General features: G+C 42.2%; 1 protein-coding gene across 5 annotated transcripts; it reads right to left on the bottom strand.

The window, feature by feature from the left end:
- Positions 1–47,494: 47,494 nt before the first annotated feature.
- Positions 47,495–106,191, bottom strand: LOC106572627 (nuclear factor of activated T-cells, cytoplasmic 2). 5 transcript variants are annotated; one of them, XM_014146982.2, is made up of 10 exons: positions 105,874–106,191; positions 98,589–99,522; positions 98,205–98,373; positions 87,556–87,758; positions 87,045–87,217; positions 82,938–83,078; positions 71,356–71,411; positions 71,013–71,145; positions 70,087–70,809; positions 47,495–50,589 (listed from the first exon to the last, which is right to left on the bottom strand). In XM_014146982.2, exons 1-10 carry the CDS (start codon positions 105,929–105,931, stop codon positions 50,534–50,536), a joined length of 2,646 nt encoding a protein of 881 aa, XP_014002457.2. In that variant the 5' UTR covers positions 105,932–106,191; the 3' UTR covers positions 47,495–50,533. The 5 variants fall into 5 exon arrangements, with proteins under 5 accessions (XP_014002457.2, XP_014002458.2, XP_014002455.2 ...); XM_014146983.2 differs by having other exon boundaries at positions 98,589–99,519; XM_014146980.2 differs by lacking the exon at positions 105,874–106,191 and adding an exon at positions 100,164–100,638 and having other exon boundaries at positions 98,589–99,519.
- Between the last annotated feature and the right edge of the window lie 10,163 nt (positions 106,192–116,354).

Raw genomic sequence — 116,354 nt, 5'->3', positions numbered from 1 at the left:
TCAACAGTAGGCTATCAGATATCCTCTTCCTCCATCCCATTCTCTATGTCCATTTCTGGTAACACTTTACAGAAAGTAGATTTTATACCTGTGTAGTACCTTTGTAATTACACTCTTAACAATCCCTCAGGCATTCGACAGATGTTGATAATGTTAATGCCTATACTTACTGTAGCTTGGAGAGCCAAAGGGTCTCTGTCTTGTAATTCTGATCAACTCACAGTAGGCTCTCTTTGGGTTGATTACCCAGTCAATACATGTAATGCCTACTTAAGAATATGTGTTTATCTTCTTGTTTATATGGCTTTATATATCATAGCTGAATACTGCACACATAGAAGAAGTAGCTATAGATGTATCTCACGTATCGCGCATTAAAGAATGTTTTAAGGTATGGAATAATGTGGTAGTTATGAACAGGAACCATCATTAGCTCTTTAAATGTGTTTTCCACAGACAGCTAATTGTCATTTCACAGTTAATGTGGCCAAGGGTCCATGACAAAAGCAACTCTGAGTTCATCACTTCTGAAGTTAATCCACATTATAGTTAACATGCAGAGTTGATTTGGTCCTTACTTTATACTCAGTGATGTGTGAAGGGAGAATCCCTAAAGGTTTCAGGACTATAATCCAAGGAACCTCAAGGAATTTCTTGATGGAAAATCAAGGTCTTTAGCTGTATGATGAGATCGAATCGGTCTGTCTTTGGTGGTTGAACTGACTGGTTTCATCCCTGGTCCAGCTTTCAGCTGTGGCCTGGTTCAGATGAACGGACTGCACATGAGCAGGCACACACGATCAGAGCATTCACCGTCTCATCTCTGGGTGATGGGATGTTGCATTGATCTGACAGAAGGAAACGTTTGAAACACTCACTTACCTACATGCGCTTGGGCTTCCTAAAGCCTGACTGACCCACACTAATCACCCCAGATCTACCCCTGATATAACGCTACACACAGAATCTCATTTTTATGCAATACACTGGAGGGGAATTGAAGATCTCCTTGAGATTATTATAGTTTGCTTCATTAAATTGTTCGTAGTTCACCTGATTTGTCTTTTGTGAAAGGATAATAATCAAATTGCCTATTGACGTTTTATTGTAGCAGGTTTCATTCCATCATTGTTGTCACTCAAAGAAGAGATTGTCAATAGAGCATTGATAACTGCATATCAGCTTCCTACAGTAGGGTTGGCTTGCTATACTGTACTGTTATTATTAGGATGTATGTAAAGCTACAATGCAGCAGCATCACACAGTGGGGAAGTATGTGGGAGGCAGCTATGACCCCTGGCTATTTCTGACAGATTTCAGCTCTCAAATCCCTGTGTAATTCAGGTGTGAATAACAGCTTGATTGTACTGTACATTCACTTTGTTTACCGGTGGATAACAGACACCTTTACAGTATAGGCACAGCAATATTGCAAAAAATACAATTGGTTAAGAGTAATTCTTGAATTCAAGTAACTCTCCTCTCTGCCATGTTAGGTATTCAACTCACTTGTCATAATATCCTCCTCTCTAGGGCCAGCATTGTGGATAATATCTGCTCACAGACAGTACTTCTGGACAAGTACTTCAGTATCTCTGCATTATCATTCATCACAGAACACAATTCTAAGAGTATGAACTCAAAGAACTATCCTCTCCACTGTGTTTGGTATTCCACACACTTCCCCTTCCACCTCATGAAATGTTAAGCCGGCCACCTAGTAGCTCTGAAAACAGCCTCATCCATTCAGTTGTACAAGCTAACGCATCTGTTGTGTGAACCATCTTGCCAAAGGGTAGGTCTTCCAAAGTATTAATAAACAGTTGATTCAGAATAGTTATCATCTTGGGGTAATGGCCACTATGAATTAAAAAGACACTCTAAGTATCCAAGCAGTTTGGATCATTGTAAAAAATAACAAAATGTTTAAAAAAATCTGAATACAAATTAGGAGGAATCTAATTGCGCTATTAAGTGTATTTGACCATGGCATGGGAATAACATATATTCATATTTGTTCATATTACGTATCATGAACATAACAATTATTCAAATTCTGTAAGTGGTTTATGTACAGGTAACTGCAAAAATAACGAAATCGGCAACATAAAGTATCTTAATAGGGCATTGGGCCACCCCGAGCCACCAGAACAGCTTCAATGCGCCTTGGCATAGATTCTACAAGTGTATGGACCTCTGTTGGAGGGATGTGACACCATTCTTCCAAGAAAAATTCCATCATTTGCTGATGGTGGTGGAAAACGCCATCTCATGCACTGCTCCAGAATCTCACATAAGTGTTCAATTGGGTTGAGATCTGGTGATTGAGACGGCCATGGCATACGGTTTACGTCGTTTTCATGCTCATCAAACCATTCGGTGACCACTCGTGCCCTGTGGATGGGGGATTGTCATCCACTCCCATCAGGATAGAAAGGATTCAACGTAGGTTGAACGTTTACCTTGCCCTCTTAGGGGTTGAGTGGACCTAAACCATGGCAGGAAAATACACTCCACAGCATAACAGAGCTACCAGAACCCTCATTTACTCATGGGTTTCCATTATTTAGGCAGTTGTATATTAGATGTGTGCATGCACTGTTAATTTTTCTTTTTACAATGACAAAATAATAAATATAATAAAATTAGGCATCTACTTGTTCCTCGTGAAAATGTTTATGCATGTAGACAATTAATTTAATGAACCATAAACTATTCAGTACATTAAATGTATATTGCCACATTAATTACATCATTATAATACATACAGATTAATCTTAAAGAGCAAGAACGCTTTATCAATGCAATTCATTTGGCAATGCAATAAACTGTGATTTTCTTTCTACCATGCAGAACAAAACTACCATAAAAGTCTGTTTATTAAGCTTTCTCTAGACTGAAATACAAACAATCCATTCATTGAAGTAGGTTGTTTTGCAGCCTTTATATCAGACACATTGGCATTTAATTAACTGACTGCTTTTTGTTCTCCTTTTTATTGTAATTTTATTGGCACAATTAGGAACCAGTGGGCAACTTAATTCCCCTCCTCACCAGCAGGGCTGGAGCAGAATGTCATTTGAGGAGCGTACAGTGTCAGTCATCCCTACTCTCCTTCCCTTTCTTCGGCGCTCGACGTCGCCAGTCTACTAACCACCAGTCCTGGCAACCCACATTACGCACACCTGGCAACCATCATTAAGCACACCTGCTCCCCTTCGTTAAGCAGACCTGGACTTCAAAATTACCTTGATTATACTAAGCTCTCAGCAGCCTCAGTCTTCAGGCAGTATTGGTTTTGTTTAAGCTCATCTTGACGTTTATTAACTTCCCAAAATGAACACCAAAATAACAAAACAAGTGAACGAACGATATACAGACAGTCTGGCAAAGCACAAGGCTAAACACAGAACAATATCCCACAAACACACCCAACTAATATAGGACTTCCAATCAAAGGCAACACCACACAGCTGCCTTCAATTGGAAGTCCACCCCAATTAACTCTACATAGAAACACACTTACTAGACTACACATAGAAATACATAAACATAGACCATAAACCAAAAACCCGGAAATACTAAATCAAACACCCTTTTACCAAAACACCACCCCGGACCACATAAAACAAATACCCTCTTCCACGTCCTGACCAAACTACAATAACAATTAACCCTTATACTGGCCAGGACGTGACAGTACCCCCCCCTTAAAGGTGCTAACCCCGGAAGCACCTTAAAACAAAAAAACAACAACCCCAAACAACAAAAACTAAAATTCCCCCCTACTAAAAGGGAGGGAAGGGAGGGTGGCTGCCGTCAACGACGGCACTGTGCTACACCCCCCCTCCCCAACCCACCTATATCTGGAGGTGGCTCCGGTTCTGGCCGTTCCAGGCAGTCGGGCCACTCTGGCAGCTCGGGGCAGTCTGGCAGCTCGGGGCAGTCTGGCAGCTCGGGGCAGTCTGGCCACTCTGGCAGCTCGGGGCAGTCTGGCCACTCTGGCAGCTCGGGGCAGTCTGGCCACTCTGGCAGCTCGGGGCAGTCTGGCCACTCTGGCAGCTCCTGACTAGTGGGCGGCTCTGGCGACTCCTGACTAGTGGGCGGCTCTGGCGACTCCTCACTGACGGGCGGCTCTGGCGACTCCTCACTGACGGGCGGCTCTGGCGATTCCTCACTGACGGGCAGCTCTGGTGACTGTTGACTGGCGGGCAGCTCTGGTGACTGTTGACTGGCGGCAGCTCTGGTGACTGTTGACTCGCGGGCAGCTCTGGTGACTGTTGACTGGCGGGCAGCTCTGGTGACTGTTGACTAGCGGGCAGCTCTGGTGACTGTTGACTGGCGGGCAGCTCTGGTGACTGTTGACTGGCGGGCAGCTCTGGTGACTGTTGACTGGCGGGCAGCTCTGGTGACTGTTGACTGGCGAGGCTGGGTTTACGCACTTGAAGCCTGGTGCGTGGTGCTGGTACTGGGCGTACCAGATTGGGAACACGCACCTCCAGGCTAGTGCGGGGAGCGGGAACAGGACGAGTCGGACTGGGTTGACACACTTCCGGGTCCGCACGAGAGACAGGAGCTGGAAACCCAGGGCTATGGAGGCGCACAGTCGGTCTTGATCTTACCTCCTGCACAACCCGTCTTGGCTGGATGGAACTAGTAGCCCTGTACGAGCGGGGTGCTTGTACAGGGCAGACTGGGCTGTGCAGGGGCCTGATGGTAGCTGTGCGTAGAGCGGGAGTTGGGTAGCCTGGTCCTCGGAGGCGTACCGGCGACCAGATGCGCTGCGCAGGCATCCTCCTACCAGGCTGGATGCCCGCTCTAGCACGGCACCTGCGAGGGGCTGGAATAACGCGCACCGGACTGTGCGTGCGTATGGGTGAGATAGTGCGCTCCTCAGCGAAACATGGCGCTCTCCACCTCATACGCTCCTCCATATAACCACGGGTAGCTGGCTTCCGGCTCTTCCTAGGCCTAGCCAAACTACCCTTGTGCCCCCCCCAAAAAAAATTATTGGGGTTGCCTCTCGTGCTTCTCCCTCAGCGCGTCCAAGGCCTCGTACCTCCGCCTCTCTGCCTTGGCTGCCTCAATTTCCTCTTGTGGGAGACGGCACTCACCAGCCTGGTGCCAAGGTCCAGCCCCGTCCAGAACTTCCTCCCAGGTCCATCTCTCCCGCCAGTCCAACTCGAAATCCCTTTTCTTCTGCTGCTTGGTCCTTAGTTGGTGGGAGATTCTGTCACGGTTCTCGTCGGTAATGGAGGACCAAAACGCAGGAGGTATGTGTAAGCTCATCTTGACATTTATTAACTTCCCAAAATGAACACCAAAATAACAAAACAAGTGAACGAACGATATACAGACAGTCTGGCAAGGCTAAACACAGAACAATATCCCACAAACACACAGACAAACACACCCAACTAATATAGGACTTCCAATCAAAGGCAACACCACACAGCTGCCTTCAATTGGAAGTCCACCCCAATTAACTCTACATAGAAACACACTTACTAGACTACACATAGAAATACATAAACATAGACCATAAACCAAAAACCCGGAAATACTAAATCAAACACCCTTTTACCAAAACACCACCCCGGACCACATAAAACAAATACCCTCTGCCACGTCCTGACCAAACTACAATAACAATTAACCCTTATACTGGCCAGGACGTGACACATACACTTAGGTTGGAGTCATTAAAACTCATTTTTCAACCCCTCCACAAATTTCTTGTTAACAAACTATAGTTTTGGCAAGTTGGTTAGGACATATACTTTGTGCATGACACAAGTAATTTTTCCAACAATTGTTTACAAACAGATTATTTCATTTGTAATTCACTGTAACACAATTCCAGTGGGTCAGAAATGTACATACACTAAGTTGACTGTTCCTTTAAACAGCTTGGAAAATTCCAGAAATGATCTCATGGCTTTAGAAGCTTCTGTTTAGCTAATTGACATCATTTGAGTCAATTGGAGGTGTACCTGTGGATGTATTTCATGGAGTACCTTAAAACTCAGTGCCTCTTTGCTTGACATCATGGGAAAATCAAAATAAATCAGCCAAGACGTCAGAAAACAAATTGTAGACCTCCACAAGTCTGATTCATCCTTGGGAGCAATTTCCAAATGCCTGACGGTACCACGTTCATCTGTACAAACAATAGTACGCAAGTATAAACACCATGGGACCACGCAGCTGTCATACTGCTCAGGAAGGAGACGTGTTCTGTCTCCTAGAGATGAACGTACTTTGGTGCGAAAAGTGCAAATCAATCCCAGAACAACAGCAAAGGACCATGTGAAGATACTGGAGGAAAAAGGTACAAAAGTATCTATATCCACAGTAAAACGAGTCCTATATCAACATAACCTGAAAGGCCACTCAGCAAGGAAAAAGCCACTTTCCAAAACCGCCATAAAATAGCCAGACTATGGTTTGCAACTGCACATGGGGACAAAGATCTTACTTTTTGGAGAAATGTCCTCCGGTCTGATGAAACAAAAATAGAATTGTTTGGCCATAATGACCATCGTTATGTTTGGAGGAAAAAGGGGGAAGCTTGCAAGCCGAAGAACACCATCTCTACCGTGAAGCAACATGTGGTAGCAACATGTTGTGGGGGGGCTTTGCTGCAGGAGGAACTGATGCGCTTCACAAAATAGATGGCATCATGAGAAGCAAAATTGTGTGGCTATATTGATGCAACATCTCAAGACATCAGTCAGGAAGTTAAAGCTTGGTCGCAAATTGGTCTTCCAAATGAACAATGACCCCAAGCATACTTCCAAAGTTGTGGCAAAATGGATTAAGGACAACAAAGTCAAGGTATTGGAGTGGCCATCACAAAGCCCTGGCCTTAATCCTATAGAAAATGTGTGGGCAGAACTGAAAAAGCATGTGTGAGTAAGGAGGCCTACAAACCTGACTCAGTTACACCAGCTCTGTCAGGAGGAATGGGCCAAAATTCACCCAACTTATTGTGGGAAGCTTGTGGAAGGCTACCCAACACGTTTGACCCAAGTTAAACAATTGAAAGGCAATTCTACCAAATACTAATTGAGTGTATGTAAACTTCTGACCCACTGGGAATGTGATGAAAGAAATAAAAGCTGAAATAAATCATTCTCTCTACTTTTATTCTGACATTTCATATTCTTAAAATGAAGTGGTGATCCTAACTGACCTAAGACAGGGAATTTGTACTAGGATTAAATGACAGGAATTGTGAAAAACTGAGTTGAAATGTATTTGGCTAAGGTATATGTAAACTTCCGACTTCCGACTATATAACCTGCTCTTCGCACATAAACAGTAGCACACAAAATGGCCCAAAGCAACTAAATTTCACTTCATGGCTTTTTAACCAAATGTATTAAGATTTGAAAATGTGTCCTCTCCACTCTCCCAAATACCACCCTAAGTAATGGTCTGAAGTTTGAACATAATCCAGGGGCGGAGCAGGGCTACTGTATGCAGTACTGTATACATCTCATTGAGCAGGTCCATATATAATGGTTCAGAATTATACTGTAATGATCAGGATGGAGGTTTGAGCAATCAACCAAGATGAATATGATGAATGGTACTGTATAAATCAATATATCAGCAATGGATGAATACATCTTAAATGATACCTCAACTCCTGTAATGTGGAAGAAGAATCTTTCTCTCCAGTTTGAGTTATCTACCCATTGTGAATATGCATTATGCATGACGGAAAACCCATCCTGCCTCTGCCTGGGCACACTCTCAAATTCTGTTGCTGTAATTTTGAGACGCAGCACATCAATCATGGTACTGTTGAAATATGTACAGAAAATTCCTAGACCTCTCTATCCATCACTAGTTTTACAATAAACTGGCGAACAAAGTTTTATTGTGGCTGAACTTGGAAGGGACATCTGGGTGCATTAGCCTTCCTTTTTATATATCCAACAGCAGTCAGTAATTCAGTAATGCAGTCAGGAGCAATACTAACTGCAAAATAATTATAATGCTAAAACAATACTAACACTAAAATAATACCAACGCTAAAATAAACCTCAATAAAACACTCGTCCCTATCTGTCTACTACAGTAGCTGAGGTTCTTTAGTTATTCTGGCCGGGCGCTCAAAGATCTGTGAAGAAAAAGGAGAGGATGAATTTGACTGCTGAAGAGCCTTTGATGGGCTCTTCAGGGGAAAATCAATGAAGTGTTACCGCAAGTTCAGTCACAACTGAGAGTCAAGACAATAACACACAGAAATACTATAGGTGCTCCAAGACAAGGCAGTAAGAGCACATTCGCAGGATGGGAAATGTAGGCCATTCATCTCTTACTTGTCTTCATTGATAGATGCTTTTTCGTTCTGGGATGTTTTTGTAGAAAGAATGTACAATAGACAAATGAATCTTTCCTAGTATGATTTGCAGCATGGCTCTGCTTGTTACAAGCAAACTGAGCAGACCTGATAACAGATATCAAGGGCCAGAGACATGAAAGCCTTCCATTCTGCAAAAATCTGCAAAGCAGCTGAGTTTGAATCAATAATTATCTTGTCATTGGAAGGGAGAACAAAATTAAATTGCTTCATCAATAGTTTTTCTATGTGGTCTAGCTGCAACTTCAGACAAGAAAGCAAAGGACTCTAAATCAAATCAAATTTTATTTGTCACATACACATGGTTGGCAGATGTTAATGCGAGTGTAGCGAAATGCTTGTGCTTCTAGTTCCGACAGTGAAGTAATATCTAACAAGTAATCTAACAATTCCCCAACAACTACCTAATACACACAAATCTAAAGGGGTGAATGAGAATATGTACATGTAAGTATATGGATGAGCGATGGCCGAGCGGCATAGGCAAGGTGCAATAGATGGTATAAAATACAGTATATATAGATATGTAAACATTATTAAAGTGGCATTATTTAGAGTGCATCGTATAAAGTGACTAGTGATCCATTTATTAAAGTGGCCAGAGATTGGGTCTCATTGTAGTCAGCAGCCTCTCTGAGTTAGTGATTGCTGTTTAGCAGTCTGATGGCCTTGAGATAGAAGTCTCTGGGTCCCATCTTTGATGCACCTGTACTGACCTCGCCGTCTGGATGGTAGTGGTGTGAACAGGCAGCGGCTCGGGTGGTTGATGTCCTTGATGATCTTTTTGGCCTTCCTGTGACATTGGGTGCTGTAGGCGTCATGGAGGGCAGGTAGTTTGAGATACAGCCTGACAGGATGCTCTCGATTGTGCATCTGTAAAAGTGTGTCAGGGTTTTGGGTGACAAGCCAAATTTCTTCTGCCTCCTGAGGTTGAAGAGACGCTGCTGCGCCTTCTTCACCACACCGTTTGTGTGAGTAGACCATTTCAGTTTGTCTGTCAGGTATACGCCCAGGAACTTAAAAACTTTACACCTTCTCCACTGCTGTCCCTTCGATGTGGATAGGGGGTGCTCCCTTTGTTGTTTCCTGAAGTCCACAATCATCTCCTTTGTTTTGTTGACGTTGAGTGAGAGGTTGTTTTCCTGACACCACGCTCTGACTGCCCTCACCTCCTCCCTGTAGGCTGTCTCGTCGTTGTTGGTGATCAAGCCCACTACTGTTGTGTCGTCTGCAAACTTGATGATTGAGTTAGAGGCGTGCATGGCCACGCAGTTGTGGGTGAACAGAGAGTACAGGAGGGGGCTGAGCACGCACCCTTGTGGGGCCCCAGTGTTGAGGGTCAGTGAAGTGGAGATGATGTTTTCTACCTTCACCACCTGGGGGTGGTCTGTCAGAAAGTCCAGGATTCAATTGCACAGGGTGGGGTTGAGACACAGGGCCTCCAGCTTGATGATGAGCTTGGAGGGTACTATGGTGTTGAATGCTGAGCTGTCGTCAATGAACAGCATTCTTACATAGGTATTCCTTTTGTCCAGATGGAATAGGGCAGTGTGCAGTGTGATGGCTGTTGCTGCGGTATGCAAACTTAAGTGGGTCTAGGGTGGCCGGTAAGGTGGAGGTGATATGGTTCTTGACTTGTCTCTCAAAGCACTTCATGATGACAGAACGGGGTGGTAGTCAGTTAGTTCAGTTATCTTTGCCTTCTTGGGTACAGGAACAATGGTAGCCATCTATAAGCATATGGGGACAACAGACTGGGATAGGGAGCGATTAAATATATGTCCATGAACACACCAGCCAGATGGTCTGCGCATGCTTTGAGGATGTGGCTAGGGATGCCGTCTGAGCCAGCAGCCTTGTGAGGGTTAACACATTTAAATGTTTTACTCACGTCAGCCACTGAGGGGGGGGGGCTCAGTCCTTGTAGGCGGGCCGCGATGGTGGCACTGTATTATCCTCAAATTGGACAAAGAAGGTGTTTAGTTTGTCTGGTAGCCTGACGTCGGTGTCCGTGACGTGGCTGAATTTCTTTCTGTAGTCCGTGATTTCCTGTAGACCCTGCCACATACGTCTCGTGTCTGAGCCGTTGAATTGCGCCTCCACCGTGTCCCTATACTGGCAATTCGCTTGTTTGATTTCCTTGCGGAGGGAATAGCTACACTGTTTATATTCAGACATATTCCCAGTGTCACATGGAGCGGAACAGGTGAACCCAAAAGCAGACTCAGACGAAGAAACTGGGAGGAGGTAACCAAGATACTTATTGAAACACGGGGGGAAGATTGAGTGCAGGCCAGGGGAAGCTCGGGCGGGTTGCTGGAAAACAGGTGCGGAGGCTGAGGCTGGAGCGAGAGGTGTGGGACAGGGTAAGCAGGTCCGGAGGGGAATCCAAGGGAGCGTAGAGTGGGGAATCCAGGACAGAGTAGCAGGACTGACGAGAAGTCGGATTGGAGACAGGGACCAAAGTCAGAGCGGGCAGAACTGTAGCAGAGAGGAAAACAGCATCAGGCAAGGGAAAACCGGCACAACAGGAACAAATGGCTAGAAACATGGACTGACTGGGCAGAGATTACAATCTGTCAGTGTGGAAGTGGCAGGACTGAGTATTTGTAGAGGTCTTAATTATGGAACAGGTTGCAGCTGGTGGGGATCTGCTGACTCCAGCACACCTGTCTCCGCCCAAACAATCACTCACACACATAGAGAGAGGGAGAGGGAGAGAGCACTGGGGTAGTGGCGGCAGGTCAAGGAGACACTGGATGAGCACTAGAGGGTGTGGCAGGAGCAGATGTGACACCCAGACCTCTTTCCATGGTTAAATGCAGTGGATCGCGCTTTCAGTTTTGCGCGAATGCCAACATATATCCACGGTTTCTGGTTAGGGTAGGTTTTAATAGTCCCAGTGGGTACAACGTCTCCAATGCACTCACCGAGTCAGCGTATAGGTTGATGTTGTTCTCTGAGGCTGACCGGAACATATTCCAGTCTGCTTGATCAAAACAATCTTGAAGCGTGGCTTCTGTCATGGCTCCTCCTCTGCAGTGCAGGGGCGGTTCCCCCTGCAGGCAGAGGAGGGTGGTTAGTGATTGCAGCTGGTGTGATTGGAGCCACCTGGGCTCAGGGTATTTAACAGACTGCTCCACTAACCTCTCTCGTTTCTCGCTTGGCTTGCTCTCTCTCTCCCTGCTCCTCCAGGTATGATCCTGTTTTGTTTGTTCCTTGGTTGGTTTATTTAGTTTCCACTCAGTCATGTTTACACACATATATTCACGCATCCATGCACCTTACATACACCTTACATTATGACATTTCCACACCTCATTCCTTTTTCTTTGTTTAGAATTAATAGTTTTGTTTGATAATAAAGAACTTTTTGAATTGGCCTATACCGGTTGTTGATGTCCTCTCATTTTTGCCACAGGCTACGAGCCGGCCTGTGACACTTCCGATTTGTTGGACCAGCGTTGAATGGTTCTTGTCACTGGTACATCCTGTTTGAGTTTCAGCCAATAAGACGGAAGGAGCAAGACGGCGTCGTGGTCGGATTTGCCGAAGGGGGGATGGGGGAGGGCTTTGTATGCATCGCAGAAGTTATTGTAGCAGTGGACGAGGGTATTGCGCATGCGCGTAGCGCAAACAATATGCTGGAAGAATTTAGGTAGACTTGTTCTCAAATTTTCTGAACCAATTCCGACAACATATCCCAAGAGAGCCATGTTACAATCCATGTTACAAAGAGAATGTTACAATCTCTGATGTCACTCTGGAAGGCAACCCTTGCTCGAATTTTGTCTACCTTGTTGTCAAGAGACTGGACATTGGCTAGTAGTATACTCGGGAGCGGTGTGCGATGTGCATGTCTACGGAGCCTGGCCAGGTGGCCACTTCGTCTGCCCCTTCTGCGGCGTCGTTGTTTTGGATCGACTACTGGAATTAGCTCCATAGTCCTGGGTGGTGGTCCGAACAGAGGATCCGCTTCGGGAAAGTCGTATTCCTGGTCGTAATGTTGGTATGTTGACATTGCTCTTATATCCAACAGTTCTTCCTGGCTGTATGTAATAAGACTTAAGATTTCCTGGGGTAACAATGTAAGACATAATACATAAAAAACAAAATACTGCATAGTTTCCAAAGAACACAAAGCAAGGCGACCGTCTCTGTCGACGCCATGCTTGATCTTTTCCCAGTGACGAAACGTAATTCCGGATAATTTATGTCCTTTTAACACTTGCACTAGTCCTTGTAAACCATTTGTTTGCATAGCTTGCTATCTGCCTAGTCAATATCAACTGGTACCTTCTGATAATTACCAAGGCATATCTCACTATCACACTCTTTGCTCTGCTGTAGATTGCAGATTAGTTGTGTCGTCTGTCTGGTGTCAGATGTTGGTGTCTGACAGGGATGTCTGTATTACAGGTCCTAGCCTTAAGGGACGTCATGTCCAGCTTTCTGCTCCATTGATTGCGGAAACATTAACACATATTTAACACACATACTCCAATACCATCATTAAGTTTGCAGACGACACAACGGTGGTAGGCCTGATCACCGACAACGATCCGAGTGGTGCCAGAATAACAACCTATCCCTCAACGTAACCAAGACTAAGGAGATTATTGTGGACTACAGGAAAAGGAGGTTCGAGTACGCCCCCATTCTCATCGACGGGGCTGTAGTGGAGCAGGTTGAGAGCTTCAAGTTCCTTGGTGTCCACATCACCAACAAACTAGAATGGTCCAAACACACCAAGACCGTTGTGAAGAGGGCACGACAAAGCCTATTCCCCCTCAGGAAACTAAAAAGATTTGGCATGGGTCCTGAGATCCTCTAAAGGTTCTACAGCTGAGCATCCTGACTGGTTGCATCACTGCCTGGTACGGCAATTGCTCGGCCTCTGACCGCAAGGCACTAAATCAAATCAAATTTATTTATATAGCCCTTCGTACATCAGCTGATATCTCAAAGTGCTGTACAGAAACCCAGCCTAAAACCCCAAACAGCAAGCAATGCATGTGAAAGAAGCACGGTGGCTAGGAAAAACTCCCTAGGAAAAACTCCCTAGAAAAGGCCCAAAACCTTGGAAGAACCTAGAGAGGAACCAGGCTATGAGGGGTGGCCAGTTCTCTTCTGGCTGTGCCGGGTGGATATTATAACAGAACATGGTCAAGATGTTAAAATGGAAAAGAGGGTAGTGCGTACGGCCCAGTACATCACTGGGGCTAAGCTGCCTGCCATCCAGTTCCTCTACACCAGGCAGTGTCAGAGGAAGGCCCTAAAAATTGTCAAAGACCCCAGCCACCCCAGTCATAGACAGTTCTCTCTACTACCGCATGGCAAGCGGTACCGGAGTGCCAAGTCTAGGACAAAAAGGCTTCTCAACAGTTTTTACCCCCAAGCCTTAAGACTCCTGAACAGGTAATCAAATGGCTACCCGGACTATTTGCATTGTGTACCCAAACCCCCTCAACCCCACCCAACCCCTCTTTTTACGCTGCTGCTACTCTCTGTTTATCATATATGCATAATCACTTTAACTATACATTCATGTACATACTACCTCAATTGGGCCGACCAAGCAGTGCTCCCGCACATTAGCTAACCGGGCTATCTGTATTGTGTCCCGCCACCCACCACTCGCTAACCCCTCTTTTACACTACTGCTACCCTCTGTTCATCATATATGCATAGTCACTTTAACCATATCTACATGTACATACTACCTCAATCAGCCTGACTAACAGGGGTCTGTATGTAGCCTCGCTACTTCTATAGCCTCGCTACTGTATATAGCCTGTCTTTTTACTGTTGTTTTATTTCTTTACCTACCTATTGTTCACCTAATACCTTTTTTGCACTATTGGTTAGAGCCTGTAAGTAAGCATTTCACTGTAAGGTCTACACCTGTTGTATTCAGCGCATGTGACAAATAAACTTTGATTTGATATTTTAACTTGACAATTATATTGAGTACTATCCCTAGAGTTTGGAAGGCAGCCCATGTGCTTCCTTTACATAAAGGTGTCAACCCGAGTGATCTAAATAATTATCACCCCATTTCTAAACTCCTGCCTAGCAAAAATCCTGGAATCATTGATTAATACTCAGCTTAGATCCCTTTTAACTACTACATATTTTCTGAATGTAAAGCAGTCAGGGTTTAGACCAGATCATAGTACCATCTCTCTACTTCTATGGTTTTAAATTATATCATAAATTGTTTAGATACGAAGTAACACTGTGTTGCCCTCTTCATTGACCTGTCCAAGGCTTTCGACACTGGATCACACCTTACTTAATCAGAAACATTCTACAATTGGCTTAGATCGGGCTGCTTGTAGCCGGTTTGAACATTATTTAAAAGACAGAACACAGTGTGTACTTACTGACGGTAAAATCAGGATTTCTAGACATAACAAAAGGTGTCCCACAGGGTTCGATTCTTGGTCCAGTTCTTTTTAATATTTCTATTAACAGCATTGTTCCATCTGTACGCAGATGACACTGTTGTATACGCTACTGCCCCTACGGCACATCAGCCTCTGTTGATTCTTCAATCTGCTTTTACTACCTTGCAGAAAGCCTTGTTGGACTTGAAGTTGGTACTAAATGCTGGTAAAACCAAGTGCATGTTATTTTCCAAATCATGTAATAATGTAACTGATGATTTGTGGATAAGTATGTTAGATGGTGCCACCATTGATCGTGTCTCCACCTATAAATATCAGGGCATCTGGATTGACGAAAAGCTATCTTTTAAAAATTAAGTTTGGCTTCTTCTATAGGAATAGGGCTTGCCTTTCGTTAAATAGTAAAAAAATATTAATTCAGTCTACATTAATTCCTGTTATAGATTATGATGGTACAGTGGGGGAAAAAAGTATTTGATCCCCTGCTGATTTTGTACGTTTGCCCACTTACAAAGAAATGATCAGTCTATAATTTTAATGGTAGGTTTATATGAACAGTGAGAGACAGAATAACAATAAAAACATCCAGAAAAACGCATGTAAAAAATGTTATAAAATGATTTGCATTTTAATGAGGGAAATAAGTATTTGACCCCTCTGCAAAACATGACTTAGTACTTGGTGGCAAAACCCTTGTTGGCAATCACAGAGGTCAGACGTTTCTTGTAGTTGGCCACCAGGTTTGCACACATCTCAGGAGGGATTTTGTCCCACTCTTCTTTGCAGATCTTCTCCAAGTCATTAAGGTTTCGAGGCTGACGTTTGGCAACTCGAACCTTCAGCTCCCTACACAGATTTTCAATGGGATTAAGGTCTGGAGACTGGCTAGGCCACTCCAGGACCTTAATGTGCTTCTTCTTGAGCCACTCCGTTGTTGCCTTGACCGTGTGTTTTGGGTCATTGTCATGCTGGAATACCCATCCACAACCCATTTTCAATGCCCTGGCTGAGGGAAGGAGGTTCTCACCCAAGATTTGACAGTACATGGCCCCGTCAAATGATGTGGTGAAGTTGTCCTGCCCCCTTAGCAGAAAAACACCCCCAAAGCATAATGTTTCCACCTCCATGTTTGACGGTGGTGATGGTGTACTTGGGGTCATAGGCAGCATTCCTCCTCCTCCAAACACGGCGAGTTGAGTTGATGCCAAAGAGCTCCATTTTGGTCTCATCTGACCACAACATTTTCACCAGTTGTCTTCTGAATCATTCAGATGTTCATTGGCAAACTTCAGACGGGCATGTATATGTATTCTTGAGCAGGGGGACCTTGCGGGTGCTGCAGGATTTCAGTCCTTCACGGCGTAGTGTGTTACCAATTGTTTTCTTGGTGACAATGGTCCCAGCTGCCTTGAGATCATTGACAAGATCCTCCCGTGTAGTTCTGGGCTGATTCCTCACCGTTCTGATTGGTAACCCCACGAGGTGAGATCTTGCATGGAGCCCCAGGCCGAGGGATATTGACAGTTCTTTTGTGTTTCTTCCATTTGCGAATAATCGCACTAAATGTTGTCACCTTCTCACCAAGCTGCTTGGCGATGGTCTTGTAGCCCATTCCAGCCTTGTGTAGGTCTACAATCTTGTCCCTGACATCCTTGGAGAGCTCTTTGGTCTTGGCCATGGTGGAGAGTTTGGAATCTGATTGATTGATTGCTTCTGTGGACAGGTGTCTTTTATACAGGTAACAAGCTGAGATTAGGAGCACTCCCTTTAAGAGTGTGCTCCTAATCTCAGCTCGTTACCTGTATAAAAGACACCTGGGAGCCAGAAATCTTTCTGATTGAGAGGGTGTCAAATACTTATTTCCCTCATTAAAATGCAAATCAATTTATAACATTTTTGACATGCGTTTTTCTGGATATTTTTGATGTTATTCTGTCTCTCACTGTTCAAATAAACCTACCATTAAAATTATAGACTGATCCTTTCTTTATCAGTGGGCAAACATACAAAATCAGCAGGGGATCAAATACTTTTCCCCCCCACTGTATTATATACATGACTGCAGCTACCAGTGTTTTGAAGCCCTTGGACACAATTTATTGCCACAGCGCACTTCGTCTTATAACATCTGAAAGTTTTGACACTCACCACTGCATCCTTTATCACAAAGTTAGTTGGACCTTGCTAAAAACTCATAGGTCACTTCATTATTCTGTTTTTGTTTATAAAGCCTTACTCAATAAACTACCAATTTACTTGACATCATTGTTGAAACGTACTGTAGAAACTCGGATTACAACACTAGATCACAGGGTTGGTTAATGCTGGAGACTCCACGTGTATCCACAGAGTTGGGTAAATCTGCCTTTTCCTACCAGGCCCCTGTCAGGTGGAATAATCTCCAGGTAACGTTTCATTTGGATGTGTTGTTGTCTCTGGGTCAGTTTAGGAGAAAGGGATTTTTATATAGATAAATGTGTTTGTTTTGTTTGATTGTTTATTGTGTATATAATATTAGCTATTTATTTAATTTTGTGTTTTAAATTGTGTATAATTGTATTTTCTGTTTTGTTTCCAGGGCACATTTGCAAATGAGACCTAGGTCTCAATGTATTTTTCCCTGGTTAAATAAATAAATAAAATAAAAAAACTGAGGAAGGCTTAGGCCCTTATTTGTTTAATTAAAATACAGAAGATATTGTTTCCTTTTAAGCATAATTAGTCCTAAGAGATGGAATTTGCCCATCGGTGCTCCTTTCCTAAAGACAACAAACAAGAGGTGCACAACACCGCTGCTCAATACCGCTGCTAGCTGTTTATATTTCCGTGGGGAGGAATATTGTTGACTTGCTGCTGTCAGCCTGAGAGGGTGATGGTTCCCTTTTTGATTGGCTTGCTGCTGTCAGCCTCAGAGGAAAATGGAGGCAGCAGGACAATCTCTTCACGCTGCAGTCAGATGACAGGTCGATTGTGCTTCTATCCCATTGACTGCCATTTGAGGGTGGGATCTAAAAGAAACAACATGTTAACTGGTCATAACCAGATAGACACTGACTGAAGTTGCCGTTGGGCAAGAACTCCTACAGTACCCTCATATCATTAGTGCACTGTCTGTGTGGTGATGGTAAAAAAATTTTTGGGGAAATGTTCTGAGTTTACCTAGCATGTGAAGACCAGAGGACAGTAGTTTTCACAAGGTGGCTGAGCCACATGCCTTTAACCACAGAAGAAAGTGATGAAATATAGAAGGGGGAATTTTTCTGTGCCCGCACTGCTTTGCTATGGTACCTTATCACAGGGCCATATTGAAGTTAACTGTTCATGGTTGAGCTGTCTTGTCGGTCAATGGATTAGCCCTTATCTTGTATTGAGGGATTCTGTGTCTGTGTTCTTTTTCAATTGATACCTGGCCCAAAGACAACTTGGGAAAAGTATAATTATTATTGACTACATGTCAAAGTGGATTTGTTTATCTATTTTCAAAACATAACATTCATTACAAAGTGGGTGGGGATGGCTAAGAGTTAGGGGATAGTAAACATTTGTTGATCACAGAAACAATGGGCATACCTGTCACCTAAGGTCGTTTGTAAGTCTGTAGTGTTTTCACACGGGCCTTTTTACTCTGAGGGGAGATTTTAAAAAATGAAAAAGGTGAGACCGAACCTTGCTATGGACCAGTGTCACCCTTTTATGAACAGAACACAATCAGAGAATGGTCTCACAGACCTACAGAACTGTGGCACTCACTCAAAGTGCTTTTTATGTACAATATGGTCATCCCTTTTTTCCCGACATATTAATTGCAGTGTATCAGTAAGAGGCTGCAGAACTGGGCCAATCATCCCTATTAGCCCTCCTGTATAATAAAGTGATTATAACAGATTCCCTTCTTCCCAAGTGGATCGAATGGCCTTTAATTGATAAATGAATTACTAATAGTCAATTTTTCACCATATATTCAGTTGCAGTATTCTGTAAGAGTGGCTGGGACAGGAGCTAGCTATATTCCCTTAGCTAGTAATGTGATGTTCAATGTTTTTCTCTGATAAAATATTGTCATGCAACACCACCTACAGTATAGGTTGAATCTTTTTGATGAAAATCCATACAGTATCATGATGGGAGAGAAAACTGCATTGGAATTCATTTCTGCGCACAGGTGGTCAAAAAGATGTTAGTGGAAAAAGGTTCAGTGACAGTAATCGAAAAATGGTCCTCCAATTTCCATCATTTAAAAGGGTCATCCCTTCCCTTACTGTCCTTCCCGTCTTTATGATCATGTCAGTCAGTGGACCCCAGGAAGAGTAGCTGCTGCTTCAGCAACAGCTAATGGCGACCCTAATAAAATACTAAGCATTAACACATACTGTATGATATGAAAATCCTGTCTAAGTGTAATTCCATCATTATTTGGATAAGAAACTCATGAAGAGGTTAAATCTCAATCTAAGTTCATTCTCAACATACTATATTTCTTGCCTCGTGGATGTCTGAACCCTGACTTGAATTGTTTTTCTCTCATCTCCAACTATCCGAAAGAACAGACTGAGTGGGCGGAGAGCTTATATTCATGAGCTCGCCTTGACTGACAGCTCTTTGAAACGCCCTTGTGGTGGTTGCCAGGTAACAAGGTAAACAATGGCAACATGTTATTGCTGACAAGGTCAACAATGGGCCACATGTCATTACAAGCATAACTAGTATGCCTCCCCATTTTCTCAGCAAAATACTCTCGTGCTCAACAGAGCTGATCATGGACTGTTGGATATCAGACAAACAGCAGCAATACACAATTGCATTTCTATTGTTTTGTAACTAATTACAGAATACAGTTGACTGATACACTTCTTCACAATAATTCGTCAAGCCGGAGTCACCTTAGAAGCTTAGATATAAGGGAATGTACATGAAAACAGCATACAATAAGTGTACTAGACAATTTATTCGTGCCTCTGCAATAGCATTATAAATGACTATGTTCAAAATTGTATGTATTGATCAGACATTTATTGGACCATTTAAAATAGGCCAGCCAAAATATTGATCACCTTAGAGTGTGCAGGACCCATTGATCTGTACAATTTATAACACTAATCTCCCGTCTGCATGCTTGAAAAAAAAAAAGTTACGAAATGTGATATCATATAACGTAAAAGTCAATTACTTTTAGGAAATGCAACTAACTACAGAGATTGATGGGGAGGGGAGCGGCGTAGGGGACCCATGCACCCGGCTTCAGTCACCCCCCAGATTGAAGCGGGAGACAAATCCAGCTATATCCTCCTCCTTGTCAGGCCTCACACTGAGCAGACAAGGGTCCTGGGATGGACAGCTAGCACAGCTTCCCCACATACAATGCTGGATCAAGGGTGACCTCATTGAAGAGGAGATCCAGGAGCCTTCCTACATAGCCTATATTTAACCTTTTTTTAACTATAATATTTTTGAAAAGGAAACATTTGTTAAATGGGTAGTGAACTGAATTTCATTTTATTTACTGGTCTGAGTTATGATGCTATATATTTGTTCATGTAGTGATCTATTCATTCTAAAATTTGTTTTCTGGTGTTTTTCAAGTACTCAATTTGAAATATGCAATATTTGGTCCAGCACTTTTGGTGAAACTTTTCAATGTTTGTATTTGGAATTTTTGTATGCCTGAAATGCTCAATGGATGCAGATTTGAAATTAATAACGACACTACATGGCCAAAAGTATGTGGACAGCTGCTAGTCGAAAGTCTCATTCTAAAATCATGGTCATTAATATGGAGTTGGTCCCCTTTGCTGCTATAACAGCCTCCACTCTTCTAGGAAGGCTATCCACTAGATGTTGGAAAATTTCTGTGTGGACTTGCTTCCATTCAGAACACGAGCATTAGTGAGGTCGGGCACTGATGTCGGGCTATTAGTCCTGGATTGCAGACAGCATTCCAATTCATCCCAAAGGTGACCGATGGGGTTGAGGACAGGGCTCTGTCATGTTTTTCCACATCGATCTCTCTCTTTGTGCCCGGGGGCATTGTCATGCTGAAACAGGAAAAGGCCTTCCCCAAACTGTTGCCACAAAGTTGGAAGCACAGAATCGTTTGGAATGTCATTGTATCCTGTAGCATTAAGATTTCCCTTCACTGGAAATAAGCGGCCTAGCCCGAACCATATCAAAACACCCCCAGGCCATTATTTCTCCTCCACCAAACTAGTTGGCAGTACGCATTCGGGCAGGTAGCGTTCTCCTGGCAACCGCCAAACCCAGATCTGTCCGTCGGACTGACAGATGGTGAACCGTGATTCATCACTCCAGAGAACGCATTTCCACTGCTCCAGAATCCAATGGCAGAGAGCTTTACACCACTCCAGCCAATGCTTTGCTCGTGACGGTGCCACGTTGAAAATCACTGAGCTCTTCAGTACGGGCCATTTCACTGCCAATGTTTGTCTATGGAGATTGTGTGCTCGATTTTATACACCTGTCAGCAGCGGGTGTTGCTGAAATAGCCGAATCCACTCATTTGAAGGGATGTCCACATACTTTCGACCATGTAGTGTATGTCAGCATCTGTAAAGCCATCATGGTTGAGAACATGGTTTTGAACTGGAATGGAAATTGAACAGCAGAATATATCCTAATATGTGCCTTTAACTTGCCTTGTTTGTCTGGATTAAAGATGACCAAGTGAGGTACAGTATATGGCAGCAGAGAGATGGAGGTTGCAGCTGGGATGTTACCAATGAGGGGCTGGCTCTTCCACTGTCTGAAAAATGAGCCTTTACTGTAGGAACATTTCTGCTCCACAGACAAGAATATTCCCCTCACGAATCTTGTGACATTGCACACCCTTGTGCAGATGGGGCAGTCTTGAAAAGTTCCAACAGGCAATCCTCATACATAACGTATTTTGGAATGTCCTGCATGGATTTCAGGGGTCATGTGTGGGGAAAGATCACACACACTAACACACTAACACACACACACTAACACACACACACTAACAACACACACACACACACACACACACACACACACACACACACACACACACACACACACACACACACACACACACACACACACACACACACACACACACACAAAGGACTCAATAAATCTCACAACTCGCCAAAAATTGTCAATCATGGAAATAAGGTTTTGCGGATGAATCTACATTATTACAGTATGAGTGTAGAAAACATGCCCATAGTAAATGTCATGTCAGAGCTACAAGCTCTGTCTCATGTCAGAATTAGATGTTCATTCATGTTTCTCAGACATCACATTTCTAAGTTGTTCCAAATTTCAAAGTGCTTAAGGTTAAGTTTAGGCATTAGCTCTGAATTGTTAAGGTTAGGCATTAACTCTGAATGGTTAAGGTAAGGGTTAAGGTTTGGGATAGGCCACCATCCCTGGCCACAACACCCACAAAAACCTACTTGAAGGTAACAGCATTCACTGTTGCCCCTAGTGGCCGGTTTCCACATTATCTCCTGATGTCCTCAGATATGAATGGACGTTAAATATTGACTTGTATCACTGGTGACCGGCCCGTATCAGAATTTATTAGAGTAACTGTCAAATCCTTGCTTCCTCCCATCACTGTTGTCTCTATTATTCATAACCTCTCTAAGCACGATGGATGAGAGGATCAAATGTCTATCCACTTAGATCTCCTCCTCCAATGAGCAATGACATTGAGACGAGGAATTGAGGACACGTGGATAGGAGTAAATAAGTATTTGATGTCAGTGTAGAGACACTGAGAGCAGTGTCACAACCAGTCCCAATTCACTCCCCAGCCCTCCCCTTTTGCCCTAACCCTTTACTGTTTGCTGATATGTAAGGTGTAAACAATTTTATGGAAGCTCCACTTGTACTTATACCTATCCACACTATTCAGATCTGGAAACATTAAAGTGTTCGGGACAAGGGGAAGCGGGGGGATTTGGGACTGGTAGTTCCTCTTCCAATACCAAGGCCATGGTAGAGGATAATAGAGAATATCTCCAGATCCATCAAGATTTACAGTAGCTTACTGTTTAATTGGAGATTCATCCAAGCAACTGTCAAAGAAGCCACAGACACAGTTGCATTATCTAACTTTAGCCCCCCGATCCCCGCAAAATGTTGGCTACCGTGTTAAACTCATCAAACTCTGATACTTACATTGTGGTCAACGCTTGCAAGATCCACTGTCAACGAAGGTACAGCATCCGTCTTCAGGATTGGCTTCCTGGCAAGACCCATCGAATGTTCTCCCCAATTGATAAAGCAACTTTGCTCTAAATGTGCACTGCACACACGTGACATGATTGTAATTTTCAGTGAAGATTTTTCACCTGAAATGAAAAGCAGCACCTGCTGTCTGATGTCTTCATTCTTTGGAAAAAAGTTTAAAGTTAAATTTACACTATGGCATCGAGTCACAACACAGTGTGATTTTGCTGACGTGCTGGTAAGTAGCTTGCTAGCTAACACACCACAGATGAAAGGTGAAAGGTGACTAGTGACTTTGGCTGTATATTCTGCTTGAGTTAGCTAACTTACAGTTTGTATTCAAAGTCAAAGAAGGCATAGGTACACATGTGATGATGGTTTTAAGGCGGTACATATTTAAATTAGTTAAGATGATACATTGGTGTATTACATTTTCGGCTTTATGTAACATTGCATAAAGCCCGGAAGTAAATCCTTGGTAAATCCAAGTGTTTGACACAGGGGAAGGGGACCTGTAACTTTATGATAAAACTTTATCAATGTACTAGCTACAGTCATTTTTCATTCTTGGGTCACCCTACTTTGAACTTGTTTCATAGAAAAACATGATTTTCACTGTTCGGGAGCTTTAATACTCTGAATTGAATTGATATATTTTCTATATGAATCATAATCCTTTTATCATTGCAGACATGTTTATCTAGAAAACAAGTCAGGAATCCGATCAGAAATTGTTGTCACGTTTTATTGCTTTGGCTTGTTTTTAAAAGCAAAACAAACACATTCCCAGAATGTAATAAATGAAACCTAAAAGAGTTCACTTTGTTCATCTGCTTGAGTGCAACTTCTTCAGCACATATCCTGCAATGCTGTGACTGTGAGGGCACTAATTTATATTCAGAGAGAAATATGATGTGTTAAAAAGAATCAGCGCCGCAGAGTTTAATAGATCACAGACTGAGGGAGCATAATTATAACCTAGTGTGACATGCGTCACCTGACTATGATTGTGCCCAGGTGCGTCTTGTTATCGTGTGATACGGCTTTTCCCTATAAAATGCCAGCGTTTCCCTGTGCCCAGCAGATTCCCATTATTCGCAAAGGTAGCATTTCGCTACACCCGCAATAACATCTGCTAAATATGTGTTTGTGACCAATAAAATTGGATTTGATTTGAAGAGACCTAGCTAAGCTTCCTTGATCGGTGCTGCTCTCTGTCAACCAGTAACTAACAATTGAAATGCATTCCTCATTAATCATGTGGAAGACACTGCAAGGATCAGACCAGATTTTATCCACCATCTACAGTATATGTACCTTAAATGTAAATTGTTATGGTAATACAGTCATTGAAGTGTCAATATTTTACTGAGCTGAGTGCAGGCTATCCATCTTTTCACCAATTCATTTTTTTGTTGTTGATACAGAAATGTTCTATTGCAAAGTTGAAAATATGTTAAATATAATTTCTGTACAATGTAATTATGATATCTATAGTTGAAAATGTATAATCTATATTAAATATCTATATACAATTTAAATATCTATATTTGAATATCTATATACAATGTAAATATCTATAGTTGAATATTTATATACAATGTATGTAAATATCTATAGTTCAAAATGTATAATCTAAATGTATAATCTATGCGAATTATAATGTACAGTTTTCATAATAATCTATAAACTAGTGGTAGGATGACATTTCACTGTGTGACTGTGTCACATTTGGCATGGCTTGTATCTGAAAAATGAGTGCTTAATTTTCACATCCCTACCAAAATTAATATAATGATGGGGTTATGACATGAGGAAACAGATCCGAAGCAGGGGTGCTTTTAAGGTTCAGCACTGTGTTCTTAAATGTGTTGTTGCTATGGACAAGTGGCTCGTCTCCCCCTCACTTCCTCTTTCCGGAGACCATATTATAGTGTGACCCTGTTAGACTGTTTCATTTAGCATATAATATTAGCTCACTGTACAATATGGCTGCTTCCCAAATTAGCACCCTATTCCCTATGTAGTGATCTACTTTAGTAGTTTTCAATAGACTTCTAATAAAATGCCAGGCCAGTCAATGAAAACCACAGCACACTGGTGATCTTTGCTCCACAAACAATTTAATGGATCTCACACCAGGTCTATACACCTGTCCTTCCCCACAACAACAAAAGGAGAACACTGATGCTCAAAACCCAACGTCTGTGACTGGCCGGCCAGCATTGAGAAGCTTTCAAGATCCTTTTAACCTGGTGATTTTTGTTGTGCTGTTCATGACCATTGGCCTTTTCAGACAGTTCCAAGCCTCATCGCCTTATCCCAGTCATTTTTTTCTACATCTCGGGGGGAATTGAATATGTCTCTCTCCAACAAAGCAGAATGATGGTGATATATTGTCCTGGAGGGAAAGTTAGTGACTGGGGGAAAGGAGAAAACAAACTCCAGGCTCCTTTTTATGAACCAATTATTACCGTTCAAAGGCGTAGACCCAGGTTCATGGCTAAAGTGAACGCACTTGACATGCTCTGATGTCTCAGGGTTCGATTGGTGAGAGCAGCATGTGTATGTTGGATTCGGTCTGTTTGATCATTGAATTCCTATATATCCATTGTCAATGTTTACAATCAAAATGCAATTAAAAGTAGCAGATGTCCACATAGACTACATGATCAGTTAATGATCAACGTGTGAATAATTCATATTTTCGTTTTTTTCAATCTAATATTTTTTTGACTGGCAGAAAGCATGTAGAAATGTATTCATGGTAATGTTGTAATAATATATGCATAACAGCTCAGAGCAATGAAGTGATGTGACCTTTGCAGCAACTCAACCAGCCTAATACACAACCTGTTATACTAACGAGAAAGACAGATCTATTACAACAGCAGTGGAGTCACTTCTAGCTCTCCATTTCAATTCCCATGCATGCCCAAAACAAACAAAAGACAAATCCAAATCTTATTCACAGCAGACAAAAGGCAGACAGATTTGCCATTCAAATGTCATTTCAACTGCCGGTGCCAGCGCCAATGTTAATAATGGACGGCATAGTGTTTCAGTTGGAGTGCGTTTTTTAATTGGGCATCCAGCTTTCAGAATAATTGAAACAAGTGGTGTAACCACAACCATGTTCAGTGCTACTGCTTCTTACCATGATCATATTGCTGATTGGAAAAGCAATGTGCAATGATGAGATTGATTGAATGAATGAATGAATGAATCAATATGTATGAATCTATTTTAGACTATGCTGAGGGAAAAAGAGCCATATACACTGAGTGTTCAAAACATTAAGAACACCTGCTCTTTCCATGACATAGAGTGTCTAGGTGAAAGCTATGATCCCTTATTGATGGCACTTGTTAAATCCACTTCAATCAGTGTAGACGAAGGGGAGGAGAGAGGTTAAATAAGGATTTTTAAGCCTTGAGACAATTGACATGGATTGTTTATGTGTGCCATTCAGAGGGTGAATGGGCAAGACAAAAGATTTAAGTGCATTTGAACGGGGTATGTTAGTAGGTGTCAGGCGTACAGGAACTGTAATGCTGCTGGGTTTTTCACGTTCAACAGTTTCCTGTGTGTATCAAGAATGGTCCACCACCCAAAGGACATCCAGCAAACTTGACACAACTGTGGGAAGCACCGGCGTCAACACGGGCCAGCATCCCTGTGGAACTCTTTTGACACCTTGTAGAGTCCATGTCCCGATGAATTGAGGCTGTTATTAGGGCAAAAGGGGGGTGCAAGTCAATATTAGGAATGTGTTCCTAATGTTTTGTCCACTCGGTGTACTGATTAAAGATGTCTAGATATGACTGGTGGCCAATACTTCAACACACTGAAAGGTTTTTATCTGTACCTGAGAGCAAATGTCACATGTAAAGATGTATGGAACCCATTTAGTCTGGATATGATCATGGGAGCGTTCGTAAATTCACTCTGGAGTGCCAGAGAGCGCTCAGAGTGTGCTTAGAGTAAATTCATAGCGTTGTCAGATTGTCCTTTCGTATATTCAGAGTGTTTCACTCTCGGAGCATTCGGAGCGCACAGTAGAAGCTCTGGACAAGGAGTAGGGATGATCCGAGTATCTGCAAGATTTCTATCCAATTTCCAAATGGTAGTGTTTGTAACCGCAAGATGTGATGGATGTGGCTATATTGATTCACTTGTTATAAGTTATAATTCAACATATTGCCAAATGTAATGGTAAAACAAACCAAGGAGGTAATTTAGTTATGTTAGCTAGCTAGCTAACTTATAGTATGTATGTGTTCATGAAGATTGGAGGAGTACATCATTTATTACGTTCACTTACTAGGTAAGCTAATGTTAGCTAGCTAATTTATATAACATTAGCTAGCTAGCTAACATTAGCAAACGTTAGCTAGCCCAGTTTCTCCATCCTCTAATTGATCTAGGGGTTGTTATCTTCAAACTAGTAATACATCAGCCGGGTCAATAGAGAATTGCACCATATAATAGCACTTTACTATGACAGCAGCCTTATATTGTTGTATTGAATTTTTATTTGAGAGTCAGGATCACTGCGGGAGCCAACCAGTGAGGGAGCAAGGGAGTCAGGGATTCAGGGAGCCAGTGAGGAAACCTCATCAGTCAGTCAGGGCGCCATTGAGTCAGGGGTAGCAGGGTTCCTTTTATCCAGGTGGGAAAGGGCAGTGTGGAGTGCAATAGAGATTGCATCATCTGTGGATCTGTTTTGGCGGTATGCAAATTATGTGGGTCTAGGGTTTCTGGGATAATGTTGTTGATGTGAGCCATTACCAGCCTTTCAAAGCACTTCATGGCTACGGACGTGAGTGCTACGGGTCTGTAGTCATTTAGGCAGGTTGCCTTAGTGTTCTTGGGAACAGGGACTATGGTGGTGTCATGACGTTGGCCTCTCCCTTTTGCACACAATCCACCCTGTGTGTAAAGGGTAGGAAAAACTCTAAAATTCCAGGAAAGTCTCTGGCCACATGGCCCATAGAGAGACAAAGGAATTTCTTCCAACTCATAGAATTGAAGAATCCAGCTACGAACTGATCCGCTGGTACCATTTTGTGATACTCAGAAGAGACAATATAGCCATATTACCATAAAACTGTTTTTATAATAGACTCAGTTTAAGACTTGCCTCATATGGGTGTATGGAATGTATTGATAAGGATAAAGCTTTTGTAAGACATTGAGATGCTATGTACTGATGTAATGTGATAGAATTGTATTTCTGTAACCAAATCTAACTCAGTCATAGGCACGCCCCAGGGACATATACAGGACCAGGCGTCATTTGACCAGCCTGTTCGATGGGCACTATAAAACACTCCCTGATTTACATTTCTCCAGACCAGGCCTACACTCATGGCTAATAGGTTTTACCTTCCAATTCCTCTACTGAAAGTGAACCATACCACGTGGTTAACTTTTAGACTATTGATACCGACAGAATAAGAACAAGTCTTTGATATTAATTATTAGTCTGCAGCTAAGTAAATTATATCATTGAACGCGAAGACCAACGAAGCAACCATTCGATGACGACATTAATGAAGGTCGCTCTGAAAGATCCATTCTAACCGAGAGAGAGAGAGAACGTGGACAAAACTCCCCAACAGAACTACTCTCCAACAAGAATCAGAACGACACACTGAGCGTAAATATATATTGATTGCAATTGTTCCCGAATGAGTGAGCCTTCAATTGTCAATTGTTAATATTAAATCACCCTGTGTAACTTCTCAGCCGACCTTTTATGACCCATTGTTCAACAGGCCGACCTGACTGCTTAGCCCACAAGGGCACATTCCGATACCAATCCTTTGTGACAATAATTACTGTTTGTATGTTTTTCTGTTAATTACTTAGTGTAGTAAATAAATGATTTTAAGACAATTGATGTATGGATGATTTTAGTAAAGACTGGGTTCGTCCAGATACAACAATTTACGACGTTTTGGAATGAGACTGGACTAGAGGTAAATACACCATTTAAACTTAAGAAGATAATCGACCTATACTATACTATAATAGAATATAATATTATAGTACAGGAAAGTTATATTAGGAAAATTATAGCTTTGTAATCTGAATATTCTCCTTGGTGCCCCGACCTCCTAGATAATTACAATTAAACGATTAATCAGTTTAATCGCGTGATAATAATTACAGGGAGCTAATTGATAAACATATCTTCAGTTTAATGGTACCCCCAAAGACACGACAGTGGTCTGCTTGAAACATGTTGGTATTACAGACTCAATCAGGTACATGTTGAAAATGTCAGTGAAGACACCTGCCAGTTGGTCAGCACATGCCCGGAGCACACGTCCTGGTAATCTGTCTGGCCCCTCAGCCGTGTGTATGTTGACCTGTTTAAAGGTCTTACTCACATCGGCTACGGAGAGCGTGATCACACAGTCGTCCGGAACAGCTGATGCTGTCATGCATGCCTCAGTGTTACTTGCCTCGAAGCGAGTGGAAAATACTGAGCGTAGGGGTTGGTAATGTTCTTTAGTTGCACCGTGATTGGCTCAGTATACTGAAGATCACTGGCGTTATGATTCAACCTTGTTATTTTCAGAGTTCTCAGTTGTCTTGAAAGCAGCATAACTACAGAGAATTCCAGACTTTGATGACAAGGTCTGACATTTTTTGGTGAGTCCAAAAAATGTATTGTGTACTGCTGCATACATTATGGAACATGCCAGGGAGATATGTATACTGTAACTAAGAAAGTAATACTAATTGTATGTTGTTTAGTAAGCTGTTAGTAGCCCATGTGCCTCACCCTAATAATGTTTTCCCATTACAGGTCAGTGTACAGAGTGGGATCAGGTCAGTGTACAGAGTGGGATCAGGTCAGTGTACAGAGTGGGATCAGGTCAGAGTACAGAGAGGGATCAGGTCAGAGTACAGAGAGGGATCAGGTCAGAGTACAGAGTGGGATCGAGTCAGTGTACAGAGTGGGATCAGGTCAGAGTACAGAGTGGGATCGAGTCAGTGTACAGAGTGGGATCAGGTCAGAGTACAGAGTGGGATCGAGTCAGTGTACAGAGTGGGATCAGGTCAGAGTACAGAGTGGGATCGAGTCAGTGTACAGAGTGGGATCAGGCCAGTGTACAGAGTGGGATCAGGTCAGTATACAGAGTGGGATCAGGTCAGTGTACAGAGTGGGATCGAGTCAGTATACAGAGTGGGATCAGGCCAGTGTACAGAGAGGGATCAGGTCAGTACGCAGAGGGGGATCAGGTCAGTATACAAAGGGGGATCAGGTCAGTACACAGAGGGGAATCAGGTCAGTGTACAAAGGGGGATCAGGTGTCACGCCCTGGCCATAGAGAGGGTTTTATTCTCTATTTTGGTTAGGCCAGGGTGTGACTAGGGTGGGCATTCTATGTCCTTTTTTCTATGTTTTTGTATTTCTTTGTTTTGGCCTGGTATGGCTCTCAATCAGGGACAGCTGTACATCGTTGTCGCTGATTGGGAGCCATACTTAGGCAGCCTGTTTTCCTTTGGGGTTTTGTGGGTAGTTGTTTTCTGTCTTGTGTTTTTCACCTGACAGAACTGTTGGCTTTTGTTTTTGTTTCTTTGTTTAAGTGTTTTGTAATTTATAATAAATTATGACCACTTACCACGCTGCATCTTGGTCCCCACTTTCAGACGATCATTACATCAGGTCAGTACACAGACAGGGATCAGGTCAGTATACAAACGGGGATCAGGTCAGTATACAGACGGGGATCAGGTCAGTATACAGACGGGGATCAGGTCAGTATACAAAGGGGGATCAGTTCAGTATACAAAGGGGGATCGGTTCAGTATACAAAGGGGGATCAGGTCAGTTCACAGAGGGGAATCAGGTCAGTATACAGAGGGGTTTCAGGTCAGTGTAGCACACAACATGCCAGTATACAGAGGGGGATCAGGTCAGTGTAGCACACAACATGCCAGTATACAGAGTGGGATCAGGTCAGCGCGGTTCATATCAAGGTACTTCAGGCGCCTCAACCGCCCCTTCAGGTGGGCGAAGGACCTCTCTATTGTGCACCTTGTGGTTTGGAGTGAGGTGTTGAATCTTTTTTGAAGTCCTGATAGGTGGTCGTTTTCTTTGAAGGGAACCAGCAGCCATGGTTGTGGAGGGTATGCTGGATCCCCCAGGATGTGGGTATGTTTGGGCACCATAGACTGCGGATCAGCAGTAATCATCTGATGCAGGTCTGAGTTCCGATACACCCTTGCATCATGCACTGAGCCAGGATAGGCACCAAATACACTGGTGAAAAGCATTTTGTCATCGCAGGCGGCCTAGAGGTGCATAGAATGGAATGACTTTCGGTTGACATATGTCTCAGGGTATTCTCGGGGGGCCATGATGGGAATGTATGTTGCCTTTGTTCAGCCACTGATGACCTCTTGTACTCTGGCTCCTGTTGGCCAGACAATGACTCGTGCAGACAGATTAGATACTGCTTCGATCACCATCTGGAAGCAGGCGTTGACCGTAGATTTAAAGACATCGAACCTGTCGCCAATTCCCCAGCACAAAGGAATATGATATTATATACATTATGATATACATTTATAGCACTACTCTGAACCTAAGTTCACTCTTTGCCAACTAGGCCTATCAGTCATGATTCGGGATCAAATCCAAATGATGCTGCAGTAACATGCAGTTCATCATTACCACCACAAGGTGTCAGCTAACATGTGCCTTTTGATACAGTACTATGACAGTTGAAAGGTCATGTCAATATCATGTAAACAAAACCGATTGATCATTTAGCAGGATGGATTTCTAGTGAGTTTTACTGTAGATCGCTTGCTGTTTTATTTTATATCTTTTGAAATGTTGGCAGTGTCATACTCCTAAAAGAAACAATTAAAATACATTGTTAGCTATCTGGCTAGAATAGCCTGCGATGTTACTAAGTCAGTTCCGTTATACTACTCAAGCTATTGCCATTCCAGCTGACAATCAGCAGATTGCACTTGCCAACGTTAGCTAGCTTGATGTTACAGTAGCTAAAAAGAAGGTTAGTGACACACTGACAAGCCAAATGCATGTTGCAAGGCCAATGTGTTCATCTTACTGTCCTAATCACTGTCGCTGTCAACCAGTCTCAAAAATGGATGAAACATTGTTCACTACCCAAAAGAGAGCAGTCACGCCTTCTCTGTTTTCGGCAATTTTTATTTGAACAGTTTTATCGTTCGGAAATGTGTCTTTATCAAGCGCTCTAGGATGCTTGAACCAGAGCGCTCGCATTTCAGAGCAGAGCGTCCAGAGTGAATTTCAGAACGCACCCCATATTATAATTTTTTTTTTTAAATGTATCGTAAATGATGTATTGTGTGAGATATGCCTGTGGAGATTTGTTCCTACATGATTGACTATAAGAGTGATGCTTTTGGAGAGTTCATCCTAAATGATTGACTGTATGAGTGATGCCTAATTAAAGAACACTCGTTTTTCTGACAAAAGAGATACACATACAGTACATTTTGTTTTAAGTTTGAAGCAGTTTCTATGGATACAGCATTGTTGCTATGTGACAGATTTGATATGTGACATGAAGTGGGAAGTGTATGTGTTTTCCATGTATGGTGTACATGTGAATGATTGGATATTTGACCATTTTCTGTGGTTAATGGAATAACGGAAGTCACGGCCATCACTCATACCCTATTGGTAATAGCCACAGTCCCTCATGGTGCAAATTACATTTTAGACTCAAGATGGCATGGAAGATGAAACCAAACAAGAGGCCTTTGGTGACTGGCTTCTTTCAACTTGTCAGATTGAATGTTTTTCTTTTTAATAAACTCAGGATCAGTGATAATATGGACTCTCGAGGCATAGCCAATTTGGCATTAGTCTGGATATTTGAAAATGAGTAAAGCCCATGGAGTCAAAGCAACAATGAACAAACCAAAGACTGCACGCAGTAGCATGCTTTTGCATGGTTTACGCGTTCTTCTGCTTCTTCACCTCAGGTGTTGCGCTCTACTTACGATTCAAATCTCTTGAGGGGGTTAACCTTGATTACTTGGATCAGGAGGTGTATAATTAAGGTTCCCTCTCAATTTGGCCTAATCAGTGTCCTTTGCTACATAAGTGATAGAGATTTCTACAGGAACAAGGTTCAAGGGCATGTTGAGGTTTGGTCACAATGGGTAATTATAGCAGAGTAGGGCAGTAGATAACTGCTTGGTGGGTTTAGTTAGGTTAGCTAGGTGTCATTCAAATACTGTTTGAGCAGGTACCGAATCTGTCTAACCCTAGCTTCATGCCCACATCCTTGCTCAATTCTAGCCTCAACTCCAACCCTAGCCCTACTGTAGCTTCATGTCCACATCCAGGTTCAATCCTAACCCTAGACTCAACCCTAACCCAGGTTCGTATCCTTTTCCCACCCCTAACTCTAACCCTAACCCTACTCCTGACCCTAACCCTACTCCTAACCTTAACCTCACCCCCATCCCTAACCCTAACCCTAACCTCATCCCCAACCTCATCCCTAACCCTAACCCTAACCCTAGCGTCACGTCCAAATCCTGACTCAACCCCAACTCTAACCGTAACACCAACCCTAACCTCAACTCTACCTTTAACCCTAACCCCAAACCTATCATCAAGCCTAACCCCAACTCTACCATCAAACCTAACCCCAACCCTATCATCAAGCCTAACCCCAACCATAGCATCATCCCTAACCCCAAACCGAGCACCACGTCCACATCCTGGCTCAACCCAACCCTAACTGTAACCCCAACCCTACCATCAACCCTAACCCCAACCATAGCATCACGTCCACATCCTGCCTCAACCTCAACCCCAACTCTAACCCCAACTCTACCATCAACCCTAACCCCAAACCTAGCATCACGTCCACATCCTGGCTCAACCCCAACCCTAAACCCTACCATCATCCTAACCCCAACCCTACCATCAACCCTAACCAAAGCCCCAACCCTACCATCAACCCTAACCAAAAACCTAGCGTCAAGTCCGCATCCTGACTCAACCCTAACCACAACCCTACCATCAACCCTAACCCCAAACCTACCATCCAGCCTAACCTTAACCCCAACCCTACCATCAGCCCTAATCCCAAACCTAGCGTCACGTTCTCATCCTGACTCAACCCCAACCCTAACCGTAACTCCAACCCTACCATCAACCCTAACACCACCCTAATATCATGTCCACATCCTGGTTCAACCCTAACCCCAACCCTAACCTCAACCCTAGCGTCACATCCACATCCGGGCTCAACCCCAACCCTAACCATAACCCCAACCATAGCATCATCCCTAACCCCAAACCGAGCACCACGTCCACATCCTGACTCAACCCCAACCCTATCCGTAACCCCAACCCTACCATCAACCCTAACCCCAACCCTAGCGCCACACCCACATCCTGGCTCAACCCCAACCTCAACCCTAACCCCAACCCAACCCTACCATCAACCATAACCCCAACCCTAGCACCACATCCACATCCTGGCTCAACCTAAACCCTAAGCGTAACCCCAACCTAGCATCACGTCCACATCCTGGCCCAACCCTAACCGTAACCCTAACTCTACCATCAACCCTAATCCCAACCCTATCATCACGTCCACATCCTGGCCCAACCGTAACCCTACCATCAACCCTAATCCCGACCCTAGCATCACGTCCACATCCTGACTCAACCCCAACCCTAACCGTAACCCCAACCCTACCTTCAACCCTAACCTAAACCATAGCATCACGTCCACATCCTGGCTCAACCCCAACCCTAACCGCAACCCTTCCATCAACCTTAACCCCAACCCTACCATCAACCCTAACCCCAACCCTAGCGTCACGTCCACATCCTGGCTCAACCCCAACCCTAACCCCAACCCTACCATCAACCCTAACCCTAGCACCACGTCCACATCCTGGCTCAACTCCAACCCTTGTATTCCTTTACAGCTGTGGACTATATTATAAACTTAAGAATGTGTAAGAGTATATAAACTTCATAAGCTTTTCTTCAGGTTGTTTAATTAAATTAAACAGGAAAGGAATAATATACATGACACCACCAGAAGCACGTCACCACCAGGAGCACGACACCACCAGGAGCATGACACCACCAGGAGCATGACACCACAAGAAGCATGACACCATCAGAAGCATGACATCAACCAGGAGCATGACACCACCAACAGTAGTAAAACCAAGGGAAATGGAAATGTTGTTTACGTAGGAGTAAATGGGCTTCTCACTAATTGGACCGTCCTGTCTTCTCCTATCAACAGAACACAGCCAAGAATTTTGTCAACACATATTTTATTTTGTTCAGAGTCAGTCAACTGAGAAATTACAAATTGTCAAAACATCCACTATCAACCACTAACGAATCTTCTTTTTTGATGTTTAGCTAACAGCATCTGGATATGCATATTAATTGTATATTTGAGTATGCATAGAGTTCAATATACTACATTGCATGATGATTTCACAGAACAAAGGAGAAAACTAAGTATGTGGACGTAGACAATGGCCATCATTACCTGTTAGCTGGGAAGCACGTGGCTGGAATAGAAGATCCAAATCAAATCAACATGTATTTGTCACATGCGCCAAATACAACATTTCACAGTGAAAGGCTTTACTTACAAGCGCTTAACCAACAATGTAGAAAATATTTACTAAATAAACTAAAGTAAAAAATGTAAAGTAACACAATAAAATTACATAACAATAATGAGGCTATACACAGGGGGTACCGGTATCGAGTCAATGTGCGGGGCTACAGGGTAATCAAGGTAGTTTGTACATGTACGTAGCGGAAGGGTGCAGAGAAAACAGTCAATGACTTGGGTGACTGGAGTCTTTGACAATTATTTGGGCCATCCTCTGACAACGCCTGGTATATAGGTCCTGAATGGCAGGAAACTTGGCCCCAGTGATGTATTGGGCCGTACGCACTACCCTCTGTAGCGCCTTTCGGTCGGATGCTGAGCAGTTGCCATACCAGGCGGTGATGCAACTGGTCAGGATGCTTTCGATGGTGCAGCAGTCACTGTTGTTGTCACCATTTCCCAGAAAATACAGATCTCTCTCTCTCTCTCTCTCTCTCTCTCTCTGTCTTTCACACTCCACCCCACAGGCCTGAGTGCATCTGAAATCCAAGAGCCTTTTAGGATGCGGCAGAGTTCATATAATTTAACTTACTGGGCACTTTCGGTTGTTATGCTGTTTATGCCGATACCACTTTTCTTATTATGCCACAATTACTGTATACTACTTGGAGGAAGACAAAACCTCTTGGCGAACAGACACATTCATTCATCACACATCTGTTTCCCTGTAAACAGAAGAAACAAACCTCATGTAGCCACAGATATCAATCATTCAGCCAACAGTGGAATACTACACCATGCTGTCTATCTGTCGATCTGTGTAGTAAAAGCCAGCAGTGTTATCTCTTCATTTCTTTCTCATTTCCTCTTTTCCTCTCTGTTAGAAACCCTAACCAGATGATCTCTGCTCTGGCTAAAAGCCATTAGTCACAACAACAAATCAGTTGTTTTCAGTTGACCCTATTACAAATTCCAAAAGGAGTGAGGAGTTAGCGAGTTGATATGCAACCGTGTGTTCTACAGCAGTGCAACATGTACACAACAAACAGTTGACTCCGAGTAGTATTAGACTGAAACTCAGGCAGTAAAGCATGAGTAGTGATCTTAGATGAGGGACCTACTGTATGGAACTGGAAGAATCAGGTTATTACTCTATATAGGGCTATATATGGCAGTACCGAGCAGAAAGGTCATCCTGACCTACACTCACAAAAGGCCTATAGAGACCCATTATCTCTGTGCAGACCCGGGCTGTGAAACATTGTGCAGGAAGATCCATCTCTAGTGCATAATGGATCTAGCATAATGGTGATATAATTCACCTTTGTCATGAACAAACTGTTCTGTCCATTCTCATTGACAATGGGTCTCCTTTAGGTAATTTCCACCATTAAAAAATGGCACGGGTTTCTCTTTTGTTTGATGTTATTCAATTGTTACCATGCAATTGAAACAAGATAGCTCAGATGTGCTAGTGCCTTTTAGAATTTTGAAACATTACAGAATAGGAAAGACTTCACTGAAATATGGTATTGTACATAAACTACAGGGTCATATGGTACAGAGAGCCTCTTGAAAACTGTATAGCTTCTGAGATCTGAGAAGACGAGAGTAACAATATTGACATCCAATTGGTATTTAAGTTTTTCCCACACAGAAAAAGTCAGAATGTTGTCAAACACTATGCTCCCAAACCATATTATCAGTCACATGGCTGTAGAGGTATACTGAAAGAGCACGATGGAAGCATTATGCTAAACATGGATGCAAGTCTTACAGCAGGAGCAGGGGACTACAGTATAGAAATTAACTCCAATCTCCAAGTTACATGGGAGTCAGGAATATTTACAGTGGAAGTATCATGGAAGTTCTACTTTATACTGTAGCTCGTTTGAAATTTAAGGCCATGTTCCCGCGTATACGGAGACGGTCAACGCTGCATATGTCGACTCAATCGGAAATTACCTTTACATTTTAACACAGAAACTACTTGCCTGGCTACCCAAACTCATTGCGCCGGACAAACGCCACGCCCACAAAGGTTTCTTCTCCGCAATGAGTCTGGATTTGAGTACCTTCTTGAAATTTATGGAACGCAAAGATGTTCGAACCGTTCTAATTGGTCCTAGGAACTGTCGTGTCTTTGGCTATGCCGGATTAAGTGATATGACATGCTATTCTATAAAATATTTTTTTCTGTAATTAATATTACCTGATTAAGCTAAGCTATACTATCGTAAATATAGTATCTTATGCATTCTAAATTACCACCCATTTCAAAAAGGAGAATGCAATAAATATTTACTCTGAGCTGCGCTTCGGTAGATTGGTCATAGATCGTAGGCCGGGTTGTCCAGCATGGATCTCTGGTCCTCTGAAGACTGTTTAGTGGTGAACTGGAGCGTGGTAGAATGGATACTCTGTCCGTCCTCTCCTAGCCCACGTTTAGCGGGTGGAGGGGATGGCACTTCTTTAGTGAATAAGAGTTCAAAGTTCATGCTATATGCTCATGCTATATTCTGGCTGGTATAAGGGAAATTCATCTTTCCGGCATGTAGGTCGTCACCTTCACATTGAAATTCGATGCTAATTTCATTAGGTTCTCTAAGGTTGGCTTAGTTCTGTAGGTGGTCTTTGTCCTTTCAACGTGGGGACCTCAAGTCCACACGTCCTTGGAACAGGAAGTTACATTTTCGTCAAGGGGCTTATATAGGAGGGGAGAGAAGGGCATGTTTCATAGTTTATAACCAATGTCTGTTCACATGGGCAGGGCCACTGAGTTGAGCATAGTTCACTCATGAAAACCAAAATCTCTCATTTGGAAGCTAAAATTACATTTAATCTTTTCACAAATAGTTTCATATTTAAAGATTTAAATTGCACAACAATTCCATGTGAATCTGATAACTAGAATGTGTAGACTTTCCAAGATACAGTTTATGTCGTCCTATCATCAGTAATCATGTCTCAGATGCCAACTGATCTGGCATCATATTCATTTAGTACCAACGCATATTTTCAGCTGGTTGGATTACCGAAATATGGTTCCGTTTCCCATCTTTTGATGACACCAGACTCTTCATGTTAACAAAGGGATTTTCAATAGTCACATCGGTAGAGTAGAGAGAGGAAAAAGGGGAAAGGTATTTATGGGGGTCATAAACCTCCCCCACTCAGGCCAACGTCATGACAGAACCGATGGATTGGGCTAGAGCCAGGACAGACGTGGGTAAAGCAGCGTTTTTAAAATGTTCTTTGTCATTTACTTTGATACTCTGATTGGCTAGAGACGATCCAAATGCCGATGACTTTGTTTTTTACACCACCCCTCATTTTGACATCACCACAAACGACTTCAACGATGGCAGTCTTAGACTGAAGTATGCAGCGGGCATAGAGCAGCGGAAGAGTTCAGTTTGAGTTGTCAGGCAACAATATTTCCACGATAATAATGAACCATTCTAACAGCCGACCTACAGTACAGTAATAAAACAGTACAGTAATATAGCACATAGATAGGACCAATAGATAAGACAAATGAAATAACTCAAAGGAAAATAATTGTGTGACATTGTGTTCACTCTTCTGTATGCTTATATACACAACTGTGGCCATGGACAGATAAGGCAAATGCAATAGTTTAAATACAGGGGAGAAATTGTGTGTCATTGTGTATGTGGTTATTCTTCCCATAATGTTTGTTTGTGCATGTGGAGATTGCACATACACTGAGTATACCAAGCATTAAGAACACCTTCCTAAAATTGAGTTGCAACCCCCCCCCCCCCCTTTTGCCCTCAGAACAGTCTCAATTCGTCAGGGCATAGACTCTACAAGGTGTCGAAAGCATTCCACAGGGATGCTGGCCCATGTTACTTGCCACCACAGTTGTGTCATGTTGGCTGCATGTCCTTTGCGTGGTGGACCATTCTTGGTACATACAGGAAACTGTTGAGCGTGAGAAACCCAGCAGCGTTGCAGTTCTTGACACACTCAAACCGGTGTGTCTGGCACCTACTACCATACCCTGTTCAAAGGCACTTTGTCTTGTCAATTCACTCTCTGAATGGCATACATACACAATCCATGTCTCAATTTTCTCAAGGCTTAACAATCCTTCTTTAACCTGTCTCCTCCCATTCATCTTCACTGACTGAAGTGGATTTAACAAGTTACATAAATAAGGGATCATAGCTTTCACCTGGATTCGCCTGGTCAATCTATATAATGGAAAGGGCAGGTGTTCTTAATGTTTTGTATACTCAGTGTGCGTTTTCATTTTCAGGTATGAGTTTCCATTGTTAAGGCTGGGCAGCATCTCCTACTGGACAGTTGATTTATCTACAGTACACTGTACAAATGGGGCATCTGTGAAGGGTTTTAGCATTTGAATAGGCCTACTTATTCTTGACCGACAGATTATACAGTGCAAGTGTATGTTCTCATGCAACGTTCATCACACAAATAATGTCACCTGGCAATCCCTTTTCTATGTTTATTCCATAGAAATGAATGACTTGCATATGGGAGAGGTTATAAGGACACTGGTGACCTGCAAAACGACTAACTAAATTCTAAAACTGACCCTTAACCCTAACCTTAACCAAACCCTTAACCCTGACCTTAACCCTGACCATAACCCTAACTTTAACCAATTCTGAAATGAGATATTGGTTTGCAGGTCAGGAGTGTCCTAAAGCCTTTTCTTGTGCATACAGCCCTGTTGTACAAGTTAACATCTCCCTCTACTGGGCATGTTCAGAATATCAGGCCTCATGTTAGTCTTCTCTTTATTCGACACTGTTAGTCGCTGTAACTAAAACAAGGTACAAACGTGTGCAAAGCTGTCATCAAGGGTGGCAACTTTGAAGAATCTCAAATATAAAATATATTTTGATTTGATAATTACTTTTTTGGTTATTACATGATTCCATATGTGTTATTTCAAAGTTTTGATGTCTACACTAATTTTCTACAATGTAGAAAAAGAAAAATCCTTTATTTATACACTACTGTTCAAAAGTTTGGGGTCACATAGAAATGTCCTTGTGTTTGAAAGAAAAACAAAGTAAAATAGCATCAAATTGATCAGAAATACAGTGTAGACATTGTTAATGTTGTAAATGTTGTAGCTGGAAACGGCAGATTTTTAATGGAATATCTACATAGGCGTACAGAGGCCCATTATCAGCAACCATCACTCCTGTGTTCCAATGGCACGTTGTGTTAGCTAATCCAAGTTTATCAATTTAAAAGCTAATTGATCATTAGAAAACCCTTTTGCAATTATGTTAGCACATCTGAAAACTGTTGTCCTGATTAAAGAACCAATAAAACTGGCCTTCAGTTTCTTGGCAATTTCTTGCATGGAATAGCCTTCTTTTCTCAGTACAAGAATAGACTGACGAGTTTCAGAATAAAGTGCTTTGTTTCTGGCCATTTTGAGCCTGTAATCGAACCCACAAATGCTGATGCTCCAGATACTCAACTATTCTAATGAAGGTCAGTTTTATTGCTTCTTTAATCAGAACAGTTTCCAACATAATTGCAAAATAGTTTTCTAATGATCAATTAGCCTTTTAAAATGACAAACTTGGATTAGCTAACACAACGTGCCATTGGAACACAGGGGTGATGGTTGCTGATAATGGGCCTCTGTATGCCTATGCATATATTACATTACAAGTTTGCCGTTTCTATATACAATAGTCATTTACAACATTAACAATGTCTACACTGTATTTCTGATAAATGTTATGTTATTTTCATGGACATAAATGTGCTTTTCTTTCAAAAACAAGGACATTTCTATGTGACCCCAAACTTTTGAACGGTAGTGTATATATATTACCATCTTATTCAAGGGGAATGTAAGTATTCATCAGTGGTGGGAAAAGTAACCAATTGTCATAATTAAAGTAAAGATACCTTAATAGAAAATGACTCAAGTGAAAGTCACTCAATAAAATACTACTTAAGTAAAATTCTAAAAGTATTTGATTTTAAATATACTTACGTATCAAAAGTAAATGTATAAATCATATCTAATTCCTTATATTAAGCAAACCAGACGGCACCATTTTCTAGTTTGTATTTAATTACGGACAACCAGGAGCACACTCAGACATAATTTACAAACAAAGTGTGTATGTTTTTTGTGAGTCCCCCAGATCAGAGGCAGTAGGGATGACCAGGGATGTTCCCCTTGATGAGTGTGTGAATTGGACCATTTTCCTGTCCTGCTATGTATTCAAAATGTAGGAATATAGTGAAGTGAAAGTATTTTGTCAAAAATATATAGTAGTCAAGTAAAGTACAAATACCCCCCCAAAACTACTTAAGTGGTACTTCAAAGTATTTTTACTGAATTACTTTACACCGCTGGTAAGGGATAATTTGTGTGAATTAAATCATTAAATCATTTGTAAAGGCTAACTAACTTGTCCACAGTTTAGTGTTGTATGTGTACACATCTTACATGCGCGTGTATGGCTGTAAGCCCGGCAGGAAACTGACTAACGTCTCTGAGGGAGAACAGGATGCAGGTTTGTGAGGAGTGCATTTGCCACTGGACAACAATCACAACATTACACCACAGGCCATCACTGTTGGTCAAGGGCCCTGCCATTTTTATAGACAGAAATTCTGGCCTCTGAGGTGATCTGAGTAGTACCTGACCAAGCTCAGATAAGAACTGAAAATGTACTATTGATTGCCATTGACTATCAAGTAATTTAAAAACAAAAGTTTATATCATAATTACTTACATTTCTATTACATTTACTGTATCATACCAGGCGCACTAATCAGATACATATTTTCTTAAACATTTGATTTGCCCTGAAAGTGTCATTGATACTCATATGGAAAGGTATACAGGAATTTAACAAAATTCAATATAAAATTCAATCTACGTATGCCATCAAATACTTAGACGATTCATAGATTATTTTAGTGTCTGACTTATATGGGTGGGTAACATTGTATTATATAAAAAACATACATAAGACATGTAAATTAAGCCTTGCATGCCACTGTCTGACGTCATTGACACAGGCAATGTGTCACTTATTGAAAAAATAAGGAAAGTCCGCCAGTGAGGAGGAGAAGGAGGGAATGCAGGAGGAAGGAGGAGGAGGAGAGGAAGGAGGAGGAGAGGAGGGAGGAGGACAGGAAGAGGATGATGAGGAGGAAGGGGAGGAGGAAGAGGAGGTTGAGGAATGACTGATAGCAGCAGTGGATCTATTTAGTGGAGATCTCTCAACAATCATTCTCACGATATGGCTGACCCTGTAAAACAACACGTCACTGCGCCTATCCGGTGACATTAATAAAACATTGTATTAAATCATTTTTATTATAAACTTGGTGGTTCGAGCTCTGAATGCTGATTGGCTGACTGACGTGGTGTATCAGACCGTATACCACAGGTATGACAAAACATTTATTTTTACAGCTCTAATTACATTTATAATAGCAATAAGGCACCTCAGGGGGTTGTGATATATGGTGTGGCAGACCAGGGGGTTTGGTCAAGACGTTTACATGGATCCGACACGGACAGAGTAGGATTAGCTCGGTTTCAAGGGTGTTTATTAAAATAATAATTCAAAAAGAAAAGGTCTCCCCCATGAGACCCTCTCCGGGGTAGCGTCTTCTGAGCTCCGGGTCTTGCTGTATCCTGTCAGGATCAAAACTGCACTCACTCCTGTTACCTCTGTAATCATCCCCAACTATACAGGAGTCCTTTCTCTCCTCCTCCTCCGCTCCTCCTCCTCCTCCTCCCCCCACCCCCACCCCCACCCCCACCCCCCCACCCCACCCCCACCCCCACCACTCTCCCTGTGTGCTGCACTTCTGGCAGCTTTATGAGCCTAGCACAGCTGGTGAGCAATCAGCCCTTGATTACTCACAAACTCCCAATCAGCCCCAATTAGTCCTGGCCGGAGAACCCGTCGAGACCTGGCACGTCCAACAGATGGAGCCATCGCCTCGTGATGTATACACCGTCTGTCACCAGGCCTCGACGAGTCTCCCCCTGGTGGCTGACCTGCTGTACCTCTACAATGGCCAATATACCATGGCTAAGGGCTGTGTCCAGGCACAGCCTGGGCTTGGTTAAAACCCTGGATGGGAGACAAAGGCATAGCTGTAGATTAATCAACTATTCAGTAGGAGGTGCTGCCCAGCCTTAACCATGGAAACTCATACCTGAATATGAAAATGCACACTGAGTATACAAAACATTAAGAACACCAGCTCTTTCCATGACATAGACTGACAAGGAGAATCTTATTGATGTTAAATCCACTTCTATCATTGTAGATGAAGGGGAGGAGACAGGTTAAAGAAAGATTTGTGAGCCTTGAGACAATTGAGACATGGATTATGTATTGTGCCATTCGGAGGGTGAATGGGCAAGACAAAAGATTTAAGTGCTTTTGAACATGGTGCCAGGCGCACATGTTTGTGTCAAGAACTGCAACGCTGCTGGGTTTTTCATGCTCAACAGTTTCCCGTGTGTAACAAGAATGGTCCACCACCCAAAGGACATCCAGCCAACTTGACACAACTGTGGGAAGCATTGAAGCCAACATGGGCCAGCATCCCTGTGTTCTTGGGGACCTTCAATGCTAGAGACCTTCAATGCTGTACCCTTCCACAGATCTGTGCCTCGACACAATCCTGTCTCAGAGCTCTACGGACAATTCCTTTGACCTCATGGCTTGGTTTTTGCTCTGACATGCACTGTCAACTGTGGGACCTTATAATAGACAAGTGTGTGCCTTTACAAATCATGTCCGATCAATTGAATTTGCCGCAGGTGGACTCCAATCAAGTTGTAGAAACATCTCAAGGATGATAAATGGAAACAATGTGCACCTGAGATCAATTTCGAGTCTCATAGCAAAGGGTCTGAACACTTATGGTAATAAGGTATTTCTGTTTTTTTTATATTTAATACACTTGCAACAATTTCTAAAAACCTATTTTCACTTCGTCATTATGCGGTATTGTATGTAGATTGCTGAGATTTTTTTAATTATTTAATGAATATTACAATAAGGCTGTAACGTAACAGATTGTGGAAAAAGTCAAGGGGTCTGAATACTTTCCGAAGGCACTGCATACAAATATTGTATTTTTCTTATAGTATACAAATACACCCGACATGTAATGAAAAACATACAAAATCTTACCAGATCCTTATTAGTTTTTTGTTCAAATCTTCTTCTGCCATACAAGATTCGTATTTGATTTTCATGATTGTTTTCTTTGTGGGTAATGGTGATGTATTTACAATTTTGCGTAAGGCTAACTCAATAATATTATAGTCTACGGAGTCAAGTAATGACATCAGAGTGTAATGAATTAAATTCCAATCACTTTAAGGCTCTCATGATATTTTTGCTCTGGGTCAATCTTACGTAGTCAATCAGTACTATAGCGGTCTGATCTCATTATTGACCCATTTGGAAAGAAAGGGCACATGAGTCACAGGCCACGGCATGTCTCTAAGAGTGGGGGTGAAAAACACTCATCCAGCTAGCGAGCGCATCTAGTCCACATGCTGTGTTTTCTCACACGTGTTATGTCATAGGCAGAGTCTTCCTGAATACAGGGTGCATTTACAGAGTCCTCCTCCAGCGAGTCCTGCCACCAAAATTAGGCTCCAAACATGCTTTCTCCTAGCAACGGGGCTTACAGGGCTATAGTGAACCCCTTTGTTGTTATTTGTTTGAGAGAAGGGTGTGTGTGTGTGTGTGTGTGTGTGTGTGTGTGTGTGTGTGTGTGTGTGTGTGTGTGTGTGTGTGTGTGTGTGTGTGTGTGTGTGTGTGTGTGTGTGTGTGTGTGTGTGTGTGTGTGTGTGTGTGTGTGACTAACTATAGTTTTTTGGAATAGTAAACAAACCAAAATTTAACCAGGTCAAATGCTATTTCTAGGGGGTTTAGGGTTAAGGTTAGAATGAATGTTAGGGTTAGAATTACATGGAACACAAACCGGCTGCGCTCGTGCGCAAATGTACTTTGTCGATCACGACACGCAGGTTAAAATATTAAAACAAACTCTGAACCAATTATATTAATTTGGGGACAGGTCAAAAAGCATTAAACATTTATGGCAATTTAGCTAGCTAGCTTGCACTTGCTAGCTAATTTGTCCTATTTAGCTAGCTTGCTGTTGCTAGCTAATTTGTCCTGGGATATAAACATTGAGTTGTTATTTTACCTGAAATGCACAAGGTTCTCTACTCCACCAATTAATCCACACATAAAACGGTCAACCGAATCATTTCTAGTCATCTCTCATCCTTCCAGGCTTTTTCTTCTCTTGACTTTATATTGCGATTGGCAACTTTCATAAATTAGGTGCATTACCGCCACTGACCTCGTTCATCTTCAGTTACCCACGTGGGTATAACCAATGAGGAGATGGCACGTGGGTACCTGCTTCTATAAACCAATGAGGAGATGGGAGAGGCAGGACTTGCAGCGCGATCTGCGTCAGAAATAGAACTGACTTCTATTTTACACCGAACCCAAACTGGCTGCGCGCGTGCGCCATCGTGCATAAATGTATTTTGTCCCCCCACACCAAACGCGGTCACGACACGCACGTTAAAATATCAAAACAAACTCTGAACCAATTATATTAATTTGGGGACAGGTCGAAAAGCATTAAACATTTATGGCAATTTAGCTAGCTAGCTTGCACTTGCTAGCTAATTTGTCCTTTTTAGCTAGCTTGCTGTTGCTAGCTAATTTGTCCTGGGATATAAACATTGAGTTATTTTACCTGAAATGCACAAGGTCCTCTACTCCGCCAATTAATCCACACATAAAACAGTGAACCGAATCGTTTCTAGTCATCTCTCCTCCTTCCAAGCTTTTTCTTCTCTTGACTTTATATTGTGATTGGCAAATTTCATAAATTAGGTGCATTGCCACTGACCTCATTCGTCTTTCAATCACCCACGTGTGTATAACCAATGAGGAGATGGCACGTGGGTACCTGCTTCTATAAACCAATGAGGAGATGGGAGAGGCAGGACTTGCAGCGCGATCTGTGTCAGAAAAAGTACTGACTTCTATTTTAGCCCTTGGCAACGCAGACGCTCGTTGGCGCACGCGAGCAGTGTGGGTGCAATAATTGAATAATATAGATTTCAAAATGTATTTTGGAACACTCGCATTGCAAGCGTGAGCGTTACAAAATACATTTTGTGTAGTCAGCCTGTTAGCCCTTTGCAACGCAGACGCTCGTTGGCGTGCGCGAGCAGTGTGGGTGCAATAATTGAATAATATAGATTGCAAAATGTATTTTGCAACGCGAGTGGTGAAGTCAGCCTGTTAGACTTAAGGTTAGATTTTCGGGTTAAGGTTAAGGGTTAGGGAAAATAGGATTCTGAATGGGACTGAATTGTGTGTCCTCACAAGGTTAGTTAAACAAGAATGTGTGTGCGAGGTGTCACTGAGTTTGTCTGTAATAGGTGAAGCTGTGGTAAAAATGTACACGAAGAAAGGATAACAGATATGGTCACCTCATTGATGAGTTAGGCAGGAGGAGGGGGGGGTGAGAGAGGGTTGGGGTACTGTAGCCTAGGTTAAGATATTTCTTTAACCTACTGTAGTATGAGTCACGGACTCTTAGGGTCTGCTGATTTCTATTTTCCCATCACAGTCTAAAGAGAGGCATCAGTGACTATTACCTACTGTAGCTAGCCAACAACCAATAGAGGAAGCAAACATAATAAAAATCATGAAACTGATTTAAACTGATGTTCTGGATAAGGATGACTGAGGTACTGAAATGTACCTTCTGTATGTCAAATGAATTGGAGAAAAACTGTACACAAAAGACAATAACTGTAGAATTCTTTGTTTATGATTCATTGCTAGTTTTAAAATACAAGTTTTGCCTGGAAAAATGGAGATGAAAATGCCACAGTTTTAAGGAAACATACATCTGCTATAGAAGAGAAAACGTACAATACGGATCGTCAAGCAGGATAAAGACTATGGGGAATATGACTGCGTTCATTCAAGATGCACAGCTTTGTTTATAAACTTGTAAGACATCTGAAACTAAAATATAATCTGTTTCTCTAAAGCAAACTTTATTTCAACATCACTTTTAATATAAACGTTTTGACAGCGATATATGGCTTATTACTAAGACACTGGATTAACAAAAATAATGAAAAAGCCAGAAAACAACTGATGCAGTTCATAAAACATACTTTTCTACTATACGCTATAACTACCAATAAAAAAAGAGGACTACCAGAACCATTTATACAGTTGTAAGCAATTATCTATTTACAGTTAAGGGGGGGAAAGCTGTAAAGTTTACATTCAGGATATTTCAAACACACTGTTTGCTGTACATTGGTGTGTTTGCTGTACATTGAGAGAATGGCTCAATTAAAAAAGTCAGATATATTAGCTATTACTATCTATATCTTTCCATAGCACATAAAAACTGATATAAAATATATCATATGAAATTAGTCAAAATGACATATTGAACAGGCAGATTCAGTCTGGATTATTAACTTTTAAATCTTTGTACAATCATAGCAATGGCATATGACTTGGCAATGGTCAGGCATACACTTTTAAAACTATTTGTAAAGAGTTTTTTTTTGGGGGGGGGGCAGGGGATCTGATTAAAACATTGAACATCTTTTATTTGATATGTAACAAAACACCTACTTTCTGCACCAATCTCAGCTATCCCTTCTTATAATATAAAAGCACTTTGAGCACTTGCTAGGCCATATACATGCAGTAAATCATATAGATTATTATGCAACACCAATCATTTTGCTCCAAACAGCCTTTTCATGTTTGAATCTACATCAAATACACGTATAATGACAGTGACACTGAACAAGGAAAGCATAGCTCATCTTAGAAATGTGGGATGATCTTGGAAATGTAAGGCACAGTATTACAGTGCAGGTAAGAATACCTGGGATGTTTTGTATAGGCAGGCACTTATTAACACTGCATATACAGCATGTTGTTCATTGTCATTACGAAAAACCTCAAAATTATATTAATTACACAAAATAGAAATAGGTAGGCTATAATATATGTTATACACATATTAACATTTTGCTCTGTTACAACCAAACATGCAACAGATTTGGATAAATGTTACAATCATATAGGCTACTAAGAAATTGGGCACCCATTAGCAAGCATAGAAAGACTATCCCTTTAAGACCTGAATGTAGTCAGATGCATTGTAGACAGCAAACACTCAAAACATTGCCTGCTTAGACAGCTTCAGAAGCTGCTAATTTTGTAATTGCATTTCCCCCTGATCTTTACCTGTGTAAGGATTTAGCATATCATTCTTTGAATATAAGCCCTTTGAGACTACTTCAATATCCAATAATTCATTGAGAAAGGTGAAATACTTTTCTCTAAGCAGTATCATCACTGGCCCAGATGAGGCATCTGGCAAATCCACTGCTTATACTGTAATAAACATTTGAGTTACATTAAGTTCATCACATGACCCAAACACAATGAGGAAAACATTTAAACTATGGAATAAAGACAACACACCATGTAAGAATACACATACACAAAGATTCCCCTACTAAACAGTGCATATAACGTTCAAATTATTTCCTGGGAGGGAACTTCATGTGTTGTGCCGAATTGGTACATAACAACAGAACACAAAAACATGTAGGGAAGAAAATAAAAAATATGGAGAGGTGAAATTACAAGCCAATATTTATTTGGTTATTAGCATGGCAGTGTTCGTCTCCTTTATAGTAGCGAGATGAGATGATCAAAGTAAGCTCAAATTGTATAACACAATACACATATCACAGTGAAATGTTGACATGTTGGCATATTTGATGAATGGTGTCATTGGTAGAATTGTCAACAAGATGGGTAAGAGAGTTACAATTATTTTAAAGGTTTGCATATAGGCAGCGGTGCAAAGTAGTTAAGTAGTACTATAAAGTATGTTTACTTAAGTAGTTTTTTGGGGGGTATCTGTACTTTACTATTTATATTTTTGACAACTGACTTTTACTTCACTACATTTCTAAAGAAAATAATGTACTTTTAATTACATACATTTTCCAAGACACTCAAAAGTACTCGTTACATTTTGAATGCTTAACAGGACAGGAAAATGGTCCTATTCACATACTTATAAAGAGACTCACTAAATACACATGCTTCTTTTGTAAATTATGTCTGGATATCCGTAAATAAAATTTAAAAAAACAAGAAAATAGTTACGTCTGGATTGCTTAACATAAGGATTTTTAAATGATTATTTATACTTTTATTTTTGATACTGAAGTACATTTTAGCAATTACATTTACTTTTGATACTGTATTTAAAACCAAATAATGTTTTACTTTTACTCAAGTAGTATTTTACTGGGTGACTTTCACTTTTACTTAAGTCATTTTCTATTAACGTACAGTATCTTTACTTTTACTCAAGTATGACAATTGGGAACTTTTTCCACCACTGCATATTGGTTTAACAACCAGTACTGTTACAACGACTGCCATGATTGTGACTTGTTTAGGAATGTTCACCCTCTTATTTATTGTACAGAAAAACATCCATTTGAATCCGATAAACCTAAGTAGTAATAAAACAAGGCACAATCTAGTTTCTTTTGGGCCTGAAAACTAAGAAAATTGTCTTTGGCAGAACATTCTTTGGCGTTGGGTAAAAGGCAGAGAATATTTTAGCTGAGAAACAGTTATTTGAAGGAAACGGGCAGAGCAGCCAAACTGCTGGTGGCTGGGGTTGATATACTGTAGGGTTGATATGGAGATGGGCACACAGGGAAGAGGTTCTCATGGCGACGAAGAGTGAGCTGCAGCTGTCCACTTCCTGTTTTCTGTCGTCTATGTCTGACCTCTGGCCTGCACGCCGGTCAGATCCTTCCTTATGATCTCATTTACTGCAGGGAGGAGAAGAGAAACAAATACAGGTTGTTAGTTAGTCAGAGCATCCAAGGTGTTTGATGTAATACTGTGTTTGATGTGTACTGTCATCTGTTCTTCCCAGGCAGCATTTCACAGCTCCAGGGAGGGCAATTTTCATTCCTGGCCTTTTCATATCTCCCTTTCTCTTTCAACAAACACTTACAAAAGGTAAAGTATATTACACAGTAGAAAAGGGCATAACATCTTGACAAAAACATACTGATCCTACAGTAAAACATCACCAAGGGGAACATAACACTAAGTACTACTGATTACTCTGTGTGCAAGTTGGCTGTGGTAGCGATACCAGAAGATGTCACTACAGTGAGCTGCATTGGCACAGAGTGTCCACTAGGAGGACCATAGTGTTCCATTTTACCGCTCTTTTTTTATTCCCCATCATTTCCTGTTGTTCTGCTGACAGCCAGGTGACACAGCACAGCGAGTATAAATGGAAACTTCAGCGTTCTAAAAATAGACTCAGTCAAGTTGTGTGGAGTGCTTACACAGTGTACTCACCACGCCATGTATAAGGTCGGGGAAACACATTTTACACACTTTGCGATGAGATTAAACCTGTCCAAAGTTCAAATGTCAAGGGGTTCTTGTCTGGGAGGTCCATGATAAGGCTAAATATAGACATCTGTATTAAATTCAAATTGCCATCATGAAGTCATTCAGATATTTTACTATTTGAAAAGTCTTCAAACATTGAATGTAGGATTTCCTTTTTAGCTTGCCATGATCTGAGTTTTAATGTATAGGGACTATAACAACATATTTATAGGCCTATTGTGAATGACAAAAAAAAATTATGCCTATACTGTGGCTATAATGGCAAGGTGTCAAACGGAATAATGCGTCTCATTCATAACTAGAACTAGATGTTCACATGAAAATGAAGAGTGATTATATGACCTCACAAAAGCAATGAGAGTGGTAGTGTAGCCGTAACTTACACTGCAGCAGTTTTTGGTTCACATTGACAATGGGGGAAACCTGCAGTAAAGTTAAAGGACTGTCCAGTATGTTGAACATGTACTGTAGTGGAGTCTGTCCAGATAGGCCACATCTTCCGTACTGCAGTCGGTCTGTCTTTATTAGTAACTAACAGCTCCAGCAGGCCTGGAAGCACACTGTGTGTACTGGCACTATGACATAAGAACCTGATGCCATGGCTTCTTGTTTTGACTTTTAGGGAACACATACATTTTAAGACATGTCCAAAATGGAGGGGAAAAAAGTTAGTATGACAGTGACATCATTTGAGCCAAAATGCATTTTATTCATTGATGTAGTATATAAAAGCTGACCATATTCATGTTTACCTGCTGTATACTATATTAGCATGTTTTAAACATTCACAGGGAGGTTGTGTCTCACTTAATACAATAGTTTAATAGAGCAAACTCTGCTAATATGAAGCGTCCTAAGATTGATCATATTTTTATATGATCAATCTTTTTCACTTCAAAGGGATGAATGCGATAATATAGAGTGAGTAAGATTGTAAGCAGCACCATATTATGTATTGTGCGTTGTTTTAGAGTCGGGTTTAGGGGAACTCAATATCCAACAGGCTTTTAGGAGGCCTATTTAAAGGTTGTGATTGTTTTAAATTAAAATGGTTAAAAATATTTAAGAAATTGCTCTTTGCTAAGAAGCTATTTCTCAAGCAAGAATTTGGCAACGACAGTACGGGAGTGGTGTGACTTGGGAGGGCAAAACTGAAAACTTGCTATTTTACCTTTATTTAGCTAGGCAAGACAGTTAAGAACAAATTCTTATTTTCGATGACGGTCTAGGAACAGTGGGTTAACTGCCTTGTTCAGGGGCAGAACAACAGATTTTTACCTTGTCAGCTCGGGGATTCAATCTTGCAACCTTTCGGTTACTAGTCCAACACTCTAACCACTAGGCTACCTGCCGCCCAGCTGTTATCGGCAGAGAGCTTTGGAACTCTTTCTTATCGGTCTATTAACTAATTTATTTCATCAGGCAGCCCAAAAGTCCATCCCACCAAAACAAGCCAAAATTTCAGGCGGTCTTTTCAAACAACTCTCACGCTAAAAGGGCATTATCATAATTTTCACAATTTCACAGTATTATTCCAACCTCATAGCGTGGAAATATATATAAAACACAGGAACATCAAGTTTTGACTGCACTGGGCCTTTAAAGCAGTGATCTATATAGTGGGACAAGGGAAATGGTGTCATCTTTAAACGGCAAGTTAAGCGAACAGACACACTGATCCCTGGCTGAGCATTAGTGTGTACCAAAGTAACCCCCTCAAAGATAAACATAACAGCCCTCACCCCAAACAACTCCAGTTCAACAGATACCACGATGCTGAGGGATACTCAGTGAAACTGGTATCCACTAATACTGGCACCCTGTTTTTTTATGTACAGTTGGAATGAGATAAAACATTCTAAGTTATTGCAAGTCACTGAGTTATTTATCAGATGTGGGAGTTAGAAAGTATTTTGCCTGACAAACAACCCATAAGCTGAGCTAAACCATTGGCAGCTCAGCAAGCTGCAGACCTTCTTATATCATTAAGAGTAGCAGCAAATCTATCCCCCTCCTCCTTTTGACTCCCTCTGATCATCTGCAGATGTGAAAGAGAAATAAACCTTGGCCTTTTATAACAGCTCAACACTAAGCACACTTTATAGAGCAGAGCAGAGCTGCATCTGAAACAGGGAGAGAGGCAAACCAACTAGTGGCCAAACCGGCCCGGGTGCTCCAGCTCTCTCTGCTGTCATCACAACCACAACCTAAACGTCCATGTTTATTTTAGTCTCTAGTGGAATTCCCTTTGACACCTAATGCCTTAAATAAACTTTAATCTCCCCAATGGGGCCACAGGATTTTCCTGAGTATAAAAAGGGGGTTTAGAGAGGCGAGTGGTGCTCCAGAGAAGTTACACAGTAGAGAGCTTTAACGGCGCCTCATGAAGGGTTGGCATGGCCATTTGAGGCTGGCCCAGGGAACACTCAGACTTAACCATACAATAGATGAGTGTCTGGCTTTAGCGTCCTGCGCCAATGAACGTGTTTGTTTACCAACCAGAGGTGGGAGAGAGACACACACAGTACAGTACTGTAGCTGACTCAGTCACTTCACATTGCCTACTGTGAGGTGTGTGTGTGTGTGTGTGTGTGTGTGTGTGTGTGTGTGTGTGTGTGTGTGTGTGTGTGTGTGTGTGTGTGTGTGTGTGTGTGTGTCTGAGAGGGTTGCCTGGGGGACTTTGTTGGCAGCATGAGAAGAATCAACCCACAGAACAAGTGGCATGGGTAGACAGACAGACAGACACCAGACCTGACCACCAGAACTTCTACCTTCAACTGCCAGAGAGCAAATAAGGTGTATGATGTTACACAAGTTTCCATTACACTTGAGTATCAATCATAGCCATTCAGAAGTTAAATTCTCAGAATACAGTATGCTATAACACAGTTTAGTTTCTTAACTCTGGTTCTCTGTATTAGTGTGGGTATGTTGCTATTGTTGTCTTTCCTCTGCCCGCTGGTAAGTGGGACATCAGTGACCTGAAACTAATGTGTGTTCACCAAGCTGTTTTCCTGTGTGCTTTATCTCTGAACGGTAGCTCTCTCTCTCTCCTTCTGCACATTGGAATAATTTCACCTGCTCCACTGCCTTCACCTGCTCCACTGCCTCTGGGGTTAATTCCAGTCAGATTCACTACAGCTACAACATGGAAAGCTGCAGGTACTAGAGTGTGTCCCAACTCCCATCTAGGTTGTGGACAGCATCCTTACAGTATAAGAACGTTGTAGGCCTATATATACACACACACAAAGCCCCTAGCTTCTGATAAAGGCCTTTTGAGTACAGTATGAACTGTGAAGTTCATTCCATGTTTTGATTTTACTCATAGTGAAATACATGACTTTCTTCTATTGTCCTTGACCTCTGTGACACCACAGAGCAGCGCTACCCCGATGACACAGTTCTAGAATCTAAACCACTGAGTCATGATGCGCCAGAGTTGAACACTTTAAAAATGAGCAAGGTGTGAAAGACACTCAAGAGTGACTCATTTGAAAATTGTATTTCTCAGAAAACATCTTTGTGATGTTCAAATAAATGAATGTTTTGGGCATAAAACACAACTTGACATCTTAGTAGAGAAAGACCAACGGGGCTTTCTGCATTGCCCTGTCTTCCTGTGCTGTGTTTGAACTTTGAAGGGAAGGTTTGAAGGTGAGGCAAGGGAGGCACATGTCCTATTCCATTTCTACAGCTACTGTACATAACTACCACTTGTATTGGGTGGGTGGATTCATACCCTATACAACATAACTGATGGATGTTTCTGAGTAAAAAGATTCTTCCGATGCTCTGTCTCAAAGTGCACCTAGAGTTGTACCTTTTTGAAATATTATATAAAGGTGTCCTCCCACTCTGCCTAGAGCGGGTGAAAATGCGCTACGGTGAGAAAATGTCATTACCTTATGTTATAAAATACATTGTACCAAGACACATATGATTGTTCATGTTCTGAATCATTCAGTGGGGTCTTTCTCTAACATATCATTAACATTATATCCATAAATCAGATTTCGTAACCTAATACTTATGATAATAACCACCGAGCTCTGTTGACATAACGATGCAGGTTTCTCCTAACAATGTTTGAGGATTGTACATTTTGTGGTCGTCGTCCTAAAAGTTGTTTCCGCGGGTCGCAAAAAGCTACATAAGCATGACACGAGCTGAATTAAATGTAAAATGTTTTGAAAATATACGCTCAGTGCTCCGTTGACATTTCACAGGGATACGCTTGTTTTTTTTTTTAGAAATCTTCTAAAAAGAACAGGAATTTCAAATTAATTTCAAAAACTGTATACTAAAATATGAAAATACATGTCTCAATATCCATCTTAACTTTGTATTGTTTTATGTCCTGCGGATTTGAGAAGAAAGAGGACGAGTTCAACGGGAAAGTAATCCTGTCAGGTAGCCAGTAGCCTTAATTCTAGCAGAGAATCCAGCCTGAATGACCCGAGAATCCAGCCTAACTGACCCGATGCAATTTTCCAGATTTTTGACCCCTCTTTTTCTCTGGCCTGCATTGAGTTAGTCACCCTAATTCTGTCCATCCTACAAGGGTAAACACTCCAATAACTTTTGAACCGATTATGATAGAGACATGAGGGTTGGACCATTGGTTTTCTTAGAGTATTGTCTAAACAATTACAATTATTTTACCCATTGGTCAAAATATACATTTTTTGATTAGACACCCTATATTATATCAATGATTCAAATTAAATCACATTTTATTCGTCACACGCGCCAAATACAACAGATGTAGACCTTACCGTGAAATGCTTACTTACAAGCCCTTAACCAACAATGCAGTTTTAAGAAAAATAAGAGTTAAGAAAGGTATTATGTACATGTAGGTAGGGGTAAGGCGGAGCAGTTGCCATACCAGGTGCTGATGCAACCACTCAGAATGCTCTTGATGGTGCAGCTTTAGAACTTTTTGAGGATCTGAGGACCCATGCCAAAACTTTTCAGTCTCCTGTGAAGGGAATAGGCATTGTCGTGCCCTCTTCACGACTGTTGTTGGTGATGTGGACACCAAGGAACTTGAAACTCTCAACCTGCTCCACTACAGCCCCATCGATGAGAATGGGGGTGTTCCTTGGCCCTCCTTTTCCTGTAGTCCAGGATCATCTCCTTTGTCTTGATCACATTGAGGGAGAGGTTGTTGTCCTGGCACCACACTTCTAGGTCTCTAACCTCCTCCCTATAGGCTGTCTCATTGTTGTCAGTGATCAGGCCTACCACTTTTGTGTCATTGGCAAACTTAATGGGTGAACAGAGAGTACAGGAGGGGACTAAGCACACACCCCTGAAGGGACCCCGTGGCAGATGTGCTGTTGCCTACCCTACCACCTGGGAGCGGTCCATCAGGAAGTCTAGGATCCAGTTGCAGAGGGAGGTGTTTAGTCCCAGGGTCCTTAGCTTAGTGATGAGCTTTGAGGGCACTATGGTGTTGACTACAGCTCAGCGTTCAATGAACAGCATTCTCACGTAGGTGTTCCTTTTGTCCAGGTGGGAAAAGGCAGTGTTGAGTGCAATAGAGATTGCGTCATCTGTGCATCTGTTGGGTGGTATGCAGATTGGATTGGGTCTAAGGTTTCTGGAATGATGGTGTTGTGAGCCATGACCAGCCTTTCAAAGCACTTTATTTGCTACAAACGTGAGTGCTACGGGTCGGTAGTCAGTTAGGCAGGTTACCTTGGTGTTCTTGGGCACAGGGACTTTGATGGTCTGCTTGAAACATAGGTATTACAGCCTCGGCCAGGGACAGGTTGAAAATGTCAGTGAAGACACTTGTCAGTTGGTCAGTGCATGCTTGGAGTACACGTCCTGGTAATCTATCTGGCCCTGCGGCCTTCTGAATGTCGACCTTTTTTAAAGGGCTTACTCACATTGGCTACGGCGAATGTGATAACACAGTTGTCCAGAACAGCTGGTGCTCTCATGCATGCTTCAGTGTTGCTTGCCTCGAATTGTGCATAGAAGTCATTTAGCTCATCTGGTAGGCTTGTGTCACTGGATAGGATTCAATCTTAGTCCTGTATTTATGCTTTGCCTGTTCGATGGTTCAACTGAGGGCATAGAGGGCTTTCTTATAAGTTTTCGGGTTTGAGTCCCGCTCCTTGAAAGCGGCAGCTCTACCTTTTAGCTCATTGCGGATGTTAACTGTAATCCGTGGCTTCTAGTTTGGGTATGTACGTACGGTCACTGTGGGGACAACGTCATCGATGCACTTATTGATGAAGCCAGTGACTGATGTGGTATACTCCTCAATGCCATTGGAACATATTCCAGTCTATGCTAGCAAAACAGTCCCGTAGTTTAGCATCTGCGTAATCTGACCACTTCCGTATTGAGCGAGTCACTGGTACTTCCTGCTTTAGTTTTTGCTTGTGAGCAGGAATCAGGAGGATATAATTATGGTCAGATTTGCCAAATGGAGGGCAAGGGAGAGCTTTGTACGCATCTCTGTGTGTGGAGTAAAGGTGGTCTAGATTTCTTACCCCTCGTTGCACATGTAACATGCTGGTAGAACGGATTTAAGTTGCCTTGCATTAAAGTCCCCAGCCACTAGGAGTGCCACCTCTGGATGAGCATTTTCTTGTTTGCTTATGGCTTTATACAGCTCGTTGAGTGCGGAATTAGAGCCAGCATCGGTTTGTGTTAAATAGACAGCTACAAAAAAATATAGATGATAACTCTTGGTAAATAGTGTGGTCTACAGCTTATCATGAGATACTCGACCTCAGGTGAGCAAAACCTTGATACTTACTTAATATTGGATTTTTCCACCAGCTGTTATTGACAAATAGACACAGACCACCACCCCTTGTCTTACCGGAGGCAGCTGTTCTGTCTTGCCGATGCATGGAAAACTCAGCCAACTATATATTTTCCATGTCGTCGTTCAGCCACGACTCGGTGAAACATAAGATACTACAGTTTTTAATGTCCCATTGGTAGGATAGTCTTGAACAGAGCTCATCAAGTTTATTCTCCAATGATTGGACAATGGCCAATAAGAAGGATGGTAGAGGTGGGTTACCCACTCACTGAAGAATTCTCACAGGGCACTCAGACCTGCGTCCCCTGTATCCGTCTTCTCTTCACGTGAATGACAGGGATTTGGGCCTGGTCGGGTATCTGGAGTAAGTCCAGTTTGAGGTGACTAATCGATGTTCTGATATCCAGAAACTCTTGTCGGTCATAAGAGACGGTGGCAGAAACATTATGTACAATATAAGTTACAAATAACGCAAAAAAAAAGCACAATTGGTTAGGAGCCATTATTATGTCGTCTTTATTGCTTTAGAAGCTTTACATAATGTGTTCTGAATGTATTATTTACAATGCTTTGGGATTAAAGAGGGCACTTAAATGTAGTACTTGTGAATTCCCCAATTAATATTTTTTATGAGATTTCCAGGAAGATGGTGAATTGTTCTTGTAGCTAACAGAATAAAGGGAAGGCATTACATGGAGGGATCTTGGTAGGGAGCTCTGAGATCAACACCTTGATGTTAGGGAGGAGGATCAAACACAGTCCAACCAGTATGACTCTCCCAGTTACTCTGTGTTAACCTGTCTGGGCTAGGGGGCAGTATTTTCATGGCCGGATGAAAAACGTACCCAATTTAAACAGGTTACTACTCTGGCCCAGAAACTAGAATATGCATATTATTAGTAGATTTGGATAGAAAACACTGACGTTTCTAAAACTGTTTGAATGGTGTCTGTGAGTATAACATAACTCATATGGCAGGCAAAAACCTGAGAAGATTCCAAGCAGGAAGTGGAAAGTCTGAGAATTGTAGTTCTTCTTTTGATTCTCTATCAAAACTACAGTGTCTGTGGGGGACGTTGCACTTCCTAAGGCTTCCATTGGCTGTCTAAAGCCTTCAGAATGTGGTTTGAGCATTTTCCTGTCACTGGGCAGATAATAGGAGCTCAGTTTCTGAGTGGACTGCCTGGCAACAAAGGGATTGAATATGCACGGTCACGTGAGCACGCCATTCCTCCTTTTTCTTCTTGAATGAATACGCCATTGTCCGATTGGAATATTATCGCAATTTTACGTTAAAAATACCATAAAGATTGATTTTAAACAGCGTTTGACATGCTTCTAAGTACGGTAATGGAACATTTTGACTTTTCGTCTCTCGTTCCGCGCGTTATGTCTTTGGATAAGTGATCTGTATGCACGAACAAAACAGAGGTATTTGTACATAAATATGGATCATTTCGAACAAAAACAACATTTCTTGTGGAAGTAGCAGTCCTGGGAGTGCATTCTGACGAAGATCAGCAAAGGTAAGAGCATATTTCTAATACTAATTCTGAGTTTAGGTTGCCCCGAACTTGGCAGGTGTCTGAATAGCTCACCGTGATGGCTGAGCTATGTACTCAGAATTTTGAAAAATGTGCTTTCTCCGTAAAGCCATTTTAAAATCTGACACAGCGGTTGCATCCAGGAGTAGTCTATCTATAATTCTTAAAATAATTGTTATATATTTTGTCAACGTTTATGATAAGTATTTTTGTAAATTGATGTGCACATTCACCGGACGTTTTGGTGGGAATACATTTTCTGAACATCACGCGCCAATGTAAAATGCTGTTTTTGGATATAAATATGAACTTTATTGAACAAAACATGCATGTATTGTGTAACATAATGTCCTAGGAGTGTCATCTGATGAAGATCGTCAAAGGCTAGTGCTTCATTTAGCTGCGTTTTGGGTTTTATTGACACATGTCCTTGCTTGGAAAATGGCTGTGTGATTACTTTTGTCTATGTACTCTCCTAACAATCTAATGTTTTGCTTTCGCTGTAAAGCCTTTTTGAAATTGGACAATGTGGTTAGATTTACGAGAAGTTTCTTTAAAATGGTGTAAAATAGTTTTAAAATAGTTTGAGAAAGTTGAATTATGACAGTTGTTTTTGAATTTTCCGCCCTGACATTTCACTGGCTGTGTCCCGCAGGTGGGACGGTGGCGTCCCACCTAGCCCATAGAAGTTAATTCAGAAACAGTAAATGCTGTTGCTGTTTACTGAGGGAAACACTATTAGGCCATCCAAAACTAAATTCCACTCCTGTACCCTTTATTTCAGTTATATTTTTTCCATCTGAACTCGGTCCCTTCCCTCTTCCTGCTGCTGCCTTTCTCCCGACTCCCACACTTAGAGCTATCTTACGGAGATCAGGCTGGATTTTATGGAAGAGAGCAGCTGCGAATAGGAATTTATTGTGCCAGATTGGCAGAATCCCGGGCAGGAGATGGAAAAAAGCAAATCCTCCAGTGGGTTCCCCCACAGAATTGAGGGGTGTGGGGCCAAGGAGAAACCCTGGCCAAGTACAACAAACAAAGAGGCTTTCCCCGGATCTCCGAGGCAGCCCGTTCCACTGTTTGACAATGGTTGCCATGGAACTTGTTTTTCAGATCATAACAGTGTCAACATCTCCAGGCGATTGGTCAGGAGAGCTGGCTGCTGCCTTTTTCCTTTTTTAGTGTAATTTGACAGTTGTGGCTGCTTTGTGTGATATGTTGTCTCTACCTTGCCCTATGTGCTGTTGTCTGTGCCCAATAATGTTTGTACCATGTTGTGTGTTGCTACCATGTTGTTGTTATGTTGTGTTGCTACCATGCTGTGTTGTCATGTGTTGCTGCCTTGCTATGTTGTTGTCTTAGGTCTCTCTTTATGTAGTGTTGTGTTGTCTCTTGTCGTGATGTGTGTTTAGTCCTTTATTAATGTTTTTTTTTTTTTATCCCAGGCCCCCGTCCCCGCAGGAGGCCTTTTGCCTTTTGGTAGGCTGTCATTGTAAATAGGAATTTGTTCTTAACTGACTTGCCTAGTTAAATAAATCAAATAAATAAAATACATTTAATGATATGTGGCGATGCCAGAGAAACCCATCTCTCTCTCTGACAGGGTTGTGGTGAACTGAACCACAGGGTTGTCAGGTCCTTCAGACCACAGATCACCAGGGTTACAACCCTTCAACATGGTCTGGGAGCTGCCCTGAGACTGACGAGGACTAGCTACCTACCTCACCATCCCAACCAGAGGTTTAAAAGGTCAACATCATCATCAGGTCTGGCGATCACACTGTAACAACATGTCGTTTGGATTGGAAGGGCCACAACATAATGAATGAGACCATGACTTCTTGATGTGGTCTGTTACTCTGATCTCACAGGGTAATAATATTAATAATGAGGCTGACACGGGTTAAGTATAAATATATGACTCATAATCCATGTTATTTCCACCTTGAGGAACATGCGTAACTACATTTCCTGTCCATTTCCTATTGAGGGGGCGGGGTTGAAAATAAAATCACCTTCATAATAAAACATTTGCAGGTTAACAATAAGATACATTTCCTAATGTGATGAGTAGCCAAGATTCGAGACAAGATTAGGTAACGTTAGTCACTGCAGTCTAAGTTAATTTAACTCATGACTGTTTACAAAACAAAATAGACTGCTGTGGACAGAACAGCGCACATTTCTTTGTAGGTTACTGCATAACCATGTGTGTGTGAGAAAGAGAGAGAAAATGAGAGGGGTGTTGAAATGTAATTAGTAAACACAAGATTGTGCCTATTAAAACTGAGCACAAATGGACAGCTATGTGATCCATCGCAAAGAAAAGATCTCAATCCAGCACCAGTAGGTAGAAAGCGCATCTGCCACTTGAAGGGCCACACCCAATACTGTGTTGCTTGCTAGATAGTGGGCTAGTATGCATACATGTTTGACATGGGCAGGAGCAGGCCTACGAGTCAAGGGCGAGAGAATGCCATGTTCCTTATTTAATATTGTTTTCATTCCCTTTTCGACATCTTTAGAACTGTAAACTAATACAAAATAGAAGTGGAATACTATTTGAGAGCATTCCTCCAGATCATGTGATATTCACCACATTAGTCAAAACAGGAATATTTTACATATGGCTAGAAATTAACAAGGAAATTATCTCAGAGAAAAATGTCCTCATGTCTCCTACCTATACCCCCCCCAACAGAATCCCCATACTTTAACGATGACAGCTTCTCCATCCTAGAGGGGGAGATCAACCATTTCCAGGCCCAGGGACATGGACTAGTCTGTGGCGACCTAAATGCCAGAACTGGACAAGAACCTGACACTCAGCACACAGGGGGACAAACACCTACCTGGAGGTTACAGTGTTCCCTCCCTAATATGCCCCCCTAGACACAACTATAACAACATAACCAACAAACACCGGTCACAAGTCCTGCAGCTCTGTCACACGCTGGGTCTGTACATAGTCCACAGCTCATCCCTTGGCAGTAGTACTGTAGATTACTTTATCACTAACCTCAACTCAGAGTCTCTCAGAGCATTCACAGTCAGCCCACTGACACCCTTATCAGTCTACTTGAACAGAGCAATATTCAACTATGAGGCATCAAAGACAAAGTAACTGAACAATACTAAGACATGCTACAGAAGGAAAGTAGTGTAGAAACCTTCCAAAAAAACTATTAGGCAACAAATTCAATCCCTTTTAGACAACTTCCTGGACAAAACATTTCACTGTAATAGTGAAGGTGTAAACTTGGCAGTAGAAAACCTAAACAGTATATTTAACCTTTCAGCTTCCCTATCAAATCAAAAAAAATATCAAGCAGACAACCTAAGAACATTTTAAACAATGACAAAGGCTTTGATGAAAAATTCAAAAACCTAAGAAGAAATTAAGAAACCAAAAACAAAGACACCTTCACTATTGTGAATCACTAAAATAATACAAAAATACACTACGGAAAAAGAACATCATTTCAGAAATCAGCTCAATGTAATTTAATAATCCATAGAATCTAACCACTTCTGGGAAAATTGGAACACACTAAACAAACAACATGAAGAGTTATCTATCAAAAACAGAGATGTATGGATAAACCACTTCTCCATTCTTTGGCTCTATAACAAAAAAACAACAGCAAAAACATAAATGATCAATAACAAGTCTTAAAATCAGCTATCAAGGACTTCCAGAACCCACTGGATTTTCCAATTATATTGAATGAACTACAGGACAAAATACAAACCTTCCAATCCAAAAAGGCCTGTGGCGTTGATGTTATCCTAAATGAAATGATGAAATATACAGACCACAAATTCCAATTGGCTACACTTAAACTCTTTAACATCATCCTTAGCTCTGGCATCTCCCCCAATACTTGGAACCAAGGACTGATCCCTCCAATCCACAAAAGTAGAGACAAATTTAACCCTAATAACTTCGGTGGGATATGTGTCAACAGCAACCTTGGGAAAATCCTCTGCATTATCATTGACAGCAAACTCGTACATTTCCTCAGTGAAATCAATGTACTGAGCAAATGTCAAATTAATTTTACCAAATTACTATACGACAGACCACGTATTCACCCTGCACACTCTAATTGGCAAAAAACTAAAAAACAAAGGAAAAGTCTTCTCATGCTTTGTTGATTTCAAAAAAGCTTTTGACTCAATTTGGCATGAGGGTCTGCAATACAAATTGATGGAAAGTGGTTTTGGGGGAAAAACAAGTGTGCAAATCTAACAAGTGTGCAGTTAAAATGGGCAATAAACACACATTTCTTACCACTGGGCCGTGGGTGAGACAGGGATGTAGCTTGAGCCCAACCCTCTTCAACATATGTATCAACGAATTGGCGAGGGCACTAGAACAGCCTGCAGCTCCCGGCCTCACCCTACTAGAATCTGAAGTCAAATGTCTACTGTTTGCTGATGATCTGGTGCTTCTCTCCAGTATCTTCTGCACAGATTCTGCCAGACCCGGGCCCTGACAGTAAATCTCAGTAAGACAAAAATAATGGTGTTCTGAAAAAGGTCCAGTTGCCATGGACCACAAATACAAATTCAATCTAGACACCGTTGCTCTGGAGCACACAAACAACTATACCTACCTTGGCCTAAACATCAGCACCACAAGTAACTTCCACAAAGCTGTGAATGATCTGAGAGACAAGGCAAGAACGGCCTTCTATGCCATCAAAAGGAACATAAAATTCAAAATCCCAATTAGGATCAGTTACTTGAATCAGTTATAGAACCCATTGCCCTTCATGGTTAGTATCCAAGATGGCGTAGCAGTCAGACGTCTTTGTCCTTCGTCTTGTCGCGTCCCATGTGTATATATATATTTACATCTTTTCTTCGCATATCTTTTAATATATTTTTTTCTAAAAACTCAACCTCAAAACACTCTCCTGCAACCCACCTTACCAATTAAAAAAAAGAAAGTATTATTTACCTCAAATCTGAAATCCACAACAGAAGCTAGCCAGCGGTTAGCCAGAGGTTGGCCAGTTCACTGGGGCGGTGTTGCAATCTACTGCAGAGAGAGCCTGCAGAGTTCTGTCCTACTATCCAGGTCTGTACCCAAACAATTTGAACTTATACTTTTAAAAATCCATCTCTAAAAACAAGTTTCTCACTGTTGCCGCCTGCTATAGACCACCCTCTGCCCCCAGCTGTGCTCTGGACACCATATGTGAACTGATAGCCTCCCATATATCTTCAGAGCTCGTGCTGCTAGGTGACCTAAACTGGGACATGCTTAACACCCCAGCCATCCTACAATCTAAGCTTGATGCCCTCAATCTCACAGAAATGATCAATGAACCTACCAGGTACCAGCCCAAAGCCGTAAACACGGGCACCCTCATAGATATCATCCTAACCAACTTGCCCTCTAAATACACCTCTGCTGTTTTCAACCAAGATCTCAGCGATCACTGCCTCATTGCCTGCATCCGTAATGGGTCAGCGGTCAAACGACCTCCACTCATCACTGTCAAACGCTCCCTGAAACATTTCAGCGAGCAAGCCTTTCTAATCGACCTGGCCCGGGTATCCTGGAAGGATATTGACCTCATCCCATCAGTAGAGGATGCCTGGTTATTTTTTTATTTTTTTTATTTTTCTAAATGCCTTCCTCACCATCTTAAATAAGCATGCCCCATTCAAGAAATGTAGAACCAGGAACAGATATAGCCCTTGGTTCTCTCCAGACCTGACTGCCCTTAACCAACACAAAAACATCCTGTGGCGTTCTGCATTAGCATCGAACAGCCCCCGTGATATGCAACTTTTCAGGGAAGATAGAAACCAATATACACAGGCAGTTAGAAAAGCCAAGGCTAGCTTTTTCAAGCAGAAATTTGCTTCCTGCAACACAAACTCAAAAGTTCTGGGACATTGTAAAGTCCATGAAGAATAAGAACACCTCCTCCCAGCTGCCCACTGCACTGAGGATAGGAAACTCTGTCACCTCCGATAAATCCACTATAATTGAGAATTTCAATAAGCATTTTTCTACGGCTGGCCATGCTTTCCACCTGGCTACCCCTACCGCGGTCAACAGCATTGCACCCCCCACAGCTACTCGCCCAAACCTTCCCCATTTCTCCTTCTCCCAAATCCAGTCAGCTGATGTTCTGAAAGAGCTGCAAAATCTGGACCCCTACAAATCAGCCGGGCTAGACAATCTGGACCCTTTCTTTCTAAAATTATCTGCCGAAATTGTTGCAACCCCTATTACTAGCCTGTTCAACCTCTCTTTCGCGTCGTCTTAGTTTCCAAAAGATTGGAAAGAAACTGCTGTCATCCCCCTCTTCAAAGGAGGGGATACTCTTGACCCAAACTGCTACAGACCTATATCTATCCTACACTGCCTTTCTAAGGTCTTCAAAAGCCAAGTCAACAAACAGACTACTGACCATTTCGAATCCCACCGCACCTTCTCTGATATGCAATCTGGTTTCAGAGCTGGTCATGGGTGCACCTCAGCCACGCTCAAGGTCCTAAACGATATCGTAACCGCCATCGATAAGAAACAATACTGTGCTGCCGTATTCATTGACCTGGCCAAGGCTTTCGACTCTGTCAATCACCACATCCTCATCGGCAGACTCAATAGCCTTGGTTTCTCAAATGATTGCCTCGCCTGGTTCACCAACTACTCTGATAGAGTTCAATGTGTCAAATCGGATGGCCTGTTGTCAGGGCCTCTGCTAGTCTCTATGGGGGTGCCACAGGGTTCAATTCTTGGGCCAACTCTTTTCTCTGTATACATGAATGATGTCGCTCTTGCTGCTGGTGAGTCTCTGATCCACCTCTACGCAGACGACACCATTCTGTATACTTCTGGCCCTTCTTTGGACACTGTGTTAACCCTCCAGACGAGCTTCAATGCCGTACAACTCTCCTTCCGTGGCCTCCAACTGCTCTTAAATACAAGTAAAACTAAATGCATGCTCTTCAACCGATCGCTGCCCGCACTTGCCCGCCCATCCAGCATCACTACTCTGGACGGTTCTGACTTAGAATATGTGGACAACTACAAATACCTAGGTGTCTGGTTAGACTGTAAGCTCTCCTTCCAGACTCACATCAAACATCTCCAATCCAAAGTTAAATCTAGAATTGGCTTCCTATTTCGCAACAAAGCATCCTTCACTCATGCTGCCAAACATACCCTCGTAAAACTGACCATCCTACCGATCCTCGACTTCGGTGATGTCATTTACAAAATAGCCTCCAATACCCTACTCAATAAACTGGATGCAGTCTATCACAGTGCCATCAGTTTTGTCACCAAAGCCCCATATACTACCCACCACTGCGACCTGTACACTCTCGTTGGCTGGCCCTCGCTTCATACTCATCGCCAAACCCACTGGCTCCAGGTCATCTACAAGACCCTGCTAGGTAAAGTCCCCCTTTATCTCAGCTCACTGGTCACCATAGCAGCACCCACTTGTAGCACGCGCTCCAGCAGGCATATCTCTCTGGTCACCCCCAAAGCCAATTCCTCCTTCGGCCGTTTCTCCTTCCAGTTCTCTGCTGCCAATGACTGGAACGAACTACAAAAATCTCTGAAACTGGAAACACTTATCTCCCTCACTAGCTTTAAGCACCAGCTGTCAGAGCAGCTCACAGATCACTGCACCTGTACATAGCCCATCTATAATTTAGCCCAAACAACTACCTCTTCCCCTACTGTATTTATTTATTTTGCTCCTTTGCACCCCATTATTGCTATTTTGCACTTTCTTCCACTACAAATCTACCATTCCAGTGTTTTACTTGCTATATTGTACTTATTACTTTGCCACCGTGGCCTTTTTTGCCTTTACCTCCCTTATCTCACCTCATTTGCTCACATTGTATATAGACTTATTTTTCTACTGTATTATTGACTGTTTGTTTTACTCCATGTGTATATCTGTGTTGTTGTATGTGTCGAACTGCTTTGCTTTATCTTGGCCAGGTCTCAATTGTAAATGAGAACTTGTTCTCAACTTGCCTACCTGGTTAAATAAAGGTGAAATAAATAAAATAAAAAATAAAATGGTCTGGGGTTTACTCACCAACCAAGAAGCCGTTAAATTCTACAACCACCTAAAAGGAAGCGATTCCCAAACGTTCCATAACAAAGCCATCACCTACAGAGAGATTAACCTAGAGAAGAGTCCCCTAAGCAAGCTGGTCCTGGGGCTCCGTTCACAAACACAAATAGACCCCACAAAGCCCCAGGACAGAAACACAATTAGACACAACAAAATCATAAGAAAACAAAAAGATAATTACTTGACACATTGAAAATAATTTACCAAAAAACAGAGCAAACTGGAATGCTATTTAGCCCTAAGTAGAGAGTACACAGTGGAAGAATACCTGACCACTGTGACTGACCCAAAATTAAGGAACGCTTTGAATATGTACAGACTCAATGAGCATAGCCTTGCTATTGAGAGCAGCCGCCGTAGGCAGACTTGCTCTCAAGAGAAGACAGGCTATGTGCACACTGCCCACAAAATGAGGTGGAAACTGAGCTGCACTTCCTAACCTCCTGCCAGATGTATAACCATACTATAGAAACACATTTCCCTCAGATTACACAGACCCACAAAGAATTTGAAAACAAATCCAATTTTGATAAACTCCCATATCTATTGGGTGACATACCACAGTGTGCCATCACAGTAGCAAGATGTGTGACCTGTTGCCACAAGAAAAGGGCAACCAGTGAAGAACAAACACCATTGTCAATACAACCCATATTTATGCTTGTTTATTTTCCCTTTTGTACTTTATCTATTTGCACATCGTTACAACACTGTACAAAGCCATAAAATATGACATTTGATATGTCTCTATTTCTCTGAAACTTAGTGATCGTCATGTTTACTGTTCATTTTTGATTGTTTATTTCACTTTTTGTTTATTTCACTTTTGTTTATTATCTATTTCACTTGCTTTGGCAATGTTAACATATGTTTGCTATGCCAATAAAGCCCTCAATTGAATTAAATGTAATTGAGAGAGGCAGCGTGGCGTGTCCAAAAGTAAAAAGCTGAATTGCCTCAATTATGTTTGCCTCAATTATGTAATTACTCCTGCCTATACAATCATTCAAAATAGGCTAGTACACCAGCAAGCATGATTTGGCCCCAGATGATCATTCGCTTCAAGAAATTTTTTAAATCACAAGCATATAGCCTACAGTTGGAAGGCCCACAATTTGGGCAGAACTCGTGGCAAATACCAAACAAATGATTGTTGAGTTGTGACTGTCAGTGAAAAGCTGCTAATATAGGCCCATGCATATCACAATAATTAAAATACAATCGCGGGAAAACATCGTTTGCAAAGCAATACTAATCTGTCTTCTAGTTATCAAAATTCTCAAATTTGAGTATCTTATTAACACCAGTGGAGAGCATCGTCTTCAGCCCCAGTGAGTGCGCATATTCACTCTTCATCATTGAGTGCCATTTGAAACTTCGTATTTGGACAATAATTTCCTCCTCCAGGTTAAACGTCATATTGTACAATTATTGTCTCCCTTTTAGTAGACCTAGATTAGATGGTTGCATACAAGGCATAGCTGCAAGAATTTGTTTTGAGCAGGGGGTACTGACCAATCACCTTTATAATAAAGCAATGCATGCATCTATGCAGAATAACAAAATCCAATTCCTAATGTGATGACTAGCATAGGACAAGATTTGGTAACAGTATTACTGCAGCCTCATGGCTGTTTGCAAAAAAAAATTGTGAACAGTGCACACATTTCTTTGTTGGCTACTGCAAGAGAGAAATTTGATATTATTCCTATTCCCGTTCACCAAGTTTAGATATGTAAACGAATAGAAAATAGTCAAATGTCATATATTTTAATATCCTGTGTTTTTTCTCTAATTTAATCAAAATAAAACATAGTTTGGAAAGAAAATTGCTATTGCTGTAAAGAGAAGACAATAAAAAGACTAATCTGTCTTTTACAGTACTTATCATAATCTGCAACTTAAGCGAATAGTCTTATTGGCACCAGCGTAGCACTTTGGCCATATCCCCTGTGAGTGCCTTGTGCACGTATTAACTTTTTAGAATTAGGTCAGTTCCACTTGAAACTTTGTTTTGGACGATCATTTCCTCCTCCAGGTTAAATGGACTTCATATTGTACAATTTGTCAGTGTTAGCAATATAGGCCTATAGTACCCTGTCATTTTTGTCATATTAAAAAAGATTCTGCTAATGTCTCTAGACAGAAGGTGTAGTAGAATTGCATGAAATGTGTTTATAAACACAAAAAGAAAGAAGATATGGATCTGATATAGCCTTTAGCCTAGGCCTACTCTATGCCACTACATGCTCAGCCATGCATTGAACACTGCAGTCTTTTTTGCAAACAGTGATTATTATTTGCCAAAATTATGACTATCCAATGCTGTTGTGATTCAGACAATAAAATAAAAAACAACATGGATGTTACACCACCATGCATCATTCAAGAGCATTAATTCTATTGATGTATAAAACCCTGGCACTAACTTACACTCACCGTCATCAAGGTACATCTGATCCAGGTTCTCCTCCTTGACCGTGACCTGTCCTCCAGGGAGGCTGGCTCTCTGCTCCTCTCTAGGGGGGCATCTCTGGGCTTCCATCCCTCCAGGAGAAGACCTACCCTTGGGCACCACCTTGGGCATGTAGGGCTGCTGCTGGATCACCGTGGTGGGGTAATGCTGGGGGGAGTGGGCCGGGACAGGGGAGTGAGCTTGGGCTCCAGCCTGCTGAGGGAAGCCATCACAGTAGATGATATGCTGCTGGTTGTCAGGCTGGAGAGGTGGAGGGTCGCCTCCCCTGAGCAGGTGTTGGTTGGTCGGGGAGAACTGGATGATGGAGGGGTGTTGGCCCTGGCCCCCTCCGTGTTGCTGCTGGACTGGGGAGCCTGTGTGGACCAGGACAGAGCGGTGTGGGTCGGGCATCATCCCCATCCCTTCAGTCTGCTGGTAGAGCCCTTCGGGGCTGCCGCTCAGACGCTTGCCCCCGTGGGTGTACACAATGGCTGGGCTCTGTTGCTGGAAGCGGGGGTCTGGGCCGGGGGTGGGGAGGCCAGATCGGACCTGCTGGCATGAGGCCATGCTGGAGACCAGGCTGTTGTCTGGATGAATGATCCCCACAGGACTGTGGTGGTAGTAGGACTGCGGGGAAACACCCAGGATCTGGGGCATGGCGAAAGGATAGTCATCCACAGGCTCTGTTTTAATGGAGGGAACTGTGGGAGAGACGGAAGACAACAGAGATATGAGTCATATTGCTTAAAGTAACTACGTCCTACTACTCCAAGCATATCAATGTGACATACTAATGACATGGAATAACATTTGACTTGATATCATTCCTAAATCATTATATTGTTCTTTCAGAGCACTTAAAGGGGCTCAGAGCCTCCTTATTGCTGATGCTTATGGTACCTACCTGCCAATGGGGTGAATGTGAAGTGCTGTGGCTGGCTGCGCTTCCTCTTCCCGTTGATAACATAGAAGTTCACTTTGGCAGGATGGCAGATAGATGGGTCACGATAGGAAGGGATCTCAACGAACAGCAGACTCTACAAAATTACATCATTTTCAGTTCATATTAATCTGTCACATTATTATTTAAGATTATAATCAGAGTTGATAAAGTAGGACATTATTATTTTAAATCAAATTAGGAAAAAAAACTAAGACGATCAATCCACACAGTATAATCAGTGACTGGTTTGACCACTGTTTCAGACATGGAGAAGTGGGCCATCTATGAAAGGACTGGTACTCACAGGCTGACATTTATCTTTGTCTACTGTTGTCTCCATCTCCCAAATCTGCTGTCCATCTGCAGAGACAGATAAGGGAAGGGTTGTTTCAGGTCAAATCAATAATTCAGTGTATATTTCAACACCCTATTGGACACAGAAAATACAGGAACACTGAACAAGGAGAGGTAAAAAAAATAAACAATGGTCAAATAATGTGTGCTACTGGTACTATGCTTAATAAGTTGCAGACCAATGAAAAATGTACTCTAAACAATAACAAATGAACTATCCCAGCTGTATCTCTATTGTCTCTTCAACAGATTGTGACAGCATGAGAGGGGAATCTCCACCTGTCTCAGAACACAACGCCTAGTTTAACCCATCACATCACTGTCTTCCTGCCACGAACCCATAGGCCATATGATTAACATGGAGTTAGAGAAGGCTCTTTGTGTCACATAGATTATATCTCTTTCCTAACCACTTACCCTTCCACCATTCTGCTCACCTACAGCCAAAGACAGCTATATACAATGCCTTTGGAAAGTATTGCTGCACAGCTATTTTCAGGTCTCTCCAGAGATGTTCGATCGGGTTCAAGTCCGGGCTCTCACTGGGCTACTCAAGGACATATCCCAAAACCACTCCAACTTTGTCTTGAATGTGTGCTTAGGGTCATTGTCCTGTTGGAAGGTGAACTTTTTCCCCAGTCTGAGGTCCTGAGCGCTCTGGAGCAGGTTTTTTAAAGGATCTCTCTGTACTTTGCTCTGTTCATCTTTGACTCGATCCTGACTAGTCTCCCGGTCCCTCCCATTGAAAAACATCCCCACAGCAAGATGTCACCACCATGCTTCACCGTAGGGATGGTGCTAGGTTTCCTCCAGGCGTGACACTTGGCATTTAAGCCAAAGAGTTCAATCTTGGTTTCATCAGACCATAGAATCTTGTTTCTCATGGTCTGAGAGTCTTTAGGTGCCTTTTGGCAAACTCAGAGTGGGCTTTCATGTGCCTTTTCCCGAGGAGTGGCTTCTGTCTGGCCACTCTACCATAAAGGCCTGATTGGTGGAGTGCTGCAGAGATGGGTGTCCTTCTGGAAAGTTCTCTCATCTCCACAGAGGGATGCTGGAGACCTGTCAGAGTGACCATCGGGTTCTTGGTCACCTCCCTGACTAAGGCCCTTCTCCCCAGATTGCTCAGTTTGCCTGGGCAGCCAACTCTAATAAGAGTCTTTGTGGTTCCAAACTTCTTCCATTTAAGAATGACGGAGGCCACTGTTTTCTTGGGGACCTTCAAATCTGCAGACCTTTTTGGGTACCCTTCCCCACATCTGTATCTTGACACAATCCTGTCTCGGAGCTCTACGGACAATTCCTTTGACCTCATGGCTTGGTTTTTGCTCTGACATACACTGTCAACTGTGGGACCTTATATAATCAAGTTGTAGAAACATCTCAAGGATGATCAATGGAAACAGGATGCACCTGACCTCAATTTCATGTCTCATAGCAAAGGGTCTGAATACTTATGCAAGTAAGGTATTTGTTTTTTATTTTTAATACATTTGCTAAAAATGTCTAAAAACCTGTTTTCAGCTTGTCATTATGGGGTATTGTGTGTAGATTGCAGAGGATTTTTTTTTTTTAAATCAATTTTAGAATAAGGCTCTAACGTAACTTTCTGAAGGCACTGGATTTACCATGAAGTGAAACCATTACCTGACCGCACATTTATCATAACATATTGTATGAAATCATACATACAATCACATATTTACTGTGTGTCAAGCAATATTGGTAATATTTTAAAAGTAAAGAAAAGTATATTCTATAAAGAAAGTGTGATAGAGAACATTGGTCCAATGGTTGATACACACTACTGATCAAAAACAGGCCAAACCTGTCTTTAATATCTGAGGCAGTGACTAGGATCTGGTTTCAATGATGGACTCTTTTTGCATAGATGAACTACGTCACTGCCTACGTTGATAGGGGGGGGGGGTTCCAGGGACTCTCCGAACAAAAACACAAGGCAGACATGCCAGAACGTCATGATTCAGAACCAATGTTTGCAGGCAAAACCTATGCAGTGGCTTTAGCTGATGCAAACTAGCCACTTGTGAAATGCACTCATTAAAAATAACTTCCGTGATCTCCATCTTGCTAGCTACTATTTTGTATTTTATTCAAGCGGATAAGGTAGTGACATACACAGTGATGCAGTTCCTCTATGCCAAAGGAGTTCATCACTGAAACCAGACCCTAGTCACTGTTTCCTAGGGTCAGGTTTTTGAGACTAAAACCTGTCTGGGTATGAAGAGATTTTAGAGGAGATACTAACCCACTTGTTTTACACCATGTTTTATGTATACCAATACTCTGATATTGTTGATTTTGACAACTGTCATACTGTAAGGCATTGCTTGAAACTCAAGGTTAGGTTTTGCTCAACAATGTAACATTTATGTGCTGAACATATTTAATGTGCTGGGAACCTCCCATCGTAGGTGTTGTTGCTGTTATCTGCATTTAGCTGTTGGTGTCATTTTATTTTCTTATATTATATTGCAGTAATTTAAAACTGGAAAAAGATGAAAGGTCAACAACTTGTTGGAAATGACACTGATGATGAGTTCATGTCACTAGGCAGGTTTCCATTAACTCAGGTTTATTCTACAAAAGCAAAGTTGCAAAAAAAATGATTGTGACGTGGAATGGAAACGGCAGATACAGTGGCTTGCGAAAGTATTCACCCCCCTGGCATTTTTCCTATTTCATTGATGTCATGACTTCCGCCGTAGTTGGTGCCTCTCCTTGTTCGTTCGGCGGTCATCGTCACCGGCTTTCTAGCTATCACCAATCCATGTTTCTTTGTCCATTTGTTATGTCTTGATTGTTCACACCTGGTTCCCATCTCGTTATGATTATTTCCCTATTTAAACCCTCTGGTTCTCATGATGTTTTGTGTGTTATTGTTTTCTTCTTTGTCGTGTTAGTTGTGTTTTGTCAAGATTGTTTATCCCTGCGTGGATTTTTACTCTAGAAAAACTCATAAGTCAATTACGTTATTTTACTCATTTCGGTGTCCTGCGCTTGACTCTATTCCTCACCTCCATTATACTGACACTGACAATTGCCTTACAACCTTGAATTAAAATAGATTTTTGGGGGGTTTGTATCACTTGATTTAGACAACATGCTTACCACTTTGAAGATGCAAAATATTTTCTGTGAAACAAGCAAGTAATAAGACAAAAAACCTGAACTTGAGCGTGCGTAACTATTCCCCCCCCCCCCCCCCCCCAAAAAAAAGTCAATACTTTGTAGAGCCACCTTTTGCAGCAATTACAGCTGCAAGTCTCTTGGGGTATGTCTCTATAAGCTTGGCACATCTAGCCACTGGGATTTTTGCCCATTCTTCAAGGCAAAACTGCTCCAGCTCCTTCAAGTTGGATGGGTTCCGCTGGTGTACAGTAATTTTTAAGTCATACCACAGATTCTCAATTGGATTGAGGTCTGGGATTTGACTAGGCCATTCCAAGACATTTAAATGTTTCCCCTTAAACCACTCGAGTGTTGCTTTAGCAGTATGCTTAGGGTCTTTGTCCTGCTGGAAGGTGAACCTCCTTCCAAGTCTCAAATCTCTGGAAGACTGAATCAGGGTTCCCTCAACAATTTCTCTGTATTTAGCGCCATTCATCATTCCTTCAATTCTGACCAGTTTCCCAGTCCCTGCCGATGAAAAACATCCCCACAGCATGATGCTGCCACCACCATCCTTCACTGTGGGGATGGTGTTCTCGGGTGATGAGAGGTATTGTGTTTGCGCCAGACATAATGTTTTCCTTGATGGGCAAAAAACTCAATTTTAGTCTCATCTGACCAGAGTACCTTCTTCCATATGTTTGGGGAGTCTCCTACATGCCTTTTGGCGAACACCAAACGTGTTTTCTTATTTTTTTCTTTAAGCAATGGCTCTTTCTGGCCACTCTTCCAGTAATGCCCAGCTCTGTGGAGTGTACGACTTAGTGGTCCTATGGACAGATACTCCTATCTCCGCTGTGGAGCTTTGCAGCTCCTTCAGGGTTATCTTTGGTCTCTTTGTTGCCTCTCTGATTAATGCCCTCTTTGCCTGGTCAGTGAGTTTTGGTGGGCTGCCCTCTCTTGGCAGGTTTGTGGTGCCATATTCTTTCCATTTTTTAATAATGGATTTAATGGTGCTCCGTGGGATGTTCAAGATTTTGGATATTTTTTTATAACCCAACCCAACTTCTCCACAACTTTGTCCCTGACCTGTTTGGAGAGCTCCTTTGGTCTTCATGGTGCCGCTTCCTTTCAGAGCAGGTGTACAGTTGAAGTCGGAAGTTTACATACACTTAGTTTGGAGTCATTAAAACTCATTTTCAACCACTCCACACATTTCTTGTTAACAAACTATATTTTTGGCAAGTCGGTTAGGACATCTACTTTGTGCATGACAAGTAATTTTTCCAACAATTGTTTACAGACAGACTTTCACTTATCATTTAATGTATCACAATTCCAGTGGGTCAGAAGTTTACATACACTAAGTTGACTGTGCCTTTAAACAGCTTAGAAAATTCCAGAAAATGATGCCATGGCTTTAGAAGCTTCTGATAGGCTAAATGACATAATTTGAGTCAATTGGAGGTGTAGCTGTGGAAGTATTTCAAGGCCTACCTTCAAACTCAGTGCCTCTTTGCTTGACATCATGGGAAAATCAAAAGAAATCAGCCAAGACCTCAGAAAAAAAATTGTAGACCTCCACATATCTGGTTCATCCTTGGGAGCAATTTCCAAACACCTGAAGGTACTACGTTCATCTGTACAAACAATAGTACGTAAGTATAAACACCATGGGACCACGCAGCCGTCATACCGCTCAGGAAGGAGACGCATTCTGTCTCCTAGAGATGAACGTACTTGGGTGCAAAAGTGCAAATCAATCCCAGAACAACAGCAAAGAACCTTGTGAAGATACTGGAGGAAACAGGTACAAAACTATCTATATCCACAGTAAAATAAGTCCTATATTGACATAATCTGAAAGGCCGCTCAGCACGGAAGAAGCCACTGCTCCAAAACCGCCATAAAAAAGCCTACGGTTTGCAGACTACGGTTTACAACAAAGATCGTACTTTTTGGAGAAATGTCCTCTGGTCTGATGAAACAAAAATAGAACTGTTTGGCCATAATGACCATTGTTATGTTTGGAGGAAAAAGGGTGGGGCTTTCAAGCCAAAGAACACCATCCCAACCGTGAAACACGGGGGTGGCAGCATCATGTTGTGGGGGTGTGTCGCTGCAGAAGGGACTGGTGCACTTCACAAAATAGATGGCATCATGAGGAGGTAAAATTATGTGGATGTATTGAAGCAACATCTCAAGACATCAGTCAGGAAGTTAAAGCTTGGTCGCAAATGGGTCTTCCAAATGGACAATGACCCCAGGCATACTTCCAAAGTTGTGGCAAAATGGCTTAAGGACAACAAAGTCAAGGTATTGGAGTGGCCATCAAAGTCCTGACCTCAAGCCTATAGAAAATGTGTGGGCAGAACTGAAAAAGCGTGTGCGAGCAAGGAGGCCTACATCCTGACTCAGTTACACCAGCTCTGTCAGGAGGAATGTGCCAAAATTCACCCAACTTATTGTGGGAAGCTTGTGGAAGGCTCCACAAAATGTTTGACCCAAGTTAAATAATGTAAAGGCAATGCTACTAAAATCTAATTGAGTGTATGTAAACTTCTGACACACTGGGAATGTGATGAAAATAATAAAAGATGAAATAAATCATTCTATCTACTATTATTATTATTTTAAAAAAAATTAATTTTTACATTTACTTTTAACATTTAAGTCATTTAGCAGACGCTCTTATCCAGAGCGACTTACAAATTGGTAAAATGTGTAAGTCTCTAGTAGAACACAACTTATGTTTCAAGATTAATTCCTCTCCAAAACATACAAATAACCAACAAAAAGAACTGTTGTTTTCAATTCTTTTACATTTAAACTAGATTGACCACCTTTTCAAAATAAAGAGCCTACCTATTTTCTCAAATGGAAAGAAATCCATAAATAAAAGTGGTGATCCTAACTGACCTAAGACAGGGAATTTTTACTAGGATTAAATGTCAGGAATTGTGAAAAACTGAGTTTAAATGCATTTGGCTAAGGTGTATGTAAACTTACAACTTCAACTGTATATACATGTATCCTGAGATCATGTGACTGATCATGTCACTTATATTGCACACAGGTGGACTTTATTTAACTAATTATGTGACTTCTGAAGGTAATTTGTTGCGCCAGATCTTATTTAGGGGCTTCATAGCAAAGGGGATGAATACATATGCACCCACCACTTTTCCGTTTATTTTTTCAAATTTTCTGAAACAATGAATTTTTTTCATTTCACTTCACCAATTTGGACTAGTTTGTGTATGTCCATTACATGAAATCCAAATAAAAATCTATTTAAATTAAAAGGAACAAAATAGGAAAAACGCCAAGGGGAATTAATACTTTTGCAAGGCACTGTACAGGAGATCTTTTTTTAAAGATCGAATACATTTTTATCCGTTTGACAGGGGTGGAATTTTCTTTTGTTTTCCTTTCTTTATTGCGACAAATGATTATGGAAATTGTGTTTTTTAAATAAATTATGATTGCTGAATACTGTAATTTTGAAGGTACGCGGGGCATGTGATGTTATCAACTATAAAGCTCCACTCCACATTTAATTCTAAATACCTACTGCTTGCAAAAACCATTTATTCAACAATAAAGATAATGTTTCTTTGCAGCACAAAGATTGTCCTGACTTTGAAGAATGCCTGAATTGCTTCCCATTGGAATTTGAAGTTTCACCATCAAATTGTTTCAGATCATCGGCCTTTAGTCAGCAGAACAAAGGTGGATTCCGTGAATCTTGCCAAGATTTCTTTATTTTTTCTCTTGTTTTATGGTTAACTCGCCCCGTTTCAGTACACAGTAACGACAGGTGATGACTGCTGCTGTCTTGGTGTTTATATTTGTTTGTGTTTTGTTCTAAAACTACTCTACTGGATACCTCTAGAATTTTCATGTATCTCTGGTAATTAGGAATGGAGGCAGTCAGAAAGATCTGAGCAGGCCCAGCATGACTTCTGTCTGTGTGTGCGCGTGTCCTGGAGCCACAGAAGGCCCCAGACAGAGCCAGTTTTGTCCCATTCAAAGGGATTTCATTGGCTCACTGTTCCAAAACTCATATGTCATATGGAGAACCTCTACAGCACAATGGCAATCCCTCTTCTATGTAGATATACTTTTTTTTCTTCATTTTTCTTTCTGTCTCCAATAATATACATTACTGCAGTGTGTTGTAAACCAGCAGCAGGGAAGCCCAGTGAAAAAAGTGTAGAGAAGAAATCCAAGTTTTAGCTAAAGCAGTCCACAGAGAGCCCACATCTCATAGCTCCCCACACTCGGCCCACATCTCATAGCTCCCCACACTCGGCCCACAGAGAGCCCACATCTCATAGCTCCCCACATTCGGCCCACAGAGAGTCCACATCTCATAGCTCCCCACACTCGGTCCCCAGAGAGCCCACATCTCATAGCTCCCCACAGAGAGCCCATGTCTCATAGCTCCCCACAGAGAGCCCATGTCTCATAGCTCCCCACAGAGAGCCCATGTCTCATAGCTCCCCACAGAGAGCCCATGTCTCATAGCTCCCCACAGAGAGCCCATGTCTCATAGCTCCCCACACTCGGCCCACACTCGGCCCACAAACAACCAGATGTAATGAGACACAACCATATGCTAAGACTAATAACAGACAAAGCATCTTAAAACTAGGCTACTCCATAGCCGTCATAGACAAAGTCCACATCTCATAGCTCCCCACACTCGGCCCACAGAGAGCCCACATCTCATAGCTCCCCACATTCGGCCCACAGAGAGTCCACATCTCATAGCTCCCCACACTCGGTCCCCAGAGAGCCCACATCTCATAGCTCCCCACAGAGAGCCCATGTCTCATAGCTCCCCACAGAGAGCCCATGTCTCATAGCTCCCCACAGAGAGCCCATGTCTCATAGCTCCCCACAGAGAGCCCATGTCTCATAGCTCCCCACACTCGGCCCACACTCGGCCCACAAACAACCAGATGTAATGAGACACAACCATATGCTAAGACTAATAACAGACAAAGCATCTTAAAACTAGGCTACTCCATAGCCGTCATAGACAAAGTCCTAAGACTGCTGAGGGCCATAAACAACAACCTCTAGAGGAAAACTATTGTGAACCACAAATAAAAACGTAGATGTGATTTATGGAAGGTGATTAACAAATCCTGGACGGCCAAGCTATGTACAGTATAACAAAACCTAGACAACATAACACACCACCTAACAAGGAATAAAAAGCTACATTAAAACAGTCCCTAGGTTATGCATCTGGTTTAATAAGAGCTGATGTTATGTTCAGTGTTTGGGTGACGACTGCCAAGATGAACCAAGTAGCTGCCGTAAGTGCTGTAGATGGATCAATAAGGCTCTTCCCTGTGGACTCAGTATTGAGGATATTGAGGTGCAATTAGGGGACATAAACTGTATATCCCTTTCTACACAGTGGCTGCGTTTACACAGGCAGCCACGTTCTTATATTTTGCCAAATTATTGGCAAAACATCTGATCTGATTGGTCAAAAGACCAATTAGTGGCTAAATAATCATCTGCCTGTGTAAATGCATCTAGACAGTCTGTATTGAGAGTGGAAACAGAGAGCAGCAGAACAAAGACTGTCCCGAAAACTGTAACTGACAACTTCCTAGGGCTGCAGGTAGCCAAGCGGTTAGAGCTTTGGGCCAATAGCCGAAAAGTTGCTAGTTCAAATACCCGAGCCGACAAGGTGAAAAGTCTGTCAATGTTCCCTTGAGCAAGCCACTTAACCCTAATTTGCTCCAGGGGCGGCATATTTACAGTTGAAGTCGGAAGTTTACATACACCTTAGCCAAATACATTTAAACTCAGTTTTTCACAATTCCTGACATTTAATCCTAGTAAAAATTCCAATCTTAGGTCAGTTAGGATCACCGCTTTATTTTAAGAATGTAAAATGTCAGAATAATAGTAGAGAGAATTATTTATTTCAGCTTTTATTTCTTTCATCACATTCCCAGTGGGTCAGAAGTTTACATACTACACTCAATACATTTTTGGTAGCATTGCCTTTACATTGTTTAACTTGGGTCAAACGTTTCAGGTAGCCTTACACAAGCTTCCCACAATAAGTTGGGTGAATTCTGGCCCATTCCTCCTGACAGAGCTGGTGTAACTGAGTCAGGTTTGTAGGCCTCCTTGCTCGCACACGCTTTTTCAGTTCTACCCACACATTTTCTATAGGATTGAGGTCAGTGCTTTATGATGGCCACTCCAATACCTTGACTTTGTTGTCCATAAGCCATTTTGCCACAACTTTGGAAATATGCTTGGGGTCATTGTCCATTCGGAAGACCCATTTGCTTTAACTTTAACTTCCTGACTGATGTCTTGAGATGTTGCACTCGTTTTACTGTGGATATAGATAGTTTTGTACCTGTTTCATCCAGCAACTTCACAAGGTCCTTTGCTGTTGTTCTGGGATTGATTTGCACTTTTCGCACCAAAGTACGTTCATCTCTAGGAGACAGAATGCGTCTCCTTCCTGAGCGGAATGACGGCTGCGTGGTCCCATAGTGTTTATACTTGCGTACTATTGTTTGTACAGATGAACGTGGTACCTTCAGGCGTTTGGACATTGCTCCCAAGGATGAACCAGACTTGTTGAGGTCTACCATTTTTTTCTGAAGTCTTGGCTGATTTCTTTTGATTTTCCCATGATGTCAAGCAAAGAGGCACTGAGTTTGAAGGTAGGCCTTGAAATACATCCACAGGTACACCTCCAATTGACTCAAATTATGTCATTTAACCTATCAGAAGCTCCTAAAGCCATGACATCATTTTCTGGAATTTTCCAAGCTCTTGTCAACTTAGTGTATGTAAACTTCTGACCCACTGGAATTGTGATACAGTGAATAACAAGTGAAATAATCTGTCTGTAAATAATTGTAGGGAAAATTACTTGTGTCATGCACAAAGTAGATGTCCTAACCGACTTGCCAAAAATATAGTTTGTTAACAAGAAATTTGTGGAGTGGTTGAAAAACAAGTTTTAATGACTCCAACCTAAGTGTATGTAAACTTCCGACTTCAACTGTATATGGCTGACCCTGTAAACAAAGTACGTCATAGTAAGAATATATATATATATATATATATATATATATATATATATATATATATATATATATATATATATATATATATTCTTACTATGACAAACAAAGTACATCTCTTAAGTACAGTGTACAATCCTGTAAGCTGTCAATGAAGCACATGAACAATCTGCACTCGATACTAATACTGTCAGCTTGTTGAATAATTGGGTGAAGTCTAAAATAAACCTACAACAAAACCTTGCTGTGATAAGCTTCTTATCTGAAAAAGGACTCCACTGTTTAGTATCAGGAGGAATCTGAATGCAAATATCTGAGCGGTGAGTGAGGAGGAAAGGTCAGGATTCAAATGACAGAGAGCACGCTGGCCTTTGTCACTTTTACTCAGTCACATTGATTCATACAGCAATATCTGACACCATCGGTTTTGTAATGGTGATTCCGCCATTCCGTTGTACAAGTTAAGAGCTTTAAATAGTTGTGTCACAAGACCTAACTAACACTGGATTGAGCAGACCAATAATGCAGTAATATAATTCTGGTACTGTGATGTCACAAGCAAGGCTAGTAGCAACTTTTTATTTTCCTAATGTACTGAGGTATTTGAAGCTTGTCTACAGGTGTGTGTACAACATGCAACAGAGGTCCTATTCCATGCACAACAAAATAAACAGCATAAAGATAACATAACACATAAATAACAAGCGGGGAGGAGAGGGCACAGGAGAGTGAGGCTTCTGCCTTATCTGATGGATCATGCAAACTATTCATAGGTTAAACGAAGCATGGCATTAGCTATACAATAGTTTCAAAGTGGTGCTGGGGAAGTGCGTTTTAAAACTGTGTAGCTGAATTTGTGAAGGCATGAACAAAATGAGAGCAGGGATGGGGTCAATTTCATTTCAATTCCAGTCAATTCAGGAAGTACACTGATATTTCAATTCTGTTCAATGCTTTTCAATTTGGAAAATGTTAAATTGGGTTTACTTCCTGAATTGAATGGAATTAAAATGGAATTGACCCCAACCCTGCAAGAGAGTAAAGTAATAATAAATGGCTGTGGTGTTAAAAGCATGGGTAATAACTGTAAGTCTGATTATCATGGCTGGTTTATGAGGGTAAATACTTTTGCAACCCTTCTGGCACATAATGCAAAAGGTTTTTTGCAACAGAATCTGGCAACTGTTAGAAGAATACTGCCAAACATTTTCCTGGATCAAAATAACCATAACATTTTAAATAGATGAGGCGGCACATCATACAGCATATGGACCATGCCATTATCTTTTCCTCCCTCCCCCAGAGGTGTTGGCTGAATACTCACCATGGGTTTTTTCCATAAAGATGACTTTGGAGTCAGAGCTGAAGTTCTGTCCAGTCAAGATCATCTGCTGACCTCCCAGGACAGAGCAGCTATCCATGTCTTGTTTCTCCACCATTGGTAGCTCATGGGCCGACCGCTGGGCTGTGGGATGGAAGAGAGAACATGACGTTACACATTCTGTGGTACTGACAGGTCATGTTGGCGTAGTGGGTAGAGAACTGGCCGCTGGGCTGCAGGACAGCAGACGGAGCATGGTATTATTATGACTTGACATTACACACTGTGGTAGGTCAGTTTGATATTTGCTTTGAACTCAAGGTAATTGTTGGCAGATTTCAATAAATGATGCTTGTACCGACTCATTTCAAAACCATACTTCCTCATTGTGTATTTCAAATATTAGATTTGTGTAAACATTAATATAGGCCAATGACTTGGTACAGTGCAGTACATTTAGTGCAGTGGGAGGATATGAATGAAGGTTGTAATGTAAATTGCGGCTACACGCTAGAGGCCTGGACACACAGAGCACATCATGGAAGTGGGACTCTGTCCAGTGGAAACAAATGACAGTGTGCAGTAACCTACAGTACAGAAAGGGGCAGAGGGGAGGAGGAAGAAGGAATATGGAGGATGGACCTCTCCAACACTATCATCATTACGCAATGGAGCGTATGTTGGCATATGTTCAACAAACCCTGTGACCTGTATGTGAAGTAGACAATGAACGGCTACTGTAGTGTATTCTCTCCTGGAACGGTAGGTTTCCTGGACTGATAGCTTAATCAGGAAGCTACGGCCACAGAGACAGCCATAGAAATAGAATAGAGGCAGCCATAGAAATATAATTACTAGAATGGGAAAAGCTCCTCAGACTATGGCAATTCAACTGGAACACTCATGGTTACATTCAATATGGTTACCTGTGCATAAACCCATCAACTTGAATGGGAATTTTGGATCTAGTCATTCTTTTTGTAATATGTATTTAACTACGAAAGTCAGCTAAGAACAAATTCTTATTTACAATGACAGTCAATCCTGGTCAAATCCGGACGACACTGGGCCAATTGTGAGCCGCCCTATGGGACTCCCAATCACAGCCAGATGTGATACAGCCTTGACTTGAACCAGGGACTGTAGTGACGCCTCTTGCACTGAGATGCAGTGCCTTAGACTGCTGCGCCACTCTCGGGCCCCATAGGGAGGCATCCAGGGTTGGGGAACCATTACGTTACAGCATTAAATGACTCAGCACTTCTCTTGCTATCTATAGTGACTGACCTTATTCCTTTGGATCAACTGTCGGCAGTCTGAAGTTGATTCATGCCAGGTAGCACTTGTAATGAATGAGAAGGGCAGTTGCCCTCGATTTAGCTGTTTCATGTTTACTTCTAGAGTAGTCTGTGTGGCAATTCAATTTAAAAACATTTAGTACACATGAACGGTGTAGTTACTTCCTCAAGCTTATTGTCATCGTCCTGCCTTAATTACTGAAATTCAATCTCCACTGAGGCTTGTGAAGTGTACTGTGAGTACACTGAGGATGATACCTGGAGGCTAGTCTCTTCATCCACATCACCGACGGACAGTTTTGCTTGCTTATCGGCCATTTTGACAGATATGCTGGGGGTGTTATAGTACGATTGTGCAAATACAACTTTGCACCTGATTTTTGGGGGGGGGGTTCGGTGTTGCCAGCACTACATAATCATAAAAACACACACACACACACACTTTTGAGGGTTGAGAGAACCAAATCAAATTTGTCACATGCGTCAAATTGTCACATGCGCCAAATACAACAAGGTGATACCTAGTCAGTTGAACAAATGAATGCGTTCAACCAAAATGTGTTTTCTGCATTTAACCGAACCCCTCTGAATCAGACCGCTGCTGGGGCTGCCTTAATCAACATCATAAGGCACCCAGGGAGCAGTTTTTGGGGGTTAACTGCCTTGACTGCTCAGGGATTCAAACCAGCAACCTTTCAGTTAATGGTCCAAATCTCTTAACTACCCAACGCTCCTAACCACTATGCTACCTGCCACCCAACAGGTTTAGACATTAATGTGAAATGCCTACTTATACAAGCCCTTTCCCAACAATGCAGAGTTCAAAAGTAAGAAAAATTGGTAAAAAAATAAAAATTAATAGTAACAACAAAACAGTAATGAGGCTATATACCGGTACCGAGTCAATATGCAGGGGTATGAGGTAATTGAGATAATGTTTTCTATTTTTTTAACCTTCATTTAACCAGGTAGGCCAGTTGAGAACAAGTTCTCACATGTAGGTAGGGTTAAAGTGACGACATTCAGGAGAGATCAGCCTTCCCTGTAGCTCAGTTGGTTGAGCATGGTGTTTGCAATGCCAGGGTTGTGGGTTTGATTCCCACGGGGGGCCAGCACAGAAAAAAAATTTTTTTAAAATGTATGAAATGTATGCATTCACTACTGTAAGTTGCTCTGGATAAGAGTGTCTGCTAAATGACGTAAATGTAGATAATAAAGAGAGTAATGTGTGTGTGTGTGTGTGTGTGTGTGTGTGTGTGTGTGTGTGTGTGTGTGTGTGTGTGTGTGTGTGTGTCCCTTGAGTGTGCATAGAGCCAGTGCAAATAAAAAGGCTGTCAAGCCTAATCATAAAAGAGGCTTTGTATGTCTGTGTGCCTGGACCATCAGTACTACTCCCAGCTCATTTAAATATAGTCCCGCTTACTATGTGTGTTATGTCAGTCCAATGAAAACAGGCAAGAAACATAGCTGGAAATATACTGCACTGTGTAAAATCTACATGCACATGTTAAACCTAAACCAACCTTTAGGACACATCTATAGAAGGCATAGACAGAATTATACATAAAATCATACAATCATAGGTTTATGACACATAGAATGACTTGGCCCTTCTCTGGACACTGTTTTAACTAACCTCCAAATGAGCTTCAATGCCATACAACACTCCTTCCGTGTCCTCCAACTGCTCTTAAACGCTAGTAAAACCAAATGCATACTTTTCAACCGTTCGCTGCCCGCACCCGGCCGCCCGACTAGCATCACTACTCTGGACGGTTCTGACCTAGAATATGTGGACAACTACAAATACCTAGGTGTCTGGTTAGACTGTAAACTCTCCTTCCAGACTCATATTAAAAATCTCCAATCCAAAATCAAATCTAGAATTGGCTTTCTATTTCGCAAGAAAGCATCCTTCACTCACGCCGCCAAACTTACCCTAGTAAAACTGACTATCCTACCGATCCTCAACTTCGGCGATGTCATCTACAAAATAGCTTCCAATACTCTACTCAGCAAACTGGATGCAGTCTATCACAGTGCCATCCGTTTTTTTACCAAAGCCCCTTATACCACCCACCACTGCGACCTGTATGCTCAAGTCGGCTAGCCCTCTCTACATATTCGTCGCCAGACCCACTGGCTCCAGGTCATCTATAAGTCTATGCTAGGTAAAGCTCCGCCTTATCTCAGCTCACTGGTCACAATAACAACACCCACCCGTAGCACACGCTCCAGCAGGTATATCTCACTGGTCATCCCCAAAGCCAACACCTCCTTTGGATGCCTTTCCTTCCAGTTCTCTGCTGCCAGTGACTGGAATGAATTGCAAAAATTGCTGCAGCTGGAGACTTACATTTCCCTCACTAACCGAGCAGCTAACCGATCACTGCAGCTGTACATAGCCCATCTGTAAATAGCCCACCCAATCTACTTACCTCATCCCAATATTGTTTTTATTTACTTTCTGCTCTTTGGCACATCAGTATTTCTACTTGCACATCATCATCTGCTCATCTATCACTCCAGTGTTAATTTGCTAAATTGTAATTACTTCGCTACTATGGCCTCTTTATTGCCTTACCTCCTCATGCCATTTGCACACTCTGTATATAGACTTATTTTTTTTTGTATTGTGTTATTGACTGTACCCTTGTTTATTCCATGTGGAACTCTGTGTTGTTGTTTGTGTCGCACTGCTTTATCTTGGCCAGGTCGCAGTTGTAATTAAGAACTTGTTCTCAACTAGCTTACCTGGTTAAATAAAGGTGAAATAAAAAAATAAAAAATGTGTTGGATTTATAGTACTTACAGCACTCGATTGGATGGGAGGAAACTTGCAGTGAGATGTGTTGCCCATTGGGTTGGGGTATGTGGACACGGAACACTAGACGCACACGAGTGTTCTTCCGTCCGATGTCCGTCTCGCCCTTCCTTAGCTCAATGTCAGCATTCCTGAGCTTCAGGATCCCAGCACAGTCGATTCTGTGAGAAACACACCAATATGAGATCTACTGTAAATCCTGTACACAAATGTTGCATTATGATTACAACCGATATGGCTAATTACATCAGACCTGTGTTCAATTAGTTTGTTATTTTTCATTCAAATCCTTGATTGAGCTTGCCTGGCACAATGGAACCAATAGAATAGTTTTATCAGTTCAAATCCATCATGCCCATCTTGTGGCACTGGAGACAGGCTGAGTAAAAATGCTCAAAAAGATTAGAAGAAAACAAATACTGTTTGAACCCAGTTCTGCAAAGGACACTGCTCTGTACGGGTGGTGTATGGCATGTGTCACTACTCTAGCTACTCTCACATAGCTTTCATGTTGTTCTTGGGCTCCAGAGGGATCTCCAGGACTTTGGTGGAGTTGATGATCTTCTCGTAGCTGGTGGTGGTGACCGTCTTGCCCGTGATGCGGTGGACCTGGTAGAAGGCGTGAGGCTTCAGGATCCTGTCGTCTGCAGTCCCGATGAAGATCTGAAGGCCTAGGGGCTCCTTACCCCTGTAGCCATGCAACTGGAAGAAACACCAGAGGAAACTCCAATAAAACATGAATAAAACAAAGACAAGATGTTCACACTTTTTATAATGTGTCATTTTACAATGTAAAGAACATTTCTACTCTACCTGTTCTTTTTCACTCCTTATATACACTGCACAACACTGGTAGGTACCCAGTGTTTATTACATAGTTGAATTTATATAATGATTGTTTTTTCTCATTATTTTGCCAATAACTATATGTATTTTTTGCCAGTTTGCTGCTACCAGTTTAGGCTGAACATAAAGCTTACACCCTGGTAGACACACACACTGCTGGAAACATTAGTATTATCCAGTCCTCACCATTAGCATTCAGTCCAGTCTCAATTTACTGTTGAGAGTCAGAATAGTAGAATACACAAGGTGCAATTTCAAAACTTTGTTGCAGCAGTTTGTCTTGATACATGCTGACATTCCCTCAATTAGCCCATCTCAGTTAAAATAATTTTGATTGGTAAATTCGTCTAATTAGTCTAGCCAGCTTTCTACACTTGTAGTAATCATGGCCGAATTACCGACCGGCCCCCACTGATTTTGTTAGTCACTCTCACTCAGATATCATATTATGTAAGCAAGACAAAGGAGATGATCGTGGACTATAGGAAAAGGCAGGCCCGAACATGCTCCCATTAACGGCGCGGGTCAAGAGGTGGCTGTAGTGGCGCGGGTCAAGAGGTGGCTGTAGTGGAGCGGGTCGAGAGTTAAGTTCTTTGGTGTCCACATCACCAACGAACTATCATGGTCCAAACACACCAAGACAGTCATGAAGAGGGCACAATAAAACCTTTTCCCCGCCAGGAGACTGAAAAGATTTGGCATGGGTCCTCAGATCCTCAAAAGGTTCTACAGCTGCACCATCGAGAGCATCCTGACCAGTTAAATCACCGCCTGGTATGGCAACTGCTCGGCATCTGAACGTAAGGTGCTACAGAGGGTAGTGTGTACGGCCCAGTACATCACTGGGGCCAAGCTTCCTGCCATCCAGAACCTTTATAATAGGCGGTGTCAGACGAAAGCCCATAAAATTGTCAGAGATTCCAGTCACCCAAGTTATAGGCTGTTTTCTCTGCTACTGCACGGCAAGCAGTACTGGAGCACCAAGTCTAGGACCAAAAGGCTCCTCAACAGCTTCTACCCCCAAGCCATAAGACTGCTGAACAATTAATAAATCGCCACCGGACTATTTACATTGACCCCCCCTCCCCATTTGTTTTGTACACTGCTTCTACTCGCTGTTTATTATCTATGCATAGTCACTTCACCCCTACCTACATGTACAAATTACCTCAACTAACCTGTACACTGACTCGGTACCGCTTGTATATAGCCTCATTATTGTGTTACTTTTTATTATTCTTTTTTACTTCAGTCTATTTGGTAAATATTTTCTTAACTCTTCTTGAACTGCACTCTTGGTTAAGTGCTTGTAAGTAAGCATTTCACGGTAAGGACTACACTTGTTGTATTCGGCGCATGTGACAAATAAAGTTTGATTTGATATTGACCTGGCATAAGACATGGCAAAATGTGATGAATTGCAGGAAATTTGCTATAAAGCTTTTTTTTTAATGGTTCTACAAAGCAAACTTATTTGTTTACCTTTTGTTAACAAAATACTTTTTCTGCTAACAGATCCCCCAGTATGTATTAAATTAGAGTTTTAATCCCAGTGCTGAGTTAATGTAAATTGTAAAGGGGTGCGTAACTGGTGGCAGGGAAGTCAGACGCAGGAGAGCAGAACTAGGTAGTAGCTGGAGCAGTTTAATCCAAAAACCAAAGGCATAAAATTTCAACAGAATATCGGTACAAAAAACCCAACGCGCACCAGTAAACAAGTGCACAAGCACTTACAACAAACAATCCTACACAAAGACATGGGGGGGAACAGAGGGTTAATTACACAACAAATAATGAGGGAAATGGAAACCAGGTGTGAAGGAAAACAAGACAAAACAAATAGAAAATTAAAAGTGGATCGACGATGGCTAGAAGACCGGTGACGCCAACCGCCACCCGAACAAGGAGAGGAAACGACTTTGGTGGAAGTCGTGACATAAATCTTATTTGATAAAATATAGAATTTGGCATTTAAATGCTATTCTATGGACTATTGTAGTAATAACACATTCACAAATGGCAAAAATACAGTCAATAAATGTATCATAAGGAATACGTTTTTTTAAGTGTTTGTCCTATATCTAGGAGATAAGAAAACTCAGTAAATATTAGTGCTTTTTTTGGACACATATTTAACCCCTTATATTTGTTGCCACAGAATTACCTTCATACTTCCATTAGTTTGTTTGGGTTACCTTCCGACAAGTCCCGTGACACTGATGGGGGTCGTAGAGCAAAACAGAGAACACCATCATGTTTGCGAGAGTCTCCCCTTTCCATAGAGTGGTGACAACCATTCGGACACTACAAATGTTTTCGTGAGAAGACCGATTTTCTTTTTGTCATGGTCTGACAAACACCGCTGTAGCTATGCCACCTTCCACCGCAGATGCAGAAGGCCGACATAGGCGGATATCTCTAGCTTAAACTGACGTATTTGTAATGGGTATTTTTTTATTATCTTACTTAGATTTACGCATGGGTGCGTTAATAATCTCTTAAGGATTAACGTGTAGCGGCTAAATGTATAGCTAATAGTAAATGAGCTTGAACTTTAAAAAATTCAAAAATACATTTGACGGCCCTGTCGGAGGATGGTTTCTGTTTGTGCTAAAGTAAATGGAATTCAAAAGAGCTACGTAGGAATAACTATGATTCACTGGAATACTTGTTAGATGAGAAAATTAGACTGCCAAAGCCTTAGCTTTACCCCGTGAGCCAATGTTCCACGGACACTTTCAAGACAAAAGAAAGAAGGCAAGGTCTACGTTCATTCCAGTACTTCAAGTTTCTATACAGTGGAGAGATCTGGTGAATTGGAGGAGGCCACATAGAAAATACATGTTTATAACATGATGTAAAACTCTTGTCACGTCCTGACCATAGAAAGCTGTTATTTTCTATGGTAGAGTAGGTCAGGGTGTGACGGGGGTTTTCTAGTTTAGTTTTTCTATTTTGTTATGTTCTAGTATTGTATTTCTATGTTGGGTTTTGTTTGGGATGATCTCCAATTAGAGGGAGCTGGTCCTCGTTGTCTCTAATTGGAGATCATACTTAAGTAGGGTTTTTTTTCACCTGGGTTTGTGGGAGATTGTTTCTGAGTTAGTGTATTTTTGTACTCTGCGTCACGTTTTGTTCGTTCAGTTTATTGTGTATGTATTGCAAAGTTTCACAGTGAAAATAAAATGTGGAACGACACACAAGCTGCACTTTGGTCCGCTCCTTCCTACGACAACCGTGACAAACTCCTAATCATAAATGTTTATCAAAGTCATTACATAAAATTGCAAATAAGCTGTAGGCCTAGTTGTCGACAATATTGAGCTAAATAAAGTCTGCTTGCAACAGACGTCTACACTTTACGTACTTCTCTTTTAACTCACACCACTAAACCCCCTACGTCTCTGTCTCACACACGCACAAACAGTGTCAAGCTCATGACTTTTTAGACAGATACTTTTAGTTGCAAGTTCACGCTTTGTGGTTTTTGCATGCTTCCTTCCAAGGTAGTTGCTGGTCTCTCCACTAATCTGCATCTGTGTGTGTGTGTGTGCGCGCGCGCATGTGTGATTATATATATATATATATATATATATATATATATATATATATATATATATACTGAGTGTAAAAAACATTCCTAATATTAAGTTGCACCCCCTTTTGCCCTCAGAACAACCTCAATTCATCGGGGCATTGACTCTACAAGGTGTCGGAAACTATTGAGCATGAAAAAACTAGCAGTGTTGCAGCTCTTGACACTAAAACTGGTGCACCTACTACCATACCCCATTCAAAGGCACTTAAATCTTTTGTCTTGCCCATTCACCTTCTAAATGGCACACACAGAATGCTATATTATTGGATGTAATGTATTTTGTATTGTTTTAGTGAGTATGTGTATTGTGGCCTTGTAATTGTCCTTAGCTGCCCGGGAACTACAGTGCAAATTAGCTTTTGGCTAACCCCGGCACATTTACATGAATTTTGCATTATTGTAATATTGACGTTGATTTATGTGCATTGTCCCCTATAAATCAGTAAATACACAATCCATGTCTCAAGGCGTAAACATACTTATTTAACCTGTCTCCTCCCTTTCATCTACACCAGGTATTCCCAAACTGGGGTGGGGGTACGCCAAATAAAAATGTGATTCACATGAAAAGAAATATAGAATTTTGAATTTCTTCACATTTTCAAACAGTCCATTTATATATACAAATGCATTTGGGTGAGTTTTTTTTCCTCGCCTGAGTAGCCTTGTTTCACTGCCAAAAATAAAATTTAACCATCTAGTGTTAAGCAAAATAACAACACAATGTCAAATACAGGTAGCCTAGTCAAATAATTAACATCCAATCATATTAACCATTACTCTCCGTGGGAAACCTTCACTCTTGCGCAGACATTTAGAAATGAAACATGACAATTTGAAAGATAAGCCACGGGAGTTTTTTGAATGAGAATAAAGAACTTTCGAGAAGTAAGACGTGTATAAAAGCAACAGATACCATTAATAAGAAGGGGCTAGAAGCATCTTATATGGTGAGCTACCGAGTGGCTAGGAAAGGCAAGCCCCATACTATTGTGGAGGACTTTACTCTTCTTGCTGCCGCGGATATGGCTGGGACAATGCTGGGGGAAAAGGCCAAAAAAACTATACAGACAATGACTCCATCAAACAACACTGCTTCACGACGCATCAGTGACATGGCAGGAGATGTTTTGAAACAATTACTGCTTCGCATACAAGCCAGTGAATTATATGCATTACAGCTGGATGAGTCAGACTTGGCGGGCCTGGCAAGGCTCCTGGTATATGTCTGTTATGTTTATGGGGGGTCAATTAAAGAAGACATCCTCTTTTGCAAACCACTGGAAACCAGGAGAGAATAATTTTTAAGTACTGGACAGCTTTGTGACATCAAATGGACTTTGGTGGCCAAGATGTGTTGGTATGGTTAACTTTGTTAAAGCAAGGCCCCTGAACTCTCGTGTATTTTCTGCATTATGCAATGATATGGGCAGCGACCATGTAACACTTAACACATACAGAAGTGCACTGGTTATCAAGGGGCAAAGTATTGACACGTTTTTTTGGAATTGAGAGACGAGCCTAAAGTTCTTTATTGACCATAATTTTCACTTGTCTGACCGCTTGCATGATGACGAGTTTCTCACAAGACTGGACTATCTGGATGATGTTTTTTCTCGCCTGAATGATCTGAATCTAGGATTACATGGACTCTCCACAACTACATTCAATGTGCGGGACAAAATTAAGGCTATGATGAAGAAGTTGGAGCTCTTTTCTTTCTGTATTAACCAGGACAACACACAGGTCTTTCCATCATTCTATGATTTGTGTGCAAATGAACTCAAGCTTACGGACAATGTCAAACGTGATATAGCGAAGCACCTGAGTGACCAATTACGCAGGTAGTTTCCCGAAACGGATGACACAAACAACTGGATTCGTTATCCCTTTCATGCCCTGCCTCCAGTCCACTTACCGATATCTGAACAAGAGAGCCTCATCCAAATTGCAACAAGCGGTTCTGTGAAAATGTTATTTAATCATAAGCCACTGCCAGATTTCCGAATAGGGCTGCGATCAGAGTTTCTTGCCTTGGCAAATCGCGCTGTTAAGACACTGATGCCCTTTGCAGCCACATACCTATGTGAGAGTGGATTCTCGGTCCTCAATAGCATGAAAACTAAATACAGGCACAGACTGTGTATGGAAAATGATTTAAGACAGACTCTCTCCAATACAACCAACAATGCAGAGTTATGTGCATCCTTTTAAGCCCACCATCCTCATTAACCTGTGGAGAGTTATTCACAATTTGATGAACAAATACGTTTTTACATGTAAGATGGCTAAATAAAGAGAAAAATTATTGATTTTTATTATGATTATTATTATGATTATGATTATTATTATTATTATTAGTGCCTTGGTCCTATTAGAGCTCTGTGTCACTTCCCACGAGCCGGGTTGTGATAAAAACTCACATTTATTAAACATAAGAATGAGTGTATCGTATAGTGTGTGTGGCAGGCTTACAATGACGGCAAAAAGCAACATTTGAGAGTGCGCTGACCCTGGTGCTAGAGGGGGTATGCAGCTGGAGGTGAAATGTTTGAATGGGTACGGGACTATAAAAAGTTTGTGAACCACTGATCTACACTGATTGAAGTGGATTTAACAAGTGACATCATTAAGGGATCATAGCTTTCACATGGATTGGTGGCCCCTTCACACACTGGTCTCATGACAATGTTTCAGGAGACAGGAGTGATGAGCTTTTAGTCAGGCATACTCATATGAAAAAAAATGTAAATAAAAAATGTAACATTTTGTTACCTTTTGACACAATTTATACATGCTGTATAGAGTTAGCAGCACTTCTTTACATGTTCAATGTAAGCTGAACTTAAAGCACAACTGGCAAGAAACAACTTCCCTGAGAGAAAATGGCCTATGTGGTATCGATATTTGTTCAGAAAGTTATTCGAGTGTCAAAATTGACTACAAAGTGTAAATAGGATAATTTTGGTCATAAAGTCAGTCTCATTCAAAACAGAGTTTTGTAAACGAGTTCATCACGACTTGAGAGTTTGGTTTTGATTTCAACAATGCTCACTTGCCCACTAACATACACATCTGCAGCGATTACACTCTATCCAATACTACAGCAGAACACACAGACAGTGAGACAGACTGCCCGGCAGCGCAGCGGATCAGACTTTGTTAACAGCTTTATTCTAAAATGGATTAAATATTTTTTTCCCTCATCAATCTACAAACAATACCCCATAATAACAAAGCGAAGACAGGTTTTTAGAAAAGTTTGCACATTTTTGCAATTGACATTTACATAAGTGTTCAGACCCTTTGCTATGAGACTCGAAATTGAGCTCAGGTACATCCTGTTTCCATTGATCATCCTTGAGATGCTTCTATAACTTGATTGGAGTACACCAATTCAATTGATTGGACATGATTGGGAAAGGCACACACCTGTCTATATAAGGTGCTACAGATGACAATGCGTGTCAGAGCAAAAAGCAAGCCATGCGGTTCATGGAATTGTCCGTAGAGCACCAAGACAGGATTGTATTGAGGCACAGATCTGGGGCAGGGTACCAAAACATTTCTGCAGCATTGAAAGTCCCCAAGAACATAGTGACCTCCATAATTCTTAAATGAAAGAAGTTTGGAACCACCAAGACTCTTCCTACAGCTGGCTGCCCGGCCAAACAGAGCAATTGGGGGAGAAGGACCTTGGTCATGGAGGTGACCAAGAACCCGATGGTCACTCTGACAGAGCTCCAGAGTTCCTCTGTGGAGATGGGAGAACCTTCCAGAAGGACAACCATCTCTGCAGCACTCCACCAATCAGGCGTTTATGGTAGTGGTCAGATGGAAGCCACTCCTCAGTAAAAGGAACATGACAGCTTGGAGTTTGACAAAAGGAACCTAAAGGACTGTCATACCTTGACAAACAAGATTCTCTGGTCTGATGAAACCAAGATTGAACTCTTGGGCCTGAATGCCAAGTGTCACGTCTGGAGGAAACCTGGCACCATCCCTACGGTGAAGCATGGTGGTGGCAGCATCATGCTGTGGGGATGTTTTTCAGTGACAGGGACTGGGAGACTAGTTAGGATCGATGGAAAGATTAACGGAGAAAAATACAGAGATCCTAGATGAAAACCTGCTCCAGAGCGCTCGTGACTTCAGACTGGGGCGAAGGTTCACCTTCCAACAGGACAACAACCCTAAGCACACAGCCAATCCTGCGTTGTCTTAGCTTCGGGACAAGTCTCTGAATGTCCTTGAGTGACCCAGCCAGAGCCCGGACTTGAACCCGATCGAACATGCCTGGAGAGACCTAAAAATAGCTGTGCAGCAACACTCTCCATCCAACCCGACATAGCTTGAGAGGATCTGCAGAGAAGAATAGGAGAAACTCCCCAAATACAGGTGTGCCAAGCATGTAGCACCATACCCAAGAAGACTCAAGGCTGTAATGCTGCCAATGGTGCTTCAACAAAGTACTGAGTAAAGGGCCTGAATACTTATGTAAATATGATATTTAATTTAATTTTAATAAATTTGCAAACATTTAAAAAAACAGGTTTTTGCTATGTCATTATGGGGTATTGTGTGCAGAGTGATTTTGGAATAAGGCAGTAACGTAACAAAATGTGGAAAAAGTCAAGAGGTCTGAATAATTTTCCGAATGCACTGTACCTAAGACAACATATCTCACATTTAACTTGATAAATACTGCATCAGACACCTTAGCTAGATGTAAAATTGTGCTACTAAACCTCCTCTACAAAAACGTCTCAATTAATGACAGATTTATTGAGTTATCTTAGATTCATTCTGACTATTTTGAGGAAGTGATACTGGCTTTGTTCCTATGGTGTCTGATGGGGGACAAACATCAGTAACTGACACCAAACTACACCCCAAGACAAATATCTTGTTTTCTTAGTGAGCAACAGAAAAATACATGTGGAATCAGTGCGTTCAGATGCTCTTTAATAGAAGACATTTCCACATGTTGACGGTCGTCTGTATATTTTAAGCAGGGCCTATAATTTTCAGTTCATATTTTAACGTTTCCACGGCAACGTAATGAAAGCTTCCTTGCGGTTGTTGACTGTCAGAACCTGGCCGAGCGGAAATTAAGCATTTCTCAATTTCTATTTTCTGTCTCTCACGGTCAGTGAGTTGTGCCTGGTGTCATCCAATCATGTGGCTGGCTAGGCACGTCCAAACTCCCTCCCAGTCCCAGACTGAACTCTTCACTTTACTTTTCCCAGTCCCCCTCGTTCTGACTCACTCACTGCAACCATGGCAACCGGCTTCTCAAATGGCCTGTTTAGTATTTGCAGCAGTAGACTATTTTACTCACTGTGTCAGACTCAGCTACCTTTGTTCAACACCACGTATTCATGTCACTTTATGACCAAAATGTTCTTATTTACACTTTATAGTAAATGTGATACTAGAATAAATGTTTCTGAACAATATCGATGCCACAAAGGCCATTTTCTCTCAGATAAGTTATTTATTGCCTTCAGTTGCACTTTAAGTTCAGCTTACATTTCTGTTTATCATATGAGAACGCCTGACCAAAAGTTCACTACTCCTGTCTCCTGAGACCACTGTCATGAGACCAGTGTGTAAAGGGGTCACCAAGGACCAAATAAACAGAAACCTACTTGTGGTTGAAAACATGTGGCTGTGAGGGGTACCGCAGCGCTGTGTTTTTTAGCAAGAAGACAAATCTTTTCATGATACTTGGTTTGAAATAATTCACAACACACTGTACAAAATATTAAGAACACCTGCTCTTTCCATGACATAGACTGACCAGGTGAATCAAGGTGAAAGCTATGATCCCTTATTGATGTCACTTGTTAAATCCACTTCAAATCAGTGTAGATGAAAGTGAGGGGCCAGGTTAATGAAGGATTTGTAAACCTTGAGACAATTGAGACATGGATTGTGTATGTGTGCCATTCAGAGGGTGAATGGGCAAGACAAAATATTTAAGTGCCTTTGAATGGGGTATGGTAGTAGGTGCCAGGTGCACCAGTTTGAGTGTTTAAAGAACTGTAATGCTGCTGGGTTTTTCACACTCAACAGTTTCCTGTGTGTATCAAGAATGGTCCACCACTTGACACAACGGTGGGAAGCATTGGAGTCAACATGGGTCAGCATCTCTGTGGAACGTCTAGAAAGGTTTTATAGTAGTAAGTATGGGAGTTGGTGTGAGGATACAGTAGCTGCCATGTATAAGATATCAGTGCAAGATATAACTAATTTCAGTGAGTGTGGCAGGCTGCTAGGAAGAAAAGAGAGGAGTGAGAGATAGAGGGAGAGATAGAGAGAGAAAAGATGAGGTAAAGGATGACAGATAGAACGTACACGGTAACACACAGTAGTCATTTTCATAAGCCAGGCCCTGGGGCAGTAGTACCACATGCTGTAATGATGACTAGGAAATACCATTACACGCAACAGGCCTTCCTATTCAGACTGTCCTACATTAAAATGGGCTACCTAGAACCATACAGGGTTCTTCACCTGTCCCTCTTTGGTTCTAGGATATGTTTTAACTTTTTGCTGCAAGGTACTATAGATTCCTTTCACCAAATGGTTCCTAAAGGGTTCTTGATGGTTCTTCATTGGGTGAAAACGTTCTACATGGAACCAAAAAAGGTTCCCAAAAGCACCTCCTTTTCAAGAGTGATACAGAGCCAGCAGCGTACCTGGACGACAGGATGACCTCCAGTGGGGGCTTTGACCGCTCCCCTGCTCCCCTCTGTCTCATAGTGGGCTCGGTGATGAGGCTTGGGCTGCACGTCAACATGGAGCTCATACTGGTCTGTATGGCTGGGGACAGGCCATTCCAGAGGGGGCAGAGAAGAAAGTGGGATGCTACAGGAAATAAGAGATGGAAAAAAGGGTTAATTGTCTGTGATTAGGCTTCCTAAAGTGTGGCTCCTAATGTAGTCATATAACTGATACAATGTAATAGACACTAAATCTGATTCATAATATGGGTGTGTCCCTGGTTAGGCAGAAAGTATTCCAGTACTAGCCTACTAACTGCACCCTTTACCTATACAGTACAGGCTTCCTACACCATTCACCTGCAAAGGTTGGGGACCAGCTGCTTGGTCCAGATGGGAGGGATCACAAAGAAGGACTCCGCCCCAGTTTTACTCTTAACGTCTTGCTCACAGGACACCAGGTAGTTGACCTCCCTGTGGTTCTCTGGGTAGAGGGCGTACGCCTGGTTGGCCGTCTTCACTACCTTGGTGGGGACCAGACCAGGCTGGACGGTGCCGTAGCCGTTCATGGCCTCAGCCATACTGTTGGGGGTCCCGTAATGGGCACTTGCGTTCTGTTGGGAGTGCTCCCCGTGGCCCCCGTGTGGGGAGGGACTGCGGGAACGGATCCCAGTGACCAGGCTGGGATTCCTGTACATGTCGTAGGTGCGCTTGCCCTGTGGCGAGGTGGAGCGGGATCCTGGCCTGATGGATGGGGAGGGTGAACGGGGGCCGAGGCAGCCCTCCTCAGTGCGGGGGGAAGTGCCTGGGGATGTGCGGGGGGAGCCGGTGTGGATGTTCTGGAAGCGGGGGCAGAGGTCTCCGGACCCGGTCTGACCACTACTTGGGGACACGCAAGGGGAGGCCCAGGGGGAATAGCTCTCCGAGTGCCAGCTGGTGGAGGAGTTGCTGCTGGCTGGGCTCAGGCACTGGGGCTCACGGTATACCAGGCTGTCGTGGCCCGGGACGGTCAGAGTGGGCCGGGGACTGATGTTCAGAGGGTGGTTCTGAAGGGAGTCTCGTCCATGGCTGTAGAGCTCACGTGACGGGGTGATCTCGATCCTTGGGCTCAGGGCGATACCCCCAGGCCTGGTGTGGTCCAGGTAGTTTTTAGCCTCCAGGTGTTCATAACCAGAAAGGCTCTCTGGGTTGTGCTCGCTGCACTTGATGTCGTAGGGGGAAGTCTCCTCCAGGGGGTAGGCCAGATGGGATGCAGCACTGAGGACTCTCTGTGAGGAGAGATTTGGCTCATCTACTGAGAGGTAGGTAGGGAACAAGGAAGAGAAATGATCAGAAGAAAATATTATATAAAATTACTGAAGATAATACATTTTCTCATAAATCACACATCTTACAAAACTTTGGATCCATGTTTGCAATATACATGAGAGCCACAAACAGAAATTGTATGTTCTTTGAATTCAACAAACAACCATTTCAAATAATAATGTTGTCAATCATTTTTATTCAATCCCTTTGATCAACAATCATAGAAAACAAAAGGTTTAGTCGTGGAAACTATTCACGTCATCAAATGGGGCCCCTTGTGACTGTTAGAATATTTGTAAACATTAAAGCATGCACATAAAACAAATGACAGATGATGTTTTCCAGTTAGAAAGTGTGTTGAAACAAGCTAGCCATGATTATACAATGTATACAGACATGCATAGCAAATGCAGGATCAATTGTATAATTTTTGTGGGAAAAAATGTATTTCCTTTTAGTAATGTTTACTAGAACTAGAAGTGGAAGGAAAATAGCATTCTGTCAAAATCACATCGCTGTTTATTTGTTTTCAATAACGCCACTGCATTTAACGTTTTACGTTGAAAAGTAATATAAGCATCTAAAGGTGAAAAGCGCACGGGAGACTTGACAAGCCATTGGACAAACCTTGATCTTCCCCGGGAAAGTTGTTGCAAGGTGGTTCATATTCAAACAGGTAATCAAACTCCAACTCATCTTGGCAGTTTACTTGACTCAGTTCCTCTTCCAGCCCTAACTCACTAGGGTCTTTTCTGTCGTAAAACGAGCTCATCTGTCTTATTGAATCAATCTACTTATAATAAAAATTAAAGGAAGCAGATATTTTGTATAATCAATGATGTTACTCTGGCTGTTCTCTTCATCCACGAAGGCCTTGCGATGTCAGAGGCCTTGACGGAGGTGGATAGGCTATGATAGAATCTTCACTTGCTCAATTGAAGCGATAATGCGCCACTGACGCCTCAGTAAAAAAAAAAAAAACTGCGAAAAGAACGAGCAGCGAGTGCAACGTAATAGCAGCTAAACTTCCTCTTTCAAACTAAACCTCATATAGAGATAAGGCGTGTCTATTTTCATATAGAAGCCCTAAATAAATACGGTGCAAGGTGTCAAAGGCGGAGTGATCACGCCTCCCTATGATCATTGACAGAACAGCTGCAGGTGCACAACTTCATAGTGATGAGTTGCATCAGTAGTACAGTTGATGTGCTGCTGCCCCCGGGTGTCTGGCACCAAGCAATTACGCATGGCATATAGGGGTATCTTACTGTAATTTGTTATACAAACTGTAAAGATATGCCCAATTACAGTCGCCTATATAGTCTACAGTATGAAAGGATGCTAGACTGGCTTACTGGATGAGCATTCGAGCATTTTCATCCATTTTCACCCATCATCCCAGATGCTTTATCAATGAGTAAATAAATATTTAAATTATGAATAATTACAACAACAAAAAATAAGTTCACTGGTATGGTCTATGTTCTAATGAATGTATTACTAATAAACGTTTATACCAGAACCTTTATAAACTAAATTTGACAAAGGCATTTCTAAAGCTGGCATTGGTTCATTACATGTAAATCCAATGGAAACGGCTTCAGGATTCGACTGTTTAGGTGGAAATGTTTGTAACACTCTAAAAATAAAATGTTCCTGGAGTATATTTTCGGGGTTCTTCAAATTGAAACTGTGGGGGAAGCCCTATAAGTTCTTCAAAGAACCCCTTTTAATGGATCCTCAAAGAACCTTTTGAATAAGCTTTTGGGGTTCATTTTTTTAACTACCCCCCTCCCCTATTATAATTAATAATAATAATAATAATAATAATACGCATAACAATAACACAATCTTTTAGTTGTCAGTGTTTATTAGGATTTTAGTGGCATAGCAGAATATAAAAATAAACTCCCAGCAGAGCCCTAAGTCCAATGGGTATATCCTCTGGAGTGTTGATGTCTATGTGTTGATGTACTCTGTATCCTCTGGAGTGTTGATGTCTATGTGTTGATGTTCTCTGTATCCTCTGGAGTGTTGATGTCTATGTGTTGATGTTCTCTGTATTCTCTGGAGTGTTGATGTCTATGTGTTGATGTTCTCTGTATCATCTGGAGTGTTGATGTCTATGTGTTGATGTTCTCTGTATTCTCTGGAGCGTTGATGTCTATGTGTTGATGTTCTCTGTATCCTCTGGAGTGTTGATGTCTATGTGTTGATGTTCTCTGTATCCTCTGGAGTGTTGATGTCTATGTGTTGATGTTCTCTGTATTCTCTGGAGTGTTGATGTCTATGTGTTGATGTTCTCTGTATTCTCTGTATTCTCTGGAGTGTTGATGTCTATGTGTTGATGTTCTCTGTATTCTCTGGAGTGTTGATGTCTATGTGTTGATGTTCTCTGTATCCTCTGGAGTGTTGATGTCTATGTGTTGATGTTCTCTGTATTCTCTGGAGTGTTGATGTCTATGTGTTGATGTTCTCTGTATCCTCTGGAGTGTTGATGTCTATGTGTTGATGTTCTCTGTATCCTCTGGAGTGTTGATGTCTATGTGTTGATGTTCTCTGTATTCTCTGGAGTGTTGATGTCTATGTGTTGATGTTCTCTGTATCCTCTGGAGTGTTGATGTCTATGTGTTGATGTTCTCTGTATTCTCTGGAGTGTTGATGTCTATGTGTTGATGTTCTCTGTATTCTCTGGAGTGTTGATGTCTATGTGTTGATGTTCTCTGTATCCTCTGGAGTGTTGATGTCTATGTGTTGATGTTCTCTGTATCCTCTGGAGTGTTGATGTCTATGTGTTGATGTTCTCTGTATCCTCTGGAGTGTTGATGTCTATGTGTTGATGTTCTCTGTATTCTCTGGAGTGTTGATGTCTATGTGTTGATGTTCTCTGTATTCTCTGGAGTGTTGATGTCTATGTGTTGATGTTCTCTGTATTCTCTGGAGTTTTGATGTCTATGTGTTGATGTTCTCTGTATCCTCTGGAGTGTTGATGTTAATGTGTTGATGTTCTCCGTATCCATAGCCAGAATGATTTTGCAGTGCATGGTGATCGAACAGGTTTCCTGTTATATTCATCAGAGGTGTAGGGAGGGTGAAGTCTGTGAATCCAAAAAATAGTAATTATAAAGATGTTTAACAAAACCTGCACATGACAGTATTCATACGTTGGTGTTTGTGGTAAACATACACATACCTTGTCCATAATGTAGATGAGGATGGTACATGTGATCTGCATAACATACCAATACTAATTGACATACCTTTGTGTGCCTCCTTGTCTGTATACCTTCAGACACAAAAGTGAGCAGTTCAGTCATCTGCACCCAATACAGCTAGCCTTCAACATATTCTTATAGCCTACATATTCTTACCTCTTTGATGATTGATATCCATTGAATTGTGTCCATTTTCTGTTTTAGAAAGATTTGCACAAATATGAAAAAATAGATGGTATCATCATAAAACAATATCAATTTAGATCATATAGGGGACAAACCTTACCTTAAATTGAGGAGATCTTTACATTGTTCAGTTAAGTGCCTGCACCTGCTGTCCTTTCAAATTTAAAATCAAATATTTTAGTTGGGCAGTTAGGTTCCTGCAAGAACCCCCACCAACTAAGGAGGTTCCTCGATAAACCCCACCTCTTATGGGGTTCTTGGAATAACCTTTTGGGGGTCATTTTCCGTGCCAAGAACGCTAAGTTTCTTCAAAGGACTTTGAGGATCTTAGAAGAACCCTTGTTGAACCGCCCATTTTGTTGAGTGAAGGCAGTACTGTAGACTAGGTTGAAGATACCCAGGTCAGGACAACCTAATCATTCCATGAGGAAGCTTTTGAAAATAAACAGATTCATGGGACCAATGTCGTTGCTAACCAGCATCGTTGGTCCCATTGTTTAAAATTTTTCCTAATGTATGCAAAGGGTTATGGGATATTAGAATCCTCTTGTAGACAGGCCCACACCAGCTATACGTAACCAAGACGACACTTAGTGGGTTGTACTCATGAAACAGCACAGAATGTACCTCTGTTCAAACTGCTCATAGGAATGGCACCTCCCAGGGTGCAATGTGCTCAGTCGGATCGTACTAAAAAACAACATTATGTGGCCCAAAACCAGGGCCGCATTCATAAAGCATCTCAGATTAGGAGTGCTGATCTAGAATCAGTTTGGCATTTTAGATTATAATAAATATGATTACAAGGACAATGGGAACTGATCCTAGATCAGCACTCCTTCTCTGAGACGTTTTATGAATACGAGCCCTGATTTACATTGAATTGAGAGAGCCTGACTGCTGATCCCAGATCTGTTTGTGCTGTGGCATGACAATGACCATAGGAGTTGATTAAACAGCACATACATATCTAGGATCAGGCTAGAGAAAGTTGACAGATTATTGTAATTTAAACCCCAGCCTGCGCTCCTTGGTGTCTAAACATGTTTTTTAATAGGATACATAATATTTGTGATAAACCTGACAGTGGAACAACACCATTTGTAGTTATTACACCTGCAAACCCTAAAGTATCAGCTATTACAGTACAACCATTGTTATAGCGTTGTAATAACGTCTTGTAATCACACCATACCGCAATAGCTATATTGTAAAAGTTTACAGCAGAAGTCTGAAATATGTGTGGGTCCTACTCCTAATTGCTCCTAGCAACAATAACTGAAAAAAAGTCCCATGCTAAAATTAGGTGCAGCCTAATAATGCCTTGATAGCAAAAATGTGTGAAATAGCTTATTACTGAAATACAATTTTTTTATAATTTGTTACATTTATTAATCCCAAACCAAACTGTTAAATAGCCATACATACCTTACCTGAAAGTCTCTTGCCTTGGCATTGTCATCATACTGAACTCCCAAAGACGGTCAACATACTGAACTCCCAAGGACGATCAACATACTGAACTCCCAAGGAGGTCAACATACTGAACTCCCAAGGAGGTCAACATACTGAACTCCCAAAGACGGTCAACATACTGAACTCCCAAGGACGATCAACATACTGAACTCCCAAGGAGGTCAACATACTGACCTCCCTAGGAGGTCAACATACTGAACTCCCAAGGAAGGTCAACATACTGAACTCCCAAGGACGGTCAACATACTGAACTCCCAAAGACGGTCAACATACTGAACTCCCAAGGAGGTCAACATACTGACCTCCCAAGGAGAACAACATACTGAACTCCCAAGGAGGTCAACATACTGAACTCCCAAGGAGGTCAACATACTGAACTCCCAAAGACGGTCAACATACTGAACTCCCAAGGACGATCAACATACTGAACTCCCAAGGAGGTCAACATACTGATCTCCCAAGGAGGTCAACATACTGAACTCCCAAGGAGGTCAACATACTGAACTCCCAAAGACGGTCAACATACTGAACTCCCAAGGACGATCAACATACTGAACTCCCAAGGACGATCAACATACTGAACTCCCAAGGAGGTCAACATACTGAACTCCCAAGGAGGTCAACATACTGAACTCCCAAGGAGGTCAAAATACTGAACTCCCAAGGACGGTCAACATACTGAACTCCCAAGGACGGTCAACATACTGAACTCCCAAGGAGGTCAACATACTGAACTCCCAAGGAGGTCAACATACTGAACTCCCAAGGAGGTCAACATACTGAACTCCCAAGGACGGTCAACATACTGAACTCCCAAGGAGGTCAACATACTGAACTCCCAAGGAGATCAACATAGTGAACTCCCAAGGAGATCAACATAGTGAACTCCCAGCTTACCCCAACATACTGAACTCACAATTAATAATGCAAATGAAATCATGTCCCATCCCACAGGCTTTAGGTAACAGCTAACAATGCCTATTATACATCTTTACCATTATAGTATTATTATGAATTTTGATACATTACTGCCCATTATAGAGTCATTAATGTTATTTTAAGTATGATGTTAGCCTACTGGTAATACATGTAAACTATTAGAATTATAACCTGAAGCGTCATATTCATGTAACTACAATGACGTATAGCCACTACAGTAGCCTACCTTACACGGCGCTATAGTGTTCCCCAATGGCTGTCCTTGGGGCATGTAATAGCGAATCGCCGTGGTAGGCTATAGGCTGATCAACTCATGGGCGTCAGTTATTTCCCAAACCACTAACTGTCCAGATATACCACATACGTTAGACAACTAACGAGTCCATAAACCCTATTTTGTCGAATATACAATGTAAAATTACATATACACACACGTCCAGGACTAGGCTATTAGGCTACTCGAAAATCAATAGGGTTGATAAATTACCAGATTATCACAATTCAGCACGCGGCATCCATACCTTGATCCATCGACCTCATGTTGTGGTACTGTGCCAATCTCCAAGATTCTCTAAACATTTGGAATATAGTAAAAATTCTAATTAAAAAATATTATCTTATCATAGCAATAGAAATCCACTCGCGTAAAAGGCAAAATAAAAATGAAGTACTAGACGTCCAATAGTCGTTTATAAATTCAGAAACATGGAGCTAAAATAGACTCCAGCAAGCTATAGTTGAACTTCTTTTCCTTGCTCTGAGGATTACTTGAGTATCTAGAGCGGGTTCCTTCCCTGCTCTGGGTGTTTATAATGGTCCAATGCTGTAAAATAACGGGATTCCCTCAGTGTTTCCTCCTGTTTATGCACTTCGCCATGGAAACCTGGAGCGGCTCCATCTCTCGGAGACTCAGGGCTTTCCTGCAAAGCCCACGCTCAGGAATCCATGACGTCTCCGGCTCATGCGCCAAGGCATTTCTGCGGCGTCTTGCAGACAGTGGCACACAATAACGTCATTGTAGAGATGTGAAAAAATTACTGTAGGACAGAGGCAAAAAAATGAAAACAGTACGTATACTATATACAGTACATAAATGTTTTAGGCTACACAATTTTAATAGTTGATGGTCACGTTACTGTAACTTGTACCTTTTAATTGAGTTGTAAAAATCAGAAGTAGTCATATAGGCTTTTCTCTTAATTACAGTCTGGTTTTGAACCTGTGGGATATGTTGCTGGAAATAAAATGAGGCATTTGGTTGGCTTGCTTGTCATGTCAAACATATAATCTTTTTGAGGAATTCTCAGTTTCCACCAATACAATTTTCTATTGGAAACTTCTAATATAAGACGAAAAAAAGTTAAATTGACACTAGCAAATATTTGCATTGCAAATACATGTGGCATATATTACCATTAGACATACATATTTCGCAGGGAAGTATCTAACAAAAAAACGGAATATTATTTAGGCCTTTTTTTCACCTTACATGTGGAATGATCTCCAATGGACTTTAAATTTGGAGGAATTGGTGCTTCTGGAACATTTCAGATGGCTGTTAGGGGACCTTTTTACTGAAGAATGTGTCTGTTTTTTATGATTGTGTTTTGCTTTTCTGTCACACCCTGATCTGTTTCACCTGTCTTTGTGATTGTCTCCACCACCCTCCAGGTATTTCCCATCATGCCCTGTGTATTTATACCGGTGTTCTCTGTTTGTCTGTTGCCAGTTCGTCTTGTTTGTCAAGTCAACCAGCGTTTTGTATCAGCTCCTGCTTTTCCCCAGTCTCTCTTTTCTCGTCCTCCTGGTTGTGACCCTTGCCTGTCCTGTGCCTGAGCCTGCCCGCCCGCCTGACCACTCTGCCTGCCCCTGACCCTGAGCCTGCCTGCCGTCCTGTACCTTTGCCCCATCTCTGGATTACCGACCTCTGCCTGATCTGACCCTGAGCCTGCCTGCCATCCTGTACCTTTGCCCCTGTTGTTGTAATAAACATTGTTACTTCGACTCGGTCTGCAACTGGGTCTTACCTTATCCTGATAGTACAAACTGGCCTTGACTGACCCAGTAGACCCGGGCCAGCTGCGCAACGCCATCTCCTCCCAAGGAGCCAGCATCGGGAGGCACGAGGAACTGCTTCGTGGCCTTATGGAGGGGGTCCGAACATTGGCTGGATGCCATGACCGGGCATGGAACAGTTTGCTGGAGCAATTCTGCGGGTTGTCTGGGAGGCAGCCTACCACGGTGGTAACCCCGCAGCCCCTCAGTAACCCAGCTGCTAGCAGCGCCATCTCATCGGCCATTCCACCTTCTTGGGAGCCCCGTTTACCCCCCCGGAATGCTTCAATGGAGAGTCGAGCACCTGTCGGGCGTTTCTAGCTCAGAGTGCCCTCATTTTCGAGCTTCAGCTCTCCTCCTTCCCCTCGGATCGCTCCAAGGTAGCCTATCTCATCACACTGATGTCCGGGAGGGCTCTAACCTGGGCTACTGCTGTATGGGAACAACAGCCGGCCATATGCGTTAATCTGAAGGGGTTCGTGGGAGAGGTGAAGGTTTTTTACGCCTCGTTCTCCGGGAGAGAAGCAGGAGTTAATCCAGCTTTGGCAGCACTCCTGCAGTGTGGCTGACTATGTGTTGGATTTCCACATGTTGGCAGCGGAGAGTGCTTGGAACCAGGAAGCACTGTTGGATATGTTCCTGCACGGCGTCTCGGAGGAGGTCAAGGATGAGCTTGCTGGTTGGGAGTTACCTACGGATCTCGATTCCCTCATTGCGTTGACCATCTGAATCGATGGGCGACTACGGGAATGACAGAGGGAGAGGAAATTCAACTTTGCTCGCACGTCCAGGGATTCCACCTTGCCTCCGAGTCATTCCGGAAGTCCCAGATGATCCCGTTGCCGAGAGAACCCAAGGCATCCCTACCTTCCCAGAGAGTCACCAGAGATGGCTGAGTCACTGATTCCTGATGCTATGCAACTAGGAACGTCAATACAGGATCAACACGATCAGGCTAATTGGTAGGAGCGAGTACTCTGGTGGGCCATATGGAGAACTTTCCTTCTTCCCTTGCTCGCATCCCTGTTCATGCCATTCTGCTGTGGGATAGCCAGTCTAAATCTCTCCGGGTCCTCATTGACTCTGGGGCCAATGAGAGTTTTTTGGACGCTACCCTGGCTTCCGAGTTGAACATCCCCACTTAGCCTCTCTCCACTCCCATGGATGTTAGAGCGCTGGATGGGTGCTCTATAGGCCGGGTCACTCATATTACCACTCCCATCAACCTACAGGTGTCAGGGAATCACAGTGAGACTATTCAATTCCTGCTCATCAAGTTTCCTCAGATTCCCGTGGTATTGGGATTCTCCTAGCTCCAGCAACACAATCCCCTCATCAACTGATCTACTGGTGCCATCATGGGCTAGAGTCCGTTCTGCCACGCCCAGTGTCTGAAGTCAGTGCAACCTGCCCCGGGATGTATTCCTGGGGGCTCGGAAGGTGGCTCGGACATCTCCGCCATTCCTGCAGAGTACCAGGACCTTTGAGAGGTGTTCAACAAGGCCTGGGCCACTTCGCTTGCGCTGCACTGACCATATGACTGCGGAATTGACCTTCTCCCTAGCACCACTTCGCCCCAGGGACGACCGGAGACCAAGGCTATGGACACCTACATTGGGGACTCCCTAGCTGCAGGATTTATGCGTCCTTTGTCCTCTCCCGCCGGTGCAGGGTTCTTCTTTGTGGAGAAGAAGGACAAGACCCTGCGCCCGTGCATCGACTACTGGGGACTCAATGACATATCGGTGAAGACCGCTACCCACTACCACTCATCTCCTCAGCCTTTGAGCCGCTCCAGGGGGCCACTGTGTTTTCCAAGCTGAATCTACGGAATGCCTACCACCTGGTGCGGATACGGGAAGGGGATGAGTGGAAAACCCGATAACCAGATGTTCATGCCTGACACGGTCCGCTCCGCTGTCCTGGAGTGGGCCCACTCCTCCAGACTGGCCTGCCACCCGGGGTCCCGCCGGATCCTGGCATTTGTGCAACAATGCTTTTGGTGGCCCACCATGGTCCCTGACGTCTCCGCATTCGTCGCCGCTTGCACAGTGTGTGCTCAGAACAAGACTCCTCGGCAAGCTCTGGCTGGCCTTCTGCAACCTCTGCCTGTCCCTCACCATCCCTGGTCCCACATATCCCTGGATTTCATCACGGGTCTCCCCCTGTCTGAGGGCAACACTGCCATCCTGACTGTGGTCAACCGGTTTTCCAAGACCGCCCACTTCAGTCCTCTGCCCAAACTACCCTCGGCCAAGGAGACGGCCCAGCTCATGGGGCAGCACGTCTTCCTGATCCATGGACTGCCCATGGACATGGTCTCCGACCAGGGTCCTCAGTTCTCGTCCCAGTTCTGGAAGGCGTTCTGCACCCTCATTGGGTCGTCGGCCAGCCTGTCCTCTGGGTTCCACCCCCAGTCCAATGGCCAGTCAGAGCAAGCCAACCCAGACCTTGAGACAACTCTGCGCTGCCTGGTCTCCGCCAACCCCACTACCTGGAGCCAGCATCTTGTGTGGTGGAATACGCATGCAACACCCTTCGCCCTTTGAATGTTCCCTGGGGTATCAGTCCCCGCTCTTCCTGAGCAGGAGGAAGAGGTTGGCGTACCTTCTGCCCAGATGTTTGTCTGTCGCTGTCATCATACCTGGAGGAAAGACCGGTCGCCCCTCCTCAAGACCACCTCCAGATATCGACGACAAGCGGATCGCCATCGGACCCCAGCTCCCTGGTATAATATCGGGCAGAAGGTATGGCTATCCACCCGGGATCTGCCCCTCTGGGTGGAATCCCGCAAACTCTCCCCCTGGTTTATTGGCCTGTTTCCCATCTCTAAAATGATTAGTCCCTCTGCTGTTCGTCTTCTGTTGCCCTGTACCCTTCATATACACCCCACCTTTCACGTGTCCTGTGTTAAACCCGTGTCTCACAGTTTTCTGTTTCCAGGCCCACCCCTCCTCCTTCGGCGTACACGGTGATAAGCCTCCTGAGTGTTCAACCACGGGGCAGGGTTTTCCAGTACCTGATTGACTGGGAGGGTTTTGGCCCGGAGGAGAGGTGCTGGGTCCCCGCTAGTGACATCCTGGACCTAGCCCTCATCGCCCCTAGGGGGGGTGCTGTCACACCCTGATCTGTTTCATCTGTCTTTGTGATTGTCTCCACCCCCCTCCAGGTGTCGCCCATCTTCCCCATTCCCCATTATCCCCTGTGTATTTATACCGGTGTTCTCTGTTTGTCTGTTACCAGTTCGTCTTGTTTGTCAAGTCAACCAGCGTTCTTGTATCAGCTCCTTTGACCCTTGCCTGTCCTGACCCTGAGCCCGCCCGCCCGCCCGCCCGCCTGCCCGCCCGCCCGCCCGCCTGACAACTCTGCCTGCCCCTGACCCTGAGCCTGCCTGCCGTCCTGTACCTTTGCCCCGTCTCTGGATTATTGACCTCTGTATCAAGGCACAAGGCGAGACCCAAATGCAGACACAGGAGGCAGATGGTTGGAGTCTTACAATGTTTATTAATCCAAAGGGGTAGGCAAGAGAATGGTCGTGGACAGGCAAAAAGGTCAAAACCAGATCAGAGTCCAGGACATACAGAGTTGCAGACAGGCTCATGGTCAAGGCAGGCAGAATGGTCAGGCAGGCGGGTACAAAGTCCAGAACAGGCAAGGGTCAAAACCGGGAGGACTAGAAAAAGGAGAATCCAAAAAGCAGGAGAACGGGAAAAACGCTGGTTGACTTGGAAACATACAAGACGAACTGGCACAGAGAGACAGGAAACACAGGGATAAATACACTAGGGAAAATAAGTGACACCTGGAGGGGGTGGAGACAATCACAAGGACAGGTGAAACAGATCAGGGCGTGACACTCTACCTGATCTGACCCTGAGCCTGCCTGCCTGCCATCCTGTACCTTTGACCCTGTTGCTGTAATAAACATTGTTACTTCGACACAGTCTGCATCTGGGTCTTATCTTATCCTGATATTTTCATGTATTGTTGTGTATAATAACGTATATTTTTATGTGTATATGGTTGTGTAGTTAAATGTGTGTATTGTATACTGACGTGTATTGTAGTGCTAAACAGGGCTCATCTGGAAAAAAGACCTTGGTCTCAGCATTGACTCCCTGTCAAATAAAGGTTAAATAAAAACTTGACAGATCAGTACATATTACATTCATTTAACTTTTCATAATGTGAACAAGGCCCCACTATCCTGGTTTCTATGCTAATGGTCAACAATGACATGTCATTGTCTGGATTGCATTTTGGCAACACAGTCAGCTCTTGGGGCTTATGCATCATCCTTTTATGGACTTTTATTATGTACATTTGCTACTGTAAATCCATTCACACGTAATACACACACTAGCAATTAAACACTCAAGGTCTACCTGAAGCATTTATCTTGGAAAGGTCTTTTTAAATCATGGGACCGGGTAACCCAAACCAATAAATGTTTCAAGAAAGCCTAATTCAGCACATTAACAAGTTCAGTGTGGTGCCCAGAGGAGGAAGCAGTGGAATTGGACATACAGAGAAGCCAAGGTAAACTAAACAGACATTAGTTCCAACACCATGCAGGCCTATATCAGGCCTTACTCTCTTACACCCATTTTGTGGATTGGCTTCTTATGCTACATAATACAAAGATAGGTGATTAGACGTTTTAATACCTTGTAGCAGGATGCATCCCAGAGTATGTGGAACTTGTGAATGGATCAAGTACTGGACATGCAACCATTTTGTTTAAGTAAGAGGACATTTCCCACCATTAATATATAATGACTTGTGAGGACTTATGGAGGCATTCACAAAACTTTTCAAGTTGTTGTTCATTTAAAGTGGAAGAACCTTTATACCCATTGTCGTACATTGTACATTGTAGAAAATTAGGACACTGATATGTGTGCTGACATCAAATTGAATCTCATTTTATGCTTTGTAAACGTGTAGACTAACAGTGAAATAATTACTTTTCCAACAATGCTGAGTTAAATATTTAAAATAATGTATAAAATATAAACAAAATAATACAATAAGAATAATATAAAATAAAATAAAAGTCAATGATGTGAGCAGCAGAACTTTCCATAGGAAAATATGTGTACTTTAAGGGGCATAATCAGGGATCTGATTCGAGTTCTGACATGGTTTTGGGTGCTAGATCCAGACTATCGAACTAAGTGACTGCAGTCAGTGACTGTGCAGAAAATCACACAATTCAGAGTATACATTTTAGGGTTAGCCTAACTCTCTGACCGTCTGAGTTAAATCCATTGCCTACCAGATGTAAATTCCTCCACTGTGACGTTACTCTTGTGCAACGCAAATGATGAATGATAAAATTAATATGGCACAAGTTTGAGAAGGGAAACCTGACTGCGCCTGTCCAGAAGGCTGAGTTTGTATTTCCGTTTTTTGCTAGAGGAACCCACTTTTTCAAAATTCATGCAGGATTCTTCCTTCACTGTAAAACAGCTAATTTAGGGAGCATTGTCTGGGTTATAGCATTACACCATTTGAGTTTTTCAATTGTAACATGCGTGTTTGAGTTTTGAAACCAGTGAAGCAGTGGAACTTGGAGGTGGAAATGCATGGCACCAGGGGCGGAAATCCCGGGGGGGACGGGGGGACACGACCCCCCCATCCTGGGAAAAATATGATTTGTCCCCCCCAATATATCACTGAAACATAACTATGTAATTTAAATAATATTAATAATACGCAATGAAAGCAATTGTGCTGATTATAGACACTTAATAGCTCGTTTTTAAGTTTCAAAAGATTGCGACCCCCCCACCCTTTGCCTCACAATGGTTTGATCCACTGCCAGTTCCTTAGCTTGTGAGGTAATGTAGAGGTCGTATCTACTGTCTGAAAGGCACTCAATGCACATAACTGACGTGAGGTTAATCCAGTCAATCACGCACACACACTAGCTGAATATGCAGCGCTAGCGCGCAAATATTAACTATTAAGCTAGCTAGTACCTATTCCATTTATGTTGCGTCGTCAAAGATGGAATCTTTTGCTATAGTCAATTTATTCCAAGATCAGCATGCATGTAAGTTAGTGCTTCAAAGTCCCTGTGATAAGGTTAGCGATAAACTGAACAGAACTACACTCTCTTCTACCATTGTTTTAAATATATTTAATGGTCTCGTTGCAAAAGCTAAATTGTCGCAAGGGAACTTTTATTTATATATTTTATTTCACCTTTATTTAACCCGGGTAGCAAAGATTATAGCAAACACCACTGAATTGGTGCTCGCTAGCTTTAAAAATTCAGCTATTGTTAGAAGCCAGACAATATGAAACAAACGATTAAAATTACAAAAGGTTGCAGCATATGTTGTGTAAATGGTGAACTCATACAGCTGTCAACTCTTGTCACTGCAATCCGTTTCACATTTGCTAGCTACCTTTTAGATCAAAGCCCATATAGAATGATAGAAGATAAGATGATAGAAGCCCATCTCCTACTGTAAATAACCTACATACTGTGTGTGTGTAGCCAACCAGGTAGAAAAATGGCAGAAAAATGGCAGAAAAAAGACGGACATCAGAGTATTTTTCAGTACACCAAAACGCAAAGTAAGAACCCTAGTAGCCTAATATCTCAAAGACTAGTTGATAAAATGTTCATAAGAAAGAAATGAAATTCTAATGGAAATGTTTCACAATGATGTCATTAGGCAGAGCAGGCAACAGATGGCACACAGACAGCAGAGTTGGGGACAGATATGCAGGGACAGACTGGCAGAGACAGGGAGTCTCAGGTAAGTTTGTTGAGTCTTTGTTTGGCAACATTATGAAAGGTTCTCAATTTTTTGGACTTGTAAAATAGGAACATAATTGGAAAATGCCATGGATACCCCCACTCTCAACTTAAACTGGTGACTGAACTAAGATTTGTTAAAGGCAATGGTATTGCTGTTGTGATTAGTTGTGTAGTTTTGGGTACCGGTAGTTAGGAGTACGGCAAACACCTTATTTCTTTGGTTCCTCAATATACATTTACCATATTAAACGTAGGCTATATGTTACAGCACTACTTTTGGTGTCCCCCTCAGGAATTGCTCTTGAGAAAATGTAATGTAATTGTCCCCTCCAAAGTTGATATCAGATTTTCGCCCCTGCATGGCACATTATATCATGTCTCATGGAAAGCTTTCGATGGAAATTCAGACAGATAAAGGTATGCGTAGACATTTGGATCCATTTGAGTTTCTCCTTAAGAAATCCATGCAATTGTATTATTTAAGGTAGACTCAGCAATATGACATCATCATCAGCGGTAATCAACAACAACCAAATTAAAATCTGCCAAGACTGTAAGCACTGGTTGTTCACAATTTATATCCGCCCCTTACAGGGACACCTGCATTTGTAAAAGCAAAAATTGGAATTGTGTTGTTACTGATTTCTGTAAGCAGGAAGTCACCACTCATTTGATGTCACATTGTGGTCTACCTTTAATGTGGCACTGCTGTCTTGACTTGAGCGTCATTATTGACATAGTTGTGTGTAGCACATTACAATGTACACCAGATGTTTTAAGTACTAACCGATCGAGAAGCAACTTGTCAAAAATCCACATTCCTACTGTATTTAGATTTCAGTTTGGACTTCCTGTTCATTGTTTCAGCCAGTGTTTAAAACTTAATTCCTAAAATAAAGTTCTATAAAACCATTTTAAGTTCTTAAAGTTGTTGCTTTAAAACTGGACAGAACAGTAGTTAATGGAACTGAACTGAAATGCTTGGATAGTAGAACCAGGCGGTATATTATGATGTGTAATTAGGGATCATGTTCTTCTTTTGCCACTTGTCATCTTTGGAAAACATTTCCTTCCTTCTTTTTCCAACTGAATGAAATAATACGTTCCATATCAGTATGGAAACTATATATGTCCACATTGGATGAAACAACCCCTGTAGCTATGTAATAGGAATTTGATCGATACTTTAATGTTGGTATAACATTAATTTCTCTGCTTTAGTCCACTGGAAAATAAAGTTACATAGCTCATGGATTCTCTCCTTTTGAGCACAGGAGGTGTTCTGAAATCCCATGAAACAATATCCCCCCAGAAGACACTCTTCGGTGTTGTAGTACCAAGTTTCCGATCCTAACTCATAACTCTGACATCCTTCTATCACTTCTATTCCTATTTGTTTCCACGGTAGCCAAGAGGTGGGGAGTTCAACGGTGAAACTTCTTTATTCAGCAGTACATGGTAGAGAATAAGCAGCCAGAAACCAACCTTTCAGTCACCCCTGTGCTGTGCCACTCCTGCCTTCTCAGGCTAACACCCATGGGAGACATCTAACACTATGACTGTCTATTCACTCAGCAACTCAATAACAATAACCTCTGACCCCTATAGGAAGAGCTGCATCTCCTACTTGTACTACAGTACCACAGCTAATACCACTACTACAACTACTACTCAGTGGTGCAAAGTACTTAAGTAAAAATGCTTCAAAGTACTACTTAAGTAGTTTTTTGGGGTATCTTTACTTTACTATTAACTTTTACTTCACGACATTCCTAAAGAAAAATAATGTACTTTTTACTCCATACATTTTACCTGAGACACAAAAGTACTCGTAACATTTTGAATGCATTCCTACTGCCTCTAAATTGGCAGACTCACTGAACACACATGCTTCGTTTGTAAATGAGTGTTGGCGTGTGCCACTTGATATCTGTAAAAAAAAAAAAAATGGTGTCGTCTGGATTGCTTAATATAAGGAATTATTTATACGTTTACTTTTAAAGCTTAAGTATATTTTAGCAATTACATTTACTTTAGATACTTAAGTATATTTAAAACCAAATACTTTTAGACTCAAGTAGTACTTTACTGGGTGACTTTGACTTGAGTCATTTTCTTATTAAGGTATCTTTACTTTTACTCAAGTATGACAACTGGGTACTTTTTCCCACC

Source organism: Salmo salar, chromosome ssa15, assembly GCF_905237065.1.
Source record: "Salmo salar chromosome ssa15, Ssal_v3.1, whole genome shotgun sequence".
NCBI classification, from domain to species: domain Eukaryota; kingdom Metazoa; phylum Chordata; class Actinopteri; order Salmoniformes; family Salmonidae; genus Salmo; species Salmo salar.
This window is presented reverse-complemented; position numbering and strand designations above follow the sequence as displayed.

What these genes read in the sequence shown, in the direction of transcription:
- LOC106572627 (XM_014146979.2), bottom strand. Translation starts at nt 100,308, where the DNA reads ATGAGCTCGTTTTACGACAGAAAAGACCCTAGTGAGTTAGGGCTGGAA. An exon ending in AAGAACAACATGAAAGCTAT is followed by an intron (nt 87,218 to 87,555) that starts GTGAGAGTAGCT and finishes TGTTTCTCACAG; the next exon opens with AATCGACTGTGCTGGGATCC. An exon ending in ACAAAGATAAATGTCAGCCT is followed by an intron (nt 71,146 to 71,355) that starts GTGAGTACCAGT and finishes GTAATTTTGTAG; the next exon opens with AGTCTGCTGTTCGTTGAGAT.